This window comes from Bos grunniens, chromosome 7 (genome assembly GCF_055505025.1).
Source record: "Bos grunniens cultivar Pamir isolate PY7600 chromosome 7, Bosgru_T2T1.0, whole genome shotgun sequence".
NCBI lineage: Eukaryota > Metazoa > Chordata > Mammalia > Artiodactyla > Bovidae > Bos > Bos grunniens.
In genome coordinates, this window is record NC_141171.1 from 62,845,074 (window position 1) to 62,966,501 (window position 121,428).

General features: G+C 42.9%; 2 protein-coding genes and 1 long non-coding RNA gene across 12 annotated transcripts; 1 reads left to right on the forward strand and 2 right to left on the reverse strand.

The window, feature by feature from the left end:
• Nucleotides 1-1,833: 1,833 nt before the first annotated feature.
• Nucleotides 1,834-8,874, reverse strand: LOC147369709 (uncharacterized). 2 transcript variants are annotated; one of them, XR_015167767.1, is made up of 3 exons: nt 8,799-8,874; nt 8,531-8,719; nt 1,834-4,458 (listed from the first exon to the last, which is right to left on the reverse strand). It is a non-coding gene; the product is annotated as an uncharacterized LOC147369709 (long non-coding RNA). The 2 variants fall into 2 exon arrangements; XR_015167766.1 differs by lacking the exon at nt 1,834-4,458 and having other exon boundaries at nt 5,168-8,719.
• Nucleotides 8,875-9,352: 478 nt separating this feature from the next.
• G3BP1 (G3BP stress granule assembly factor 1) lies at nt 9,353-110,562 on the forward strand. 5 transcript variants are annotated; one of them, XM_086412528.1, is made up of 14 exons: nt 75,257-76,012; nt 86,121-86,223; nt 86,549-86,665; nt 87,755-87,867; nt 90,368-90,449; nt 90,904-91,077; nt 94,870-94,960; nt 95,733-95,826; nt 97,149-97,350; nt 98,548-98,649; nt 99,150-99,261; nt 99,477-99,605; nt 100,433-100,542; nt 103,517-110,562. In XM_086412528.1, exons 4-14 carry the CDS (start codon nt 87,773-87,775, stop codon nt 103,721-103,723), a joined length of 1,398 nt encoding a protein of 465 aa, XP_086268654.1. In that variant the 5' UTR covers nt 75,257-76,012; nt 86,121-86,223; nt 86,549-86,665; nt 87,755-87,772; the 3' UTR covers nt 103,724-110,562. The 5 variants fall into 5 exon arrangements, with proteins under 5 accessions (XP_086268656.1, XP_086268654.1, XP_086268655.1 ...); XM_086412530.1 differs by lacking the exons at nt 75,257-76,012; nt 86,121-86,223; nt 86,549-86,665 and adding exons at nt 9,353-9,502; nt 55,372-55,612; XM_086412529.1 differs by lacking the exon at nt 86,121-86,223.
• ATOX1 (antioxidant 1 copper chaperone) lies at nt 38,376-59,945 on the reverse strand. Of its 5 annotated transcripts, none has more exons than XR_015167763.1 (5): nt 59,889-59,945; nt 52,191-52,266; nt 48,313-48,481; nt 46,983-47,120; nt 44,615-44,754 (listed from the first exon to the last, which is right to left on the reverse strand). XR_015167763.1 is itself a non-coding variant. In XM_086412538.1 (4 exons), exons 1-3 carry the CDS (start codon nt 59,892-59,894, stop codon nt 48,357-48,359), a joined length of 207 nt encoding a protein of 68 aa, XP_086268664.1. In that variant the 5' UTR covers nt 59,895-59,945; the 3' UTR covers nt 38,376-39,610; nt 48,313-48,356. The 5 variants fall into 5 exon arrangements, 3 of the variants coding, with proteins under 3 accessions (XP_086268664.1, XP_086268663.1, XP_086268665.1); XR_015167764.1 differs by having other exon boundaries at nt 44,615-45,021; XM_086412538.1 differs by lacking the exons at nt 44,615-44,754; nt 46,983-47,120 and adding an exon at nt 38,376-39,610.
• Nucleotides 110,563-121,428: the final 10,866 nt, after the last annotated feature.

Here is a 121,428-nt window from a genome sequence, read left to right on the forward strand (position 1 = left end):
CCCAAGGGGAATATCGAGGCCCAAGTGTCTGGAGTGTCTGACCGATGATCTTTACAAGAGCTCCCTGGCATCATGCAGTGCTGAGGAGGGCAGAGCCCTGCGAGGGGGTTGTATCTGTGGCAAAGGCAAGGCCAGGACTTGCCTCTGTACAGACTGAAGAAGCTGCCATTGATGGCGTCATCACTGATGGCTCGGGATACTGTCTAAAAATAACCACTCAAACTCTTAGCTGTGCCACCGATAGACACAGAAGGGGTTGGCCATCTAGCTGGGGAAATCTGTGTCATCAGTATAGAATAGATAAGGTGATTGCTGATACATATTACGATCACAGAGATAACAATGACCAAGGTTTACTTGGGACTTAGAATTTTCTCGGCAAACCCTTGACATAGATACTGTTACTATGCTGATTTTACTAATCAGGAAACAGAGGCGCTAAGAAGCTGTTACTTGCCCAAGATCACCTGTCTAGAAGTGGGGTAGGCAGGCGGATTCTACATTCAGTCCGGGTCACTTATTTTTTAAATTAGGTATTTATTTTTGGCTGCCCTGGGTCTTTGTTGCTGCAGGTGGGCTTTCTCTGGCTGGCGATGAGTGAGGCGTACTCATCATTGTGGTGCTTTGGCTTCTCATCGTGGTGGCTTCTCTAGCCGCGGAGCACAGGATCCAAGGTGCATGGGTTCAGTAGTTGTGGCACACGGGTTTAGCCGCTCCACAGCATGTAGGACCTTCCCAGATGAGGGATTAAACCTGTGTCCCCTGCATTAGCAAGTAGATTAGCCTCTAGATACCAGGAAGTCCCAACCTGGTTCACTTTGATGTGGATGAACTCTTGATATGACAGGTCTTAGTTAAATATTTATGAGAATATCAGTGAGTGTATGAATATTTATGAGTGCGCAGCTCACATCTGGAGAAGTGTAAGAATTAATATCTGGTCCTTGTCGTCAAGGTGCTTGGATCTTGCTGAGATCCAAGCCTTAGGCATTCACCCACTCATATGAGTGGTTCAGACTCTGAGGTTTATCCCTGGGGGGTTAGAGTGGCAGGGTTTCTGAGTTGGAGCAGGCAGAGAAGGCTTCCTGCAATAGGTAGCTCTCAAAGCATGAACTGGGTTTGAATAAAATGAAAAGGGAGAAGGCAGAGAACATTCTCATGAATTTCTGCACGATGTGGGCTCTGCCTTCTCTGCCATCCTCTCCTCCTGTCACTCTCCTCCTTTTTTCACTCTACTCTATCCTCACTGGCTTCCTTTCAGTTCCTCAACAATTGAAACATTATTGCCACCCCAGGGGCTTTGCACTTGCTCTCACCTCTGTTGGGAACTTTCTCCCATCTGATTTTCTTGTGCCTGGAGTTTTTTTGCCCTTCAGATCTCTGTCCTAATGTCAGCTCCTAAAAGAGGCTCTCACAGGCTTAGTTCAGCACCTTGCCCTGCTTTGCGTCCTTCCTGGCACTTGTCATGATCAGGAGTGATTTGTCACCTGTGCTGGACAGACACGGCCTGAGAACAGGCACTTCACGTGTCTTATCCGCTGCAGCGCTCCAAGTCTAGAGCAGTGGTCAGCACAGAACAGGCACTTCACATGTCTTATCCGCTGCAGTGCTCCAAGTCTAGAGCAGTGGCCAGCACAAAGCTGGCTCTCAGTCAGAGTGGAAGCTGTCTTTTACTAGGGTTCCAGCCTGCAATAGTGCCCAGTGCTGGTCTTCACTGGTCTTCAGGTGCAGTAAAGTCAGGAAGAAAAAGATAAATAGCATATGATATTGCTTATATGCAAATCTAAAAAGAATCATACGAATGACCTTACATACAAAACCAAAACAGACTCAGAGACTTAAAGAACGAATTTATGGTTAGCAGTGGGGAAGGGTTGGGGGGGCATAAATTGGGAGATTGCAATTGACATAGACACACTGCTGCTGCTGCTGCTGCTGCTGCTAAGTCGCTTCAGTCGTTTCTGACTCTGTGCGACCCCACAGATGGCAGCCCACCAGGCTCCCCCGTCCCTGGGATTCTCCAGGCAAGAACACTGGAGTGGGTTGCCATTGCCTTCTCCAGTGCATGAAAGTGAAAAGTGAAAATGAAGTCGCTCAGTCATGTTTGACTCAGCGACCCCATGGACTGCAGCCCACCGGGCTCCTCCGTCCATGGGATTTTCCAGGCAAGAGTACTGGAGTGCGGTGCCATCACCTTCTCCCATAGACACACTACTATATATAAAACAGATAGCTAACAAGGACCTACTGTATAGCACAGGGAATGTTCCTCAATATTCTGTAACAACCTAAATGGGAAAAGAATTTGAAAAAGAACAGATACACTTACATGTATAACTGAATCACTTTGCTGTATACCCGAAACTAACACAACATTGTTATCAACTGTACTCCACTATAAAATGCAAAGTTAAAAAAAAGGGAGGGGGGAGATTCTTGAACCTGAGAAAGTCTGGGTGTCTGTGCATTTTTCATTAGAGAAGGCCCATGGCTTCCTTCAGGTTTTGAAAGGGATGAGTCAGAAATCCATGAAAGTATTTCTGCACCAGCTGACCACCAAGACCTCTCCCAGTTGCACAGATCAAGAGCTCTGCCTCAGCTGTTTAGTACAGGGTGCTGGCAGATTCCTCAGATATCTGTTTGCACTGTGGACAGATGTGTGCTTTTATAGGATTGGTTGCTATAGCTCCCAGGGATCATGGGGACTAAAATTAACTTAAACATTGTGTTTTTCTTCATAAACTAAGATAATGATTCTGATGAAAGTGAGCTGATGGAACCATTCCCAGTGTTTGGCTGGAGTTCTCACGAGGCCTTCAGCTCAGGAGCTAGAAAGCTGACTGGGGCTAGGCCAAAGCTCTGGGACAAAGATCCCATCTGGGGGCTCTCTGTGGGGGGACCCTGAGCCTGGATTCCTCAGAGGAAAACTTGGAAGGTTTTCTGTCTAGGTCCTCCCTAGCACCCTGAGGGGACAGGAGCCTCTGAAGCAAGATGGCTTGGACCTAGGGAGGGAGACCATTAGGACTAAGGCTGGTCCTCTGGTCACCACCAAGGGAAGAGAGAGAAGTATACTTGGGCCAGGGGTGCTGGTCCTGGGTGCCAGGCCCTGCTCTGACACTGCGTCGCTGAGTGACACAGGCTCATCCCTGCTCCTGTCTGAGCTATGCCTTTTCCTTGGTTAGTATACTGGACAGCATGATGGTAGTCCTGTGTGTGCTCAGCTGCTTCACCTGTGTCCAACTCTTTGCCACCCTGTGGGCTGTAGCCCACCAGGCTCCTCTGTCCATGGGGTTCTCCAGGCAAGAATACTGGAGTGGGTAGCCATTCTCTTCTCCAGGGGATCTTCCCAACCCAGGGATTGAACCCAGGTCTCCTGCATTGCAGGCAGATTCTTTACCGTCTGAACCACCAGGGAAGCCCCATAGTAGTCATAAGAGCCAATATTTGTTAAACACCTTCTATGTGCCAAGCACTGAGCTAAGTGCTTGGTGCATATTTTCTGACCTAACCTTTATGAGATAGGAACTATTATCCCCATTTTAGAGATGTGGAAAGTGAAATTTCAGATCCATAATTTGCCCAAGCTCATGCACCAAGTACATGATTGAATCAGAGATTCAAATCCAGGTATAAGGGACACCAGTGCCCAAGTGCTTAACCTACTACACTCCACTTCTCCTAAGTTCCCCTCCATCTCTGCCGTCTGTGGGCTCTGGACTGTACCACCACTGGGTGCCCATCTCCCTAGTCGGGTGTGTTGCTGACCCCACATCAGATTGGATCAGCTTTTCACCTTGCAGAATGAGAAGTCAGCCCCTTGGGGTCCCTACCAGCTGCCCATCACCCCGTCCAGCTTCTCACCCGCTGTGCTCCTTTAGGTACCACCCCTGCTCCCTTGATCCTTCCCTTCTTGACATAGCACCCAGCACAGCTTTAGAACTCCAGGACAGTGCCCACAAGTGCACGGTGTCCAGGCTCCCATACCTCCCAGAACGTCAGCTGCCTCCATCACTCATTCATGGATTCCACTCCACAGAGGCTGTATCCATAAGTAGGGCCAAGGCTGTCTTCATGCCTTTTACATTCTAACAGCTAGAGGCAGGTGATAAATAAAGTTTCAGGTTGTGATCAGTCCTATGAATGAACTAAACAGGATGACTTGAGAAGGTAATGGGAGAATTATTTACTGATAGGGTGGTCAGGGTAGGCCTTTGGAGGAGGTCAATTTTGGAGAAAAAATGAATGATGAGTCAGTGAGAAGGGCTGGGGGAGGAGTGTTCCAGGCAAGGGGAGAATAACTGCCAAGACCCTGACTTCTTCAAGTGACTGAAAATGTGGCTAAAATTATAGATCAGAGATTTCCCTTCTCCTCATGGCCTTCCTCATCCTCCTCTCCTTCCTCTTCCTCTGCTTCATCCCTGTTCTTCATCTCCTTTCTCAGTGAATGACAGAGCCATCCTGTGAAGGAATTGGGGAAATAGGGAATTAGAACCTAGGCTGTAGATATAGAGAAACTGAGGCCACAGTCCCTCAGTGGAGATGGGACTCCAAACCAGGTCTCCTGAGCCCTGGCTCAGAGACCGAATCTCAGGCTCACTGAGAGCCTGCTCACCCTTCTGCTCATAACTCCAGAGCTTCTGTCGCCTGGACCACATGATGGACCATCTCTGGGAGCTGAACTGGGGTCGGGTGGGCCACCAGTGTTAGCAGGTACGAGCAGAACTACCTAGAGAGGAAGCGAGAGGTCCAAGCTCTGGAAACAGACAGGGAGACTGTCAATTTGACTTCTAGCAAGAAGGAAGGCAACCAAGCAGAAAGTTGAGTAAATAGAAGCAGTGCCAAGAAACGTCCCCTCAGGCCTCACATCAGAAGCAGTGTCAGCATCTCAGTGGTTCAGAGCTCCAAGGCCATAAATCCTGAGTGGGCCTTGCGAGCAAAAAAAAAAAAAGTTTTGTATGTGGGAACTTGAGGGCCTCGGGGAGACCAGCTCCCCTTGGAACAATTATGAGTAAACTAGAAAGAGAGATGACAATTTCCAATCTTTCTCAGCAGACACTGGGCAAAACACTTATGTTCATTAGCTCTTTTAAACTTCCCTTAATATACACACTTAGCTAGGATATTAGTTTTCCATTATTGCTATAATAAATTATCCCAAACTTGGTGCCTTAAAACACACATTTATGACTTTACATTTCTGGAGGTCCTAAAATCAAGGTCTTGGCAGGGCTGTGTTCCTTCTGAAGGCCTGAGGGGAGAATCTGTGTCCTTGCCTTTTTCAGCTTCTAGAGGCCAGCTGCCTTGCTTCACCTGTGGCCTGTTCTCCATCCTCCAAGCACATCTTTCCAACCTCTGTTTCCTGTGTTGCATCTCCTTTTACTGACTTTACCCTCTCACCTCCCTCTTATAGAGACTCTTGTGATTACATTGAGCTCACCCGGATAATCTAGGATAATCTTCCCATCTCCAAGGCCTAACTTCACCTGCAAAGTTGGTCCCTTTGGCCATATTTATAGTTACAGGAATAAGAACATGGACTTTCTGGAGGAGAGTGGGTATTATTTTGTCTACCATAGGGAGGTACAATTGCTTCCCAGGTGGCATTAGTGGTAAAGAACCCACCTGCCAATGTAGAAGATGCAGAAGACTCGGGTTCAGTCCCTGGGTTGGGAAGATCCCCTGGAGGAGGAAAAGACAACCCACTCCAGTATTCTTACCTGGAGAATCTCATGGACTGAGGATCCTAGCAGACTATAGTCCATGGGCTTGCAGAGTCAGAAACGACTGAAGTGACTTAACATGCATGCATGGAGGTGCAATTACTGTTCCCATTCCAGAGATGAGGAAAGAAAGGTTCAGAGAATTAAATAGCTTGCTCAAAGTCCCACTGTTGTAAAGCTAGAAATCTACACAAGTAGCTTAACTCCAGACCCCAGCTCTCTGTCGCTTCCCTAATCACAACCCTGCCTGTGCCATGTGAGGCTCCCTCCCTTCCCCTATCTGACCCAAGCCCACCCATCCTTTGAGCTCAGGCTGAATCTTTGTTAGTCTTTCAAAGTTTAAAGCTGATAGAGCCCTTCAGCTCTATCCAGGCCTACTCCTCCTTGTATGGCTGGGGAAATGGAGGATTGTACAGCCCAAGGTCACAGTATAGAAAGCTAGGCTTAGAGCCCTGGTCTCCAGGCCCAAGTGGAGGCCAACTCTGGCTGCTCCAAGTCTCTGGAGGCAGGGACGGGGCCACCTGATCCCTTTGGACTTAAGATTATGTATCAAAACTCTGACACACACCATTTGTGCATCTGGCTGAAGGTCAAGCCTGCCAAACTAAGACAGCCCAGGCAGAGGGAGACTGACTCAGCCTGTCTTCCTGTTACTGTATCTTTCCCTGGGCGGGCCCTCCCATTGGCTGAAGGGCACAAAGAGCCCATTGTTCTCTGGTTGTTGGGCTGAGTGGCGAATGACCAGGGCAAGGCCAAAGGGAGAGGAGGGTGGAATTTCATGTCAGCACCCGCTGTACTCTCAGCACTCCCACCAGCAAATTCACATTCCCCATCAGCTCTCAACAGTTTATAAAGGACTTTTCTTCCCATATCTTAGGGAGCAGCACAGTCAGTCCCTCAGGTAGAAAAGTAAGGATTCACTCAGCACATTCAGGGCTTGAGCAGACAGAACGTTCTGCTCATGGTCACCCAGATGGCCCAGTGAAGCTGAAATGACCACTCCAAACTGGTCTGAGGATCTTTCTACTAACCAGCTGCCTCTACCTGGGGTCAAGGGAGAACTTACCGAGGCATCCCCTTCCCCACTGAGGTGGCAAAGCATTCATCATATGTTGGCTGCCCTCTCTCGAGTTGACACAAACCACCACCCCCCACCAATGAACAGTGTTTGAGTTGCAATTAGGTTCTGCCTTTAGTAGGACCCTGCCTGTAGTCTATCCTCGAGTGGTGTATCTTTTCTCTGCACCTCGATTTTCTTGTCTTATTAAATAAGCATGATTATACATCTGACCCTCCTGAGTACAAAGTCAGTGTTAGATTCAGAGAGAGTAGGTTTCAGAGAGTGAGTTAACAAGAGCAAAGTTGAAAGGCCCAACTTTGGAGTCAGATCTCTGGGTCTGGATCCTGTGGCAAGTGACTTAACTCTAAAACTCTGGGCAGGGACTCCCCTGGTGGTCTAGTGGTTAAGACTCTGCATTTCCACTGCAGGGGGCAAAGGTTCAAGCCCTGGTCAGGGAATTTAAGATCCCGCAGACTGCAAGGTACAGCCAAAAATTAAGGGAAAACAAACAAACAAACAATAAAACTTGGGGCATAGTATTTCAGATCCAACCTCAGTTTACTCAAATGTAATGGTACAATCCACCCCCTTCCCAGTCCCCTGCCTTTATGAGGATCTTGTAAGGATTAAATGAAATTATATATGTAGTGTGTTTGGCTCACTGTTTCATATCCTGCACTATCAAAAAATGTGAGCTATCTTATCATTAGAGCATTAAAAATTTCCCAAAGCATGTCCACATACTCTTAGTCCTCAGATAAAAAGGGGGACCCTGGGTTCAAGTGAGTTTGGGAAGTGTGGCATCAGCCACCTTCCTCATGGTTATTCCTGAGCCACAAGACAGTGTTAAAGCCTCTGAGAAGTTCTGCAGGAAAGAAACTCTTTTTTGGTCTGTTTGTTTGTTTGTTTAGGCTGCACCATTCGGCATTCAGGATCTTATTTCCCTGACCAGGGAAAACCTTTATGTGTCCCTCTTTTCAGTGAACTTCTGAATATGTCCCAGAGAACTCTGTTTCCATGAAAATGCCTTTGAGGGATGTCTGTTGGATCCAATGTCCTTGTCCAGGAAGGTGAAGTAACTTGTTCTAGGTCATGAGGCCAGTGAATGGTAGACCCGGGGCTTGACCCAAGCTCATGAATTCTTTGGCATAGTGCTCTATTAAAGCATGCTGAGGAAAGGTCTCCTGCTAGAGGTATAGACACATCATCATCAAGTTGCTCAATTGTGTCCAACTCTGTGACCCTGTGGTCTGCCAGGCTCCTCTGTCCATGGGATTCTCCAGGCAAGAATACTGGACTGGGTGGCCATTTCTTTCTCCACGGGATCTTCCCGACCCAGGGATCAAACCTAGGTTTGATCCGCCTGCATTGCAGGTGGATTCATTACCATTTAAACCACCAGGGAAGCCCAGAAATGTAGACAAATTCTCTCTAAATGTCAAAGATTCGTGTACAGAGTACATAGACTTTTACTCTGTCTTTGAGGTCCTGTATCCATGACTGAAGGTGCCAGGCTCCGTCCGGACTGAGCTATCTCCCCGTAGCCCTGGGTGGGGTTGGAGGAGCTCGACGATGGATTAGTTCTGCCTCCTCCCATCCCTGGCTCTGTAACACTCCAGCTGCTGGTCTGGGTCCAGGGAACACTCACACGCAGGCACCAATTTTCTCCTGAAACCCCACACGCCTGGAAATCTTTTCTGAAGGAGGGGGAAAGCCCTATAACCCAGTCCGGCAACGTGGCAGATCTTACGTGTTCCCTGACGTGGCCAGCAAACCAAGCCTCTCTTCAGTTTTAGCAGCTGTGGACCCAGGGGTAATGACGGCCCCGCCAGCCCAGCGACGTGGCAACCGGTGCTGTGACTCAGCTGCCCTGGGGGACAGCCTAGAGCCTCCATCCTTCTTTTCTGGGTCTTAGGAAATGGGGACACAGAAAGGAGATCTGGATTAACCAATTACCAATTAACCCCTTACCCCTGTCTCCAAGTCTCTTTTCCCCCACCATTGCCTGGCAGACTCACTCTCTTCTGGGGCTGATCCAGTAGGTCATCTCTCTCCACTCCTGGCTTCAGTTCTCAGACAGCAGCTTCTTGTAATGAATCTTCGAGACTTTCCACACCAGTGACGTTCACACAGGCTGCTATGGGAGTTTCATAGAGGAGCCTTAAGGAGACAGAAAGAAAGCCAAAAGGGCAGATCTCCAGATTCCCAGTCCATTTCTGCCTTCGACCAGAGCAGAACTACATTAAAAAAAAAAAATTATTGGAGTATAGTTGATTTACAGTGTTGTGTTGGTTTTAGGTGTACAGCAAAGTGAATCAGTTGTATATAAACATATGTCCATTTTTTTGTTTTTAGATTCTTTTCCCATATAGGCCGTTATAGAGTACTGAGTAGAGTTCCTTGTGCTACACAGCGGGTCCTTATTAGTTACCTAGAGCAGAACTACTTTTACCTGTCTGACATATCAGGCTATTGCCTAAGATTTCATTACTTAATAAAAAAATTGAAATGCACGAGTTTATTTTTAGCCCACTGGCTTTACCGGTGAAGAAAAAAATGAGCAAAGAGAGAGAGCGAGAGCAATCTGTCCCAAGACACAGAGTATCACAAACTCACAAGCTGTACCCAGCCCCGTGGGAAAGGAAAGAGCTCCATGAGCCAAATGTGAGCCCCGGACAATGTCAGACCCACTCCGCAGAAGCTTGAAGTCTCTTCACCCCAGGTAAGTAGCCATGAGGAAGGGGCTCCATCCACCTGCCAGGTACATCCCTGGAGAAGAAACCAGTGTTACCAGGGAGACAGGGTCATCATCTTTGGGAGCAGGCAGGTGACAGGTTTGAGAAGTTCCTCTAGACAAAGTGCTGGATCTAGCCGGGGGTGGGGGAGGGGCTTGGTCAACTTGGAGAGAACATGCCCCACCCAGAGACTCTCAGATCCCTTGCTGCTGCTGCTAAGTCGCTTCAGTCGTATCCGACTCTGTGCGACCCCATAGACGGCAGCCCACCAGGCTCCCCCGTCCCTGGGATTCTCCAGGCAAGAACACTGGAGTGGGTTGCCATTTCCTTCTCCAATGCATGAAATTAAAAATGGAAGTGAAGTCACTCAGTCATGTCCGACTCAGGCAAGAGTACTGGAGTGGGTTGCCATTCTCAGATCCCTTACCCCCTTTTTAAATATTTTCTCCTTCAAACAAAATCCATCTGCTGGAGGTATCTCTTATCAGCCACCAGTCTGGCAGCTTTATTGATGGGAGCTGAGGCTGGTTCACCTTTCCCAAAGGTCCCTCTTCTGTATCCTTCTGGGAGAAAGACCAATGTCTTACTTTCTGGTTATGAAAACTTTAGAGAGACCTAGCCTTGTGCTTCCTTCTCTCTGCTTTTCTCTTCCTTTTCTCCATCTTCTCATTTCCCATCTTCCTTTTTTTAATCTGAACCCTTTCTTTTTCAAATCCCTTATGACTATACAGTGGAGTGAGAAATAGATTTAAGGGACTAGATCTGATAGACAGAGTGCCTGATGAACTATGGATGAAGGTTCGTGACATTGTACAGGAGATAGGAATCAAGACTATCCCCAAGAAAAAGGAATGCAAAAAAGCAAAATGGCTGTCTGAGGAGGCCTTACAAATAGCTGTGAAAAGAAGGGAAGCAAAAAGCAAAGGAGAAAAAGAAAGATATACCCATTTGAATGCAGAGTTCCAAAGAATAGCAAGGAGAGATAAGAAAGCCTCCCTCAGTGATCAATGCAAAGAAATAGAGGAAAACAATAGAATCGAAAAGACTACAGATCACTTCAAGAAAATTAGAGATACCAAGGGAACATTTCATGCAAAGATGGGCTCAATAAAGGACAGAAATGGTATGGACCTAACAGAAGCAGAAGATATTAAGAAGAGGTGGCAAGAATACACAGAAGAACTGTACAAAAAAGATCTTCACGACCCAGATAATCATGATGGTGTGATCACTCACCTAGAGCCAGACATCCTGGAATGTGAAGTCAAGTGGGCGTTAGGAAGCATCACTATGAACAAAGCTAGTGGAGGTGATGGAATTCCGGTTGAGCTATTTCAAATCCTGAAAGATGATGCTGTGAAAGTGCTGCACTCAATATGCCAACAAATTTGGAAAACTCAGCAGTAGCCACAGGACTGGAAGAGGTCAGTTTTCTTTCCAATCCCAAAGAAAGGCAATGCCAAAAAATGTTCAAACTACCACACAATTTCACTCATCTCACATGCTAATAAAGTAATGCTTAAAATTCTCCACAGGCTTCAGCAATACATGAACCATGAACTTCCAGATGTTCAAGCTGGTTTTAGAAAAGACAGAGGAACCAGAGATCAAATTGCCAACATCTGATGGATCATCGAAAAAGCAAGAGAGTTACAGGAGAATATCTATTTCTGCTTTATTGATTATGCCAAAGCCTTTGACTGTGTGGATCACAATCAACTGTGGAAAATTCTGAAAGAGATGGGAATACCAGACCACCTGATCTGCCTCTTGAGAAACCTATATGCAGGTCAGAAGCAACAGTTAGAACTGGACATGGAACAACGGACTGGTTCCAAATAGGGAAAGGAGTACGTCAAGGCTGTATATTGTCACCCTGCTTATTTGATTCATATGCAGAGTACATCATGAGAAACGCTGGGCTGGAGGAATCAAGGTTGCCAGGAGAAATATTAATAACCTCAGATATGCAGATGACACCACCCTTATGGCAGAAAGTGAAGAAGAACTAAAGAGCCTCTTGATGAAAGTGAAAGAGGAGAGTGAAAAAGTTGGCTTAAAGCTCAACATTTGGAAAACTAAGATCATGGCATCTGATCCCATCACTTCATGGGAAATAGATGGGTAAACAGTGGAAACAGTGGATGACTTTATTTTTGGGGGCTCCAAAATCACTGCAGATGGTGACTGCAACCATGAAATTAAAAGACACTTACTCCTTGGAAGGAAAGTTATGACCAACCCGGATAGCATATTAAAAAGCAGAGACATTTCTTGGCTATGATTTTTCCAGTGGTCATGTATGGATGTGAGAGTTGGACTGTGAAGAAAGCTGAGCGCCAAAGAATTGATGCTTTTGCACTGTGGTGTTGGAGAAGACTCTTGAGAGTCCCTTGGACTGCAAGGAGATCCAACCAGTCCATCCTAAAGGAGATCAGTCCTGGGTGTTCATTGGAAGGACTGATGTTGAAGCTGAAACTCCCATTCTTTGGCCACCTGATGCAAAGACCTGACTCATTTGAAAAGACCCTGATGCTGGGAAAGATTGAGGGCAGGAGGGGAAGGGGACGACAGAAGATGAGATGGTTGGATGGTATCACTGACTCGATGGACATGGGTTTGGGTGGACTCCAGGAGTTGGTGAGGGACAGGGAGGCCTGGCGTGCTGCGGTTCATGGGGTCACAAAGAGTCGGACACAACTGAGTGACTGAACTGACTTTCTTTTTCTGTTCTTCTCATTTCTTTCTTTCTTTATTTATTTGGCTGCACCAAGTCTTGGCTGCAGCATGTGGGATCCCATTCCCCTGCTTTGGGAGTGCAGAGGCTTAGCCACTGGACCACCAGGTAGTCCCTTCCCATCTTTCTGAAGAGAGTAGTGGACCAGGCATCAAGGGGCCCGAGTTCCTCATTCCATAAATAACTTAGGCAAGTCATCTCCCTTCTCTGGGCACTTGGCTCATTTGTAAAATGAGGCTGTCGGGTTAGGTCACAATTTCCAAATGGTGGGGGATGAGGATCAAGGTGAGGGGGCTCAGATTCTCTCCTTAGACACTCCCCCCCACCAAGGCAGCTGTTGTTGGGATATTTTAATCGGGTTCTGCAGCTAAATAACTCTTGAAAAGCACTATGTCATTTAATTCAAGGCCTTGAAGACTTTCAGTTCAGTGTTTCCTCTTCTCTTTCTCTACTGTTTCCTGTGTCTCTCCCTCCCCTCTCAGGTTTTCTAGTGGAGCCTTGTGATTCTCCAGGGTGGCAACCCTGAGTCTGCCCTGCTATCTCTCAGGAGGCCAGACTTTGCCCTTTGACTTGCAATGTGGGAGAAGTAATCATTTCTTTTCTGAAACCCCAGAACCGTAAGGGCCCCACCCCAGAGCTATGAGTAGTCAGAGCCAGCCACCCATCTTGGCCCCCGGTCCCAACACCGAGATCTCCACACCCTGCCCTCCCCCACTAAATGGCCCACTTCCCAGCCTTATCCCAAGTTGGATTATTCTCCTGATTCAGACATTTTTGTGGTGTGAAATCATCCCCGCCCCAGCCAGCTGAAGCCAGGAGCTCGCTCCAGCCCACAGCAGCTGGCCAGCCCTCCCTTCTCCTGCCACGTCCCACACCCTCAGCTCCTCTGCTCCAGGGGCTCAGAATTTCCATCTGATGTCCTTCCAAGGCTAAAGAGAGATTCAGACAGAGTGGCAGGGGCATGGCTGCTCTGTCCCTTCCCTGCAGCTCCTGTGCAGCTGCTGGCACAACGTGGCTAACTCCCAGGTCAAGGCGATTAAGATGAGTTTGTGAGATCCAGACAGAGGGACAGAGTCCAAGAAAGACAGAGGAACAGGCTCAGACAGAGAAGAGAAAGACATTGACCGAGCATGCCATGATTAAGAGAGAAGCAGAAGTGAGGAGAGAGGGGAAAAGGCACCCACAGAGAAACAAATGTGGAGAAATCGACCCAAAACTCAGCAATAAGACCAGAGGGTGACTGCATGTCCTCTTGATGTTAGACTAAAGCCTGGACTAACACACCCATCCAGGGACCACCTTCTCTAGGAGATGTACTGTTGTTTGACTTGTTTACTATTGATTAGGGGGCCTGGCTCTGAAGTTACATATTAATCCATAGATTTCTGTCTAGTTGAAGGCAGAACCCCAGAGGCTGGAGTTTTAAGGCCTTGTAGGACATTAACCAGTTTTGTATATGACCTAGCAGACTCTCCAGCTTTCCTTCAGTGCCCATGTAGACATGATCTCTCTTTGAACTCTCCTGGAATCAGCTTTACCACCCTGCTATTCCCTCATGAACAGGTTAAATAAATCATTGACATGTGCCCATTTTTTATTTTTATGAAAGTTTTTAACTTAAGAAAAAACAAACTGGTTTTGACAGGAGAAGCAAAAAATAGAATGAGGCAGATAAGGAAAGAGTGAGAGGCAGAGAGAGAAAGGGAAAGAGAGAGAGAGACGCACTGAGAAATCAGCAGGAAAAAGCAACACAGAGAAACAGAAAGAGCTAAAGGCAGAGATGAGACTTCTCTGGCGGTCCAGTGGTTAGGACTCAGTGCTTTGTCTGCCAGGGCCCAGGTTCAGCCCCTGGTTGGGAAACCAAGATCCTGCAAGCCTCGTGGCTTGGCCAAAAGAAAAAAGAGATCAAGGCAGAGGAACTGAGACCCAGTCAAACTCATACACAAAGTCAGAGAGAGAGAAGGAGAGAGAGAGGAGAGCTAATAGCAGAGCACAGGGTCAGCCATGCATACGCACAAAACCATAAATAGTGGTAGCTTCTGGAGAGGGGATGGATTGAGCGGAAACGGAGGTGAGCGGTACTTTATACCAACTTATTACTTCCCTAGTGCATTTTTTATGGACATATAATTGCCTGTTGTTGGGTGCTTTTAAAATAGACACAGAGGGCAAGGCCAAAAGACACTGAGAGAGAAAAAGGAACCACCAAAGAGAGATGGCTGGCAGTAAGAGCAGCACAGGTAGGGCAAGTGAAACTTGATGGGAGGCCATGAGGCAGGATCAAGAACGGTTCACACCTGCTCCTGTGCTCACTGAGCCTGGAGCCCTTTTGGGCTGGGTGTGGGGCTGTCAGAAGTCTGTGTGGGAGGCAGGCAGGGAGCCAGAAGAAGCAGAGAAGAGGCAGACATGGAGGAGAGAGATGAGCAGGAACAAACAGATCCAGGGCCGGTTGAGAGACAATCAGGAGCTGTGGCCAGGCCTCCTCCCTCCTCCCAGAACCTGGGCACCCAGGCCTGAAGGGAGGCACCTTTCAGAGACGTTGTGGGGTCCAGGAGATAGAGGATGGGGGAGCCTCCCAGAGATGCTTCTCCAGGGCATGGAATGTGCCCTGAGAGCTGCCAGGCCCACAGGCAACCACCTCCGGTACATCAGCCTTATAAGGAGAAGCAGACCGAGGGCCTGTCACGTTCAACCCAGTTCATGAAAGGAGATAACTCAGGCCCAGGCAGGAGGAGAGACTTGTTCAAGATCACATGGTTAATTTGAATATCATCAGGAGGAGGAGCCAAGTCAATGACTCCTTCTTTGATGTTTTTTCCATTCTAGCCTCACCACTTTCCATTTTCCACACAGCAACTAGAATGGCTCTTTTAAAATGCTCATCACTCTGTCCCTTCCCTGCTGGAAACCCTTGCAGAATTCTCTCCCCCAGTGCCATTTTCTAGCTAATGAGATGTATGGCACTTGAGAAGGATCCTTTCAGGAATCTGACTCAGCTGGGTAGTCCATCTCTCTTTTAAAATATCAAATTATACAGATAGGGGCTCTACCCTGCCCGCCCACTGCAAATTTGCCCAAGGCCACGTACATCCTAGAGGCAGCTCTTCTTGTGGCTCAATCCAAATGTCTTATGTATAATGTCCTCAGCAGGCTCTTAACATGGGCTCTCTCCTCAGATCCCTACTGGCATGTAGAGTAGACTTAGCTGGCCCTGTTCATCCCTTCTCCTTCCCAAAGTAGTGAAGTCCTATCATAAGGTAGACACTCATTCTTGGTGGGATGAAAAAGGACTCCAAAGGACAGTTGTTATTTGAAGTCATACTTAGATTTGGCATGCAGAAGTCCACCTTTTCGCCTTTTCTTCCTTCTTTCTTCTTGCTGCCTGGAATGAAGGCATAATGGCTGGAGCACCAGCAGCTATATTGGACCACAAAATTACCTCAAGAGTGGAAGCCATTAGCTAAGGGGATGGAGACGAAAAAAAGAGCCTGGGGTCTGATGACCAAAGAACTGCCATAACAACCCTGGACACACTACCTCCAGCCATCTGATCTCAGCTTAGTGAATTCCTGAGAGAAGCCTTCACTAACCACCTAATCTCATGGATGGGTGGTATCATTGACTCAATGGACATGAGTTTGAACAAACTCCAGGAAATAGTGAAGGTCAGGGAAGCCTGGTGTGCTGCAGTCCATGGGGTTGAAAAAGTCGGGCACTACTGAGCTACTGAACAGCAACAACCCACCCCTAATCTCCAGTCACTCTGTCATCCACCCTGGGGGGATTTTCTTCCTTATCACAAGATAAATTCACCTGTGCTTTTTCATGGGCTTGTTCTCTATCTCCCTCTCCCCCAGAATCTAAGTGTTGCATGAACAGGGCTCTTGCATGTCTTGGTCACTGGTACAGCACTTGTGTTTCACACAACGCCTACATTTCTTCAACAGAGATGGTTTTTCCTTTTTCAAGAATTCCCCACATGAATTTTGTGTTTTTTTAATCACAATTTTTAGAAAATCAGTCTTAGTAGGTGCAATGATTAGGTTTAAGGAATAGTGATACAATTTTAAAGAAATTTACACTAATAAATCTTAAGGCTCACTGAAACTTGGTTTGATTTTTTTTAAATATAAATTTATTTAATTGGAGGTTAATTACTTTACAATATTGTATTGGTTTTGCCATACATCAACATGAATCCGCCACAGGTATACACTTGTTGATTTTTTTTAAATTTTATTTATTTATTTTTTGGCTACATTATGAGGCATGTGGGAATCTTAGTTCCCCGACCAGGGATCAAACCCACGCCCCCTACACTGGATACCCTTGGACCACCAGGGAAGTCCCTATGCATTTTAAAATTGGATATTCTGTTAGATTCAAGTGTAGAGTAGAGATACAATGTGCTGGGGATTCAGGAGGAGAGCATGCTGTTGCAAGGGTCCAGGGATTAACAGTGAGGATGGAAATGTGGAAGCACAGTTGAGAGCTAGCTCTAAAGTACCATGAAGAGACTCTTGAACACGAATCTGATGATGTCACTGCCCTACAAAAACACTTCCTTCCCCACAGAATACCCTTCAAACTCCTTAAGGCAGGTTGGGTCCCTGCATAGCCTGGCCCCTGCCTACCCTCCAGCCTCATCTCTCAACACTTCCTATACCGTTCCTCCCCACCCAACACAACACACATTCTAATAAACTGACCCACAGTAACTGCTGCGGGCCACCAGGATCTCTTGAACCTATGGCTGCCTTTGTGTATCCTCTTCTCCCCACCAAGTTCTCTATGGACTTGAACTGCTCATTCTTACCCTCCATTAATGCTCAGCCTAGACATGGCTTCCTCTGGAAAGCTTCTCTGATTCCAGAGAACTGGGTTAGGTACCTCCCCTACAGGCTGTGTAGTTGTTTTTTCATCTCTCCTCCGCCCACTGCTGTTTCCTGGGCCAGGGAATGAAGCCTTGTTCATTGTGCCCCAGCGTTTGCACTGCGCCCCACCCAGAGGGGGCGCTCCGTCACTCATTTGAGTGAATGGGATTATACCAAAAGGAGGAGGGTAAAGATAAAGCAAGAGGGCTGATTCCATTTACAATGGTCTCTTACGTCTCGTCCGCCCCAGACTCATACAGCTTTCTGGCTCCCTGTCCTTAGAGAGGTCTTCTCTGAGGTCCACACTCAGCCCTCAGGCTGTAACCCCGAGCCAGGTGGGGCTTGGACTGAATACAGGTAGGGATTCTTCCACCCCCTCTGGTCCTTCTCCGGTTTCCAACCTAGAGTTTCAGCCCCAAGGACACGCAGCATCCATCTTCCCTCAACAGCTCAGCTGGTCAGAGGATAAGAAAGAAGGCCCTGTGCTCCCAGGGAGAGCAGCCAAGGGAGCGGATCTGGAGTAGGGGTGGGGATGGGACAGGACAGGGGAAGTGGGGAAGGCCGGGGGGTGGGGGGGAAGGGATGGGCGAGAGTTGGGTGTGGGGGTCGGGGGTAGGGATCCACTTCAGGAGCTCTCAGAGCCCTTCACCCGTGACCTCCCAGGGCCTCTCCTCTCTGATGAAAAGCATCATTTCCCCTAATGTTTCTCAGCAACTCTCAAAGATCCAGAGAGAGGCAGCCAGGGATGGCCAGGAGAGAGGAGGTTATCTCTTAAAATACGGGGATGGGGGATGGGGAGTAGGGAGAGGGGGACAGTGGGTCATCCTGACCAGGGTTTTCCAGATTCAGGCATAAGGCACCACTTTCACCACCCTTGTGGTGTCCTCCTGAAACCTATCCTCTTATTTGCTTTATTTAAGCTTATTTTTTAAAGCTTCAGATCAGATCAGATCAGTCGCTCAGTCATGTCCGACTCTTTGCGACCCCATGAATCGCAGCACGCCAGGCCTCCCTGTCCATCACCGGTTCCCAGAGTTCACTGAGACTCACGTCCTTCGGGTCAGTGATGCCATCCAGCCATCTCATCCTCTGTTGTCCCCTTCTCCTCTTGCCCCCAGTCCCTCCCAGCATCAGAGTCTTTTCCAATGAGTCAACTCTTCACGTGAGGTGGCCAAAGTACTGGAGCTTCAGCTTCAGCATCATTCCTTCCAAAGAAATCCCAGGGCTGATCTCCTTCAGAATGGACTGGTTGGATCTCCTTGCAGTCCAAGGGACTCTCAAGAGTCTTCTCCAACACCACAGTTCAAAAGCATCAATTCTTTGGCACTCAGCCTTCTTCACAGTCCAACTCTCACATCCATACATGACCACAGGAAAAACCATAACCTTGACTAGATGAACCTTTGTTGGCAAAGTAATGCCTCTGCTTTTGAATATGCTATCTAGGTTGGTCATAACTTTCCTTCCAAGGAGTAAGCGTCTTTTAATTTCATGGCTGCAGTCACCATCTGCAGTGATTTTGGAGCCCAGAAAAATAAAGTCTGACACTGTTTCCACTGTTTCCCCATCTATTTCCCATGAAGTGATGGGACTGGATCTTCGTTTTCTGAATGTTGAGCTTTAAGCTTAAAGCTTAGATCCATTTAATTTTTTAATATAGATTTTTATTTATTTGACTGTGTCGGGTCTTAGTTCCTGCATGCAGGATCTTTAGTTTCAACATTCGAACTTTTAGTTATGGCACGTGGGATCTAGTTCCCTGACCGAGGATGGAACCCAGGCCCCCTGCTTTGGGAGTCTCAGTCACTGGACCACCAGGGAAGTCCCAAATGCAATTCATTTAAATGAGAGCTTATAAAACTTAAATGGAAATGTATCCCTGGCTGTGCCAGCTGTGTCCTGCTTGCCCCTGAGATCCATTCCCCAGCCTTCCGCATCTACACACCTCAGTGGCCTGTTTCCACTTGGGAGGGGCCAGTGGGGAGCACAGTAGGAAACTGGGAAGAGCAGGAAGAATGAGGTTGGTGTGTTGATTTCCCCCAGCTCCTTCCCTGGGGGATCACAGCAAACTGACTCTGTCCCTCAACCCAGGGGCCCAGCTCTCATCCAAGGCCCCCTTCTTGTTCTTGTAACCATCTTTCCCATCACCTCCTCAGGCCTCAAGCTATTGCTGGCCCTGGGGACTTGCACCGTCTCTGTGGCTTACCTACATGGGCCCACATCTGTATAAATAGCCCCTTGATTAAATTCTCAGATTACCCATTTTGAAAGTGCCATCTGTTTCCTGCCAGGAACCTGACTGATAAACTTGTCATACACAGAAAGCAATTGACACAGTGCTAAGAAAATGATGATGTCAAATTCTAACTCAGTCTAAAAAGGAATGAGGAACATTTTTTTTTTTTCTTTTTTTTTTTGACCACGCTGCCTGGCATGTGGGACAGTAGTTCCCTGACCAGGGATCAAGCCAGAGCCTCCTGCATTGGAAACATAGAGTCTTAAACAGTGGACTGCCAGGAAAGTCCCTGGTAATTTCTATATAATGCTATAAAACACGGAGAAGGCAATGGCACCCCACTCCAGTACTCTTGCCTGGAAAATCCCATGGATGGAGGAGCCTGGTAGGCTGCAGTCCATGGAGTCGCTAGGAGTCGGACACGACTGAGCAACTTCACTTTCACTTTTCACTTCCATGCATTGGAGAAGGAAATGGCAACCCACTCCAGTATTCTTGCCTGGAGAATCCCAGGGATGGGAGAGCCTGTTGGGCTGCCGTCTATGGAGTCGCACAGAGTCGGACACTACTGAAGCGACTTAGTAGCAGTAGCAGCAGCAGCTATAAAACAAGCTCCAGGACATATTAGGTTAAAACAACAACAACAACAAAACAAGGTGCTAAACAGTGTTTAGAGTGCAAGAGACAAATAAAAATGTGTATATGTGTTTGCTTATATTTTCAAAGAGAAATGAATGAAAGATAAACCAAAACTTAACAGAAATGTTTTCCTTAAGGAGAGAGAAAAAGGCAAAAGCTAGCTTTCTGAATATACCTTGTTATAGAATTCTAACTTTGGAACTATGAAATGTTTTACATAATTTAAAATGTGCTGTGCATGCATGCTCAGTTGTATCCAGCTCTTTTTGACCCTATGGACTGTACTCTGCCAGACTCCTCTGCCCATGGAATTTCCAAGCAAGAATACTGGGGTGGGTTGTCATTTCCTTCTCCAGGGGATCTTCCCGACCCAGGGATCAAACCTGTGTCTCCTATATCTTTTGCACTGGCAGAAGGATTCTTTACCACTGTGCCACCTGGGAAGCCCTAATTTAAAATGCTTAATTATATCAAAGAGAGAAGTAAATCTAAAAAGAAAAAGATACAGGAACAACTGAACCTCATTGTATATCAAGTTGGTAGCATAACCATCCTAAGAATCATTATTTCAAGTAAATTTAATAGTATTTTGGCTGTTCACCCTTAATGAGATATATACTCATTATATCTGGAAGGGGGGGAAAGATGTATTCCATAGACTTACTTTTCATATTAATATTATCCAGATATTATTATCTGGATACAGTAGGTAAAGAAATTATATGTGGTAGAGGAATCATATTGATACCGTTAGCACTTAGCATTTGGAGCCTAAGAGATAAATTTTTTAAAAATAAAAAATGAAAATGCTGGGCATTCAGAGCCCTGAGCTTATCACTTTTCTTTCCTTGTCTTTGCCAGCACCCTTAGAAGCAGCCAATCAGCTGCATCATCCTCCTTCATTTCAGTAAGATGCTCTATGACAGCAAATACTTGATCACTTAGAGCCTTGGCTTCTCTGGGTACTTGGTTATGAGAATCTGTGGCTGACAGTTTGTTTGTTTATGGCTGCCCTGGTTCTTTGTTGCTGTGTCGGGGCTTTCTCTAGTGGCAGTGAGCAGGGCTTTCTGTTTGTTGTGGTGCTGGGGCTTCTCAGTGTTTTGGCTTCTCTTGTTGCAGTGCACAGGCTCTAGACGTGTGGGCTTCAGTGGTTGCAGTACGTGGGCTCAGAGGCTGCCACTTGCCAGCCCTAAAGTGTGGGCAGTTTCAGCACACGGCCTTAGTTGCCCCAAGGCATGTGGGATCTTCCCCAACCAGGGATCGAACCCGTGTTCCCTCCATTGGCAGGGAAGTGCCAGCTAATAGTGCCACCATTTGCCATGGACTGCAAGTATCCCCTTTAGGACTGAAAACAGGTCATTAGTGCCTTAAAATCCAGCCAGACTAGAGAACCAATTTAAAAAACTCATTTTAATATTCTGTTCCTCAGGGGCCATTCTCATATCAATCTGTGTCTGAATCAAACCACCGGTTTTCAGGAAATGAAGGATTAGAGGAGAATATTTAGAAACACTGTGAGAATCCAACCAGCCATACCAGAATGTGAGAAATTCTGCAGGACAAATGAAATGGTTTCTTCAATAAATGGTGTAAAAAAGGTCGGTGGGGGTAGGAACTACAATAGATTAATGGGATGTAAGAAGAGTGTAGGGTGTGGGTTTCTTTGTATCTTGATTCAAATCAGCCAAATAGAAATAAAGATTTTTAAGATAATCTGGAAAATTTGAACACAGACTGGGTATTGAATGATAATAAGAAATTACTTTTTTTTTTAAATTTTATTTATTTTCACTGGGACTGCTTTACAATTGTTGTTTTGGTCTCTCCCATACATCAGTATGAATCAGTCATAGGTATACATATGTCCCCTCCCTCTTGATCCCCCCTCCCACCTCCCATCGCATCCCACCCCTCTAGGTTGTCACAGAGCACTACTTCGAGCACATCCCCACTGGCTCTCTGTTTAGCATATGATAATGTACGTATTTCAGTGCTGATCTCTCAGTTCATCCCAGAGCCCAGTTCGTCCCAGGGGCACTCTCTCCTGCCCTGGGGCACTCTCTCCTGCCCCTGCTGTGTCGTGGGTCCGTTCTCTAGGTTTGAGTCTCTATTCCTGCCCTGCAAACAGATTCCTCAGTACCATTTTTCTAGATTCCATAATATGCATTAACATATTTGTTTTTCTCTTTCTGACTTACTTCACTCTGTATAACAGGCTCTAGATTCATCCATCTGATTAGAACTGACTAAGATTTGTTCCTTTTAATGGCTGAGTGATATTCCAATGTATATATAACAAATTCCATTGTATGTACCCACAACTTCTTTATCCATTCACCTGTTGATGTACATCTAGGTTCCTTCCGTGTCCTGGCTATTGTAAACAGTGCTGCAATGAACATTGGAGTACATGTGTTTTTTTCAATTATGGTTTTCTCATGGTATATGCCCAGTAGTGGGATTGCTGGGTCATATGGTAGTTTTATTCCTATATATACTAAGGAATTACTTTCAATTGTGTTAGGTGAGATGAGGCAATTGTGGCTCCACCAAAAACAAAGTTCTTATCTATTAGCTTTACATACTGAAATATTTATGGTTGTGATGGTATAATGTAAATACAAGATTTGTTTTTAAATACTCATAAGAAAAAGTGTGTGATGGAGCTGGGTATGTAAACAAGTTTGATGAACTCTTGATAATGATTAGAGCTGGATGCTGAGTACTTAGAAGGTTAATAATATTATTCTCTTTGTTTTGAATTCTGCTTGAAACTTCCCACAAAACATTTAGATAACAATATTGAATTAAACTAAATTGTTTCTGTTTCTTGTGAAGGTTCTGATCCTAACATGGGCTCCCTTGTTGTTAAAAAATAAAAATAAAAAAGATTATTAGCAAGTGAGTGGTGTTAGCAATTTACTAGCTCCAAACCATGACTTTCTCCTTTGCATGATCAGAAGGCTTGGAAAAATATTTAAAGGAAATTAGTTTATTTACTCTGTGGATTCAGTGTAGTTTCATGCAAAAAATAATCTTCAGGACAGAAAGTGGTCTGTGTCCCACCTTGAGAAGCTCTGGTATTATAAAGTGAACCCAGGATTCAGGGCAGGAGGCCTGGGATCTAATTCTCACTCAGTACTGTCTCACAGGAAGTTCCCTTGCCTTGGGTTCTTTCTCTGTAAAATGGGAGAAATCAGGCTAAAAGATCTCAAGGATCCCTCCAATTATGTCGTGCTGTGATTTAGTAAATGATCAACGTGTCTAACAACTCATTCAGTCATTCAACAACCGATTTTTTCAACACCTGCTATTGATGGTGTTTATGCTGGGATGAGCCTGGACATAGTCTCTGCCTTCATAGAGCTTAGAGTCTAGCTGTAATTGGCTATTTCCAAAAGAATGTCAGTTATTCTGAAAAATAGACAGTGGCGTATTGGCACATTTTGGAAGGAGCCTGACCATTTTCTCCCAGGTCTCCTGTCCACTCAAATCCTGACTCTTCCTCCCCAAACTGCCTGCATTTCAGAACAACTGCTGCCTCTGGGACCAGGAGATGCAATCCTCTGAGTGCCTAGGTGGGGGCGGCGGGGGCGGGGGCGGTGTTCTTATCCTGAAGCAGAGTCTTCCCTCCCCACACGGGGGCTGAGAGTGGGGAGAGGGATGGGCCAGGGGGAAACTTGGGTGCAATAAAATGGGGAAAGCGTCAGTGAAGGCAGAGGGACAAAAGGTACCAGCCCACGGCTTCCCTTACCTCACTGCAAGTGCTAGAATAAAGATACCACACTTTCCTATTCCTCTGCAGGGAGATAATGTAAAATGTCACTACGCGACTTTTTAACTAACCCATCAATGGGAATCCATCAATAGGAATCCATCCAAAGAATTGTTTTAACCTTTCTGCCTCAGTCTTCTCTGTGGGTTAGGGGTAAAGGTATCTATCCCCATAAAGCAATTAAAATCCTTAGCACAGTAACTGGAACATTTCACTGCTTCTTGCCCACTCCATGCATTCACCAGACCCAGAAACAACTGCCTAGCTTGCCTAGCCTTCCTGGAGTATAACTATCTTTTGTTTATTTTATTTTATTTATTTTGGAGTGTAACCTTCTTGTTGATTATCTGTGACCCTTGCTCTCAGTCTCCCTTTGGACCCAGAAAACTCAACTTTGGAACCCTGGTCATTCAATTTATGGCCCCTGGGTTGAATGACCCAAGCAGGTATGCTTGGAACACTCAAGAAATCAATCAAATTCTTTTCTATGAGTGTTCATTGGAATACTAATGACCATTAAGAACAGCCAGGAGGCTAGGATGGATTTGATCCTTTTTTTTTCCTAAAAGACTTTTGCAAATTCCCTTGGTAGACACACCCAGCCCTTGTCTCTATTAACACTAACCCCAGGCCAGTCCCATCACTTCACGGTAAATAGGGGGAAAAGTTCATCACTGACTCAATGGAGGGGAATTTGAGCAGACTCCAGGAGATGGTAAAGGAAAGGGAAGCTTGGCATGCTGCAGTCCAGGGGGTTGCAAAGAGTCAGACATAATTTAGAAACTGAACAAAAAAGCGAGAGGCCATTTCTATGTCCTTACTCTAACGTGCCCTATCTCATCTCCAGAATAGATCGTTTTACCCTTGGTTTAAAGAGGCATGTCCCAGTACCTCCATAACAATCCTAGACCCTTTAAAATTTATCTATCATCCAGTGGTTTCCCATCTCCCATGTAGTTAAGGCAGACTTCTCAGCTCTCCTTCAAGACTCTCCAACATCTGACCTCAACATATGCCATCATCTTTTATGCAACTTGTACTTAATTCACACTTTAGTGATTATTCTCTGCAGACTGCTTGGCTACTTTCTTGGTTTTTCTCAAGTTCAACAAATGCTTATTGGACTTTAAACAAAACCTTTCCCTTTCTGTATGATCTGTTAGAAATTTCAGATGCCTCCAGGCATATGTGAAGATTTGGTTAAATAGCCCAGTTTAACACAAGAGGGAGGGATGGAGCCTTACTGAACTGGAGAGTATCTGGTCTATAAAAGATATTCAAATTTAAAATGCTATGAACAAAGTAGTCACCAAACAAAACACATCTGTTGGCCTAGGACCTTCAGAAAATCATTGCTATCAGTTCTTTAATAGTACACCCCCAATTCCAAGTGAAATTATACACAGACTTTAAATATATTAACGCATAACGGTAGCGTTTTATCAGTGTAAATTTATTTTCTGATTTTAAACATTGTTTTGGGAATTTCCTAGAGGTCCAGTAGTTAGGACTTTGGACTTTCACTGCCAAGGACCCAGGTTCAATCCCTGGTAAAAGAACTAAGATCTGCAACCTTCTCAGTGGCTTGGCCAAAATAAATAAATAGCTAAACAAACATTGTCTTATCTGTTTGTGAAAGCCAGTCAACATGAAGAGCAGGCACTGATGATCACAAAAACTTAAAACTGGGATTTAGGTTTCAATTATAGACTTCAATCAGCCTCACAGCCAATTCATTGAATAATATATTTTTTACACCATAATATTGAGAGAATATCAATTTATAGATATAGTTGAAAATGGGCACAGTTTTTAAACAGCTCATTTTGAAACACAGAATATTTTGCAGTTAAACGGAGAATAACTCTTGAGAGTCCCTTGGACAGCAAGGAGATCAAGCCAGTCAATCCTAAAGGAAATCAACCCTGAATATTTACTGGAAGGACTGATGCTGAAGCTGAAGCTCCAATATTTTGGACACCTGGTTCGAAGAGCCAACTTACTTGAAAAGATCCTGAAGCTGGGAAAGATTGAGGGCAGGAGGAAAAGGGGGTGACAGAGGATGAATGGTTGAATGGCATCACTGACTCAATGGATATGAGTTTGAGCAAACTCCAGGAGATAATGAAGGACAGGGAAGCCTAATGTACTGCGGTCCATGGGGTCACAAAGAGTCAGACACGATTTAGCAACTGAACAACAAACAGAGAATAAAGGAGAAGCTTGATTCCAAAGTCTACACACACAAAAAAAACTTAACTTGGTAGTTAATCCCTGATATTTTGTAGACTTCTCTTTCTCAGAAATAGAAACACTGATTTTTAACTGAATGTGTGATGAACAGACTTTTAAAAACTGAATTTCCTCAAGTTCTTTGCAGATGGATGAGGTTATGTAACTAAGTTCTGGCCTAACAATGTACCCAGTAGTGTCATATGCAACTTTGGGGAAATGTCGTGCTGACAGAATGCAATTGGGGTGGGTGGAGCTTAAGCAGCCACTTTGGAACACAACATTTAAAGCCCATGTGGAGTGTGGCAGAGAAGCAAAATAGGGTGACTCCAGGTCTCGCATGATCATGAAGCTGTGGAGTCCTATCCCAAGGAGAGAGGTGCAAGGCCTTGCACCAGGGCCACCCAGGTGGAGACCACAGCCAAGGTTGCCTCTGAAGCTAACCCTTTGTAACTGTTGCCAAAAGCCCCCTTGATCATCACCAGCAAGCTTCCTGACCCCAAATTGGGCCAAAATGCCTACCTCGGTACTTACCCTATAGTGCCCTAACAAATCACCTAGTGCCACCCTTCCAGCAGGGATTTTCTATGTCTTGAGACTATAAAAATTGGCTGCTAACCCGTGAAAGGGCTTTCCAGGTGGCACTAGTGGTAAAGAACCTGCCTGCCAATGCAGGAGACATAAGAGATGTGGGTTCGATCCCTGGGTCAGGAAGATCTCCTGGGGGAGGGCATGGCAACCCACTCCAGTATTTTTGCCTGAAGAATCCTGTGGACAGAGGAACCTGGTGGGCTACAATCCATAGGGTCACAAAGAGTCAGAGGGGACTGAAGCGACTGAGCGTGCAACCCACGAAAAAAGCCTTAGCTCTCTCTTGAGCCAGCCCTCTGTTCTAACAGCATCCTGTTGGCTCTCCCTGGTCTGTCAGGAGGTCAGCCTGATGCATTTGCAGCACCCTCATTATCTCTGCTCCCTGCTCTTAATAAACTCACTCCCTTCTGAAATACTGTGTGTCTGGAAATTCTTTTCCAGCCCACACTCGGGCTGCCCTGACAGAAGCCAGAACTCCAGTCCTTGATAACTTGCCTCCAAATTTTGTTTGTTTGAGGGAAGAACATATTTCTGTGTTATTTAAGGCATTGCTATTTTTTCATTTGGTTTTTGATACTTACAGCTGAAACTGTGATACATAAAATTAAACTGATAATGGTCTTGAATGGGTTAAAATTTGTTACCTAACACTAATAAGTGTGCCTGTTGTTCCTTAAGATGTTCAAGTGAGTCTAATATCTAAAACAGCTGATGGGGAGCAGAATATGCCACTCCAAAATATGAAGGATGATTCTCAAACTTTTGGTCTTGAACCCATTTACTGCCTTAAAAATTATTGTGAGGGAGTTTCCTGGTGGCTTAGTGGTTAGGATTCTGGGCTCTCACTGCCATGGCCCAGGTTCAGTCCCTAATTGGGGAACTGAGATCCCATAAGATGTGTGGCATGGCCAAAAAAAAAAAAAATTGTTGTGACTTTGAATAAATGTTTTATTTAGTTATATTTGTCAATATTCACTGTGTTAGAAGTGAACACTAAGACCTTTTTAAAGAACAAGAATATACACACACCCCATTAGGTATTAGAGCAAAACAACATCTGGAGCCAACACATCACGTACCCTCTAGAAAACTCCACTGGATCCTTGGGAGAGAATGATAGTGAAAGAGGCAAATAACATCTTAGTGTATTATGAGCATATAGTTTGGAACTTGTGGACCCTTAAAGGGACCCCCAGAACCCTGGGACCACACTTTGAGAACCACTGATCTAAAATATGAAATTTTGATCAAATATTTGGGGAAGCTGGACATACCTTCAGTGCTTTAAGAATCTCAGAACAGGATGATGCCTAAGAATCAGCAGTAGATAGTTCTTGGGGTTTTGGGGGGCTACCAGCACCCATTCTCCATTCTTTGGGCACCATGCCTTGATTTCCCTCTTGGGTAATGACACCCTCTCCTGCATTCTCAGTCCAGCTTAGAGAAAGAGGCTAATTAAACTAGTCTAATTCCTAGCAGTAGGGCAGTAGGAATGAGGAGAGGAGAGAATTTGATGGGGACAGGAATGGTTTAATTACTTAAGTTACTTAGCATTCCAGGCTCCATGATAATAGTGACTGTTTCACGGAGGAGCATGAGGTGGAAGGCCGGTCTGAAGCAAAGGATCTGGCTGTTTTCCTCCTGGGCTATACTAGTAGTGGATGTGAGATCCAGAGTAGAAACAGCCTCTCCAAGTTCACACTGGGAGGCCCAAATGAACATGAAGCCAACAGGAGAGAGACAGAGTCCCATCCTGGGACATTGGTCTGAGTCCCTAAACCAGCCCAGGGCAGCCATCGCTATTTATCTGCTCTTCTGCTTAATCTGAAGACCTTCTATTTCACTCGGGGAGCTCTCTGTCCATGTTCAGCCAACGCACCCTCCTTACAATGAAGAGAGAGGGCATGTGACCCAGGGCTGGTCAATAACTTGTAGGCAGGTCTGTGCCTGGAAGCTTCTGAGGAAACTTGTGATAGGAAGGAGCCTTTGCTCTTTGTCCCTGTCTTCTCAGATTGCAGGCATGAGATGAGAAGGGGAGCAGCAGAGGAGCGAGAGGCACCAGGAAGGCTGCCAGAGGAACGAGTTGCTTTACAGAGTGAGATAAACGTGTTTGGATGCAAACATCTGTGACACACAGCAGCCTGCGATCCCTACATGGTAGACAGCCCTGCTCCTGGCCTTTTTGTTTACAGGAGCCTGTCAAGTCCCTTTGGGGCATATGCTGCTTTGGCTTGGGGGCTCTGTCACTTTCAGGAGAAAAAGTCAGATTTCTGGCTCTGAGGAGATCTTGTGTTTACTCAAGCGGGTGGCTAACCTCTTCTCACATCTCTGAGACAATGTGAGCCCTAGTCATAGCTTTAAGACAAGAGGAGATGATATTTGTTACGTGGCAGAGGAGAATCACCCTGTGGTTTCAGAGGAACAGTGGAGCAGGAGGGTGAGAGAGGAAGAAAGTCCCGGGAGAGGGCAAAGAGCAGCCTGAAGGAGAGCAGAAAACGTGTCCCAGCTTTGGAAAGGAACTGAAACAGCGTCTGGGGCCACTGTCTGGGTCATGCACATAATTCTGATGACTCTACAGCCAAGCTATGTAGGGGAGGCTCCTCCAACTTTTAGCAAACTGCAGTTGGCCCTCCCACTCCTGAGACATGTGAAGAACTGCATTCTTTGGGGGCTGGGCCTCTCTGTTCTGGACTTTTCCTCTTTCCTGGGGAGGGTCAGGGAGAAGTTGGAGGGAGAAAAAGACTTCATGTGAGCATGTGCCAACTTTACAGTCAGAAAATCCGAATCGAAGTCCTGATTCTGCACCAAATTGCTGGAGATCTTGAGCAATGTATTTCATTTCTCGAGACTCAGTTTCTTCCTGTGTAAAATGATCATTGTAAGAGTCATCTCATAGAGTTGTTGCAAGGGTTAGATGAGCTGGGAAGATGTAACATGAAAGTGTTACATGAGGAGTAACCACTGGGGGAACCGGGTAGAGAGTACAGGGACCTCTGAGTACTCTTGCTACTACCTTGCAGCTTCTTATGAATCTATGATTATTTCAAAGTTAAAAGTTCTAAAAAAATTCTTCTTTTTTTCATTAATAGGAAGAAAGAGACAAAAACTTACAAGGCCAGGTGCAGGGTTTTGTATTTTCCTAGCAGTCGAGCAGAGACAATGAGAGAATTTGAAGGGGACAGGAATGGATTAGTTAATTAGATTAATTAACTAGATCCTTTATAATGCTCTTAGAGATATAAAGTAAAGATTATAGAGCTTTTAAATGACTGGTGGTGGTGGGACTTTGTTTTCTTCGATCGTGGCTCTGCCCAGACTAGGCTGCTCGAAGCTTTGGAATTTTCCAGGGTTATGCTCTCACAGAGGCAGGTCAGCTATGTTGATCCCCTTTCATTGCTCCAGCCCCACCACCCTCGCAACAGGCTGCGCAGCCGTCCCAAACCCCACAACATTCCTCTCAGAAATGTGGTCAGAGTCAGGAAATAATACTTGGCTCCTGGGTTTTTCTAGAACCTTCTCTAAGATACCAAGTCTTTCAGTCCCCTGACCTCATCCCTTCCCTCCTGTGTCTCTGGAATGGATTAAAAGCCTCTGGCGCAGGAGGATATTATATTAGCAAGTAATGTGCTTAGCTCAGAGCCTGGCACATAGAAAGTGTACATTAAATTCAAGCTATCACAGTTCATGGAAAGCATCAGGACAAGTTAGTATGTGACCCAGCCCTGCTATCAAGATGCTGATGACGTTCACTAAATCTCTGAGCCTCTCTGGATCAGTTCTTCCTTCTCTGAAATAATGAAAGAGCTGAACCAAAAAATAGGTCTCTCTACTCTAAAGATCTCTGAAACTCTTGACGGAAAGTCTGAGCCATTCCCTGCTAAGAAGCTGCCCTGGCTTTGAAACACTGAGTTATCAATGCCTCAGTAAACTACACCTCCTCTAGGGAACTCCCAGCCCAAGAGGGAAGGCTACTGAATGACAGAGAGCTTTTCAAGATATTTGGCTGGGGCTATGCTGACTCAGAAGAAACAAACAGTACAATTCTCAGTCCTAAAGGTAACAAGAAGTCCCCTGCCAGTCCCCAGAGAGAAAGCCCACTGTTCGCTCATGGAACGGGGCAGGGCTTTCATAGAATTCTAGAATGTCAGTGCTGGAAAATCTTTTAGGGAGTTTCTAGTTCAGGGGTTTTTAAGCCATGTTCTGTGGGAGCTTCCACAGTTCCACAAACTGTTAATATTCATCTCCTTTTGTATACCTCAAATTGTATTTAAAACTGTGACTGGAAAACAATGAAGACACCAATATTGGTCACCCGTAACTTTCAACACATCGGAAAGGAAAATTCATTAGTATGTTGTGGCAGAGTCCACTGATATTGTCCCCTAAATCTACCCTTCCTTCTTTGTTGTGGAAACTTTAGTTGGTGTGGGTGTTGCGGGGGGGTCCATGGTCACCCAGGTTAAACACCACATTTCCCAGCCTCCCTTGTAGCTAGGTAAGGCCATGTAATGAAGTTTTGGTTAGTGGGATATAAGTAACGGTTTTGAGTGCTACTTCTGGGTGTTTTTTTTATGTGAGGGTCTATGCTCTTCTTCCTTTTTCTCACTCGCTGTAGTGTGGACATGATGCTGAAGCTCAGTCGGCTACCTTGGACTTGGAAGTCTCATGTTGAAGATGATGGGAAAAAATAGAGAAGGGATCTTGGGTCATTGATGATCATTTCATTTACCTGCCTGTTTGTGGCTCAGATGGTAAAGAATCTGCCTGCAGTGCAGGAGATCTGGATTCAATCCCTGGGTTGGGAAGATCCCATGGAGAAGGGAATGACAACCCATTCCAATATTCTTGTCTGGAGAATTCCATAGACAGAGGAGCCTGGCAGGCTACAGTTCATGGGGTTGCAAAGAGTCAGCCATGATGACCATTTAGTTTTAACTTGATTATATTGAGTTCCTGGACTGTTTATCTCCAGATTTCATTTATATGAAGGAGACATAAACCTCTGTCATATTTAAAGTGAAGTCACTCAGTCATGTCCGACTCTGCGAACCCGTGGACTGTAGCCTGCCAGGCTCCTCCATCTATGGGATTTTCCAGGCAAGAGTACTGGAGTGGGTTGCCATTTCCTTCTCCAGGGGATCTTCCCGACCCAGAGATTGAACCCTTGTCTACCTGCATTATAGGCAGACGCTTTATCCTGTCACATTTAAGCCACTTTTATTTTCTTATTGTTGTTGTTTTTGATATTTTGGTGCTCAGCTTGTGGGATCTTATTTCCCCAACCAGGGATTGAACCCAGGTCCTTGGCAATGAAAGCACAGAGCCCTAACCATTGGACTGCCAGGAAATTCCCAAGCCACTTTTATTTTGGAGTTAGTGCTTGTTTAGTCTCTAAGTCATGTCCAACTCTTTCATGACACCATGGACTGTAGCCTGCAGGTTCCTCTGTCCATGGGATTTCCCAGGTAAGAATATTGGAGTGGGTTGCCATTTCCTTCTCCAAGTAAGAATATTGGAGTGGGTTGCCATTTCCTTCTCCAAGGAAACTGCCAGTTGTAACTACCACTCGGGTCAGGAAATATAATTTTGCAGTCATACAGAAGAACTCCACATGCTCTGACTCAATCACAGCAACCTCTTTGCTCCTAAAAGCACAATATCCATAAGATGTTATGGAAAAATCCAAATGAACTTTCAGGCCAACCCAATATACAGGATAAAGTTTAAGACTTTGTTTGATCAAAGTCTTCCTCTGGTCAAAAGTTAGAAAATAATGGAAATAGTGTGACCACCTCATTTCACAGAGGGAGAACATGAAGTTCAGAGAGGGGAAAGGACTTTCTAATATCAATCAGCAAATTAGTGGCAGAGAAAACTAAGACTTTCTCTGACACCTTAGCATTTCATTTTCTAATTCTTTCTAGGGGAAGGGGCCCTTGATACAAGGTATCAGCCTTACCTAGTTACTCAAGGATAGGAAAGATTTGCAAATACAGTCTGTTTAGTACAGGGCATTTCATCCTTGACCAGCACCAAACCTGGCTCTTTCCACTCAGATCTCAGGGCAGAGAGGCCGCCAGTGGTTCTCCCCAGATGGCTTTGCATTTGAACCTTGAAGGATCCATCAGCAAAGGTGGAGTCACAGACACAGAGCCATGCAGTGGGGATGCTAATTGGATGAAGTGATCTCAGCATTTCTCAGAACCCAGCATAGGGCATCTCTCCCATGGTGCTGTGTGCAACCACCCTGATACACAAAGGTCCTCAGAAAGCACTGTGGTTAAGTGTATTGCTGAGTCTCTAGAACCAATAGGAGTGAGATGCAGGCTGGAGCAAACCCGAGCTCTTCTGCCATATTCAATCAAATGTTGTGATCTGCATGGGGCTACGCCCAAGTCAGAATTCCAGGGAATCCCTTGTGCTCATGAAAGTCAATTATGTTACACGGTGAAAAGTGCCCCTTGTGCTTTCATGTAGGACCTGACAGCATCTCATATTGGCCAGACTCCACAGTCCTCTCTCTCCTAGGTTTTTGGATGTTTAAGGATCGGCTTATTGGCTTCTGCCTTATCCTATGGATTAAAATTAAATTAAAATTAGCAATCAAAGTTTAGCAAAGATGTTATATATTCTGTGTTTGGGGGTAGAGTTGTGTTCTGAGGACTCCAAGTTTTGAAAACAACACAATCTCTTCTTTTGGAAAATCCATGAATTATGGTATCAGTATATTGAAGGCTCTGTGAATTCCCAGAGTAGAGAATTTTGCTTGACTTTGACTGACCTAGAATTTCCCAAACTTTTTTGACTTTTGGCTCTTGTGTTTCACTAACACCATGGCCAATGATGCTGACCCCCTTTGAGGGATAAAGGATGCATTAATACACATGGATCCCATATACAACACGGCTAGAAATGCACCCTTCTGGCCCAGGTAGCTCATCTTTCTGGAAAAGTACAGAATTATCCCATATTCTGTAAAAACCCATTCCTAACAGACCCAAGAAGCAGTTGTGGAACTGACCTCAACCTGCCTAGTCTGGGGTGGGTTCCCACTGGTTTGGCCTCAACGCCTGGCACCTGGCTTGTTGTACCAAGATCCCTGGCCAGCCGGCAGCCACCCAGTGTGTGTCTGGGCTTGTTTTTCCTTCCTCTCCCTGCTCTTTTTAGAACACGGCTGAATGGCTCCAGTCTCCTGGCCCTTCTCCCAGCCAACACTGGACCCCTCCAAGTCTGGCCAGCTCCTCTCCCACCCGCCTTGATAAACACCAGCTCCAAGCTGGGAACCACAGTGCTGGGCTGTTTTCCTCTGTCCTGCCCCACCAGGAAGCCTTCCCTTTGCCTGGGCTTCCTTCTTGGGGCCGTGGCTGCCCACTCATTTTTAACTCATCGTCAGCCCAGTCACCTGAAGAAAAAGAGACTCGCAGGAGACCCAGGATGAAAGAGTCTTTAATCCTGTGGCTTTTGGAGTTTTGTTTTTAGCAGGAAAACCTTATTTCCAAAACAAATTATTGTGAAGAATTTACCAGTTTATAAACAGATAAATAAGGACATTTATGGCAGGCTTGTTTATTCCAGCAAAACACTGGAAAGAAACGAAATGACCATTGGGAGGGAATGGGTTTAATAAAATTATGGTGAAGTCATTCAATGGAATATTATGCAGCCCCCTAACAACATGAGGCAGTTCCCAATGATAATGACAAAAGTGCTAGGAAAATCCTTCCTCCTTATGGAAAATATTTGGTTGATAATTTAATTTGGGGGCAAAAATGAAGATTACCGCTCACATTGCTATAATGGACCAATACCTATTCAAAATTGTCTTATATTTTTATGGTACTTAAATATGATGATCAAACATCCCAGTTCACCCAGAACTGAGGGGTTTCCCAGGACACAGGATGTTAAGTGGTAAAACTAAAAAAATCTCAGGCAAGGAGATGAGGTCATTCTTCTATACTCAGCAAGTTAAGACTGTTTTAGAAAGAATAAGATCATTACCAATTTTAGCCCCCAGTATATTCACAAATAAAATTGAACCAATATTTGTTTTATAAATAGAAGGGCAAAACTATGTGGATTAATATGAAATGTGGAATCATTGTAAGATGCTGTGAAATGCAAAAAAAAAAAGCCAAAGTACAGAATACTGTGCTAAGTATGTTCCCATTTTATATGTTTTTTCTCTTTTGTTTTTCCTAAAGTTCAGCATCAGAGAACAGTAAAGGACTTATCTGTATAATATAAAAATGAAGTTTATGACTTCTTGTCTATTTGTGTACCCCATTGTAAAATGGCTGGAATGATTCTTACCAAGTTTTGAGAATATATTTGGGAGGGTCTGACTTAAAATATAGGCTTCACAGGTGACTTAAAATACAGGTTGCTTGGCATACAAAATTTTCATTCTAGGGGTCCTTGGTGGTTTGGTGGTTGTCACTAAGTCGTGTTCAACTCTTGTGACCCCCATGGACTGTAGCCCACCAGACTCCTCTGCCAATGGGATTCTCCAGGCAAGAATACTGGAATGGGTTGCCATGCCCTTCTCCAGGGGATCTTCTCACCCAAGGATTGAAACTGAATCTCCTGCATTGCAGGTGGCCTCCTGCACTGCAGGCAGATTCTTTACCAACTGGGCCACCAGGGAAGCCCCCGGGGTCCTTGGGAGGGTATGTCATAGAGATAAGCAGTCATTCTCCAGAGAAGCTGACTCTGGTTAACAAGAGAGGCCCACAAAGTCACCAATTGGAAAAGATGCACCGGATGGGTTTGGGTCCACTGACAGAGAGAATGAAAAGTGGTTTCCAGTCAATGTCCAAAGTAGAGTCACAAGGTAGACTCTCCAAGTGGAAGACCTTGGTGTTCAGGCTGCTTCCCATGTGAGGAATGGGATCAGATGCCCATGCATGTAAGCATGATTGTTCCCAGTGGAGTTACTCTTTTGGATCTTAAAGCTTGCATTTGCAGACTATTCCTGAAAGATGCTTATGAAATTGGTGATAATCAGTGCCCCCAAGAAAGAGAACCACAGATCTAAGATGAACTGGATGTTCATTTTTCATTGTATATCCTGTTGAACTGTTGGCAGTGTTCTCCACGTTTATATATCATCTTTTTTCTTTTAATTTATGAGCTATTACAAGCACACAAAGAAAGTTTAGAGAATAGTAAGTTAGCATCTTTGTATGTACCTGCTGGCTTTAACAAATCTTAATGTTTTGCCATATGTGGTTGTATAGAAAAACTTATAGTTTTCTTCCTGTGTCTTTCTCCTTTGCTGTCACACAGAACACTTTCTGTTTTTTGCCAATTTATGTTGGAGAAGGCAATGGCACCCCACTCCATTAACTCTTGCCTGGAAAATCCCATGGACGGAGGAGCCTGGTGGGCTGCCGTCTATGGGGTCACACAGAGTCGGACACGACTGAAGTGACTTAGCACAGCATAGCATATGTTTGAAATGTAATTAATTTACGATGTTTGTTAGTTTCAAGTGCACAGCAAAGTGCTTCAGTTATATAGATATATATTCTTTTTCAGGTTCCTTCCCACTATAGGCTATTACAAGATATTGAGTGTATTTCCCTGTGCTATTCGGTCAGTCCTTGTTGTTTACCTGTTTTTTCTACGTATAGTGGTTTGCATCTGCTAATCCCAAACTCCCAATCCCTCACTCCCGCACCTACCCTCATCCTTGGCAACCACAAATCTGTTGTATATATCTGTGATTATGTTTCTATTTCATAGATATGTTCATTTGATAGTTCATTTTATTCATATATATTGTTCATTTTAGATTCCACATGTAAGTGATAGCATATGGTATTTGTCTTTCTCTTTCTGATTTTGCTCAGAATGATAATCTCCTGATTCATTTATGCTGCTGCAAATGGCATTATTTCATTCCTTTTTATGGCTGAGTAATTTTCTGTTGTGTATATATTCCACATCTTCTTCATCCATTCATCTGTCTATGGACATTTTTTTGGATATGTCTTGGCTATGTCTTGTGAATAATACTGCTATGAACATGAGGGAACATGTATCTTTTTGAATTATAGTTTTGTCTGGGTATATGCTCAGGAGTGGGATTGCTGAACCATATGGCAACTCTGATTTTTTGAGGAGCCTCTATACTTTCTCCAGAGCTACATGAATTTACAGTCCCACCAACAGTGTAGGAGGGTTCCATTTTCTCCACACTCTGTCTAGCATTTGTATACTTCTTAAAAATAACATTTATTTATTTATGGCTGCACTGGATCTTTGTTTCTGCACGCGGGCTACTCTCTAGTTGCCGTGTGCAGGCTCCTCATTGCAGCGGGCTCTCTTGTGGAGCATGGGCTCTAGGGCTTCAGTAGTTGGGGTTTGCGGGCTCTAGAGCAGAGGCTCAGTAGTTGTGGTGCATGGACTCAGTTGCCCCATGGCATGTGAGTTCCTAGTTCCAGGACCAAGGATTGAACCTGTGTCCCCCGCATTGGTATGCAGAGTCTTAACCACTGGACTACCAGGGAAGCCCCTGTAGACTTTTTAATGATGGGCAATCTGACTGGTGTGAGGTGGTTAATCTTAACAAATAAGAGGATCAGTCATTTTTTATTTTATTTTTTAGTTTCATCATAGCATGTGGGAAATTAGTTCCCTAACTAGGGATTGAACCCGTGCTTCCTGCAATGTAAGTAAGCATGGAGTCTTAACCACTGGACCTCCAGGGAAGTCCCAAGAGAATCAATCTTGATAGAAAGGTGCTGGGGGCCTAGAACCTCACCATCTATTTCTCTTTCCCCTGAGGCACCTGTAGGAACCTTGGGTTTCCATAGAACACAGTTTGAAATTACTGATCTAGTCCATGGATTGATACAATTTCTCTGCAAAGGGCAAGATAGTAAACACTTTAGACTTTGTGGACAATCTCTGTTGCAACTATCCAACTCAGCCATTGTAGTGAAGAAGCAACCACAGATAATACATCCAGGATGAAAATGTGTCCATGGAAACTACTTAGTGAAAGAAGCAGGTTACAAAACATCAGCACCAATAAAATTATTAAAATGATTATTGAGGGCTGCCCTGGTGGCTCAGGGGTAAAGAATCCACTTGCCGATGCAGGGGACATGGGCTTGATCCCTGATCCAGGAAGATCCCACATGCTGCAGGGCAACTTATCCCGTGCGCTGCAATTACTGAGACTGTGCTCTAGGGCCCAGGAGCTGCAACCACTGAGCCCATGGCATCCCAGAGCCCATGCTCTGCAACAAGAGAAGCAGCTGCAATGAGAAACCTGTGCACTGAAACTAGAGAGGGTTAAAGAAATAAACTAGGTAGGTTAAATAATTTGCCAGTAGATATGGAGCTGGGATTTAAACCCACACAGTCTAATTGCAGAGCCTGAGTTTGAAACACTACAGTATATTGCCTTTTATGTTCATATATATATATATATATATACATATATATATATGTTAATAGGGCTTCCCTGGTAGCTCAGTGGTAAAGAATCTGCCTGCAATGCAGGAGATGCATCAGATGTGGGTTCGATCCCTGTGTTGGAAGGATCCACTGGAGGGAGATTTGGAAACCTACTCCATTATTCTTGCTTGGAGAATCCCATGGACTGAAGAGCCTGGTGGGCTACAGTTGCAAAGGGTTGGACATACTGGGCAACTGAGCATGCATACACATAAATATTTAAATAAGCACGAAAAAGATGTAGAAAGAAATACACCAAAACGTTACACAGACTTTCTTCATCATGTAGAGATTATAATGCAGGGAGTGATTTATAAATAAGATGGTTTTAATTCTGTATCACCATCACAACTTACATAGTTCCATTATGAGGCAGTAGGAGTTTTTCTTTCTAAAGAGCTGTCCAGTTCTAACATTCTAGAATTCCTCAAGGCCTCTGCCACCTCTGGAGTTTGGTGTGAGGAGGAGGCAGAGGCAGGAGGTGGTGGTGGAAGGGTCTGGGGAGCTTGTCTCACAGCGCTGGAGGGCACTTGAAGCTCTTAGAGGTTCCGGGCTGCTCCCCCAGCCTCTAACCTTCCACCTCTCCCTCTAGCCCTTCCTACCATCTCAGCGGCTTTTCTGGCCTCTCTAATTACCAGGAATACAGAGGAAACCACAGCTTCTGTTTAGACCAGAAGGAAGAAAAGAAAAAAAGGAGTTAGATACCCGTCAGTGGCACTTAAGGGAGGATGGTTTCCAAACTGGACCCTGGGAGGGGCAGTGACGGAGCAGGGGAGGGGTCAGGTCTGAGATGGGCGGCGGCCTGACCAGGTAGCCTCAGACCTATTATGGAGCCATAGGATTCAGGAACACACTCCCCAAAATGTCAAGCGAAGTGGGGTGGGAATCAAGTCAAGTCGGGTGGGGTGGCACATGTGCCGGGTGCCAGGAACCATATGAGTGGGCCTAGCAGCAGTGGGGGCTCAGGGCTGCTTGGCCTTCTTGTGTTTTCTCAGCTTCCACTATCAAAAGGGCATCAACGAGGACTTCCCTGGAAGTTCAGTGGTTAAGACTCCATGCTTCCCCTGTAGGGGGCACAGGTTCAATTCCTTGTCAGGGAACTAAGATCCTACCTGCCCTGAGGTACAGCTAAAAAAAAAGGGAGGGGGGGCATTAACAAGGAGGCTGGTGACCAGGTGGTCTGATGACTCCAGCTGTGTCCCCGAGGAAGAGCTGAGGGGGTGGGCCAGGGATGGGAGTAGGAATGGGTAAGGGAGTGTGTTCTGCCTCTGAGGCACCACCATGGGGAGGGGCTAGACTGATGCCTGAGTGTCATGATATATCTAGCCTCCATTATGAGAAGTGCTGGGGAGGTGTGTGTGGGCTCAACACCAGAATTTCCCCGCCTCCCAGAGCTGTCTGGAGTTGAGCCAGTTGCTTGTAGAGATCTCTCTCAGGGCTGGTGTGCAGGCCAAGACTTGGGGCCCCACTGTTGGGGGGAGGCAGGGTGGGTGTGTGTGGACATTGGACTGGACAACCAGCCAGGTCGTCTTCCCCAAAACCCTGCAATGATGATAACAGTAGTCAGGCTGAGCACCCACCGTGTGCCTGCATCATCTCATTTCACTGTGAGAAAAAGGCATAGTTATTATTTTACAGATGAGAAAACTGAGATCCTGAAGACAGTTAAGCAACCTCCCAAGCTCATGCCACCAGGCAACAGCCAGGCTGGCACTGAACCCATCTGTTTGTCTACAGAGCCTGCATTCTCATCTAAGATCCAGCTGGCTTCTAGCTGCCTGGGGATTTTTAGTCCTAAAAGGACTAGGATGCTAGGAGCCCAGGATGAGCAGACCAGTGAGGGATGGCATCCTTGTTTCCAGAGGCTTTGATATTCTCTTTCAAAGTTCTGACTGGCAGTCTGAGATCTGTAGACCTATCCCTTCCTGGGGAGCAGATAGGCTCCCCAAGCTCTCTCATCCACTTAAACTAAGTGACCACAGCCCCTAAAGACATGGAAACCTAAAAGCAGCTCTGCGGGACACTCCCCAGAAATTACAGGCTTGTGTTTTTGAAGAGACCATCCCTAATTAAAGGAGAATGCCACGGAGAGGGCTGTGACCTGAACAACCACCGCTCTCCTCCCACTCAGCGCCATGCTTGAGGGTCCATTTTTCCTTCTCATAGTCTGCAGGGTTGAAAGGACCCAGACCTGTAGATCTGCAAATTCTAGTTTTCAAACTTCAAATTGTATAATGGTGAAACTTTTTGTTCAAAAGACTTGATTTGTGGAATGCCACTATCAAGCATTAGGCACTCCTATTTCAGTCCCAGAGTCTTACGTAAGCCACCTTGTATAATCTCACAATAGCCAGCTGAGGTAGATATATCATGATCCGTGTTCTACAGATGAGGAAGTGAGTTGCACAAAAGAATCCATTACTTTTCCCTCAAGGCCATGCAGTTAGTAGGTAGTGGATGTAGAATTTGCACCCAGATCTGCTCAAGTCCTGAGTGTGGCTCAATACCTCTGGGCTCTAGGAGGGAGCTGGGTAGGTAAAACTATGTTAAGCTGCCTTGGTTTGGCTTCTGCCTTGGTTTGGCATCTGCCTTGGTTTGGCACACTCCTGTGCCCTGTGGAGCCATTGTGGAACCAGACCGGCACCAGAGAGTAGTTTAAAAAACTGGAAACAAGTCCAGTGTCCATCAATGTTGAATGAATAATACTTTGTGGTAGGGCCATACAATGGCATACTACTCAGTGATAGGAAGAAATAAACTACTGAGACCTCAATAACATGAGTGAATGTCAAAGTCACTGTGGTGAGTGGGAAAAGCCAGACAGAAATGAGTCTATTCTGTATGACTGTATTTATAGAAAAGTCTAGGAACTGAAAACTGATTGATAGCGGCAGAAAGCAGATTGGTGGTTACTTGGGGGTGGAGGGAGGGATGGGAGGATTACTAAGGGGTCTGATGAGAGTTTCCCAGGTGATGAACATCACTCTCTTGATTGTGGTGATAGTTTCATGAGTGTGTCTGTATATCCTTTAATATTATATATAGGCTTAAGTTGTGTGCCATTTATCAAATGAAGTTATACCTCATTAAAGTTGTTAAAAAAAAAAAGTCAAAAACTTGTGTTTAGCAGGAGACATGGATAGGAGATGACTTGTTCAAGCTTGCTCAGGGTCGACGGGCTCCCTCTGTGGACCCTCTGCTACCCTCTCCCAAGTCCAGCACTGGACCCTGCCCGGGCTCTGCCTCCAGCACCACAGGGCTTGTGTGGCTTCTCTCCAGCCCTGGGGATGTCAGCCCTGGAAAAGGTAAGGCTTTGGCCATGGAGGACACGGGGGGAAGGTGGACAGAGGCAAAGGTGACGGGAGCCTGGAATAGTGAGCCCCAAGAGGGGCTCCAGACTTCTGTATTCACACAGGGACCTTTTACAAAAATATAAACCTGCTAAAAGGATTGGACCAGGTAATTTCTGCCTCTGTAAGATTAACTCAAAGGATGCCTCCTACACATCTACCATGTCTGAGTCTGTCCTGGTCCACTGTCTTACAGGGACCAGATACAAATGAATGTCATATTATTAGAGAAATGCTAATCAAAACTACAATGAAACATCACCTCACACCAGTCAGAATGGCCATCATCAAAAAGTCTACAAACAATAAATGCTGGAGAGGGTGTGGAGAAAAGGGGACCTTCTTGCACCATTGGTGCGAATGTAAATTGATACAGCCACTATGGAAGACGGTATGGAGAGTCCTTAAAAAACTAGGAATAAAACCACCATGTGACCCAGCAATCCCACTCCTAGGCATATACCCTGAGGAAACCAAAATTGAAAAAGACACATGTACCCCAATGTTTATTGTAGTACTATTTACAATAGCTAGAACATGGAAGCAACCTAGATGTCCACTGACAGATGAATCGATAAAGACGGTGTGGGATATATACACAATGGAATATTACTCAGCCATAAAAAGGAATGCATTTGAGTCAGTTCTAATGAGGTGGATGAACCTAGAGCCTATCATACAGAGTGAAGTAAGTCGGAAAGAGAAGGATAAAAATTGTAAACTAACACATATATATGGAATCTAGAAAGATGGTACAGATTAATGTATTTACGGGGCAGCAGTGGAGATACAGAGAACAGTCTATGAACATGGGGAGAGGGGAGGGGAGGGCGAGGTGTATGGAGAGAGTAACATGGAAAATCATATTACCTTATGCAAAATAGATAGCCAATGGGAATTTGCTGTATGTCTCAGGAAACAAACAGGGGCTCTGGGGTGGGATGGGACGGGAGATGGGTGGGAGGTTCAAAAGGGAGGGGACCTATGTACATCTGTGACTGATTCATGCTAATGTTTGACAGAAAACAACAAAATTCTGTAAAGCAATTATCCTTCAATTAAAAGATAAAAAAAAAAAAAAAAAAAGACTGACATAAACATAAGGGCAGGATGCACAATAAAAAGCCCCCAAATAGCAGCCATTACACATCCAATCAAATATCCCCACTGTGCCTGCTTTCTGCACTGAGGGAACAGATGTGTGGCCTGATCTTGAGGACAGGAAAGACACATGGATGAAAAGCTTTGCCTCAGCCCTGAAGCTAGGAGGATAAATGCTGGGAGGGCCAAGAGGAGATATAAATTACTTCCAGTTGTGGAGGTTTCCTGGAGGCTGTGGTATGCAAGGGAGGGAAAGGAATTTGTACGTGGAGACAGGCGGTGGTGGGGAGGCGGGCGAGATCATTCCATCTTGAGGCAGTGTGAACAAAAGCAAGGCAGCTGGGAGATGCAGCTGGCTGCAGAGAGGGCTGGGAAGGCTGGGCAGGTGGGCTGGGGTCAGGCACTGGGGCAAGCACCGGGGTGACATGTGGACACATTTGCTCCCCCCACAACACACACACACATCCTGCTGTGGGATCTCATTGGCTCCTGCTGCTTGGGGCATTAAAGACCAAAACCTAGGGCCTCAGCTGGAAACCTGGATTCCAGCAGGGAGTGGTAGGGTGGAGAAGAATCAAAGCAAAGGACCTCCTCCAAGGACCACTTGCCCCAAGAGGCACCAGTGTCTCCATCCTTGGGCGTTCCCAGTGGGCCAGCCAGCATCAACCAGGTCTCCTGGGAAACTGTGAAAATGGAAAAACTCAAGTTTGTACTCCCAGAGTCCACAGAAACGGTCTTCAACATCTCTGTGGATGGTCAAAGCCAAAGAATAGCACCATCTTGTGGCCAAGACACCTAGATACCGGGAAGGCTGGGAGAGGCCCTGTGCCCCTGAGGGACCACAAAGGCAGAATTGGATGAGACTTGTTTTAATGCTCTCATAATGGGCCAGAACTACACTAGCACACAGTTTAGAGCTGGCAGAGTTTTACTTAAGGCCCCGGGGGTGCAGATACTGTGCGCTGTACAGATGAGGAAACTACTTCTGGGACACATGGAGTGACTGGTCCAAGATCACAGGTGGCCGAAGGCAGAGCCAGGTCTCATCTCAGGTCACTGTTCAAAGCAGTGATGTGGTTCCCAAGACCTTTCAGTAGGAATGCCAGGTCAAAACTGCTCCCACAAGATGCCTTTTTTCCCCTTTCTCTTACAATCATGCAGTGAAGTTTCCAGGATCTAAATGCTGTGCGATGACCTCATCTCGCCCCAGTGGCCCATGGGAGATGTGCTTATATATTCTTCTGTTTCAAACATTCCTGTTTTAATTTCTACCATGGCATAACCCACATAACCATAAACTCTTTGAGACACTCAGAAATGTTCAAGCGTGTAAAAGGGTCCTGAGATAAAACAGTTTGAGAGCTGCTGCCTTAAAGTATTTTAAAAAAAGTAAATAAAGCTATACAAACGAAAACATTCCCTTTGTTTTGATATAACTGAATCAACTCTGTGAGGCACTAACTTTTAGGTTGACTGGGATTCTAATTGCCATCTCTATAGATATTTGATTAATTAAATACACATCAAAAAAATGTACGTGAATAGAGAATGTTCACTGAGTGATTTCTAACTGGCAAGCACTCTCTAAGTGATTTACATGAGTCATCTCATTTAATCCCCACAACCACCATTTGCAAGAGATGCTGTTACCACATTTTATGCCTGTGGACACCAACAGATTACGTGGCCCAGCTGGGAGATGTGGAGCTTGGACTCTACCCCAGACAGTCTCTCTCTTCCCATTATTCTGATATACAAGCACATCTTCCCATCATTATTCCCATTACCATACAATTTTACATCCCTTAAATGCATTCACTTGACAGACAAGTTTTTCAACATATGGAGTCTAAGAAAGTAGTGAAAAGAAAGAGGATCACCAACCAAACCCAACACCTTCACTTATAGATGAGGAAAAGTGAGGCCCAGAGAGGGTGAGTGATCTGCAAAAGCTCATACAGCCAAGATTCAGGATCCACTGGACCTGGGAGCTGTCAGAATGCCAACCCAAGGAAGCACTGTAGTTATTTCCTTCACAGCAACATGTGAGCAGCACAGCATGTAAGCAAGTGACAAGACCAGGCAAGAGACAGTATCACCAGCAAAATTGGCTTGACTTTATTGCAGGGAAGCTACAGAGGAGCAGGACAAATGAGGGTCTCCGCAGGAACTACCATTGCTGAGCAGGATTGCCAGGTCCTAGATCTGTCTGGAGGGCAGGAGAGGATCAGCATCCTGGAAGAAATGAGAAGTGAGGTGGAACACTGGTGCCATCTGCTGTGCACATGGAGACATTACAAACGCAGTAAAGATTCACGAAGAGGCAGTCGCAGGGGGTGAAGTGGGAAACCCAGGTGCCGAATAGGACTAGAACCCCATGTCCAGCCCTGCACGCTGCTCCTACAAGAATGCCTTGACCTTGCTAAGCCGATCACTGCTGAAGCCCTCTTCCAGGCTCTCGCAGGGCTGCTGGAGCTCTTCCTCTGCCCTGTTTCAACTTAACTGGGATGGCAACAAAAAAAAAAGCCATGAGCAAACAAATCTGCTAAGAGCCAGATGATCAAGGAGACCTAATAACCAATAAATATTCATCCTCTGGTTCCTGAACCTGGCTTCGAATCAGTCACTGAGGAGCCTCTTAAAACAGACTCAGAGACAGATGCTGCCTGGTGTGTGGGAGTAAAACTGGCTTGATCAGTGATTCTCACCCAGTGCTGTGGTGTGAACCTCCAGGAGCCTCTTCATACTACACATCGTTACTGACAGGTGTGCAGACCAAACACTATGATGCCTGAATTTGCTGTGAATATGGGGGTGGTGAGAGTGGGCCGTGGATGAGATGATGGCAATGACTCGATAATGTTGGATCTGGGTGACGGGCATGTGGAGATTCATTTTACGCCTACACTTGCATAGTTTTGACAGTTCCTATAATTAAAAAAAAAAATCTAAAATAGATAAATTATGAAAACTACTATGAGAACGTTCTATCTAGCCATTGAAAGGAATGAAGCACTGGTACATGCTAAGCTTGAGTGAATCCTGAAAACATTATGCTGAGTGAAAGAAGCCAGACACAAAAGGTCATATAATGTTTCCTTTTGTAGGAAACATCCAGAATAGGTGCGTCCAGAAGGGCAGAAAGCAGATTTGTGGTTGCCAGGGGATGGAGAGAGGAGGCATCGGGGAATGAGTGTGAGCTTCAGTGGGTACAGGGAGTCTTCCCAGTGTGATGAAAGTTTTGAAACTGGAGTGGAGGCACAACACTGTGAACACACTATACAGGCCCACGCGCGGCACATGTGAGGAACGGTGAGCTGAACGTTATGAGAATTTCACCTCAGTTTAAAAGGAAGAGCCTACTATGAGAAAAAACACACATTAAGCTATACATGGTTTACAATTGGCAGGTTTTACTTTATATATATATATATTTTTTTTAAATTTATTCATTTGCCTGTGTTGGGTCTTGGTTGCAGCATGGGGGATCTAGTTCCCTGAGGAGGGATTGAACTTGGGCCCCCTGAATTGGGTGTGCAGAGTGTTAGCCACTGAACCACTGGACCACCAGGGAAGTCTAGGTATTAATTTTTTAGTTAAAATTTACATGCTCAGTCAGGAGTTTCCAATTCAGTGTGTCTACACTGGGGCTCCCACATGTGTGGAGCCACTGAGTAACTTTTCCCTTCCTCCATCCATCCTTGCAATAGAGACTTGTATAAACACAATCTTTTACCTAATATAAAATAGGGCTACTTAGGTTAGATGGAGGGGCCCAGGGTCCCCCCTTCCCTCTCAAAACCCCAGGGACACAGGATCCACCATGATGAACACTGCTGCTGCTGCTAAGTTGCTTCAGTCATGTCCGACTCTGTGCAACCCCATAGATGGCAGCCCACTAGGCTCCTCTGTCCCTGGGATTCTCCAGGCAAGAATACTGGAGTGGGTTGCCATTTCCTTCTCCAATGCATGAAAGTGAAAAGTGAAAGTGAAGTCGCTCAGTCGTGCCTGACTCTTAGCAACCCCATGGACTGCAGCCCATCAGGCCCCTCCATCCATGGGATTTTCCAGGCAAGAGTACTGGAGTGGGTCACCATTGCCTTCTCTGGATGAACACTGGTATGGTGGAAACATTACTCTCCCTTTAAAGAGCGTCCTTCATATTCAAAGGGATGTCATAGCAACCCCCACAAGGCAGGAAAGCAAGGTAGAGGTTACAGCCCCATTTTATAGGAGAGAGGACTAGGTCTCAGGAATAAAAGACAAATGTCCAAAGTCAGAGTGTGAACTGAGGGCAGAGCTAAAACTAGACCCCTGGAATACTGATTATTCACCCTGGGCTCCTTCCTGAACATGGTTGTATCCGTGGGCAGAAAGGGGAAGAGGAAGACAGGCACACCTGATCTGCATATGATGTCACCAGACACACAGGACATCGCCACAGCGCAGATTCCAACACCCACCTTTAGGAAGGAGGCTGCGGCTGAAGGTCACTGCCGTGGCGCGCCAGGCGGTTGGACACCTGACTTGCAGCCTGCTCCTGGCACTCATCTGCGTGAAGCTTTGGTCAAGTCACTTCCCTTCTCCAGGCCTCGTGTTTCCTGATTACAGTGAGAGCCATGGCCGACATTAGGGATGTTGTGATTGTTGTCATCCACGCATTAAAGGTGCACAGGGGCAGTGCCCCCTAGGAGGACTGTGCTCTGAAGGGTTCTGAGGCTGTGACTGGGCACAGAGGGAAGGAATGCTGCATGGATGACTAAAGTCTGCCCTGGCTCCGCAGTGAAGGGTGCTGGCACGGTGCCACCTGCCTTTCTGGATTGTGTAAAATCAAAGGGAACAGCCAGCTTAAACACGCTGCTGAGGTTTGTTTCTGTTGTTTTTCACCTTTGACGGCTGTGTTATACTTTAGTGTACAATGTGATGATCTGTAACTTATCAGATGAATACACCCACATGGAGAAGGAAAGGGCAACCCACTCTGGTATTCTTGCCTGGAGAATCCCATGGACAAAGGAGCCTGGTGGGCTACAGTCCAAGGGGTCGCAGAGTTGGACACGACCGAGCGACTAACACACACACACACCCCCATACCCTCACCAGACTAGTGTTCATTTTTCTAGAATTTCCATAGATGAAAGCATACAGTACGTTTCCTTTTCTTGGCTTCTTTCACTCACTTCTTTTATATGTGAGATTCACTGAAGTTGTTGCGTGGACAATAGTATTCAATTACATGGCTATTCCACAGTTTGTTTACTCACCTAGTGATGGCCACTGAGTTGTTTCCAGCTTTGGGCTATTACAAGTCAAGCCACTACCAGTATTTACAAGTCTTTGTATGGACAGTGCTTCCCATTTCTCTTGGGTAAATACTAGGCAAGGAATGGCTGGGTCATATAGTAAGCTTTAAGAAGCTACCAAACTGATCACACTTGTTTTTGCACCAGTCTGGGAAAAGGGCGTGTTTGGGAAGCTGATAACAGTTCTAAGTGGGGATGGAAGCCAAGGTGAATTCACTTACCTGGTCAGTGAGCAAAGCTTAGGGACTAAGTGAAGTATAATACCTCTGAAGGGACCATTATATTACCAAAGTAAAAGGCACACTGCCCAGGGCCAGACGCTTACATTTAAACCCTGTTGATCACAAACTATAGCCCAAAGTCATAGAGGCGTCTCCGGGATACATCAAGCAGTGCTCTTTCTGCTCGCAGGAGACTGGAAGGAGTCCCTGAGCTTGTGGTTTGCATTAGGTAATGATATACTTGGTGGCCATGTCAGGGCCTTACCCACCTGCCCATGTTGGTCCATCCTGCAGGCTGCTGGACGGGGCCTCTCTATTTGGGGCCAAGGTAGGAGACAGCCTTTCCTGTTTTCCCCAGGGTCTCCAGCAAAGTGTCCACGCTGTGCTCAGAGTTGATACAGACCTTTTTGTTGGGCAGGTCAATGTCAAATTGAACTCCTGCAGGAAGTGGGGTGGGGAAGACAGACATATACCCAGTCAGGCTCTTAAATTGTTCACCCCACTCTTTCCCTCTCCTCTAGACCAGGGATTGGCAAACTTCTGAAAGGGGCCAGAGAGCCCATGGTTTAGGAACTGTGAGCTGCATGGACTCGGCCCCATCATCTTCTGTAGATTGTTTTGTGTTGTTGTGGCTTCCCTGCTGGCTCAGCTGGCAGGGAATCCACCTGCAATGTGGAAGACCTGGGTTTGATTCCTGGGTTGGGAAGATCCTCTGGAGAAGGGAAAGGCTACCCGTATTCTGGCCTGGAGAATTCCATGACTTGAATAGTCCATGGGGTCACAGAGTTGGACATGACTGAGCGACTTTCGCTTTTGTGTCCGACTCTTTTGCGAATGCATGTATTGCAGCTTGCCAGGCTCCTCTGCTCATGGGATTTCCCAGGCAAGAATCTGGAGTGGGTTGCCATTTCCTTCTCCAGGGGATCTTTCTGACCCAGGGATCGAACCCATTTCTCTTGTGGTTCCTGAATTGGTAGGCAGATCTTTACCACGTGAGCCACCTGGAAAGCCCCATATTGTTTTACACGCCTGAAAAAATGTAAAAACCATTCTCAGCTATGCAATAACAGACTGTGGGCCCAAAGGCTATAATTTGTCTATCTCTCCTCTAAATAAGGGCTGTAAAAATATTTTTTTTCTTAATTGCAAAAGTAATACAGACATGCCAATTTTTTTTTTGGCCACATTCTGTGGTTTGTGGGATCTTAGTTCCCTGACCAGGGATCGACCCTGTGCCCCCTGCAGTGGAAGCATGAAGTCTTAACCACTGAACTGCCTGGGAAGTCCCCAGACACACCATTAAAAAAAAAAAGACAAGCATTTTTGAATAAAATTTGAAAGTGTAAGGCCCCCGACTATTTCCTGCCTATAAGAATCACTGAATAATAGGGACCCATCCAGTGTTTCTCCTGATGGACAAATGAAAAGTCATTTTCCAAAGTAGCATCATACTCTGTAAACAAGTTACTTATATGTCACTTTCCAGTGTCCAGGACACCTTGCCATCTTAGCACATATAGAGACTTACTTCATTCTTTTTGACAGCCACACCATATCCCACAGTGTTACTATATCACAGGGCTTCCCAGGTGGCCCAGTGGTAAAGAATCTGCCTGTCACTGCAGGAGATACAAGAGACTCAGGTTTGATCCCTGAATCAGGAAGATCCCCTGGAGCAGAGAATGGCAACCCTCTCCGGTATTCTTCCCTTGAGAATCTTATGGACAGAGGAACCTGGAGGGCTACGGGCCATGGGATCACAAAGAGTTAGACACAACTGAGCAACTGTGCACACACACACCATCTATCTACTCAGTCCCCATCTACAAGACACTGAGGTTGCTTCCAATTTCTCACTATGATCAAAACAATGTAGATATACTTGAACATATCTTATAAAACTTGTGAAAATATTTCTATACCATGAATTCATAAAATGGAAAGTGTGGGGCAAAATATTGGTGTACTTTAAATGTTCACAGATATTGCAGAACTGCCCTCCTAAAGAGCTGTGTCCATTTAAGGACCCTTGGTGGCATATGTGAGTAGGTACAAACGGGTCTTGTTGAAATAACAAAGGCAGAGTCCCAGGCTTGGCTTCACCACTGATCTCGGCTGGGTCCTGCCCATCACAGGCCCTAGTCTCCCCATCAAACATGAAGGAGTTGGGGTCAGCCAGCCCTTGTGGGCGCACCAGCGAAGGGACCTCAAAAAGCACATGGCACAGGATTTAGTCCTAACCTGACTCTGGACCTACTGGACACCAGGGGCGGAGGGCAGTGCATCCTGGCTGCACTCTGGGTTTTGTCTTTTGCTTCAGAAGGGCCTCCTCCTCTTTAGAGTAAATATTCTGGTGGCATCATAGAGCTGGAAGACACTCTGGGATCATGAGACCCAGTGGGTTTCAAAGCTATGTTTCTAGCAACCCAGGTCCCCAGGCAGGTGTTCTGGAGCTGGCAAGAGTGAAAGCAGGCTGGCCTTCACTTCATCCAGACCTGCTGCTTGTATACAGAGGCTTCCGAGCAGGGTTTTACTCTTTTAAAAAAGAAAAAAAATGCATTTATTTTTGGCTGCACTGGAACTTCGTTGCTGTGCGAGCTTTTCTCCAGTTGTGGTGAGTGTGGGCTACTCTCTGGTTGTGGCGCACAGGCTTCTCATTGCAGCAGCTCCTCTTGTGGAGCACAGGCTCTAGGGCACATGGGCTCAGTAGTTGCAGTTCCCGGGTTTTAGAACACAGGCTTAGTAGTGCACGAGCTTAGCTGCTCAGTGGCACGTAGGATCTTCCCAACCCAGCCCAGGGATCGAACCCATGTCTCCTGCACTGGCAGGCATATTCTTTACCACTGAGCCACCAGGTAAGCTGTGGAGTTTCACCTTAAAGCATCCAGAGCAAAGCTAAGAGACTGACATTCCCATACTACAGCTGGGGAAAGCCAGGCCCCAGAAGAGGAGGCCATGGTCACACAGGAAGTTAGTGGTCAAGTTCTTTCCATTGCTTCAGATTTTTTCAAGTTCAGGTTCCAGTTTATAGTCTAGAAATTAGCCGTGGACTCACTATGAGACTCTGGGCAAGTCACTTCCTGCTCTGGGGCCTGGTGTCAACATCCCCATTCCACAGATGGAAAGTATAGCTCAGAGAACTGTTTTAAGTGCTAACAAGATGACAACCCCATGAGAGCCCTTGGAAAACTGGGTGTTATTATTGTGGGAGGTCTGACTCAATGGACATGAACTTGGGCAGAGTCCCCGAGATGATGAGTGACAGGAAGGCCTGGTGTGCTACAGTCCATTGGGTTGAGAAGAGTTGGACATGACTTGATGACTGAACAACAAAAACAGTGGGAGTTGGGAGGAAAGTTTAAGAAGGAGGGGGCATATGAATACCTGTGACTAATTTATGTTGATGTATGGCAGAAACCAACAAAATATTATAAAGCAATTATCCTTCAATTAAAAATAAATACAAAGAGAAAGAAAATTGGGTGTTTTATTATCCAGGGTTTTAGAAATGAAAATCTTAAAAGATGGATTGCCCCCAGGACTCTGATTACAACTCTGTTGTTATCTCATGGAACCCCAGACCCTAGCCCACTCTGGGCCTCAGTTTCCGCAGATGAGAAGTGAGGGGACTGGAGAATGGTTTTCTAAATACACCCAAAAGGGGTGCTTTAGAAGTTCTGCCAGCATGACTGACTGAAAGTTTGTTTCTTAAAATGTTACAACTTTTAAAATCTTAATAGAAAATGACACTCAAATGTATCACATAACAAAAGTTACCACAGTGGAGATGAATGTAACATAGTAACTAGTCCTGCAAGGGCTCCTCCAGGCCAGATTTACTGGCTGAGTCATTTACTGGCTGTGTGATACCAATAGATCATTCAACCTCTCTGAACTTCAGTTCCCTCCTGCTCGCAACAGAGATGGTCAAAGAAACTATCTGAAACGGTTGTGGTGAGGATTAAATGACATGATCCACAGAAGCCATGAAGCAGAGTACTTGGCACATGCCAAGTAACTCAGTACGTTTTGGTTTCACTGTTATTATCAGCTTAAACTCAAGATTCTCCTGCTCCATGCCTGCATTCATTTAATGTAAGTGTACCAGTCTCCCCACCCCATCCCCAACCCAGGGCCACTCACTCACCTCCTAGCTTGTTGAGGACTCGAGTGACTGCGTTAGAGCAGCCTTCACAGGTCATATCCACGGAGAACTCGTGCTTCTGAAACAGACAAAGGGGACCATGAGCCAGGTCCTGCACAGGGACCCCCACACCCACTAGCAGGCAGGCCCACTCAGGGCCCCAAGACAGAGGGCAGAGAGAAAGGGAAGATCGGGCTGTCATCAGACTCATCAGTAGCTTGAGTCTCACTCTACTAAATTGTACAGTGGAGTAACTCAGGTTCTCTATATCTCAGAGGTGGTTGTGTTAAAGGACAGAATCCCTAGAAAATTTTTAGCAGTATCTGGCACACAATGTATCGAATCACCTGGGAAGGAAGTTTAAAATGCGGGTTTCTAGTCTCACCTTCAACATCCTGGTTTTTCAGCTATGCAATTGTCTGAGGATCACTAGTAACTCTGGTCAGGGGAGTGGGGGGAGGCATGCTCTGAGCAGTGCTGATCTGGGGGTCGTAATTATGCATCAGATCACTCCCTGCATTAGAATCACCTGGGAGCTTATTAAAAACTATGGGTTCTGGTCAGCAATCCAAAGGGCTGAGGTGTCCACTACCGCCAATAAGCTTCCATGGTGATTCTGAAGTACAGAGACCACTGTCGCATTCCAAGTACCTCAGAGGCAGCACTTAAGTCCCAGAAAGGGAGAGAATTTGCCTGGGTTCCCAGTGAGCTAAAGCTGGCCCAGTAAGAGAACTCAGGTTTCTGGACTCTCCATGTGGGCTCAACATCCTACCATATCCAGGATATCTAACAAACCAAGGGCATGAAGGCAAGCTCCCAGAACATGAGTTCTATTCAGTTCACTGCTGCATCCCCAGTAAAGGGAAAGGTGAGTGCCTGGCACAGGGGAGGGGCTTAATACAGTTTGTTGAGGGAATGGATAATTGATACAGCTGCTTGAAGAACCCTGGGTTCTTCCTTTGGTTTCAAACAAAGGTTATTTATACCAATACTTCCTTTATTGTAATCTCTGAAAATGAGACCTGGCTTCAGATCCCAGCTCTGGCACTTAGTAGCTGTGTGACCATGAGTAAGGAACTTTACTTATTCCTTTGTGCCTTGGTTTCTATATCTGCAAAATGGGGATGAGAGTTCCTTTCCAGGCTGGTGAAGACGATGAACACAGGATTTTAAGCATAGCAGCCAGCATGCAAGATGGCCCCATGATCTCTTCAGTTTAGTTCAGTTTAGTCACTCAGTCGTGTCCAACTCTTTGCGACCCCATGGACTGCAGCACGCCAGGCTTCCCTGTCCATCACCAACTCCTGGAGTTTATGCAAGCTCATGTCCATTGAGTAGGTGATGCCATCCAACTATCTCATCCTCTGTTGTCCCCTTCTCCTTCCACCTTCAAATCTTTCCCAGTATCAGGGTCTTTTCAAATGAGTCAGTTCTTCACATCAGGTGGCCAAAGTATTGGAGTTTCAGCTTCAGCATCAGTTCTTCCAATGAATATTCAGGATTGATTTCCTTTAGGATGGACTAGTTCGATCTCCTTGCAGTCCAAGGGATTCTCAAGAGTCTTCTCCAACACCATAGATCAAGAGCATCAATTCTTCGGCACTCAGCTTTCTTTATAGTCCAACTCTCACATCCATACATGACTACTGGAAAAACCATAGCCTTGACTAGACGGACCTTTGTTGGCAAAGAAATGTCTCTGCTTTTTAATATGCTGTCTAGGTTGGTCATAACTTTTCTTCCAAGGAGCAAGCATCTTTTAATTTCATGGCTGCAGTCATCATCTGCAGTTATTTTGAAGCCCCCCAAAATAAAGTCTGTCACTGTTTCCCCATCTACTGGCCATGAAGTGATGGGACCAGATGCCATGATCTTGGTTTTCTGAATGTTGAGTTTTAAGACAACTTTTTCACTCTCCTCTTTCGCTTTCATCAAGAGGCTCTCTAGTTCTTCACTTTCTGCCATAAGGGTGGTATCATCTGCATATCTGAGGTTACTGGTATTTCTCCCGGCAATCTTGATTCCAGCTTGTGCTTCATCCAGCCCAGCATTTCTCATGATGTACTCTGTATATAAGTTAAATAAGCAGGGTGACAATATACAGCCTTGATGTACTCCTTTCTCTATTTGGAACCAGTCTGTTGTTCCATGTCCAGTTCTAACTGTTGCTTCCTGACATGCATATAGATTTCTCAGGAGGCAGGTCAGGTGGTGTGGTATTCCCCTCTCTTTAAGAATTTTCCACAGTTTGTGGTGATCCACATAGTCAAAGGCTTTGGCATAGTCAATAAAGCAGATGCTTTTCTGGAACTCTCTTGCTTTTTTGATGATCCAATGGATGTTGGCAATTTGATCTCTGGTTCCTCTGCCTTTTCTAAATCCAGCTTGAACATCTGGAAGTTCACAGTTCACATACTATTGAAGCCTGGCTTGGAGAATTTTGAGCATTACTTTACTAGCATGTGAGATGACTGCAATTGTGTGGTAGTTTGAGCATTCTTTGGAACTGCCTTTCTTCAGGATTGGGATGAAAACTGACCTTTTCCAGTCCTGAGTTTTCCAAATTTGCTGGCATATCGAGTGCAGCACTTTCACAATATCATCTTTTAGTATCTGAAATAGCTCAACTGGAATTCCATCACCTCCACTAGCTTTGTTCGTAATGATGCTTCCTAAAGCCCACTTGACTTTGCATTCCAGGATGTCTGGCTCTAGGTGAGTGATCACACCATCATGATTATCTGGGTCATGAAGATCTTTTTTGTACAGTTCTTCTGTGTATTCTTGCCACCTCTTCTTAATATCTTCTGCTTCTATTAGGTCCATAACATTTCTGTCCTTTATTATGCCCATCTTTGCATGAAATGTTCTCTTGATATCTCTAATTTTCTTGAAGAGATCTCTAGTCTTTCCCATTCTATTGTTTTTCTCTATTTCTTTACACTGAGCATTGAAGAAGGCTTTCTTATCTCTCTTTGCTATTCTTTGGAACGGTGCATTCAAATGGGTATATCTTTCCTTTTCTCCTTTGCCTTTTGCTTCTCTTCTATGATATCTGCCTCTTGGTATTTATGCCCTTGAGTAGTCTCATCCCAATGTCTTGTAGAATATGGCTGAAGTGATGTTAGGGGACCTTGGAGGCTAACTCATAAAAGACATGTGTTGTCTGCCTTACTCTCCCTAGGATCATTCACTCCAGAGGAAACTGGCTGTCATGTCCTAAGGACTCTCAAGCAAACCTATGGAGAGGTGCATACAGTGAGGAACTGAGCCCTTTGGCCAACAGCCATGTGAGGGAGCCCTCTTGGAAGCTGATCCTCCTTCAGAGGGCCACAGCCCTGGACAATATGGTTACCGCACCTCCTGAGAGCCCCTGAGCCAGAAACACCAGTAAACTGCTTCCAGAGTCCTGACTCTCACAAACTGTAAGTTAATGAATATTTGTTGTCTTAAACCACTAAGTTTGGGGGGCAATTAATTAGGAGTGATAGATAACTAGTATGTTAGGTAAAGAGATTGGAGCCTAGTCGTAGGTTCCACTGGGGTAAAAAGTTAGCTATCAGGGACTTTCCTGGTGGCCCAGTGGCTAAGACTCTGCAGTCTCACTGCCAAGGGCTGGGGTTCAATCCCCAGTTGGGGAACTAAACTCTGTGGTGTGGCAAAAAAAAAAAAAAGTTAGCTATTCAGATTATTATTGTTATTACTTTATTCCACTTCCCTCTTTTCTATCCCTTCAAAAGAAGAAAAAACAAAAACCTATGGCTACATTTTTCATGGAGTATTTCAAATCTGTTACCTTAATAGGAATTCTGGGCATAGCACTGTATCTTACTGGAAGACCTCAGGCAAAATCCTTGCCCTTAAGGGCCCCAGTTCCCTTATCTAAACCATTAACCAAGTAAGTTTTCTCAGCCTCAGTGCACTTAAGAATCACATCGGGCCTTGGGGACCAGCCAGGTCTGCAGGCTGCCTCAGTGGGCACTGTGGCTCTGGGTGGGCCCTGGGACCCTCCATTTTTATTTTAACCCACTGAGGAGACAGAAGGGTAAGACCACACACCTGAGAAAAACTGGTCTAAATGGCTTCTCAGGCTCTCTCCAAGTCTCAAACCATCTTTGGGTCTGGATTATCATCATGCTGTACAAGGGAAACTGAGGCCAAGAGTGAAGTACTTCGGTTTTTCAGTGCTGAGTTATATAACCATCATTTGCATCATTACACAACCAGAAAACCACTATTTTACTGAGGCCAAATCTGCAAAACTTGCCTTAAAGAAAATAGTCTTCCTTTTCTTCTAGTTAAACACATTTGATTCTTTCAGCTAATTTTGTGACTATTCGGCAACAACCACAACAAATTCTGGAAATAAGGATTTCTAGTGAGGACTCCAAAATCTTGCCTTTAACAGGTGGTTCTCAGTAACAGCATCACCTGGGAACATGCCAGAAATGCAGACTCTCATGTCCTACCATCAGGCCTCCTGAATCAGAATCCTCGGTTTTTAACAAGACACCCAGCTCATTCCTGCCCACATAATAGTTTAAGATGCTGCTCCAGCACACAAACTGGCAAACTACAGCCTGCCTGCAACCTGGCTTTGTAAAGTTTTACTGAAACACAGCTAAGCTCATTCATTTACTTTCACACTAGAGGGGCCGAGTTGAGGACCTGTAACAGACCATATGGTTCATGAAGACTTAGATATTTACTGTCTGGCCCTTTAAGAAAAAGTTTGCTGACTCCTGCTCTAGAGTAATTGGTAATCAAGATTAGTCAGTGGGGCGGGGCTTCCCTGGTGGTCCAGTGGTTAAGACTTAGCCTTCTAATGCAGAGGTTGCAGATTCGATCCCTGGTTGGGGAGCTAAGATCCTACAAAACTTACAGCCAAAAAACCAAAACATAAAGCAGAAGCAATATTGTAACAAATTCAATAAAGATTTTTAAAATAGTCCACAACAACAACAACAGATTGGTCAATAGCTTGCATCTGTATACCAATCCAAAGCTTTAATGGGTTTGCAAGACCAATATAAGACCTAAATCTGTTGAGTACCCACTATGTGAAATGCTCTTTATATAGTATCTAAGTCAGTCCCCACCCAGCTTGGAAAGGGAGCTAGTCACCCTACTAAGGAGAAAACTGAGGTTCCAGGGGTTAACTAAGTCACCCAGTCACGTGGTGGGTATATATGGAGGTTGGGACTTGAACTCAGGTTTTCCTGGCTCCAGAGACACCTTGCTGGTTCCAGACTAGCAAATGGGGCTGCAGAAACCCTGAGATAGGGACACCTTGGGAAGGAGCACAAGTTTTTGCTGCCCAAGGACCTAAAGTCAATAGATCTCTAGAGCTTTCTTTTGTTGGCTATGAAGGACAGGTCTCTTTCAATCCTGCACAGTACAGAGGTCAGAAGCCAGCAGACGGGCAATCGTTATTCAGTGCTCTCTTCAGTACCTCTGAGTTGCAAAAGCAACTGTGGGGGTTGTGGAAAGCCTCCTTAATGAGTAGAGTAATCCGTTCTTTACAGAGAATCCTAGGACTGGCCCCACCACTGAATGCTTGACTTTGCACAGAGCCAGCCCCTCAGCGCCTCTGCTCTGCTACCTATAAAACAGTTTCTGTAAAGAAGATGAAAAAGCCCAGTCATCTGTACAATCCTTTAATAGAATCTCAGAACTGGAAGGGCGGGAATGGAATGGAGTCATACTATCCAGACGCCTCCCAGAGGCGAAATGCTTTCTCAAATATCCAGAATATTCAGTCTTTGAACACCTTGATGATTGGAAATTTACTAATATTAGAGTGCCTACTATGTGCCAGGCATTGTCCATGCATGTCTTTGTTTAATCACAACAACCCCACAAGATAGGCCTTAGTATTGTCACTTCTTGACAGCTGAGGTTAGGTCACTCACTCAGGGTGACAGAGAACAGCCACTGTGGTCCTTGTTAACACAGGGTTGAAACCTGCCTGCTGTAGTTCTACCCAATTTGTTCTAGGTCTACACAAGAGCTACCATTCCTTCAGGACTATGTCAGTGGCTGAGCTATGAATTTTACTGGCACTTTTTTCCTGTTACTACTACTGACAGTCCTATGAGGTTGCAGTTTTTAATCCCCATTGTATGCTGAGGAAATCAAGGGACAGAAAGGTAAAGCAGTGTGTCTAAAGTCACCAGCTGGCAAGGGTGGGGGTTGGGGCACAGATTTTTCAAAGGAGTTTCAGAGATTCCAAGTGTTTGTGTGAGAAACCTTTCAGGTGACTCATTGTTCCCTTTCCGGCTTTGGTGTGAGTCCCTTGATTAATACCCTTCTTCCTTCAGCTGTTCATCTCATGATAATACTGCCAAGTGCCCTCTTCATTCTGATCATCCACTCTGGTGGGTCTTTTGTCAAAATCTCCAGAAGTATAAAAAAATAAATGCCCAGAATTTAACGTAGAATAGAGCCACCCTCAAGCTGGCTTTTCCCTCATGCCACCCAGCCACGGAAACCTGGTAGCCTCCACTATCCCAGACCCAGAGTGATTAGTGTTGTTCTCTGACACTGTCACAGGCAGATTTGCTCAACTCGGAGGGCTGGTTCTCTCAGGTTCTTTGTTCATACTTTGGGTTGTCTGAGGATTTGTCTCAAGGTGCCTGGCAAGACCCAAGGGAAATGACACTTGAGATGTTTGTAACCTGGCCCGGAGGAGCCTCTGGCTCACCTGTCAGCTCCCCAAAGCTAGGCTGCTAAGACACAGGGCATCTGTGGGATACCTCTAGGTACCCACTTGGAGCAGAGCCATAAAATCAGGCAACCCTGGGGAAAAGTGTTAAGCACCACAAGACACCAGCCAGGAGCCCCGAGATCAGATCAGGAACAGAACTTCCTCCCAAGCCAGCATGACTACTTTTATTGAGCAATTATCATGTGAGTTCAGGAGAGATTTGGACCCTGAAGATAAGAGGCTTAATCTGAGCGCACCCATTTCTCAACACCACCCTGAATAAATTAGTGGACCTTGTTTTGTAATCTGAAAAAGGCCTTAATTTTTTACCTACAAAATGAGACCACGAGACTGAGTCAGTTGCAAAGGTGCCCTAAGACCTGCTCTGCCCATCCCAAACTCTGCCACTGAGCAACTGGTGACTTTGGGCAGGACCCCGAACCTCTCTGGAGCCCATGGGTTCAGGTTCATTAAGTGACCGGTAGGAAAGGTTGAAAGCACTCTCTCCATTCAGCACGGCCCAACTTGAAACTCAAGAGTGGGCAGGGGAAGGGAAGAAAAACACAGATCTCTGAACATCCGTCCTATATGGGAGGCAAAAGCCACCGCAAACCCTTCTTTCAGGCCAGCTCCGCCGGAAGAGGCATCCAGGTGGGACACCAACTCCCTCCCTGTGTGATCTCTGCGACTCCCTGCCCCTATTGGAGTGGTCTCAGTTTCGCCGTCTATGCCTGAAAGGTTTAGGCTTGTAATCGCATGAAGGCTAGGAGCTTCCATATGCTGAAGCCTGACTCCCAGATAAAATTCTTTTTGGGATCCGATTTTCTGGAGGGTCGCAGAAGCTGGGGGGAGCTAGGTGGGAGGGGCAAGAAGTGAGGCGACAGTTTCGGCCGCTGCCAGAGCCCTTGAAGAGGGACGTCTGACCCAACGGCGGTGCAAACGAGCAAGCCGGAGGCCGCGGTTCTGCGCGGGGCGGGGACGGCGCGACCACTTACCGGCATGATTGAGGAGGAGGTGGTGGCTGCGGCGGTGACTACGCCTCCACCGGCTCTGAGCGCTGACGCGGCCACGCTTCCGGGTGTGCACGCCACAGGAGCCGCCCTCTGGCCCCGGCCCCGCCCCCTCCGGTCCTGGCCCCGCCCGCTCTGGCCTTGCGGGCTGGCAGCCACCTGAAGGCCGTTGGCCTCTCCGCTGACTTCCGGCCGGCACGGGGCCCCTGGACGCCAGCCACGTCTGCGCTAGGCGGTGGGAGGGACAGCTCGGCTAGCTTGCCTTGTTGGTTGGCCATTTTTAGAACGCCTGCTCGGTGTCAGGCTGATATTAGGGGCTGGGAAGGCCGGGCCCCCCGCTGTGAACAGGCCAGACACAGCCTCCACCCCACCCCCGTCCCTCCCTAGAGGGACAATCTCAGTTACTTACTTAGTATTTGCTGATTGCCAGCCGTGGGGCGGCACTATGCTAGGCATCCAAGATGCACTAATGAACAAGACACAGCCTAGCAGGGAGCCAGGGAAGCAAGAGGATCATGCAGGACAATACAAGTGTTAAAGGAGCTTGTGCCTTTGGAGCCATGAAAGGATCTCTCGCTCAGACTGTAGAGGATGGGGACGGTTCATGAAGAGAGGAGGCTTGCAGAGGAGGAAGTCGTGCTTCATCTCAAGATGGAAGATGGACCCATTGGGAAGGAAGGAGACAGAACAGCATGTAAAAGTTGAAAGGGGGACGTCCCTGGTGGTCTAGTGGTTAAGAACCTGCTTTGCAAGAAGATGTGTGCGCTCAGTCCTGTCTAACGTCTTTGCAACCCCATGGACTGTTGACTGTTAAGTCCACCAAGCTTAAGTGTCCACAGTCAAATAAGTATTAAAATTGAAAGGCATTAGAGGGCATGCCTTGGGAGGCCGAGATATTTAGACTGAGAGGCAGGCACAGAAAGAGATGGGGAAACAAGCTACAAAGACATGAGACCCATATCCATGAGTGAAGACACACAGAGGCAGAGAAGTTCTAGTATCTTACAAAGAGGTGTACCAAGACCCAGGACTTCACACACACACACAGAGTACCAGGCTGGTTCTATCCTTGTAATATCCAAGGGGCTCCACCATCCAAGTTAGTAGTGTCAAAGTTCTCTCACCAGTCAAACTGCTTGGAGAGCTTATTAAAAACTCAGATTTCTAGTCCTTTCCTTAGATATACTGTCCCTTAGTTTCCAGGTGCACTTATAGTCTCCTTCCTCCTTCTGGTTTTGGGGAACCACGTTGAACATAACTGTTTTTTTCTGCTATGCTGCACAGCATTCAGGATCTTAGATCTCTGACCAGGGATCGAATCTGTGCCCCCTGCAGTGGAACCACAGAGTCTTAGAAACTGGACTGCCAGAGAAGTACCAAACTATAGTTTCGGTACATACATGGAACCCTTTTGAGAAAGTGCTGGTTGTTGATTTATTGTCTCAGTTCCAATTCAACCTTTTTGCCTGCTTGTGAAAATCTGAACCATTTAAACATTGTTTTATTGCCTAATGGCACGATATTAAGCATTGTCAATAAAGACCCTGGAGAGATACTGGAGGAGAAAAGGTTTTCCTTTCTGATTCTGGTGTGCTCATTCTCCAGGCTCTTGCAGTATGTGTAATTGGTCTCTGCTTAGCTTCTGAGGTGGAGAAGGCAATGGCACCCCACTCCAGTACTCTTGCCTGGAAAATCCCATGGACAGAGGAGCCTGGTAGGCTGTAGTCCATGGGGTCTCTAAGAGTACGACACGACTGAGCGACTTCACTTTCACTTTTCACTTTAACGCACTGGAGAAGGAAATGGCAACCCACTCCAGTGTTCTTGCCTGGAGAATCCCAGGGATGGGGGAGCCTGGTGGGCTGCCGTCTATGGGATCACACAGAGTCAGATAAGACTGAAGTGACTTAGCATAGCATAGCTTCTGAGGATGACTTCCCCAGCACCAGGCTCCTGCTGTGTAAGGGACCAGCAGGACCTAGCAGCCAGCAGCTCCCCCCAGGACCTACCCTGCTTATGTGCTTTCATACAGTAACTGGGGTGAGATGATTTTCTATGAATAGCTTTCTCCAGCATCCTAGTGGATAGTTTTCCAGCCTATAGGGTGAATTTCTAGCACATTCCACCAGCATGGTACCATAGCCACTCCTCTGCCATTCACAAGGGCTGGAGCTTAGCCTGGGTGTGTGGGGTGCAGGATTCTTCATTGGGCACAACCATTGTACTATTTTAGCCCTATGGCCAGTGGCTGTGCCCCAAATCTGCTACTCCTTTATTCTTTCAAGTTCTCTTTACTTCTCAGTGGCCAGTCCCTCTTTACTCATGTTAGTTGCTCAATCATGTCTGAGTCTCTTCAACCCCAGGCTCCTGTCATGAAATTCTCCAGGCAAGAATGCTGGAGTGGTCAGCCATTTCTCTGAGAATATTTTATCAATTGCCGAAAAAATAAGAATAGGAGCATCTTGGATGATTTCATTAATAATTTAAATAGATTTCTATTTACATTAATTTATATTGATCTTATATCCCACACAAATATATTCAAAATTTTGTATCTCATACATTGTTATTAGATGTCTATCAGTTCAGTTCAGTTCAGTCACTCAGTCAGTCGTGTCTGACTCTTTGCGACCCCATGAATTTCAGCACTCCAGGCCCACCTGTCCATCACCAATTCCCAGAGTTCACTCAAACTCATGTCCATCGAGTCGGTGATAACATCCAGACATCTCATCCTCTGTCGTCCCCTTCTCCTCCTGCCCCCAATCCCTCCCAGCATTAGAGTCTTTTCCAATGAGTCAAATCTTTGCATGAGGTGGCCAAAGTATTGGAGTTTCAGCTTTAGCATCATTCCTTCCAAAGAACACCCAGGACTGGTTGGATCTCCTTGCAGTCCAAGGGACTCTCAAGAGTCTTCTCCAGCACCACAGTTCAAAAGCATCAATTCTTCAGCGCTCAGCCTTCTTCACAGTCCAACTCTCACATCCATACACAACCACTGGAAAAACCATAGCCCTGACTAGACGGACCTTTGTTGGCAAAGTAATGTCTCTGCTTTTCAATATGCTATATAGGTTGGTCTTAACTTTTCTTCCAAGGAGTAAGCATCTTTTAATTTCATGGCTGCAGTCACCATCTGCAGTGATTTTGGAGCCCCAAAAAATAAAGTCAGCCACTGTTTCCCCATCTATTTCCCATGAAGTGATGGGACCAGATGCCATGATCTTCATTTTCTGAATGTTGAGCTTTAAGCCAACTTTTTCAGTCTCCTCTTTCACTTTCATCAAGAGGCTTTTTAGTTCCTCTTTACTTTCTGCTATAAGGGTGGTGTTATCTGCATATCTGAGGTTATTGATATTTCTCCCGGCAATCTTGATTCCAGCTTGTGCTTCTTCCAGCCCAGCGTTTCTCATTATGTATTCTGTATATAAGTTAAATAAGCAGGGTGACAATATACAGCCTTGACGTACTCCTTTTCCTATTTGTCTATAGGACATTAGAAAAACTGGCAAAAAGATATCATTACTAAATTTCAAAAAGTAGAATTCCTTTTTGTGTGATTCAGTTATACATATTCTGTGTATCATTCTTATCCTTTACAATAGTATAGGCAATTTTTATTTCCTTTTTGAAACTTTCCTTTGTCACATTTTAATTTAAAAATTTTTTCTTTGTTTTGGCTGTGCTGGGTCTTTGCTGCCTGGGCTTTCTCTAGTTGCAGCAAGTGGAGGCTACTCTAGTTATGTTATGCAGGCTTCTCATTGTGGTGGCTTAAGTTGGTGCGGCTCACAGGCTCTAGAGCTCAGGCTCAGTAGTTGTGTGCATAGACTTAGTTGCCCTGCAGCATGTGGAATCTTCCAGGACCAGGGATCAAACTGTGTCCCCTCCGTTGGCAGGCAAATTCTTAACCCGTGGACCACCAGGGAAGCCCTTGCCATATTTTCTATAAGGAAAATATATTAAAAAATCACAGGGAAAAATATTTTTAAAAAGCAGACTTCGGGAATTCTGAGTTTCAGACTGCCCAATAATCTCATTACTAGCCTTCTCAACTTGGGTAAGTCACTTCATCACAAGCCAGTGGGCCTGGGAAGTGGGCCCTTTCTGACTGTTGGGAGGATAGGAATGTATAGACTATAGTCACGTGTAGTGGTGGTTGGAATCAAGATTGCCAGGAGAAATATCAATAACCTCAGATATACAGATGACACCACCCTTATGGCTTAAAGTGAAGAAGAACTAAAGAGCCTCTTGATGAAAGTGAAAGAGGAGAGTGAAAAAGTTAGCTTAAAACTCAACATTCAGAAAACTAAGATCATGGCATCTGGTCCCATCACTTCATGGGAAATAGATGGGGAAACAGTGGAAACAGTATATTCTGGGCTCCAATATAGCTGCAGGTGGTGATTGAAGCCATGAAATTAAAAGACGCTTACTCCTTGGAAGGAAAGTTATGACCAACCTAGATAGTATGTTAAAAAGCAGAGACATTACTTTGTTAACAAAGGTCTGTCTAGTTAAGGCTATGGTTTTTCCAGTGGTTGTGTATGGATGTGAGAGTTGGACTATAAAGAATGCTGAGTGCTGAAGAATTGATGTTTTTGAACTGTGGTGCTGGAGAAGGCTCTTGAGAGTCCCTTGGACTGCAAGGAGATCCAACCAGTCCATCCTAAAGGAGATGAGTCCTGGATGTTCATTGGAAGGACTGATGTTGAAGCTGAAACTCCAATACTTTGGCCACCTGATACAAAGAACTGACTCACTAGAAAAGACTCGGATGCTGGGAAGGATTGAAGGTGGGAGGAGAAGGGGACGACAGAGGATGAGATGGCTTGATGGCAGCACTGACTCGATGGACATGAGTTTGGGTGGGACATGAGTTTGGGTGGACTCTGGGAGTTGGTGATGGACAGGGAAGCCCGGCGTGCTGCGGTACATGGGGTCCCAGAGTTGGACACAGTTGAGCGACTGAACTGAACTGAGTGGTGGGTGGGTTCTCAGACATTAATCGGTGCTTTCTTCCAGGAATACCCTACCTCTAAACTCCACCTACTGGAGTGATCCTATGGCAGATACTGGGGTTTGTCTGTGTCTGTTAAAGTTGCTCACTTGTGTCCAACTCTTTGCCCGCCAGTCTACAGGCTGGAATACTGGAGTGGGTAAGCCTTTCCCTTTTCCAGGGTATCTTCCCAATCCAGGGATAGAACTGGGGTCTCCTGCATTGCAGGCAGATTCTTGACCAGCTGAGCTACCAAGGAAGCCCTACCCTGGGGTTAAGCTTTGCAAAGAGAAACTTTTGTAGCTGCTGTTTACTCCCTCTAGTAGACCAAGTGTCTATTTTCTGTGTTATAATAAAGGTATGTACTAGCTGCTTCATTGCTTTATCCACTGAGGAACACGTAGCCTAGATTCAAAGGTCCTGAGCTGAAAGGGCCTGCAGAGAAGCCCAGGCATGAGAAGAGAAGGGGTACAAAGCCAATATATCTCGGGCTGCAGGCTTGGGAGGGGGAGCCTAGCATCTGGCAAAGTTTCAAACTGACTCAATCTGGCCTGTAGACATATTTTATTCAGTTCCAAAAGTGTTCAAAACATTTTTGGAGTAGCTAACCACATTTAAGAACACTGAGTGTGGTTGAACAACATTGTGAATGTACTTCATGCTACTGAATTTTAAATTTTAAAATGGTCGGATTGGTAAATTTTATGTTCTGTGTATTTTACCACAATTAAAAACAAATCTACTTAAAAAAAATCTACTTGTAGAATGGCATGTAAAATTAGTTGCTTCTTTGTTACAAGAACTGAGAAGCACTTTTGGGGGGTGGGGGGCGCTGTGCTAGGTCTTTGTTACTGTGCGTGGGCTTTCTTTAGCTGCGGTGAGCAGGGGCTGCTCTCTGATTGCAGTGCGAGAGCTTCTCATGGCAGTAGCTCCTCTTGTTGCAGACAGGCTCCAGGTGCTTGGGCTCAGGAGTTGTGCCACATGAGCTTAGTTGTTCTGCCACATATGGGGTCTTAGTTCCCAGGTCAGGGATGGAACCCATGTCCCCTATATTGGCAGGTGGATTCTTAACCACTGGACCACCAGGGAAGCCCAAGGGACACATTAAAAAAAAAAAAAAAAACACAACTAGAATTCCAAATAAAGTTTTAAAAAAGAATAAATTCAGTTATAGTCCTAGAATATGTCATTGCATTTTTAAAGTGAGAGCAAAACAGTTGTATACCATTAATAAAGTGTTAAGAAAAAAGAAAAAGAACAGAGTGATGTCATATGATGACCCAGATTTGAGTATCTCCTGAAAAACTGGAAGATCTGGAAACCTATCTGTAATTGGCAGGATAGGCCAGGTAATGCTGTGGTATTAATAATAACAAACATTCCCCAAACCTCAAAGGCTTGAAGCACAGATTTCTTTCTTGCTCATGCATTTTGCCCATCAGAGATGGGGAACCTTGGAGGAATGGCTCTGTGCAAATTATTTTTGCCCAGAGATCCAGGTCGACGGGGATTATCCATATGGGACAACATTGAATACTGGGGTGAGTGTGGGTAGGGAAAACCTTGACGAACGATCACCAGCTCAAAAGACTTCTCTGCCTGGAAGATATCTGGGTCACTTCTGCTCACACTGTTTTGATCAAAGCAAAATGCATGGTCATGTCTATCTTTAAAGGGAACAGGAAGGGGCTTCCCTGGTGGTCCAGCGGTTAAGCATCCACCTTGCAATGCAGGGGACATGGTTCAATCCCTGGTCAGTGAACCAATATCTCACATGCCGCAGGGGAACTAAGCCTGTGTACAGCAACTACTGAGCTCTCAGGCCACAACTAGAGTCCCAGTGAAAGATCCTGCAACACCCAACAAAGATCTGGAGTTCCACAACTAAAATCCAACACAGCCAAATAAATAAACATTTCAAAAAATAAACAATGAAGGGGACAGGAAAGTATAGTCCTGCCAGGAACCAGGAAAGAGGAGAAACCACAGGATCAGAAAATAACACTGAGTTGGGAAGATCCCTGGCAGAAGGGAATGGCTACCCACTCCAGTATTACAAAGTACCAAGAGTACTTTGAATGAATGAAAACTAAGCCTTTCTCCCACCCTGGCCCAATTTCATCTCCCTGATGACTGCTGGCTCCAAAATCACTGCAGATGGTGACTGCAGCCATGAAATTAAAAAACACTTGCTCCTTGGAAGAAAAGTTATGACCAACCTAGATAGCATATTCAAAAGCAGAGACATTATTTTGTCAACAAAGGTCCATCTAGTCAAAGCTATGGTTTTTCCAGTAGTCATGTATGGATGTGAGAGCTGAACTATAAAGAAAGCTGAGCACCGAAGAACTGATGCTTTTGAACTGTGGTGTTGAAGACTCTTGGGAGTTCCTTGGACTGCAAGGAGATCCAACCAGTCCATCCTAAAGGAAATCAGTCCTGGGTGTTCATTGGAAGGACTGATGTTGAAGATGAAACTCCAATACTTTGGCCACCTGATATGAAGAGCTGACTCATTTGAAAAGACCCTGATGCTGGGAAAGATTGAAGGCCAGAGGAGAAGGGGACGACAGAGGATGAGATGGTTTGATGGCATCACCGACTCAATGGACGTTGAGTTTGACTAAACTCCGGAAGTTGGCAATGGACAGGGAGGCCTGGCGTGCCGCAGTCCATGGGGTTGCAAAGAGTCGGACATGACTGACCAATTGAACTGAACTGAACTGATGACTGCTGGGGATTCTTTAGACAAGGAACAAACTCTTTGGGCCACCACAGTGCCCAGCATGCTTCAGTGGACTCCGAGCACTGTGGCCAAAAGTAAAGAGGATATTCGTCAGACACCCTCCTCTTATTCCTTTCTTGTTGTTGTTGTTCAGTCACTCAGTCGTGTCTGACTCTTTGTGACCCCATGGACTGCAGCATGCCAGGCTTTGCTATCTTTCACCGTCCTCCGGAGCTTGATAAAACTCATGTCCATTAAGTCAGTGATGCCATCCAAGCATCTCATCCTCTGTCATGCTCTTCTCCTCCTGCCTTCAATATTTCCCAGCATCAGGGTCTTTTCTAATGAGTTGGCTCTTCGCATCAGGTGGCCAAAGTATTGGAGCTTGTTCCTTTATTCTCTGTCAAACTACTGTAGACTTCTAGGATTTAAAGCTGTGTTCCATGAGACAGTCCAGACAAACCTGTGTTCAATTCCTGGCTGTTTTGGACAATTAACCTCTCCAAATCTCAGTATCTTTTCCTGTAAAATAAAGATAATATTAATAATTTGACCTGTATTCATAGTGCTGTTGTGAGAAAAAAGACAGGGCTCATAAAATGATCAGTTTAGTGCCCGGTACATAAAAGCACTCAAAACCTACTCTTAGAGTTATGACAAGCTAATTTTAAAATTACATAATATAGGAAACGTTTCTTAATGTAAAAAAAAAAATTGAAAAATAATACAGATAAAGTGAAAGTCTCCTTCAAACTCTTAGGTCACTGTCCTCCATAGAGGTAGTAACTGATCAGATTGCTCTACATCTTTCCAGATAGTTTCCTATGCATTTACAAACACTGCTAAACACATGCACATAATAGTTGTTGGCATTTTGTTTATTTATGGCTGTGCCGAGTGTTGCAGTGCATGGGCTCTTTGGTGCTGTGCGTGGGCTTTCTCTAGTTGCAGAGAGTGGGGACTACTCATTGCTGTGGCTTCTCTTGTTGCAGAGCACAGGTTCTAGAGTGCACAGGCTTCAGTGGTGGTGCATGGGCTTAGTTGCCGTGCATCATGTGGGATCTTAGTTCCCACACCAGGGATCAAACCTGTGTTCTCTGAGCTGGCAGATGGATTCTTAACCACTGGACCACCAGGGAAGCTCTAAGTTTTGGTATTTTTTAAGCATACATGACATACTGTACATAATTTGCGAGATGCTCTTTTTTTTATTAATATCCTCTTGAGATTTATGCTATATATTATTGTAGCATATACTTAAAATATGAATATTGTGAATATAAATACACATATATACATAAACTAGCTCAATCTTTAAAATCACTGCATAAAATCCTCTAGTATGTATTATTATAAATTTAGATATTCCCTTATTGCGAGATGTTTAGATTATTTTTCAGTATTACAAACAATACTGTAATGAACATCTTTGCTCACTGTATACATGTGGTAGTGTTTCTTCAGAGTAAGTGTAGAAAAGTAGAACTTCTGAGTCATAGGGTTATGAATTTTTAAAAAAATTTTATTGCAGTAGAGTTAATTTACAATTAGTTTCTGGTCCAGCAAAGTGATTCAGTTATACATACTTAATAGTTTGCATTTGCTAATCTCAAACTTCCAATCCATCCCTACCCCATCCCCGGTGGATTTTAACAGTTGCTTTGAAATAGCCCTCAGAATGGTTATGCTAACTTATATTTCTACTAATAGTATATGAAAATAACTCTTTTCCCACACCCTGGTCAACATTTTTAGAAAGTATTGATTTATTTACTTATTTATATTTGGCTGTGATGGGTCTTTGTTGTGGCATACGGGCGCTTTAGTTTTGGCTCGTGGCCTTAGTTGTTCTGCGGCATGTGGGATCTTAGTTTCCCAACCAAGGATTGAACACTAGTCCGCTGACTTGGAAGGTGATTTCTTAACACCTTTGTGAGGAGTGACTCAAACGTGGTGCCTAGAGCACCATGCCTATCACACAGTAGGTGGTCGATACATGCTACGTTATTTGCAGTTCCAAGTTTTGTCCCTCTTTGAAGCCATGGGAAGCGAGGACACCTACGTCTATAGATGGTACCAGAGTGTGCTCTTTTTGCAAAGAGCTTTGGCTGTAGCTTACAGGGATTTGCTGTGGATTCAACTCTCTTTGTCTATGCAGCAATACCTGGTGCCTTGCCCGAGAGAAGGAAAGAAAATCCCAGCCTCTCAGGGGTTTCTGAGGAGGTCTTGCCTCCTTTCTCTACCTGTGGCTGCTGTATTGTCCTTCCCTGGGCAGTACTGACAAGTGGGTAAAAGAAGATGGACTTGAAGTCAGGGAGTCCTAGTTTCTAGCCCTCGGTGTGTGACCTTGGGCAAGTTGCTTACTCTCACTGAGCCTGTTTCTGAGATAGAGTTGTTGTGACTACTAAATGAGATGATTTTTATAGAGAACATTAGCAGGATGCCTGGCTCATGGTCACAATTTGAAGATGTGACATGTCTGCAGACAGTCAGTCACAAAAGAGAGAGGGATTCAGTTAGGCATGCATTTATAAGCCAGTGAAGGGTCTATGGGATCTTCATATGATTTTTGTAAGGTAAGGGGAAAAAGGAAAAGAGGTTAGCAATCTGGGAGGGAGGCAGATTAAAACTTTAATGTCTCATTTCCCAAACACCTTGTATACCTAAAGGGCTAATGTAGAGTATTCCATCCTGTTTGTTTTAAAGATCAAAGTTTTCATATGTGTAGTTCCTCATATCACTGTTATGAGGCGCCTCATATCAATGTTAAGTAAAATCCATACTTAACGTTGAATTTTTGAAAAGTACATGCACATGTTTAAAAAAATTAGGGCTTTCCTGATGCCTCAGATGTAAAGAATCCACCTGTAATGCAGGAGACCTGGGTTCAATCCCTGAGACAGGAAGATCCTCTGGAGAAGAGAATGGCTACCCACTACAGTATTATAAAGTACCAAAGGGTACTTTGAATGAATGAAAACTAAGCCTTTCTCCCACCCTGGCCCAATTTCATCTCCCTGTTAGCAATCATTAACAGTTTCTTATGATTCCACCTTCAAGATATTACCTGTGCATGTACAGCAAAACCATTCAGGATTGTGCATGGACAACTACAGCAATACAGAATATCTTAATAGAAATAATTGTCCCATTAATAATGGTTCCCCCTCCTTTTCTTCCTGTCTTCACTTACATCTCTTGGAGATCTTTATAACCATATACATAGATCTGCTTCATTTTCTCTATGGTTGCTTGACAGTCCACTGCAAGAGTGCATTGTATGGTTGTATTTTATCCACCTAGTCTCATATAGTTCCATATTTAGGTTGTTTCCTATTTCTACTGCAAGTAGTTAATCACCGTTTCTGAGTAATTAGCTATATTGGAAATGCTGATTCAATTTTTAAAAAAAAACATTGCACCAGGTCTTAGTTGCAATCACTTCAGTCTTTGTTGTGACATGCAGGATCTTTAGTGTGGCCTGCAGATCTTTAGCTGTGTCATGTGGGATCTAGTTCCTTGACCAGGAATCGAACCCAGGCCCCCTGCCTTGGGAGCTCAGAGCCATAGCCACTGGACCACAAGTCTTGGACATACTCATTCTGATGATACTCTTAGGAGCATTCCTTACCTAATACACCACCCTTCCATTCTCTCCACAAAACTGTACTTTCTGGGGTCTTGCCCATGCATCTTTCTGTTACTATTAATAAACAGAAGTTCATGTGCCAGATGCACAGCGAGGCTAAACAATCTGAAATGTTGGAGTTTGGAGCAGAGAAAGGTTTATTGGAGGGTCATGCATGGGGAATAGGTGAGTCAGGTTAAAAAAACCCCCAAACTCCCTGACTGTTTTTAGAGTGGTTTTTACTGGTAAAATTTGGGGTGAGGGTGAAACTGTTTACCTCAGCTTGGGACTTGAATCCAGCCAAAACCCATGGAACCTGGTTTTAGGACCTAATGAAGCTCAGGTTCTTGAAGTCTCATTGCAGAAAGAATTCAGTGAGAGATAAAGTGATAGGTAAGAAGTGGATTTATTCAGATTCAGAGAGAAGGGCCTCTCCACAGACAGTGTGGGCCATTGCAGAGGGCGAGTATGGGCTTGAAATATGGGATGGTTAGTTTATGTAGGCTGGGTAATTTCATATGCTAATGAGTGAGAGGATTATTCCATCTATTTTGGAGAAGGGTAGAGATTTTCAGGAGTTGGGCCATGCCCACTCCTTGGTCTTGTGAACTGTCATGGCGCCTCTGGGTGTGTCATTTCATTTGCTGATTGAGGATCAAGGTCTAGTCTTGTCTGCCATCTTAGTCCCATTTGGCCACCCCCCACCCATGACTATCTTCTGATTAGTCAGTGGTGAGGTAATGGGATGGTTCTAGGGAACTTGACTCTCAGCCTTAAGATACCATCCTCCTCCTGGGTGGGGGCCTTAGTTCCAGAACTCAAAAGATATTGTTATGCATATTTCTTAAGGAGGAACCGGGACCCTACCCCCAGGCTGCACTATCCTTTCCTGACTGCTCCTCCTTTGTCTCTGCATCTTCTCCCTTCCCTGACTAGCAACAATTTGAACCAGCCCTTTGGAACTCAAGGAGGGTCAAGGAGGCTTAAATCTTTCCCCTCCCCAAAATAAGAAATAGGCCATAGAAAGGATATGTACCTGAAGAGTCCCACAGGATCTTGCTGTTTCCTTTCCACCCTGTTTCTCAGAGCTCTGGGGAGAACTGGCAGAAAAAAAAGGGTGAAGTCATATTCTGAGGGGTTTGCACAATTTGCTTACCAGTGGAAAGACTAGGAGGAGGGCGGGTACTCTCCCTTAGATGATTAGATCAGGGTTTCTCACCCCAGCAGTATTAATTTGGCCCCTTCATCAAGGGGCTCTCCTAGGCTTCCCTGGCTTGCATCTGTTAGATGCCAGTAGCCCCTCTATGTAGTTGTGAAAAGATCATGTCTCCTGAGGGCAAAATCTCCCTCATCTGGAGAACCAGCACTCCAGACACTTCCAGGGTGGTAAATTATTCACTGAACATTTACTAAGTATCCAGCATCTGCCTCCTGAGGGTTTATGATTCCAGTACAGAAATGACCACAGGAAGATGCCAACTTGCTCTCTCCTGTGGAAGACAGTCACAGCTACCTGAGGGGTCTTGTCCACATTCTCTCTCTAGTAATCTATTTCCCTTTCCTTTCTTCCTACAGACAGACAAAACCATAGGGGAAAACAGTATCATTGTAACACCTTCAAGTAACATTATCCTTGCCACTCCCAATCTAGGGGAATGACTTGTTTTAAATCCTCCCCCAGCCCCACCACACCCCCCGCCCCACCCTTCCTCCACACTTACATACCTATTTAAGCATATGGAAATCAAGAGTTCTGGTTTTTCATTTTTAACATAAATTGGAACACATTGTATATTTTGTTCAACTTGATTTTTGTCAGTTAATCCAATTAACAACTGGAGATCAGCTCATATCAGTATAGTTTGACCTCATTCTCTTCTAGTTTTTTCTCATTCTCTTTTAAACTGCTGTACAGTAGTCTATATTATGGGTATATTACCGCTAGTCAGTTTGCAAATTCATGAGTAGTTATGTTTTCAGTTTTTAAATATCATAACAAAATGGACAGTGCTGTAATGAACACCAAGTACATGCCTCTTGGTAAAGCCACATGGCTTTCAAGCAAGAAGGGAAATAAACACAATTTTAACAGACTGCCAAAAGTCCTACAAAAAGAACTGTCTGTATCACTTAAAATTCGCTCCAAATGTGATCAAGAATAGCCTGGACCCCCGATCTCAGGCCAACTGGGTTAAATTACCAATCTGTGAATTTCAAGGGTTGCTAACCAGCTCTCATTAGCTTTTCAATTTGGAAAGTTGTCTTGTAAAATGCAAAACTCTTAGTCCACCCTTTTAAGAAACCTTTGGGGGCTCTCCACCGCTCTCAGAATAAAGCTCAAGTTTCTTAGCAAGGTAAACACGATCCTGTAGGTTCCTTACTCCAGAAAACCTTTAGCAGCTTCTGCCTGAGCCGAGTTCCCTCAGGTGCCTCCACAGCCCCACACACCGGTTCCCCAGTTTGGGGAGCTCTCCGCGCGGCGTCCGGGCTAGTTGAATGGATGACAGCCAGCAGGGACAGCGTCTCGATCGTCTCTGATCCCAGCCCCTGGAGCCCAATAAATGCTGAATGAGCCAAGTCGTTGCTGGATGGGGCTTAGGGGGCCAAAGGGATGCTCCCACTTGGCTCCTGGGGCCGCACCTCCGACTTCACCGGCTGCTGTCCGCGCCCCCTTGTCTCCAATAGAGAGGCTCCACGTGCTTCATTTCCAAATTTGCAAAACTTAACGCGAGCCCCTGCTGCAGGGTCACATGCCTGGAAGGAGAACGGGACAGAGGCGTGACCCTGTGTTTTCATATAAAACCGCTCATGGTGACCTATGGGCCCAACAAAACAGTAAGAGACGTGGACAGGACCAGTCTGGAGCGCCTGAAGTGTTTCGCGGAAGCTTCGGGGTGTTCACAAAGGCGTTTGACAAGCTACCTTGTCAAGACATAACGACCCGAAGAAATAAACCCCCACAGCCACAGTATTGGAAATCTGAATGACAATGGTGGTGACGCCCAGGATGTTGCAGGAAGGCCCAAACCGTTAGGAGAATTTACAAACTCCCGTTTCTGAATGGACGCGCACGAATGACTTGCAGCAGCACTTGCTAAGAACCGCGGGGTGGAAATATGTCTTTAAACTCAGTGCTCTTCACGTGATCCTTTTTTTTTTTTAAACAGGATCTTAGGTACACAATGGGAGTTACTTTCCCCTCTGGTTTCCCTGAATAGTTGTCCAATAGTGCTGACTAATGGTGGGAGCCACCAAGTGCCCTTAGGCGGCCACATGGAAATAAAGTTGGTATAAAAAAGAAACAAAACAACCAAACAACGGGAAACTTTATCACCTGGTTCCCCTGGTATCAAACTGTGCGGAAAAGGTGGGATCAGGGGTCTCAGGGATCGCACCCAAGGAGTGAAGAAAGGAAACGAAAAAGGAGACAGAAGCAGGGACCAGTAGAACCTCAGAACCGCCCCAGAGGGCACGGCGACCCGGGGCTCGGTCTCCTTGGTGCTGTCCAACCCCCGCGTCAATCAGCTCCTTCCCGCTCTGCGATTGGCCGGGGGCTTCCTTGGCCATCCTGGCGCCCACCTCCTAGTTGCTTGGGGTTTACTTCCCCAAAGTACACGGGCCCCACCTTGTGGAGCAACCGCTCCTGCAGGGAGAACTGATCTCCGCCCAGGGGAAGACGTTTTAACGAATGGGAGCGGTCCCACATATTTATTGGCTACAATGGACATCGATCAAAGAACTTCCCTCCCTCCTTCACACCGTACCCTTCACTTATTGGCCTCTCTCAATGCCAATTCGTTACTAGGGAAACGAGCTCTTCACAGTCTCATAGGCATGAGTTAAAGCCAATCAAGAGCCACGCCTTCATCCTGAGTAAGTACCCAATTGCTGCTCGAAAAGCCCAGAGGACGCAGTCGGGATTGGCCACCAGCCTGGCCGACCTGGCCGCAACAAGTTAGGCTGAGTCACCGTTATATAGCCCGGCGACGGAGCACGCGTGTGTGCGGACGCAGTTGCGTGAGGGGTTTTTTTACCTTTTGCCGTCCCGTGGAGCAGAGCTTGTTCCTCTCCCGCTCAGCCGTGCAGGTAAGCCGGAGCGTGGGCGGGGCTGGGCGGCCCCAGGACGCGGACTAACTGGGGCTCTGATGGGAGGGAGGAGAAGTCCGAACGGTGACCGCGCCAGGCGCGCCCACCGTCCGCCCCCCCTCCCCAACGGCCGCAGGCGCGCGCGGCGGGCGCACGGGCGCGCGGCGACTCTCCGCCCCCCGCCCCCACTGGCCCGGCGCGCGTGGCCGTGTCCGCGTCCGCCGCGTGCGCGTGCCGCGCCCAACGGCCACGCGGGGCGAGAGCGAGCCGCGGCCGCCGCCCGGGCCCCAGGGTGATCTTGGGGGCCTGGGGCCCCGCGCGGCCGGATCGTCAGCTTTTCCCGCTCGCTTTCCCCGCGCGCCAGCGAGGCCTTCCTCCTTTGGTGGGAGCTCCAGCTTAACCTAGACCAGAGGAGGCTTTTCTTTGATGGTGGTGGGGGGTGGGGGGAGGTGAGGCACGAAAGTGCAGTGAGAATTTGTCGACACTGGAAGCCGAAATGCTGCTCCTAGGTTTTCGATTTTTTGTACAGGGAGTAAAGGAGGGGCAGCGAGTTCATGGGTATTGAGTGATGATAATAACTAACATTTTAAATTCTAAGCCCTCACTATGTGCCAGGCACTGTGCGGAGCAACTTGTGTGTTTCTTCTTTACTCCTGAAACGCCCCGATGAGGTAGGTACAGTGATTTTCTATTTTTACAGCCGACTCGAAGGCCCAGAGATGGAGTGACACGGTCAGAGGCACACGGGCCCATAAGGGGCAGGTATTTGTTTGAACTCAGGCCTTCTGACTCCTAGTCCCCGAACCCGCTTCATTCTTTGTTCCAGCGTTCTGTGCGGCCACAGGGTATCTTTGCCCCCAGAGCTCTAGTCCCTGGGGGCAACCGCAGCCTCGGAAGACCGACTGCAGAGGCATTTATTTGTACTTGGGCCACTTGCGGGTTTCCAGGGAGAAGAGGGTTGGACATGGGATTATGACAAAGGGTAAGAAAGGGTTCCTTTCTGCACATCTTCCTACAGGTTTGCTGCCCTAAATGCTTCTGGGGAAAGTGTAGAATAAAATCAATACGTCCAGGTGATCCTGGACAGTGTTCCTCCTCGGATTCGATCTTTACGGCCTGATGATGGGAAGTTATCGCCAGCAGGAAGTTAGGCTCTGATATTAGATCTTGAATCTTTTTTTCCCTCCGTTTTTTAATTGGAGCAAGGTTTTGAGAAAGACCTTCCACAAGATTAACTTCCTCGTTTTCTGAAGTTGAAAAAAATGAGGTTGCAGAGCGATGAGGTTCAAGTCTGGCCAGCATGTGTAAGTGAAATTTTGAAATTGGAGTGGAAAGCTTGGTGCCCACTTACAGTACAGGCTTGACCCTCTGTGGAGCCTAAGCTGGATGAATTAGGGATGATTGAGGTGTTGGAAATCTTACCCTTCTGGCAGTTAGGAACTTCTATGGATGAAAAGCTTTTGTCTTCATACATTTATTTAGTATTTTGTAGATGCTCCCGTTATATGCAAAGGTAGAAGACACTTTCAAAAACTTGAGTGTAAATTTTTCTAGTGGAGTTACATTTGAGATTTTTCAAAGCTAGTTTATTCCTTGGCTTAATGAAATAATAAATATTCCTGTGTTGCAGGTATGAATCATTACTTGGCATCACAAATGTCTCTACTTGAGCTAAAGCTGCAATGAGTTTTGGAGCTAACTCTTCCGAATTAATTTTGATTGAAATGACTGTCAACCTTTTCCTTTCTCTCTTAAAAATCTATTTTGTGTGTGCATACACTTTTTAGAATTGACCTTTATATAAGAATTTTTTTGCTGCTAAGTGAAAGTCTCTCAGTCATGTCCGACTCTTTGCGACCCCATGGACTGTAGCCTGCCAGGCTCTTCTATCCATGGAATTCTCCAGGCCAGAAAATTGTATTGGTAGCTGTTCCCTTCTCCAGGGGATCTTCCCAACCCAAGGATCAAACCCAGGTCTTCTGCATTCAGACAGATTCTTTACTGTCTGAGCCACTAGGGAAGCCCTTATTTTGCTGCTAGAGGGAACACATGATTCACATCTTCATAAGTAAATTAAAAAGCTTTGAAACACTTTTGTATTTCCATTTACCCAGTAATTTCCATATTTCTTAACTGAAAGTAGCAGTAAATACAGGATCGAAATATCTTATGAATAGGCTTTTAATCTTTGTTGGTGTTGTCCTGAATGGCAGATAGCTTGGAGTAGAACATTGTTTTCCTTGGAACTTGCCTTTTTAAAAAAAATTTATATGTTAAAAAAAATTTTTTTGCCTGTGCTGGGTCTTTGTTGAGGCATGTAGGATCTAGTTCCCTGAGCAGGGAGTGAACCTGGGCCCCCTGCACTGGGATCTTGGAGTCCTAACCATTGGACCACCAGGGAAGTTCCGGAACCTGCCTTCTTGTAACCATTACAGTTACCTGCATTTAGACACCAGTTAACTAGTAACATTTTAAGTTATCAAATGTTGAAACACTAATGACCAACATTTAAACTGTTAATTTTGAGTCCACTAATTGTTACTTGAGGTAAATATCAGAATGAAAGTTTGTGCATTAAATGAGGGAAATTTTTGCTAGTTTCCCCTTTAGATATTTTAAAAAATCTCTTGACTTCAGGCAAATGGGTTCCAGTTGGGTAGGAATATGAAAATGTATTTCACAGATTGGTAGCCTGGTTGATGACTTGTGCTTTCATTTATCTGGAGCGAATTAATTAATTGAAGCAAATTGTGATAATATAAGACTTGTCTGCCTTCCAGTCTCCCATCCAAACTAGAGATTACTTTTGTTGTTAAATCCTTTTAATATAAGCTTTTGTACCTCTTCTAACTGGTAGAAAAGTAGGTAGTTCTTTGTTCTTTTATTTAACTCAGGTTTGCTGTTCTCAGCTGACAGTCTGTTAAGGGAACATTAGATTTGGTAATGTTTCTTGGTGACCTACTTCACAGCAGGTTTTGGTAATTTACATTTTTAATAATTGGTTTTAGTAGTTTGGTTAGAAAGTAAAGGGCAGAAGTTAGTTTTAAATTTGTATAGGTTTGTGAACTGTATATACTTAAGATGGATGGGGCAGTGTTAAAAGATGAAATTTGATATAAAGCCTGCATGTATGACCTAAACCAATTTTTCTTTTTGCCAGTTTATAACATTAGTCACTTGATCTCAACATTTTGCAGATTTGTTTTTTAAAATATTTCAAAATTCAAGTATAAATTGTATATTCATTTAATTGTGCTTTAAGACTGCCTTGGCAAGGTTTACTGATTTTAAAAAGAAGATAATTGTTTAAGTAGGTAAGAAAAGCTTTTTTTCCCACCTCTGGCTAGTCAGTTTTTAACAGCTATAGGACATTTAGTACAATACTATCCTCCCAGCCATGGAGTTAAATTTGAGGTTCAGCACTATAATCACTTGTAGTTGGTGATCACTCTATGGTGAACAACTACATTTATGTTTTTAAATCTCAAAAATCAGCATTCTGTTAATTTTTTTAGTATCCTTAGTCATGTCATCTGGCTTTGGTTGGGAAAACTTAATTGCAAACCTGATTAGGTGAAGAGGGTGAAGAATTAGGAAAAATTTGCACATGAAGAGTAGGAAGAGGGAGCTTTACAGAGCAGAAAGTAATTAAAAGTTCTCTTGAAGACTGTGGCCTTTGTAAATAAAATCAAGGCTTTAGATGACATCAAGTGATAGATTTCCACTTCTGACCACTGGCCAGTCTCATGTCAGACTGCTTAGCTGTTTAGCCTGTGTGATGTATTTCAGATATTTAATAAAAAGCAAATACTAGAGATGGTTCATAGAGAAAACTGGCTTCTTGCATGGGACACACTTGGACTTGGTGGGAGTGTCATCCTTCGGTGGCTGTGTGGCAGCATCCTTGCCTGTTTGTATAACCCTTTATGTATTTTGAAGTTCTTTCACACATTTTAGGTGTTCTCATGTTTTTGCTTATAAGACCTAGAGCTCCGTAACCCAAGTAATTGTCTTCAACTATTTTGTAAAGCTCGTGGTGTATCTAGTAGAGATATGTGCTAGATATATTTCCTTCTTTAAAAAATTTTCAAGGTTTTAGAATCTTGGAAGGCATCAGTGGCACCTGCCTTTTTAGGTTTTTTTTTTTTAACCTGCCTCAAGTATACCCCATGTTTATCAACTATCTTAAGCTTACTTCTGGCATACATCCACCTATACTTTATGAGATCTAAAGCATAGGAAATTCATGTTTAAGGAATTTCATAGATGAAGTATTATAAAAGTATTTTTTTGTCTTAGGCCAGATTTTTGCTTAATTGTAAATCTAGTTGACTGGGTTTTACTGCTGGATTGGGGGAGGGATATTAAAAACCAAGAAAAGTTAGTGAATTAAGTTTCCCAATTCTTAGTTTTTTTCTCTTAGGGAAACTTGTTTTTGAGATAATTTTAGATTTACAGGAGAGTTGGAATACAGACATGTCTTGTATATCCTTCACTCATCTTGCTTGTTAGCATCATACCTAATCATGATGCATTTATCGACAGTAAGAAATTGATGTTGATAAAGTCCCGTTAACTAAAGGACTGACGTTATTTGTATTTCCTTAGTTTTTCCACTGATGTCCTTTTTTCTGTTTCAGAATCCAGGCCAAGATACCACATTGCAGTTAGTCCTCCAGTCTCCCTGGTTTCGCTCCTCTCATTTGTGCCAGTTTGTTGTATTTTCTTTGTGTTTAATGACCTTGACACTTGATCTCAATTTGAGTGTACTTGGTGTTGGGTAGACTAAGGTTATAGAAGTTGGGGAAAATACAGAGGTGATTTAGCCTTCCCACCACGTCCCGGGGCACATAATGTCAATCCTGGTTGACTTTAACCTTGATCACTTGATAATATGGTGGCTCCCAGGTAGTATTTCTTTCCTTTGCATTATTTTCATTAGAAGCTAGTCACTAAGGAAGGAGAGCCTTAGAATTTGTGAACATGTATTAAAGCTGCCACTGTAGGTAACTGAACATTTTGCGGGGAAGACACTTGGAACTTAAGCAGATACTCTGTTTCTCTAGTTTCCCTGCTAAATTTTTTCATTTATTAGTAGATGTTGCCTGCAGCTCTTGAGGTGTTCTCATGGTAATTCTATATTTCCCTTGTTTTTTTCTACATTTAAAATTTTTTGTAAGAAAGGTGTCTATTTTCATTTAAAAAAATTACTTATTTGGCTGTGCAGGGTCTTCACACAGGATCTTTAGTTGTGGCTCTGAACTCTTCATTATGGCATGTGGGAGCTAGTTCCCTGACTAGGGATTGAACCCAGGTTCCCTGCATTGGAAGCACAGAGTTTTAACTGGTGGACCACCAGAAAAGTCCTGCTATATTTTTTAAGAACTTCATTTTCCCATTTTTTAAACACTTTACCCATTAATTTTTGGATTTTTAGTTATTTTAGGGGGTTGTAATCCAGTGTTCTTCTAACTTAATTTTGCTTTTTTACTTATTACTTTATTGCTTCAGTTCTAGTTTTGACTTGTGTCCTTTTGATGTTTGCCTATTTTTTTTTTTTAAAGCATTTCCTTTATCAGATACTTCAGACTCACCTTGTATTTTTGCCTGTCCCATTTCTCCAAGGAGTTGTCAGGAAGAACTTTGAAGGAGGGTAACAGGTGGTAAATGTGAGGAGTTTGGAAAATAGATTGAACAGTAGTAAGTTCAGTGATGGTTATGCTGCTCTTGCTGTGCGCTAGAGTAGCTTGGTTTCTGCAATAGTTTCTCTGGTTCCTGGAAAGCGTTTTTATTTCTGATAGTTAAGCCAGATTTCACATGTTTGAGTACATAGCATAGCCTTGCAGCAAACTTCACAATAGTTTAGTACACTTATGTTAGTAGACAGAAACTCTCACTGTTTATTTCTTCTTAGTGTTTTTGATAGGTATTAAAATAGAGTAAAAAAATTCCTTAAATGTCTCTGTCTCAGAATTGACAGTTAACATTTTGCATCACTTTTTAAAATTTGCTTATTTTCATGTGTAGGTTCCCATTCTCCTCTCTTCTTGTGAGACAACCTTTTGTCTTTCCAAGCTGTTATATTAGTGGGTTAAAAAATAGCTTTATTGAGGTATGATTGACATACAGTAAACTGCACATACTTGAAGTGTAGAATCTGATAGCTTTTGGCATTGTTTATACCCATGAAACCATCACCACAGCCAAGACTGCAGTGAAAATAGCGCTCATCCCCCAGAGTCGCTTGTGCTCCTTTGCAGTCTCTCTCTCTTGTCCACTCCCCCTCCTCCTCTGCCCCCCCGGGATCCCTTACCTGCTTTCTGTCACTGAAGATCAGTTTATACTTTCTAGAATTTTTATATAAATGGAATTATACAATATGTGCTTCTTTTTTTTTTTTAATTGCTGACTAGTATTGACTGTTCTGTTCTATAATATACAACAATTTGTTTATCCATCACCTGCTGGAGGAAATTGGTTTGTTTCCAGCTTTTGGCTATTACAAATAGAGCTTCTTAAAAAACTGCCTAACTTTTCCAAAGTGGTTATACTGTTTTACATTCCTGCCAGCAGTGTTTGAATGTTCCTTTTCCTCGATATCCTGGCCAACACTGTATGCTGCTGCTGCTGCTAAGTCACTTCAGTCATGTCCGACTCTGTGTGACCCCATAGACAGCAGCCCACCAGGCTCCCCCATCCCTGGGATTCTCCAGGCAAGAGCACTGGAGTGGGATGCTGTTTCCTTCTCTGCAACACTGTAGAGTCAGCCTTTGAAGTTGTCACTCTGACAGGTGTGTCAGTGGTACTTTACTGTGGTTTTGTTTTGCATTTCTGTAATTACCGATGATATTGATCAGCATTTTTCATAATTTCTTTGATGAATTGTCTCTAGGTCTTACACTAATTCTTCATGGGGTTATTCAGCTTTGAGAGTTCTTTTTATATTCTGGATACAAGTTGCTTTCCAGATATTTACTGCAAGCCTTTGCCTTTGCATTCTCTTAATAGTCTCTCTTGCAAAGTGAAAACCTTTTTGGCCACATCACCCAGTGTACAAAATCCTAGCTTCCTGACCAGGGATCAGACCTGCACCCCCTGCATTGGAAGCAGTGAGTCTTAACCACTGCACCTCTAGATAAGTCCCTGAAAGGTTTTAATTTTGGTGGGAGTTCACATTATCAATCTGTCTTGTTATAGAATACATTTTTGTTATATCCAAAAATGACCCAAGGTCATTAAGATTCTCTTTAGAATTTTTATAGTTTTAGGTTTCATCTAAAACTATTGAGTTAAATTGTAATGTACTGTGAAGCTTGAATTGAGGTTCTCTCTGTATATATGGGTATGCAGTTGTTCTAGCACCATCTGTTGAAAAGAATACCCTTTTTCTACTGAATTGTCTGCCCTTTTGGAAATCAGTTGTTTATTTATGTGTGAGTATATTTCTTTATTCTGTTTGGTTGGTCTATTTGTCTATTTTTATATCCAGACTATTTTAAAAATATATTTACCTGTGTATCTGAACAATGTACTGTTTTACATATACTGAACACGCTTAAAAACGTTTCAGGGCTATCATACAAGTACATATTTGGCAAGTGACTGTGTTTCTGAGATCTAGTTCATACTGACTTTATATGACTGCTATAAATAGGGTGACTTTATATTGTAGTTTCCCAGAAATACTCAAATTCACTCCAGTTAAACTGGTGTAGTTATCAATTGTATCGCTTTTTAATCTTTTAAGTGCTTATGTGACTATCTTAGGGCTTTCCAGAATCTGCCTTCCAGTGCAGGAGACACAGTTTGGAACCCTGGATTGGGAACATCCCCTGGAGTAGGAAATGGCAACCCATTCCAGTATTCTTGCCAGGTAAATCCTGTGCATAGAGGAACCTGGCAGGCTATAGTCCATGGATAGGGTCCATGGGGTGGCAAAGAGTTGGGCACAACTGAGCCACTGAGCATTATACATGATGCTTTGTTTATATTTTTTAAAGAGTAGAAGTTTTTATATGTAACATAGTGTGAACACACTAAAATTATTTTATCTTCACGATGCATGTTTAAAAGTTACGATACTAAGATGTGCACTTGATTTGGTTTTACAGTTTAATTGGACCAGTTACGTTCTATGGGCATACAGGCGAGTCTTCCTATGTGGCATTCATGAGTGGAACACTGTTGTCATCACGTCAACCTAGAAGTTCAGTAAAACATAGTTTTATATTAGGTGCTTGGGCTTTTTGTAGTCCAAGGGAACTCTGTAGAAAACTTATTCTTGAAAGAGATAATCCTGTTTTTATTTTGCTAGCAAAATGGTTAAGGAAATACTCTTCTGGGTGACAGAAAATGGTGGAATGTAGAAATGTTACAGTTTTGTTACAGTTGTTTGTTACAGCTAATAGTTACAATATCAATATATTGTAACAGTTAATATTAAGTGCTTACTATCATACACTTAGTTCTTGCAGTTATGATTTTAATTTTAGAGATGAAAGAACTGAGGGGCACTAGAGAAATTGTTACTAGCTCAGGAATACAGTAGTGGATATATTTCTAAGTGGCCATGTTTTCCTTTACTTCTTTAGAGCAAAAACTGTTCTGTAATTCCCCTTTCTCTAACCTAGGACCTTTAAAGTATTTCTTGAAAAAGTAAGAGAAAGTATAATTTTTAAAATATGTTTTTCTTGTTCCCTATGCCCATTTTGGTATATTATGACAGTCACAACATTACAAAGTTGGATAGAAAATTAGTGGAATGTAAACTTTAATGAAAGTGAGTGATTTCTTCCCTTTCCCTTTATTTTTGCCAGGTCCTGTTTCTTTCATCACTGATCTTTCTAGACTATACTGATTTCCGAGTTGTAATATATGCCCCCAAAAGTTTGTCCTTTAGATCTGAAGGCAGTGTTAAGAGAGTGGTCTCCAAATTAGATATAATTGGAATGTTCAGCAGACTTACTTATTTAGTCTTGGGAGTGGCATGTTATATTTTAGGAAGTCTCCCAGTCTTCACATCAGCACAAGGAAGGAGGATTTGCTGTTGATAATTAAAAAGGATAAGACTGTTTAGTTTGTTTGCTATTTCTGATTATGGTACATGCTTCATAGTCCAAGCAGTAATGTATCCATTAGCATGTGCTGTTATATAAGTAACAACCAGAATCCATAGTATTTTAAATTTGCAAAAGCTCTTCTAGAAGGACACAGTGTTTCAGGAGTATTTAATAAATAAGGGAGGATCTTGAGAAATTTTTAGCATATATTTTCATTGGTATGCATAGTTTCTAATTATAATAGATCAGGAACTGGTAAAACATTAGTTTTTCTGAGAAAATGCAATTTGATTTTGTTTGCTTTCATTATTTTAGATATAATTTGATAGAACTGAGAGTTCTAGTGAACCAGGGTGAGACTTTATTCTCAGAAGGTACAATGTTAACATATTCCTGATAGCTTCTGTTTTATGTTTGAACTAGAAATGAAGATGGAGATTTCAGAGAGCTAATTTACCAAATAAAATTTTTCTGATGAGAATTGATTGAGTTTCATATAGACTAAATCTTTTGGGTTCAAATGCCAAAGTTTTCTTTTTTAAATGTATTTTCAGTTGGGCTGGGTTTTCTCGCTGCGTGTGAGCTTTCCCTAGCTGCAGTGGCTTCTCTTGTGGAGCACAGGCCCTAGTGCGCGCGGGCTCAGCAGTTGGTGCTCGCAGTCTCTGGAGTGTGCGACCAGTACTTGGGCCCCACGGGCTTAGTTGCTCCTCAGGATGTGGACTCTTCCTGGATCAGGGATCGACCCTGCATCCCCAGCATTGGCAGGCAGATTCTTAACCTCTCTACCACCAGGGAAGTCCTACAGTTTATTTTTTACTGGAAATGCTGACGTTATTCACAAAACTTGCAGAGTATGGTCTTAGATGACGGAAGAACTTCCCCAAACGTTTTGTAGTCACTGGTGCTGTTGGGTGTTCAGTATTGTTAATTACTCTACAGCATTTTATCGTTCCAATATTTTTTTTTATTTAAACTTTTGAGGCATAATTTGCAAACCACAAAATTATAGAATTTTAAAGTTCAATTTGAAAAGATTTTTAGTTTTGTACAATAAGCCATCACTCAAATGCGTCGAGTCCTCTCACCCCAGGCAGTTCCCCTCAGGTCCTTCCCAGTCTGTTCCCTCTCAGGCAGCTTAGGTTTTTTTTCCCTAAGCATCTTTGCTTAGTTTTCTCTGACTTTTTCTTAATCATTGAAAAAAAAAGTATCTGCTGTTACAATCTGAATTCTGGACAACCTTGACAGTTCAGCCTGACAAATGGATGATCAAAAATCTGCTTTGCTTGTATAAAATTCTAACCAAAAAAAAGATAAACATCTTTTGTGATGAAAATGATGAATGAAAGAAAGCTTTTTATTCGTGAGTGTGTCAGATACAGTTTTGGAGCTAGAAAGTTACATAAGAAATGGTCTCTTAAGAAACTTAACTCTTAAAGGAAGCTTGCAGCTTTCTTTCAAATGTTCTTTTTATCTGACCATGACTTATATAGAATTCTTGAAGCCATTGGCTATTTTAAGAATCAGTCCCCTCCTTTATTTTAAGCATTGAAGCAATATAGTTTTTTAGCACTAAAATAATGTGTATTCTGTTACTTTTTCTTTTTTTTCTCAATTATTGAGATACGACAGAAGTATCTGTCAACTTCTGTAGTTGACAGAGGTATTATTTTTAAGTACTGCTACCATTTCCCTTGAGCTGATTGGTTGATATTTATTATAGATGAGCTTAAAGGAGAGACTTGAGCTGGAGTTTCCAATTTAATGGAACCATATAGTGCTTATAGTGTGAATATAATCCTTGGGAGTCTGCAAGACTATATGAGGTAATCCTGAAATAAAGTGTCATCTATTTGAAACATTTTAAAATGCTAATTGAGACCCTAGTTTGCAAGATACTCAATTCTATAAACTGTTAAACTAATAAGAAACTTGGTGAATAATACAGATTTTTCTGAGAAGCTTCAGAATTATAATAGTAAAAGAAAAAAATCACAAATGAAGTAAAGATCAATTTGCTATATAAATATAAATATGTTTCCCTTTCGTGGCTTTATGACAATGACCTAAGATAAAGCATTGATGATAATGGTGTAATCGAGCTGATGGAGTTGTTTTTGTTTTTGTTTTTTTTTAATTTGAATTATCTAGATAATCTCAAAGGGAAAGGAGAAGTTGTAGATGGGGTCTGTAAGTTTTCCTTTTTCTTAACCTTTGATATTGTAACCTGGAGGATTTTCATCATTTTGCGTGAGAAGATTGAATGTGGTAAGCAGTATTTGATAAAGTATTATTTAGAAATTTATTATGAAACTACTTAGCAGTGTCAAAGGATACAGTTAGATTGATGCTATTAGTCTAGTTTCGTAGAGTTTGGTGAAACAAGTAATAAATGGTACAGGTAATTTAAGAATAATGCAATCATAGACTAGTGAAGGATAAACATCTCCACATCCTGCTTGTGCAAGAACCAAATTCAATCCATTTTGCCCATTCTTTAAGAAAACTGTAATGCAGTTTGTCTCGTTTCTTCTTTATGCTGTAGTTAATTATACATACCTCTCTTTGCCTTTACGTTTATAAAGTTCAGGGTGATTTTATCTCCTCAAATGAAAAATTGGGTGATCTCATGCCAGATACGTTTTTGAAAGGGTTTTTTAAAGTAGTGAGTGACAGTATTTGAAAACTTACCATGTGCCAGGTGCCTTTTTAAATATTCCAGCGCACTCACTTTAAGTCTTAATTTTGAGATGGCAGGGATTATTTTGTTGAATAAAAACATCTTGCTTGTTACTTTTTGCCTGTTTTCATTTTTTGATCTAGATATAAAATAAGCAATTTAGAATTTTTTAAAGGTAGTAAAAATCTCTGATTTAGTTTGACTAAAAATGTGATATTGTGTATCTGTATTGTCAAAGCTGTATTGTCGCACTTGAACCTTATACCACCACGGTAGTATGTTGTAATGTTACAGGTGGAACACTGCTTTGTTTTTTCCTTGTGGAACCCTCAACTGAGTTTAGTAGCTTGGGAAAATTGAAATGCACGTTGCAAATATGTACCTTTGATGTTGTTATGTTCAGTTTACAAAAATTGAATATTGGGAATAATGAGTTAATTCTTCATAGGGATTACTGTCTGATTACACTAAATTTGAACGTATAAAATCTCACTGGTCTATGTGGGTTTGCTTTGTTTCTTATAATGTTTATTCCTTTTAAAACCCAAGAATTGCTGAAGTGATCTTTTTGGTCTATGAGTCAATCTCAGCTAAATGATTCAGTCTCCGCCCCTGCTCCTTTCTCCCCTTATACTTGATCTATCAGGTAGAACATATCTGATTTTTTTTTTTTCCAGGTTGAATTGACCAAAGCAATGGTTATGGAGAAGCCTAGTCCCCTGCTGGTCGGGCGGGAATTTGTGAGACAGTATTACACACTGTTGAACCAGGCCCCAGACATGCTACACAGGTAAATTTTTTTTTCCCTGAGTATCACCTAATTCTGTGTTTTAGTGAGTATTTAAGATGCTCTTATTCCCTCAAGAGGGAGGAGACATATGTATACCTATGGCTGATGCATGTTGATATATTGCAGAAACCAACACAATATTGTAATTAACCTTCAGTTGAGAATTAAAAAAAAGATTCTCTGATTCATTATGCTCTTTCTAGGGTTGTTGCATAAAAATGCTTTGTAAGTACCAAAAGGTGGTGGGTATTCAAATTTTATAATAGTACAATATGTAAATATTTGAAAATTAGACAAAGTTTCCTATACATTATCAGAAATATAATGCTTTAAATATAAATGTATATTTGTACTTTTGGTTTTTTTTTGCGTATTTTTCTCTTGGTGAACCATTAATTATTTAGTTATGAATGTATTGAAGGTACGAGACTGTTCCTGTTCTGACATATTTTTGTGTTAATATGCTTTAAAAAATTAGGATGTATGGTTTTTTGTGGAAACGATTTATTGTAAATTAAAACAGATGTATGAAATAAACGTGGGAGTCTTTAGAAAAACAATGCTAATTTTTCCATGTAGATGCAAATATTTTTATTATGCGGTGTTTTAGCAATAATCTGTTATCTTACAAGGATAGTGCATGTATCATTAATTTTAATATCCATGAAATTTTTATTTTCTAAAAAATTGTTATGTTACTCCACTAATGATGAATATATAAGTTACCTTCAGTATTTGTTCCTATAAATAATGCTGCATTGTAGAAAACTCCTCAGTCTCTTTCTGTGGAATTATTAGAATACTTTTTAGAAATTTCAAAATGTATGTGTATTTGTTGGACCAGAACTATTTTTTCTCCTATACCTTTCTTGATCTTTAAAAAAAAAAAGAAGCTCTTAGTGTAAGGCCTTGTGGAATAATTAACTTCATTTCACAGGTAAAGACACGATGCTATGCTATGCTAAGTCACTTCAGTCGTGTCCGACTCTGTGTGACCCCATAGACGGCAGCCTACCAGGCTCCCCTGTCCCTGGGATTCTCCAGGCAAGAACACCGGAATGGGTTGCCATTTCCTTCTCCAGTGCGTGAAAGTGAAAAGTCAAAGTGAAGTCGCTCAGTCGTGTCCGACTCTTAGCGACCCCACAGACTGAAGCCTACCAGGCTCCTCTGTCCATGGGATTTTCCAAGCAAGAGTACTGGAGAGGGGTGCCATTGCCTTGTCCGGGTAAAGACACTAAGGGCTTAAAAATTTGCTGGTATTCGCAGGACTATTGAGTGATATCTTTAAACCATAAACATCCCCCTTTTTGTTATTTTTTGGTCAATTGTATTCTTTGCTTTTAGTGGTTAGATACATTTAGAATTTAAAATGGAGTAGGAGTTGAAACAAACTAACCAAATATGTTTCTTGTCACTGTTGTTACTTATTGATTCTAACACATGTATTTTTTCACATTTTATCTCTGAGGTACATTTTAGATACAATGAAAAGAGGATTAGCCAGCAGTGAACTAAGTGGCTGGCTAATATGGAGCCTTTTAATAACTTAAAAAGTTGAAAGGTAGTTCAGGTATCCTTAAGGGCCCAGATCTGTCCATTTTTTGGGGATCATGGGGGAAACAATCAGGATAGAGAAAAATTTGGGTTGGTTTGTGAAAGATTGTTTGTCTGGAATACAGGTGCCAAGAAATCCTAATAGTGATTATCCCCGAGTTAGGGCATTGCATGTGTGTGTTGGCAGGGCTGGGGCGGAAGTTGTTGGCACCTTCCTAATTCAGTATTGTTGTAATGAAAACAAAACAGTTGAAGATATAGGTGAATTAAAGGTATGGAGAATTAATTAAGTCTGACGCTCCTAATGCATCAGCAAAAATGGAACTCCTTAAACTCTTCTGCCTGAGTTACTGGGTTTTAATGGGAATTTATCACATGCATTCTCAGATAGAAAAGGATTCTCCAAGACTATGGAGAGAATAGCTGTTTAGCCTTGTCTAGCTCTTGCGACCCTTTGGATTGTAGCCCACCAGGGTCCTCTGTCCATGGAATTCTCCAGCCAAGAATGCTAGAGTGGGTTGCCATTTCCTTCTCCAGGGGACCTTCCCCACCCAGGGATGGAACCTGAGTCTCCTGCATTGGCAGGAATGAGCCACCAGGGAAGTCTATAGAAATCCTTACCTATCATCAAGACTACCTGTCTTCTCCGTGAGTGAAAACGGGAACTTGTGTGTTACATGGCCTTCCTGAGGTGCACTACAAGATCCCTTCCAACACGATCATTCTTTCTTGAGACCTGGAGCTTTTGACTTGCAAAAATTCCTTGACCAAATTCATTCCCATTCAGCAAATGTTATGAATGTAGGGGGTGGAGCATACAAAGATGAGAAAGAAAACACATTCGTGCCTCCAAGAATGTACTAGTGAAGCAGATGGGTTCAAACATGAACAATAAATACCTGGTCTTAGGATGCTTAAAGATGACAAGTATCTTTCTGTTTTACAGGTTTTATGGAAAGAACTCTTCTTATGTCCATGGGGGATTGGATTCAAATGGAAAGCCAGCAGATGCTGTCTATGGACAGAAAGTAAGCATAAGCATAACAAGCTTTATGTAGGCTGTTGATCAGCTAGGAAATAACCCATTGAATTGAGGTGGATACATGCTTAATGTTTGTTGATATTTGAGAATTAAAATTGTCAACTTCTGTTTGGAAATTTAGATATTCAGTAACTTCTTGATTTTATTAGTCATTGAAAATTTTTTTGTTCATTTGGTGTGATATATTCTGAAGTTTTTTTATGTTTGAAGATAATTGGTTTTAGCATGGAGATCACCTATTGTAAACATGTTTAGATATGTTAATTGAAGATAATAGTTTTAAAAAGTCAGAGTGTCACTGGAAATATAGTATACTAAGACAAATTACAGTGGGGTCTCTGTAGTTTGTAATTCAGATGTGCACAGATCAATGCTCTTTGTTGTGTTAGAAAGTTTTTTGTTATTGGAGCTTCTGCATTATCTCTTGCCTGATTCCTTAGGAAATCCATAGGAAAGTGATGTCACAAAACTTCACCAATTGCCACACTAAGATCCGCCACGTTGATGCTCATGCTACTCTGAATGACGGTGTGGTGGTCCAGGTGATGGGCTTGCTCTCTAATAACAACCAGGCTTTGAGGAGATTCATGCAGACCTTTGTCCTTGCTCCTGAGGTATGAAAAAAAAAGATATAAAAATTTGTACATGTCTTTCTAAAGACTGTTAATTTTTGAAATTTTAAATTTACAGAAATAGTACAGTAGTAACTCCTACATGTTATCTTACCTAGAGCCATATTTGCCCACACATTTATAATTCTATTTTTTTATGTAATTCTTTTTCTATTTACCTGTGTGTTTTAATTCTAAATTGTTTGAAAAGTAAATTGGAGACATTATGGCTAGTCATCTTCAGATACTGAAGTGAACATTTCTTAAGAATGAGCACTTCATTTCTTAATCAAAGTCAGGAGGTATTTACGGGATTTCCTGGTGGTCCAGTGACTAAGATTTCCCCTCCCTCCCAGTGTAACAGGCCCAAGTTTGATTCCTGAAGGAGAAGGAGGTGGCATCCCCCTCCAATATTCTTGTCTGGAGAATTCCGTGGATAGAGGAGCCTGGCGGGCTACAATCCATAGGGTCGCAAAGAATCAGACACGACTGAGCGACTAAGCAGCAGCAGGGAACTAGATCCCATGTGCCACAACTAAGACCTGGCACAGCCAAATAAATAAATAAATACAATATTTTAAAAAAATTGTAATACAGTTATCCATCTATAGTCCGTAATTAAATTTTGATTACTGTTCCAATAATACAAAGAATAGTATTTTTTTTCCTCATCCAAGATTCAGCTCATTATGACACATTGTGTTTAGCTCTTATGTCTTTTTAGGCTCCTTTAATCTGCTGTAATTCATTAACCTTTTGTTTATCAAGATGTAGACTTAGCAGCAGCAGGCATTTTTAAAGAGGACAATCAAGTTACCATGTAGAATGTGTCAGTTTAAATTGTCTGGTAGTTCCTGATTAGTTTTAGGTTATACGTGTCTTTCCGCATTTGATATCATTTAGTCCTATTATTTGGAGGCAATGGCACCCCATTCCAGTACTCTTGCTGGGCAAATCCCATGGAAGGAGGAGCCTGGTAGGCTTCAGTCTGTGGGGTCGCTAAGAGTCGGACACAACTGAGCGACTTCACTTTGACTTTTCACTTTCACGCACTGGAGAAGGAAATGGCAACCCATTCCGGTGTTCTTGCCTGGAGAATCCCAGGGACGGGGGAGCCTGGTGGGCTGCCGTCTATGGGGTCACACAGAGTCGGACACGACTGAAGTGACTTAGCAGTCCTGTTATTACTGGAGAAGGCAATGGCAGCCCACTCCAGTACTCTTGCCTGGAAATCCATGGACGGAGGAGCCTGGTGGGCTGCTGTCTATGGGGTCGCATAGAGTCGGGCACAACTGAAGCAACTTAGCAGCAGCAGCAAAAACACACATTGGTTAGCAATGGAATTAAGAGAGTTGCAATAACTCTGAAGGACATGAGATATTAGTTGCTCAGTCGTGTCTGACTTTTTGCGACCCCATGGATTATAGCCCACGAGGCTACTCTGTCCATGGAATTCTCCAGGCAAGAATACTTCAGTGGGTTGCCATTTTCTTCTCCAGGGGATCTTCCTGACCTAGGAATCAAACCCCAATTCCAGGCAGATTCTTTATCATCTGAGCCACCAGGGAACTCTACAGTTTTCTAAAAGGAGAGATGAAGGAGAAGAAAAGAATATGTGTGTGTATATATGTATATGTATATATATGTGTGTGTGTATATATATGTGTATATATATATATATATACATACACATAGCTTCCCTTGTAGCTCAGTTGGTAAAGAATCTGCCTGCAGTGCAGGAGGCCTCCCTGGGTTCAATCCCTGGGTTGGGAAGATCTCCTAAAGAAGCAAGGGGATGGCAACCCACTCCAGTATCTTTGTCTGGAAAATCTCATGGACAGAGGAGCCTGGTGGGCTCAGTCCATGGGGTCACAAAGAGTCGGGCACGACTGAGCGACTAACACTTACACTTAGTCCTATTATTAGTATTACTTAGTTAAGGTGGTGGTCACCAGGTTGACATGTAAAGTTAATGTTTTTACTTTTCTCATCAGAATGTAAATTATGCTTGCTTCTTTTTTATTTATTTTATTTTTGGCTGCACTGACTCTTTGTTGCTGTCTCTGCCTGGTGGCAAGCTGGGGCTACTCTTTATTACAATGGCTTCTCTTGTTGTGGAACACAGGTTCTTGGTGCGTGGGCTTCAGTAGTTGTGGCTCACGGGCTTAGTTGCTCCAGGGCTGTGGACTCTTCCCAGACCTGCATTGGCTCGATGGGTTCTTATCCTCTGTACCACCAGGGGATTCCTTGCGGGCTTCTTTGAGACTGTGCATGTACTTATGTTCTTCATCAAATGTTTTAGGTATTAGTTTTAAGCATTCATGAATTCTTGCTACTCTGATGGGTACAAATGGTGATCATCTAAATTTTTTTTTTGTCTGTTCGTTGGCATTCTACTGTAAGTAACTTTACCTTTTTTCCTATCATGGGATCTTTGTTTAATAGATTTAATTAATAACTTTTATTGATTTCTAAAATGTCCCAGATCTGCTAAGTGTGAACCCTTTTGAGTGGGTTTGGTTTTTTTGTTTGTTTGGGGTGGTTTTTGGAAACAGGGCACTCCATGGCACAGGAGGTTTCAGGATCACCTTGCATTTTCCCTGCTCCATCCTCTAACCCGGTTTTGGGTTCAACTGTTTCTTCAAGGAGTCCTGGTTTTTTTTTTTTTTTTTTTAGTTATCATGAAAGGACCACAGGTTTTGTTGATTAATTGCATTTGAAGTGTCTTGTTGCCAGGTCCAGAATGAGCAAAGTTAGGAATCCTGTCTGTGATCTGTGTGAGCATGTGGAAGGGGCTCATGATGACTTGCTGGCTGAAAGTTTTCTCTAGAATTACCCTTAAGATAATTTTCTGTTGAAGGACAATGAATCTAAAATCCCTGTCGTTTTACTGTTTAAATATAAACTCAGTTTATTTGAAAAATCACGTGAAGTCAGTTTAGTCATGATTTTTTGAGAAAGCTTAGATTATCTGTAGTGTTAAAATTGTTGATTGACTTAAATATGCAAGAAATCATGGGATATTAATAAATTTACTTCCTATCTTTCAAGAGGAAGATTTCAGTATTACCTAAGTATAATGGATTGTTTCATAAACTGTCTCATTTAATAATCAAAACTCTAGTTTGAGTTCGTATCCCTCATTTTACAGGTGAAGAAACAGTCTTAGAAATTGAATGACTAATAAATGACATAGATTTCAACATAAGTGTCTTATACCTAGGGTAGGCAAACCTTTTTAGCTATACCACATTTGAGTGCTTGTGTCAGTATTCTTGGATACAGATTTAGGGGATTTTAAAATACGTAGTTGGTAATAACGTATTTATTGTTCAAGAAATAATTTGAGATTTGGGTTTTGGCATCTTAAATAATTGGTCAATTTTTAGATATTCAAAAATTTTATTTTATTTAAGTGGTATTTTAAGCACTCGGTATATATGAGTGCTTCTTAACAAACATGTTAAGTCTTAAAATCTTGGAGATTTTAACCTATTTGAGATTAGAGCAAGGATCTTTTCCACCTTGACTTAAAATTTGAGCCTGGATAATTTTGTTGTCAGGGCTGTCCTGTGCAATGTAGGATGCTTAGTGACATCCCTGCCCTCCACTCAGTAATTGTCAGTTCTACTCCTCGATGGGAGAACTGAAATGTCTCCAGAAGTTGCCAAATGTCTCTTGGGATGGGCAATACTGCCATTAGTTGAGAACTAATGGCCCAGGGTAATTTGATGTAGGGTAACTTGGAGTTTGAAAAGCCTGCTTATAAATGAAAACTTTTTGTTGGTATTACAGGGCTCTGTTGCAAATAAGTTCTATGTTCACAATGATATCTTCAGATACCAAGATGAGGTCTTTGGTGGCTTTATCACTGAACCTCAGGAGGGTAAGTTACTTGTCTAAATTTTTTTTTGGATGGCATCAGTTTGACTTGAAGAGAGTGTAAGTTTCTTGAATGGTTTCATAATTCTTTGTATTTTTCATTAGTAACTTTTAATTGTTAAGATATAAGAAATCTTGGCAATTTTAACCTACTTGAGGCCAACCACTTAGTCTATGCCACTGGTATTGATGGGACACATTGAACTCCCAAGTTAGTAGACAAGTTATGGCAGCAGTAGTAGCATCTTGGTCACAGTTTGCATAGGACTCTGCAGAAGTTTAGATGGTACCTCCACTGCAGTGGTGTGTGTTACTAGAGTGGAACCCTAAGTTTTAGGAATTGAAACCTTGTAATGGTCAGCAAATATGCCTGCCCATTGCTCTGGAGAGAGACTGTATTTTAGTGTTTTCTATATGACTGAGGATTCTAAGTACTTTGTATTTATTTAAGGCTGTAATACAACAACCTTACAGATAAGTACGTTATGTACTGTTGTTCCCATTTAATAAACTAGGGCACAGGAGTCATACAGCTAGTTAGGCGGTAGAACATTTGTTGGATTACCTCAGATTCCATGCTTGTAATCCAGACATTAAAATAGCCTTAGTTCTGTCCTTAAATCCTGTCTCATGATTTTATCCAGTTGCCCTATTTTATCTTTTATGTGTTATGTACTCATATCATTGCCTTTTTTTGTCATGATGAACATTGTGAAAGTGAATATATTTGTGAATTAAGTGAACACAAAGATGTTAATTTTTTTTTTCTCATTTAGAATCTGAAGAAGAAGTAGAGGAGCCTGAAGAAAGACAGCAGACACCTGAGGTGGTACCTGATGATTCTGGAACTTTTTATGATCAAACTGTCAGGTAAGGAAAACTTTGTTCATCTGTCCAGAGCTGCATGAAAACTTGAGTTGTGTAGTCCTGTTTGCTGGAGGGCAGCCATAATGCTCAGAATTGTCTCAGTGATAATTTCCCAGAAGAAAGGTTTTGCTTTTGGTGTCTAACATAAATATATAAAGCATGTTTAATATAGATTGTTCTCTGAGACCTACTTAAATAGTATCCATAAGTAGCTTTTTGGTTCAGTTTTTTTTCTTCACCATAAGTGGAAATAGATTTGAGATTTATCAAGTGTTAATAGCATAAGTGTTATTATTAACACTTGATAATTAATAATAATTTATCAAGTGTTAATAAGGCATAGCATTAAGTGCTTTGAGAGAACTAGAAGGTGTGATGGGACTGACTTTACTCACCTGGGTTGCTGGTTGAAAATGAAGATTCATTATCCTACCACAAGCCTACCAAATTAGAAGTTCAGGAGAAAAGCATATGCAGTTTTAAAAGACTGTTCCTATGACTTGTGTGGAAGTTTAAGAACTGTTTTGAATTACAGCTGATTTTTTTTTTTTCCTCCAAAATTCCTTGTGTTTTTAGTGTGAGAAAATGTTTGGGTTGTAAAAACCACATGACATTTTAACCATTTTCAAGTGTACTTTATAGTAGTGTGAAGTATATGCACACAGTTGTGCAACAGATATCTAGAACTTTTTATCTTACACAACTGAAACCATACCTATTAAACAGCTCCCTTTCCCCCCTGCCTACCGCCTATTAAGAGTTTTGTGATATGTGATAGGTAAACTGTGATAATTTGAGATTTCAAGAAACAATGGTCTGCTACTGCTGCTAAGTCGCTTCAGTTGTGTCTGACTCTATGCGACCCCATAGATGGCAGCCCACCAGGCTCCCCCGTCCCTGGGATTCTCCAGGCAAGAACACTGGAGTGGGTTGCCATTTCCTTCTCCAATGCATGAAAGTGAAAAGTGAAAGTAAAGTCGCTCAGTCGTGTCCGACTCTTAGCGACCCCATGGACTGCAGCCTACCAGGCTCCTCCGTCCGTGGGATTTTCCAGGCAAGAGTACTGGAGTGGGGTGCCATTGCCTTCTCCAAACAATGGTCTAGTTCCTTTTGATATGCTTGATGCATTTACTTAATCAGAATCTAGCAAATCTGACTTGCTCATCGAGGGCTTTTCTGAAAAGTTTTCATGTTTTAATACTCAAATACATAATTTGTAGATATTTGTGGGGAGGAGGGAGCTATTTTTAGGTTCAGGTCTCTATAGGAATTTCTTGCTAAATCAATGGAAGCAGAATGATATTTCTCAAATTTTACTGTGAAAGCAATGACTTAGAAGAACATTTAGAAGAACCTGTTGCTGAACCAGAGCCTGAACCGGAACCAGAACCAGAGCAGGAACCTGTATCTGAAGTCCAGGAGGAAAAGTCTGAGCCAGTCTTGGAAGAAACTGCTCCTGAGGATGTTCAGAAGAGTTCTTCTCCAGCACCAGCAGACATAGCCCAGACAGTGCAGGAGGACTTGAGAGTATGCAGCATGTCTTCAGTTTTATTCTGCTTCTTTCTGTTGTAAAAAATCTCTTCTCCGTTTTTGTTGCTAGGATGACTTTTGTAGGTGAATTTTTGTATTCATTTGGGGAAATTCTTCCATATTGAACCATACCTCAGATAAGATGCATATTGCATTATAAAGTCAAAAGGAATTTTTTTCCCTCCTCTAAGGAAATTTGAATACTTTCAGACAAGTTTTGGGTGCTATATTATTGCCATATCAACAAACCTTCTTTTTAATACCGCATTCAAATTGCATGTTACTATGTGCTTGTTACACAAAAAAAGGATAGTGTATCTTCAAAAAAATTACATGGCACAGCAGACTTTTCCCTGAAATCTAATTGAGGACAACTTTACAGTAGAAGTAGAAACTAATTGTAATATGTTCTAATTAGAATAACTGATTTCAAAAGTTTGAAGCTTTTCAGTTACCTCTCATGAGTCACACCAGGATGATACTGGCTGAATTCACAGGACCTTTACAGCTGATGCTCTGTGAAGGAGTATGTTTTAGGGCTGTATATATGCAGCCAGGGTTCTTAAATTGTTATTTGTCTAAGAGTTATTAAGTGTCTTGAAATTTTCTGAGCATTATTCTATGGGAACTGTCAGTAACCTCCCTGGTTTGTAGTTTGCTGTTCTGTATAAAATAGGTTTGTAGGTGAGTAGTAAAGAGAAATGGTGACATGACTGTAGCTTGCAGGTGGAAAATTATGTTTATTGGAGTGAGAGTAGATGACAAGTTAGGTGGTTTAACTGTAGTCCTGGAGAGAGGTAATGACATCTTGGATTAGAGTCATGGCAGTGAAGATGAAGAGATAAGAGGTAAATAAGATCTGGTGATTTTGGTACTGATTGAGATAATTCAAGAATTGGATCATAGAGTGAGAATATCCAAGGAGGAAGAGCTGGCTTTGGAGGGAGAATTTTCCTGGATTCACAAACTTGAAATTGAGTGGAAGTAGCTGCTCATATTTTGCTGATGCTTGATAAGACCTAGGGAATTTTAGTACTAAATTTTAAGTGCTGGGGCAAAGGAATCTCAAGTTACTTAGAAACCATCTTGCCTCTTGAGAATGTGATGCACATATAATGTACAAGAAATCAAAAGCCTAGAACTTTTATATTGTTTTGCTAAGTATTATAACAACTCATGGTGGTATTCCCTTAGACCTTTTCTTGGGCATCTGTGACCAGTAAGAACCTTCCACCCAGTGGAGCTGTTCCAGTTACTGGGATACCCCCACATGTTGTTAAAGTACCAGCTTCACAGGTGAGTTTATAATTAAATTTGCATGTTAGGCAAATTTACTTATATTTTCACGTAATGTGAATTTAGAGAGGTTTAACAGATAAGACAGGGTTCCCTGATGGCTCAGTGATAAAGAATCCACCTGCCAGTGCAGGAGACACAGGTTCGATCCCTGGGTTGGGATGATCCCCTGGAGAAGGAAATGGCCACCCACTCCAGTATTCTTGCCTGGAGAATTCCATGGACAGAGGAGCCTGGCAGGCTACAGTCCATGGGGTCACAAAGAGTCGGGTACGACTTGACAACTAAGGAACAGCAACAGCAACAAATAAGGCAGAGGAGAATGGGTACAAAGTGATTTTTAATGTGTTTTTATTTTTGTTTGTTTGGGTTTTTTGGAGGGAATGGTGAGAGAACTCAAGAATGGTCATTTTCTAGTTTTAAACCTTATTGTTAGTTAGAACACTTAAAAAGGAAAAAAAAGATAAGCTTGCTTTGATTTTGACGCATACATTTTTCAGCCTCGCCCGGAGTCTAAGCCTGAATCTCAGATTCCACTTCAGAGGCCTCAGAGGGATCAGAGGGTGCGAGAACAGCGAATAAATGTTCCTCCCCAGAGGGGACCCAGACCAGGTGAGAGCTCAGAAGGGCTTCTCTACGCTGGGCATGTTGAGGATGAGAGCTTGTTTTGGGAGGGCAGTTGATATTTGTGGGTACTTAGATTTAAAAATACATTGCAGAGTGAATTGAATTATCTGTGTTTAGGGGTAGAGAGAAAACTGTTGAATGGAACAGTTACTGCAAGGTGTCTTCTTTCTCATTCCTTGCTGTTTTTGTTTCCTCTTCAGTCCGTGAGGCTGGTGAGCAAGGCGATGTGGAACCCCGAAGAATTGTGAGACACCCTGACAGTCACCAGCTCTTCATTGGCAACCTGCCTCATGAGGTGGATAAATCAGAGCTTAAAGACTTTTTTCAAAGTAGGTTATTAAGGTTTTTTTTTCCCATCTTTTTTTAAGATTTAGTTTTAATTGGAAGATAATTGCTTTACAGCGTTGTGTTGGTTTCTGCCATACAGCAATGCGAATCACCCCTAGGATACATATGCACCCTCCCTCTTGAACCTCCCTCCCACTCATGTTGTTGAGTTTTAAACACTAGATTCATCTGCTGTCCGATAGAAATAGAAGATAGTCACGTATGTAATTTTAAGTTTTCTAGTAACACTTCATTTTTTATTTGTAAGATATATTTATTTATTTGACTGCGCCGGGTCTTTGTTGCTGCACTTGGCCTTCTCTAGTCGTGGTGCACGAGCTTCTCTTTGCAGTGGCTTATTGCGGAGCACCAGCTCTAGGGTGCTTGGGCTTCAGTAGTTGGGACACACAGGCTTAGCTGCTCTGCGGCACGTGGGATCTTCCCGGACCAGGGATCAAACCCCTGTCACCTGCATTGGCAGGCAGATTCTTAACCACTAGATCACCCTGTAGTTACACTTTCAGTTCATTTCAGTTCAGTTGCTCAGTCGTGCCCGACTCTTAGAACTGGACAATTAAATTAGTATTTCACTTAACCTAGTGTGTCTAAGACATCATCTGAATATATGTAAACATGAAATATTTTCCGTGATCCTATTGTAAGTCTTTGAAATCCTGTGTGTGTGTTGGCACACAGGGCACGTCTTTCAGAGTAGCCACAGTTCACATTCCCTATAGCCACATGTGCCTGGTGGCTGTTGGTGGACAATGTGCATGTAATATTTTTTAAAGTGTTCTAACTTATTTGATAATCTGTGTTTCACTTGCAGATTATGGGAATGTGGTAGAACTGCGTATTAACAGTGGTGGGAAATTACCCAATTTTGGGTTTGTTGTGTTTGATGATTCTGAGCCTGTTCAGAAGGTGCTTAGCAACAGGGTAAGCAATTTTCCATCTTGTATTTTTTTTTATCTTAATGTATTCATCCATCCTTAAAACTGTGTCTTACATGTAAAGTGCAATTTATTCCAACCTGTCTGGGTAATATTTTTCATCATGTTTAACCATTATTAAAAGAATTGCCTGGGAACTTAGCAAAACAAAGTATCATATAAATAGTTTTGGCCTAAGTTGCGTGATGGAGAGTGAAGTAACTGTGGTTGCCAGTACTCTGAGATTTATGCAGATCCTTTATTCGTTGTAAGAGATGAATGAAGCACTATGTGTCTTTTAGCCAAGAACTTAGAATCAGTTTGTTTACCAGGTATACTTGGAGTTTTCCTATATAACTGTTCGGGTATAACTACGAGGAGCGTCTCCTTTTGTTCTTTAACTTGTCTGGGTTTGGAGTCAGTCTACCTTCTCCAATAGTAGAGGAATTTGTAGAATTGGAGTCTTGTTTCTGTGTCCGTATAAGACCCCTTTCCTTCCCCCACATCTTTCATTAGCAAAAAAGCTCTGTAGTAGTAGTCGTTGTAGAGAAAAACAAAGATATAAATACTGTTAATTTACTGAGATGAGTGTGGGAATTTTAAGACCTCACTTTTTTTCAACTGAGGTGAAACTCACATAACAAAATTAAACATTTTAAAGGGTACAATTCAGTGACATTTAATACACATTGTTGTGCAACCATCACCTGTCTAGTTGCAAACAGTTTCATCAAGAGTAAGTCCCTTACCCATTAAGCAGTCTCTGCCCATATCCTCTCTCCCCAGGCCCTGGCAACCACTAGTCTATTTTGAGTGTCTGCCAGTTAAAGCTTACACATTTTATTAACCATGTTAGTTAGAAATGGTTCAGATCATTATTTCCCAGTGGTTCTCTAGAATGTCTGATATTCTCCAGAATGTTAGTGGATATACTGCAAAGTTTAATGCTGTGGTTATAAGTTAGCCTTCATTTGGAAATGTGCATTATCTATCAAACTGTTTGACCACTTTTTGTGAAGCATCTCCTGCAAAACATTGAGAAATGTGGAGAAAATAATGGCTTATCTCACCCAGAACACAGGAATACTGAACCCAGAAATGTCCTAAAGGCCTTGTTGTAAATTCACCATTAAGCATGTGATAGTTCAGTGGTCACACTTTTTGGTGCAGCCTTGAATTTGTATTTTCAATGGTGTGATAATCCCAGTGGGGCCAAACAAGGTCAGAGCTGATTGCTTCCTAGTTAATTATCCAAGAGGAGGGCTTTGGTGTTTCATTGCATGTGGGTGAGTCATGATATCTTTAGGCATAAGAATTGTTGAAGTAAAGTTCCTCAGAAAGGGGTGTATGTCTGGTACCTTTTTTCATTCAGATTGCTTCTGTCCTTTTGATACCTCCTTAGAGATGTCTTCTATAACTACCTTTTAAAATATCTGCAGTCACAACCTCTTATCTTTCAGGATTAAAATACTTCTGTTTTTCTCACTGTATGTAGAACGTTGCCAGGAATAGCACTTCATATTAATGTGTATGATTTATATAGTGTATAAAATATTTGTAATATTGGATGTGTTAAGATATTTATATATGTACAAATATATGTTTAATCAGAATATAAAATTTAAATTAGAATCAGAGCTCAAAAGGGACTTCCCTGCCCAACCCCTGTGCAGGTTTCCTCACATGCACTTTCAGATCATGTCTGTGTACTTTGGGAGCTTCAAATGTAGCTTGCTTTAGGTGGCTCAGACAGTAAAGAAACTGCCTGCAAGGTTTTAGATCCAGGTTCAATCCCTGGGTCAGGAAGATCCCCTGGAGAAGGGAATGGCAACCCACTCCAGTGTTCTTGCCTGGAGAATTCCATGGACAGAGGAGCCTGGTGGGCTACAGTCTATGGGGTTGCAAAGAGTTGGACATAACTGAGCAAGAAATGAGTTGGACATGACTGAGCGACTAACGCTTAGCCTCACCTCACTGTCTGGGTAGAAGTTTACCTTATTCCCTTCAGCAGTTTTTTGTGTACAGAAATAGCTTGTAGAATATAACTCGTGTCTGTCCATGCTGTGTAGACTGAGTGCTTATACTTTGCTGTCAGTATGCCTGGGTTTACATTGCTCTTCTGTCACTCACTAGACTTGTGACCTGTGTAGTATGTGTTCTTTAACCTCCCTAGTACCAGTTTGCTGGTCTATATAAAATAGTTGTGATAATAACCCTTGAAGGGTTGTTGTGAAGATTAAAAGAGATAATAAAAGTGAAGTATATAGAACACTTCTGCATAGTAAGAACTGTTAGGTATTTCTTTTGAAAAAATACTTCTGTTAGAAAACCACAGAGTGCCAACAAGGAACATAAATTGAGTTGATTGAAATCTTGAGTAACCCTTTGTTTACTATAGTTCTTTTGGCAAAAAAGAAGACCCAAGACTTTTTCCCCCTGCACTAAGATCTAGTATTGTTATTTTAGTATTTTCCCAAATTCTGTTAAGGCAAATTGCATTTTCTTAAGGTTATATTGAAATGAAATTCATGATGTTTTTGAGATGTATGTGTACTCTGCATAAACATGTACAGCAAAATCTTTCCACATTACATGATGATGGGATTTTATTCTAAGTCTCCCAGCCCCTGGAAAAGGTGGCAATTTTTATTTATATCCCACTTACATAATTCTATGAGAAGGTAAGGTTTACTTTAATAAGAGTTACTTGTACTGCTGTGTACAAGTGGACTTTTAAACTTTTGAACTAACTTGAATACCTAATCACTTTTTCATGTATCTGTTAATGGAAAAATTATGTGTTCTGAGTTTGAGACAAAAAGTGAACTGTGAGAAGGCAGCTGATTTGTAAGCTGCTGATTCTTTGTTTTTCTTTTTCTAGCTTTCTTTTATCTTTGAGAGCTAGCTCATAAGCTCTTTTGCTACTCTTTTGAGAGTAGTTCATAAGCACTCTGTAAATCTGTTCACCTTGATTCTTACAGCCCATCATGTTCAGAGGAGAGGTCCGTCTGAACGTGGAAGAAAAGAAGACTCGAGCTGCCCGTGAAGGGGACCGCCGGGATAACCGCCTGCGGGGACCTGGAGGCCCTCGAGGTGGGCTGGGTGGTGGCATGAGAGGCCCACCTCGTGGAGGCATGGTGCAGAAACCAGGATTTGGAGTGGGCAGGAGCATTGCTCCAAGGCAGTGAATTGCTCTTCACCAGTCTTCAGGCAGCAGTACAAACTAGCTCCCACAGAATGATGAATTTCTTCAGCCAACCTTGGTATCTTGGAATATGATCCTAGTCTATCATAAACTGCTTAAGTTTGTACAATTTTACTTTTTGTGTTAATGGTGTGTGCTCCTTCTCTCCCCTGCCCCCCACCTTTTAGTCCGTCACTTCCAATTTTGTGGAATATTTTAGGAAAAATGGATTTTTAAAGAAGAAAAAAAAGACTGAATTTCTTTGCTTTATTTGCATATACAGACTGGATTTTTTTTTTTTAACAGTTTCCCCAAAGGAATGTGTCTTGCTTCTTACTGACATTTGGTATGTTTCATTCATTGGACTATTTCTTACTTACTTTCTATGTATTTCAAAAGCCTGTGAGAACTACAGGATTTGATAAACATTTTGAAGACCGGAGAAACCCAAATTGTTTTCCTCTTTGAGAGTCATGACTATCTTCTGGTGTGGAGAAATTGCCATTGGAAAAATTGACAATTTTGATTCTCGTTGATGTGGTTAAAAACTGAATAAAAGGTGTTCGAGTTTTCTTTTAAAACATGATCACAAAACAGTTCTAAAATCTACTGTTTTTGACATTGGAATTTAAGTTGTGAGATAGGTTTAAATGTCTAGAATGCAACTGATAAGCTTTTCTTGAACTGTTTTTTTTTGAAGTAGAGTTTTTTTCATGTTTAATTTGTATTTGTAAAAAAAGAAAAAAGAACAAAAAAAATTTCCAAATCTAAGTAACACAAAACCAGAGCAAAACTGTTGTGCCTTCTATTTATCTTTGATTCCAGTCTTGGCAATTGTTTAAAGAAAATAATAATAAAAAAAAAAAAGACCCCTAGATTTGTTCTATCAGGTTCAGAGTATGTTGGGAATTATGACCCCATTTTTTACTCTGTATGTCTTGTGTTCATTTGTTATGCCTTATTCTGAAATTGAGTTTCAAACTGGAATGCCTTTGAGTACAGATGCTTCTGTAGAGTCCTTTGACCTGAATAGTTCAGCATTTGTATTAAGTTTTATTTCAGTGTCTATTCAGAATCCTAATCATAGCCCATAAGAAAGAATGTGACATTAATGTTGAACTTTGATGGTGTGCTTGAGTGAGTGCTAGGTTTTTTTTTTTTTTTTCTTTTAATCATAGCCATATGGTAAATTTTCTGTTTTGTTATGGTTCCCTTTCCCTGGTGGGCATGCAGTGGGTATTTCTTGGAAATGGCCAATTTTTATTAAAACGTTTCTGGAAGATCTGGCGATATAGACTAATACTCGTTTTGCATGGTGTGTGTTGAGTGCTGTGTGTGAGATGGGTGAAGGCTTTGTTCACACATTTGTGTAGCAAGCCTTTGTGTGATAACTTGTCACTACCAATTGAAGGGCAATGAGGTTGTCAACTTAAACTTTTTTTTTTTTTTAACAGTGTTCATCTTTAAGACTATTGTTTGAGGCTAGTATATTAGTAGGAATAGGAATGTTTTGCTGTACTGGGAAACTAGGTTTACTGAAGGGCGTAATGTTAAATGAAGTTTTTGATGTTATCAGTTGGTCCTTAGTACCGCAAATATTTGAAAATTGGCAACATCTCCTTCATATATAACAACATAAAAAAACTTACATAACTGAATCCCATAGCTGGTTTTTGGGTCAGTTTAAACAACTAGTTGGTAACCACTTCATTTGGCCCAGAATTAGAAGAAATTCAGCTTGTACTTTTGTAGCTTATATTAAGCTTGTAGTAGAAAAGAAAATTTAGCCTGAGTTATTTTTGAGGAAAAAAAATTAAGTTGCAGTAACTATTAGGTGATAAAATATAGATAACCTAGAAATCATTTTTCATAAGTGAATACTAAACCATACATTTCTAAATGTTTTTCCTCCTCAGAGCAGAGCTTTAAGGGCACTAACTAAATACAGTGTTTCTCAACTTGGGGCTATTGTTATATCCTAGAGGACATGCACAAATTTGTGGGGTTTTTTGGTGGGGAGGCGGGTGGAGGGAGATGCATGCCCTGCATCTGGTGTTTGGTGAATGGGGGCCAGTGATGCCAAAATGCTCTTGGAAAATGAAGCAACCCCACTGAGAACACAGGGAGTCCTTACTCCTGTAATTCATGGTGGGTAGAATGGTGGAGTAGGACAACTGGAGTGAAGACTCATTCGTTTGAAATAGAGTCTCAGAAAAATAGCAACTAGAAATCTCTCAGGAATTATAGTAACAACTACTGTTAAGTAATTAATCCCAACTTTACTTTATTTGTACCAATTGTGTGTGTATTGTGTTTTAATTTGGAGAGGTAGCAATATACTATATGCTGCTTGTAATTTATTGCAGGGAATTCCTGCATAATTTCACAAAAGGTTGCTTCAGTAATTTCAAGTTACCATAATTGGGATATTGTGGTGGTTTGACTTGCATTGGACTTTATAAATAGGATTCAGCACCCTGGTTAACACTCTTAAGTATCTAGCTATCACTGATAACATTTACTGCTGATGTAATAAACATGTTACCCTAGGTACACATTTATTCACATATTTCACAGTTAGTGAAAATAAAATAGATGAGGGCAAGATTTTCTGTAGGGAGCATCACCTCATCACATTCAACTTAATTTTTTGTCTGTTGGAATGGCCCAACATGTAATTCTTTTCTCCTGAGCTTAAAACCCTTCACACATGAACATTTTAGCTAAGGTACACTAGTTTGGTTCAGTAGATCTCAGTCTTTTAAGACCTGTTGAAAATAAATAGACCTTTGACTGTACAAAAATACTTTTGTTTGCTTTATATTGAGGGCCATTTTGTGTTTTCCTGTGTTCTCAACATTTTGAGTTATTGCTGCGAAGTGGTGAAATGGATAATGCAAGAATAATTGTTTGGTTTTGGATCAGTAGGTTACTACCACCATGTTAGTTGAATTGCACTTTAGTTTTAGGTTAGACAACTAAATTTTTCACAGCTATACCCTGTGAATTAGGTGTTATTCCCCTCCCAAAGTAGTAGGTGAAGAAAGTACATCACGAACCTCCATGTAGTAGGAGCAGATTGGCCTCCAAAACTGATGCTTTTTTTCTAGAACCATAGTGCCTACCTGTATTTACATTTGAATACCATTAAGGGAATAGGGCATGAAATAACTACAGTGTAGAGACTTGAGTCTGCAAAACTTTCAGGTCAAGACTAGCATTACCATTTTCTATTCCCATGAGGGTAAAGTAGTTAAACATTAATTTTGTAGGGCTTCTTTTTATTTGCAGACTGTATTGTAACACATTGCTATTGAATTACTAGATTATTTTCTCATCTGGTTTGGTAATACATTTAGTACAATTTAATCTGGATGTGGAAGACAATATTTTTAGCATCATCCAGGTTAGTTGAGTTGTGTTTTTTGCTTATAACTGCCATCCTCTGATACTTTTCTTCATCCCTTTATTTGAGAAACCTGGTAGAGTTAGTGATTTAGTGGAGAACGTGGCACTTTATAGATACCGTTTGTTAGAATATATGAAAATTTCTTTCTATGAAGTTTAAATTTGTAGTCCATTGTTTCTCTTGTGGCTTATTTTAGGTAAGTTGTTTGCATTTGTCAAATCTACTGATCTATAAAAATAATTTTTATATTAAAGCTTTATTTTTGTGCTACTTAAAAGAATCTCTGTAGGAGCTGTATACAGATTACACAGTTGTTGAACTTGTAGTTGAGCAATTTTGAATCTTGTAAAAGAAGCAACTTCAACATTTATTTGAATATGGAGTTCTAGCTAAGTGCCTAATGTACCACACATTGGCAGTGGACAATTAGGGGTAGTCTTTTGCAAATGTTAGAAACCTTAAAGCATGTGTTAGAAACTTAGCAATACTTTATGTGGGATGGGTTGTAGGTTAAAGTTGCTTGTCATGTTGTACTAGGTCATTAAATGAGGACTTCTGGTTTTAGGGTAGTAATACCTTTTGGAATTTGTGTTTACTGTAATATCAAGGTTCTGGGGACCATAGATGGGCTTGTGAACTTACTAGACTGAATTAAAGATACAGTGGCACATGTGAGATAAAACTTTGATTTTTATTATTTTTAGTGGATATGTATCTAACTCTGAATGATGCTGAAATTAGATTGCTTTGCTCATGCGTTCATGCAGCAGTCTTTAATAATGGCCTGAATGAGTGAAAGGTTGATTAAAGGTGGCCTACAACCCTTAACCAGTTTTACTTTTGATCATGCTTATGTATTGGCTTAGAATCAAAGTTGTTGTCTTTTGATTGCATGACTTTCGAAGTCTCTCCTCTTCAGTTTCCACTCAAACCTGGTAACCCCCAGTGAGAAGAATATAGTATTGGAAATCAGTTCTCTTGTTACTTCCATAAACCATGTGACCTGGTCAGTTACAGAAATCTATGCAGGGTTATTACTTTGAAATGTGTCCAATGTCACAGATTCCTAAGGGACTTGTATCCATTCAGTGTGTCTTTGTGTGTTTTTTTTTTTTTTAAGTAAGTGATGCTTACCCAAAAATTCACTATTGAAGTACTTTAGCAAGTATTTATTTTTCAGAAACCCACTTGTGGGAAGTTTTCCTGTATTTTTGGTAGTAATTAGAGGGATGATTATATCATTTAATATGGATATAGTTTTAACTATTGCTGTAATTAACCACTTTGGTTACTGATACTCTCCCTAAGTTTTGTTGTCACCTGTTTGGGTTTGGTTTAGATTCTTAAATTTTTTATGAGGAGTGTATGTACAATGATTTGGCCCTTTTAAATGAAGACGTAAGGAATTAAGGAAGAAGGGACTTCATTTAAAGATTCAGTGTACAATTTAAGTAGACTATGTAGAACATACATTGTGTTAAAAATAAATTTGCATAGGTATCTACATTGGTTTTCAAGAAGAGTGGGATAGGGGTGGAATTTAGCTGATGGAATATGAATAATTTATGGTTTATATAAAAGAAAGTCATAATTTTAAGTGAGAAACTATTTCTATAAAGTTCCCCCCCCCCCCCCCCCCCCGTACTGATGATTATCACAAGAAACAGGAGGAGACTCCTAGATTTCTTAGAATATCAGTGCTGGAAAGGACTAAGGTGATTTGTATAACCCTTGCAATTTTCAAAAGGTGGATGACTCAGATGACTAGTACAGCACATTCAGGAGTTTCCAGTCCTGCCGTGTGTTTGCTTTAGTAAGCCAAAGCTGTTGAAAAGGTAGGATGTGGGGAGGAAAGGGAAGGAGCCACACTGTGTGCTTATCCAGTTGCTTCATTAGCTCAGTTTTCATACCCACGTTTTTTGTTTTCTTCCAACTGTTTTAATGCCCCGTTCCAGGGCCTTTTGTCAATAAGGACATTAACTTGTGTTCCCCTCAGGGATGGGTTTACTACTAGCCGTCAGAAAGCTATTGGGTATCCTAATGTGTTAATAGCTGAAACTCAGCTGTAATTTTCTCCTAAACCCGTCAGCAGTTTGCATTCTGTACATTGTGGTGCTTTCCCCACCTTGTATTGTTACAACTGTAAGCTCCTAAGGGGCAGCAATTTGGTCTTAGCCATATACCCTGTTCAGTGCCTGGCAGCACCATGTTTGAATCAGGGTCCTAATCTGCCTTTCCAGTGGTTTTTCCTATTCTTCACGGAAGGATGTGTATGGTTTGCTGACAAGCTAGGTATTACTGATTCCGTGGCTTCAAGTGCCTTCACTCTCCTGAAGATAGACTTGCATCTGCATTCTCCCTGCCTCCCCTCCCCCCCCACCTCCCGTCTCTTACCATCAAAACCTTTTTTCCAAGACCTTGTTCAAGAGCTTTTTTTTCCTCCTTAAGAGAAAAGATGTCTTAAGATGTCTTAGGAGAGGTTAATTCATTACCCTGTGGGGGTTGGTCTGTCCAGAATTTGAAGTAAGGAGCAAATTTATTTGCATCTGCTTTTCTTCCACATTGTCCCTCCTGTTGGAAATTCTATCCCAATCTTCATTTTGAAATGTGTTCCTAGAATATTTAATACCTTTCTCTTAGCTTATAACTTATGCCTTCAACCTAGAACTAGAACATACCATAATCTCCTGGAGGACAAGGACTGGAGGATTAATCCATTCCTCCTGGAGGTACATGAAAATGAAAGCACCCTTAAATGAGGACTCACTCAGTTGAATAATGTATTCCTGTTTTCATGCTTATGAGGGAGGCATGCCTAGGGATTGGCCATAATTCAGTAAATTATAGGCATCATGCATTTCATATCGGAGGGGATTAGTGTGAAACTGAGGGGTGGGCAGAAGAGGGAGAAGTCACTGGTCATTTTGAAGTACTTCCATCCCTGGTCTGGGCAATTACCTGTTTCTTTCTGATTGCGCCCAGTATATCCTGGGCATTTTGTGTTGACGCGCAGGAGCTGTATGTGCCAAGTTTCATTGTACACCATTTCTTCCTGTACACCTACTCCGTTCGCAGTTTGCCATCACCCGTGCTACAAGTCAAAGCCACCCTAGTCACCTGCTTCCTGTCTCCTTACTCCTTACATCCTGTCTCCAGCTAATTCCTGTCAGTTCTACCTCAGCAGTCTTTCACATCCTTCCTCCTCACTTCCTTTCAGTGGCCTCTCAGCTTTCTTTACCTCTTTCTACTTCCAGTCTACTTTCTACACAATGTTAGATTCATCTTACTGAAACCTAGCTCTGACCATGTATCCCATGTACGTGTTCTGTCTTCCCTGCTAGACTGTAAGCTCCTTATGGGCAGGATCTGTGTTTCAGTCATCTTTGTATCCCATAGCACCTATCAATAAATATATCTTGAATGAACAGCATAAAGCCTTGTCTTAAGTGAAATGATGTTTTCCAGATGATACGTAGGTTTCTCTCGGGTAATTGCAAGATTTCAAAAGTGCTCCTAATATCAAGTTGGTTAAGTAGTAACAACTATGAATTAACCACAGGGAAAATTTCAGAAAACTTTTAATTTTTTTCCATTGGAATCAGCATGGATGTGTGTATATGGATGGTTCAATAAATATATTTTTATATATACATGTATCACAGAAAGTTTACATTCCATCTTCAAACTGCAGAAATAGATTTTTTTTTACAAGCCAAAAAATAACTGCCATAACATTTATGACTTCATGCAAAAAACAGGGTTGAATAAGGGACAAAGGGGAATTGGTTGTTCAAGGTTAAGAGTCCAGGGAGAAGTAAAAATATACCATAAGGAGGCGATTGCTTAACACGCTGCTTAAGGTGGTAGCCAAACAAATCCTTAACTGCAGCATTAAGGCCATACCAAGTTTATACATATATACAAAGAAATTTCCATATAAAAGACATACTATCACATTTTCTTCCAGGAAAGGATGAGGAGCTTTGTGAGTAATCCTGACCCAGTTTTCCAGGCCCGTTCATTGTTTAAGATGTCCCCAGGCTACTGAGAAATGTCTTCTACTTTGGCTAGTTGTCAGTTACTGCTGTGTGGGCTTGTGATTTTTGCAGTCTCCTACAGGGAACTATGAATTATTTTGAACCTCTTCCATCATGGATGATGAAGCATTTAGCAGCTTAGCTAACACTGCCCAATCCAGCATAATTTTTACATCTCCCAAAAAGTACTGTAATTACAGTCAGAATTGTAATTTGCATTTGTCTTACCTGTAACAGACTCTACAGTCAGTGTTGGCATTGTGACCTAAGAACTACACAGTGCCTTTCTATTCTTTGGAGTTAAAAGAGAACTTTTTGAATAAAGTGTAATGACCAGAGTGTGAGGTTTCAGGTAACAACCCCTAGAGTCACTGAAAGTTAATAACTTTGTTTTTGTTGGCGGTGCCACAAGGCATGCAGAAACTCAGTTCCCGACCAGGGATCAAGCCCGTGCCACCTGCAATGGAAGCAGAGTCTTGATCACTGGACACCTCCAGGGAAGGTCCCTTAGTAATCAACTTTTATCTCCACTGTATCACACATGTAAGTTGGCAGTTACCTTTTCGGAAAAAAGGAAATGTAAAATTACTTGCAGAAGTATCATACATGGGATTTGCTCTTCTGCCTAAACATCAAGTCAGGCAACTTTTAAGACAAAGGGCAGATCTTTTGTGCAAATATTTACATGAGTTAAATGGGGAAAGCTTGAAGGGCAAGTCCTTTGGAGCTGACTTCCAGTGATGCAGAAGTCATTTACTTTGGCAAGGTTGAGGGGAAATCTTGAGATTGGCCCATCTCAGTGAATGAATCTTGTCCCCTCCCACCCCCCCCAAAAAGAAAGTCTAAGATAAATTATGTAAATAGGGTACAGTGACTGAGCATTTATTTGATAATGTTATCACTCATTTTGGAATGTTGTAGATTAACTGCTTTTTCATTAATGTTGACTTAGCTATGAATTGGATATCAAATAGTCCTGTTCATCCCCAGTTGTCTATGGGCCAGTTTCCAAGCAGGGCCTTAGGGCATTCACAACTTTGGTTGCAAGGTAATTCGTCATGTCCCATGTTCCCTGGGTCAGTCAGTTTTGAGAATGAGGTCTCTGGAAATGGCTTGTCCTGGGAGAGGACCAGATAATGTGTGGTTTGGAAGCACTTTAGTATGTCTGAACACTTAGAAAGTGAGCAGTCACTGTACTTTCCAAGTGTACTTCACCCAGAATGACACTAGTTAATTTACATTGCTTGCAGTGATTTGAAACATTCTAGGTAAACTGAGTTTGGACTGACCCAGACAATGAGACAGGGATCCACTTCGACAGCCTTACCTCCAGGCGTAAAATCATTCAGGGTTTTGTCTTAGACTCTTTGTGGTTCATGTTGTACATGTCGAGTCTAATTCCAACAGTGAAGGTGTGTATTGCATCGTTTTTCAAACTTATTTGCAGGCTGCTCAAGTCAGTTGGTGTGTTTGTCTTGAAAGTAGAACTTGGCTATTTAACTTGCTTTGAAAAAAAATTTTTTTTTAAGAACATTGTACTTTTGTTTAATGTGTGCAGAAATCACATTGGGTAGGTATTTTATCTGGGTCCAATATACTAAGTAGCAAAGATGCACTCTTTGGGATTTAATTTACTCATCTCATTGTAACTGTTGTTAGTGCTGAAAATATAATGGATCCAATATGGGAAGATCGAACCATCAAAATACGGAATAGTCTGGATTTAAAAACTGCTCTGAAATGCACTGTGGTATGTCCATTTTTTTTTTCTGTCCCTTACGTAGTCTGGCTAAATGACATGTTGAGCATGGTACACTTTAAATGAGGTAGAAATATATCTAATGTGGGAAAAACTGAGTTTAGCAAAGTGATTATTTGATACGTAAGCACCACTTCTAAAAAAGACTTGGGGCAGTCTTTCATTTACTAGGATAGGTAATACTAACCTTCTCTTTCCCAAAAATATTCTTTCTGAAGAAAGGTAAATCATTCAGAAAGAAACTATTCTTTTTATATACTTCCATAGGCAATGACTTACTAAAACCCAGTTACTTTTGTCTTATTTTTTCCTGTTCATATTTGACTTTTTCCCCCTCCATACACTTTTTACTTTATAGTCATGATTTCGTGCTTTGAATGGAGAGATGGTCTCTGGGTTGGGAGAATTATTTTAAAGCTGAGGAAAAAAAGGGGTGTGCTAAACTGTACTTGTCTTTTAGGTCATCTCTGTTTAATATTTCAGATCAACAAAATGTAATAATATTAGCACAGTCTCTCCTTTACAAATACCTGCCTTGTACTAAGATTGGCTTGGCATGATACTTGACAAAAGATAAAACTCTAAGAGTAACTTTCTCAGAATCACTGTAGAATAGCGAGCTGAATGTGCCTTTATTGTCTTCTTTCTAGTGCCTACCTATCACAAACTAAATGCTTAATACTTGGCTTGAATTGGTGTCCTTGACGATGTGAATTTCTAGTGGGTACTTACTATATCTGCTGCTAAGATAAAGTTGAGTTTCCTGCAAGAAAGTACCGGTAAGTTTGAATTGGGTTGGAAGTATTAATATCAGCTAATGTCGAGGGGATGGAATGAACTACTTTACAAACCATGAAAGGGATACCCTTTTGGTTTTTTCTACTTTTAAGGTAGTCCTGATGTACTCCAAATCTGTCTTTCCAAACATGCCTACCGTTCATTAGACTTCAGCCAAATGGATAATCACAGTGCCTTATATTGTGCCCCTTGTTATTTACCTCCTTATTTTTAGTCATGTTCCTTCTGCCAGAATACTCTTCTCCCATCTGTCAAAATCTCACATGTTTTTTAAGGTTCCTACTTCTCAAATGGCCTGTCAGCCATGAAACGTTCAGTCCATGGCACCCTCCTTTCTCTGTCACATATTTCCCGCATTCCACACTAGTAATTACTTCAGAACTTCTATTATCCCTTCCTGTGTTGTAAGAAAAGAAGCTCTGTTATATTCTGATACCCTGCTTTCATGGTAAACTGCCTTGATGGAGTAGAATAGCTGGTAGATGAAGACAGGCAGGTGTAGGGAGGTTAAAAACAAAGCTGATAGGAAAACTGGAAAGAATATGTAAACTCTAGTCCTGGCTATAACACTTTATTTTGAAACCTCCCCCTTGAGCTTCCAGCTCAAACCTTGAAGGCCTAAACGGCTTTCTCTAGGCTGAGACATTTTGAAAAATCACCTAAAGGCAAGCACTCAACAGTTGCCTGGAGACCTGCTGAACCTGACTTGTGGTCACTAGGTAGGGTTCATTCAGAGTGCCATTTTTGCTCACCAGCATCCAGACAGCTACACAGAATACGGCTCTGGCCCTCAGAGCAGGAGCCAAGATTTGCCTGGCATTGCTGCTTATAGCTCATGGTCCTGTTATACCAAAGGCCAGACTTGTGGGTGCAACTACAGAGTCATGGATGAGGCCAAAGGGGACCTCAGAAATGTAAGAAGCCTACTCCCATGAACTGGTCTGACTAGTTTGTACACATCAAGTTACCTAGGTGATTGTTTAGTCAGAAACATAAGGAGACAAGTAGTAGCTTATTAAAAAATTTTGGGAGTGGCAGTGGGTTACGTTCATAGATTATAAAGAGTTGCTCCCTTTTTACCTCCGCAGCTACTTGAAGGAAGTGGTGATCTTGGGTTTAACACTTTGAAAGGTGACTTAAAAAGGAAACTGCTTTCTTGTTAAAAGTCTGAGCCCAGATAGCCATCCTCCAAGAGACCTCTCCTGATTTCTGTCTCATCTGTTACATATCTTTTGGCTTAGTTACTCATATCCATATCACATTTCACTTCATAAATTAAGTTCTGTAATTACTCTTGGTTCCTGTGCCGTGTACTGTTTGTAGTAGGTTCTTGGTTGAGTGTTTAGAGGGACCTAAGTAAGACTTCCAGAAAAGGTCTAGTTCTTGCCCTTGAGTCCAGCCAAATCCAAGCCATTCCAAGTCACAGTGACCCCTCCTACAGGACTACACACAAGGTGTTCTCATTGTCCTCCAAATGCTGTTTATTCCCACTCTGCCCTGTTGTCAACTGATTTTGCTTGCTTCCACAGTTCTATAGCCAGAAAATGGCCCCATATCACTTCCAAATCCTTCATGTACTAAACACTGGATTAGTAGGCTCTCAGTCTTTAAAGGTGGGCTGGTTTGTATTGTTTATTACCAAGAGGGAGGCCAAGGATTATTTTGGTTCTTGATTTACACGATGCTTGATTTCCAGTCTAGTACAAAATGGTATGCCTTGGCATGTAACGTTACAGGAGGTTACATTTATGTATATTGGGATGTACCTAGGCAAAAGGAACCGTGTGTGTTATCAGAAGATAGAAGATAATATTTTGAGTTAAACTATTGTATCTTAGATATACTGTTTTTTAATGACAAAGTAAACTACCACATCAATTGCTTGACTTTATACTCAACAATTTGGGAAGATAAGAGGTTTTTACAAGCAGGTGACTAAGGTCACAGTGAAATAATTTGTTGAAGTCAAAAACAGATGAGTGGAAGAGGTAAAAATGTCATGCCTGTTTCAAAACTTGGCTTCCCATTGTCTATAATGTCAAACTTGGGCAAGGCTGGGACTTGGGCTAGTAATAGTAACATAATGTTTCTGAGCCTCAGTTTCCTCATCTATAAAAGAAGAAATAGGATGAGGGCCATTGTGGGAATTAAGTTATAGACTGACATACAGTAATCTTAATAGTCTACGTGTGACTGAGCACTATTCACAGTTTACTAAATACGGTGCTTCTATTTAGGTAGTACTCAAATGGTGTCTGTGGAAAAAGGGACGCAGTGCTTGTTAAGTGGAATCGGTACTAGAATTTAGGTTTCTTGGAATGTGTACAGCCTCTGAAGTGAGCTCATTCACCAGTGAGAGAATGCTTGACGCTAGGCATGAATTTTCCCTAGGCATGAAATTTCCCAGCATGAATCAGCTGCTCTGGAGGGTGCGTGGGTTTTGGCCCTCTGGGTACCAGCCTCAGTTGTGAAAGAAAGCTTTTTGGTGACCTCTTCTGGCAAACAGGAAGAAGTAAGAAGGAGTTTCAGAGTGGCTGAGATGATGAAAATGCTCTAACAGTTTACAACAAGGGGATGGAGTTAACATTATATCATTTTATTGACACAGTGGGTTTGTGATGTGGGTATTATCCCCAAATACAGAAAGAAATTGAGAGTCAGAGGGGTGATGGTCTGGCTCAAGATCACTCACCTACTTGGTTGTCAGCCTTCTAACTCAGAGCTCGTGTCTTTTCCACTGTACTAGGAAAATCATGAGTGGGTTTAGAGAGGAAAGTTGAGAGGAGAAGAGGAAGAGTAAGACCATCACAGAGTCTGGGGAAGTCCTTATTTTTTCTCTGCAACTAAAGGACAACTGTACCTTTAGTGGCCTTAAAAAAAAAAATCAACAAGCTTTACAGCTAGGAAAACTTCATGCTCAACTAATTCAATACTCCTGTTTTAGAGACAGGGAAACTGAGGGGAAAATAGAACTTTACAGTGACGATACAACTACTATTTCACTATATATGTTTTATCACACATCTATCCATTCTAGAGGTCTTTTAAAATATGCCTAGCTTGAATCTTCTGGGGACAAAGGAGGAAGTGGTTATACGGTGATGGGGAGCTGGGATAGGAAGCAGTTGGTTTCCTAATGGAAGCATTATCATTTAAAAGTCTATTAATTTTTAAAAATTTGGAACCAGAAAAGAGTTCAGTCTGCACTATTCCCATTAATTTTAGGGCCAGATAAAGGGAGTGAAGATTATTTGTCATGTCATCCTGTAAGCATTTTGAAGAGATTCTATTGCTACAAAGCATAAATACATCCCTGGTGGGAAAGGCAGGAGCAGTGTTTTCTGATTATAAGCAGTGTTTGTTGGAGCTACAGAAATGATTTCAGGAACATCGTTGCAAGGATGAGGTTTGTTTGGGGGAGGGGAGGGTTTGCAGACAGCTGGCTCTACTGCACCATACTTGCTATAATAGTTCTTCTCTTTATTAGTATAACCTAGCTAGTGGTATGAATTTAGATGAACCTTCCCAATGGTATGAAGCATCTCCCCTCCCCTTTTATTTTCTGCCTTCAACTGCAGCTAGAGAGAGAGGGACAGAGGAAAATATTTCTAAGTCTTGCCCATGAAATGATGTGTGGTGACAAGCTAGGGGGAACTTGGAGTTGCTGCAGTTATTTCCACAGGGGTATTTCAGAAGTTCAGCTCTGACACATTTCTCGTTGATTCTTCCAGAGTCTCTGGCATAGAGAATTCAAACAACTGCCCTGGGAAGTGGGGTACAGCCTTTACAGGACATACATGCTAAACTACAAGAGCAGAATGTTGTCCTGATGTTGGATGGGATTCGCAGGTGAGAAGTTAGTTTTATCTGTCCTGTGAAATACCTGAGACTTTCATGGCCAGAAAATTAAGATGATAATCTCTTTGAGGACCAATATGCTCCACTTTCTTAATTTCTCCCTACCTGCCCACTGAAGGGCTGGGGTGGGATCCCAAGCCTGACACTGAAATGGGGAAGCAACGGAACCTTTTTAGAACACACAGTATATTCTTGATCAGCCCATCAAAGTATCCAGAATTTGGCTTTGATAAATTTCCTTCAATGCCCTCTGTTTACAGGGGGTGTTTGGGCCAAGAAAGGTGGAGTAGCTAGCTTACCTATATTTCCTTGGTGAGCCTGAGGTAGTGCCAGAATGAGGACCCACTTCCCACTGACCTCTGTCCACTTCAGGAAACAGGTGTGTTTACATAGAGCACTGGGTTTCTGGAGTTGCACGAGAACACAGTTGAGTCTGAAGAAAGGCAGGCCTAAAACAAGGCAATGTTGAGGAAGTGGGAAGCAGGGCGACTGACCCATCGTGCTTGGAATCTTGTCACCAGTCAGCATCTTTCACCCCCCAGGTTAGTGACCTGGTTCTGCCCTAAAGCTGGTTAATAGCCTTACGTAGAGTATAATTTTTGTCATTGCACTCTCTGAAGGGTATATTTTTGGCTTGCCATTCTCTATAGTCTGACTTACTGACTCAGTGTTCCAATGAACATTTCCCAGAGCATTGAGTTTTTCAAAATGCAAGAGCTAGAGGAAGAATAGAAATCACAGCTTTAGAGCAAATGAGACAGGAGCTACTAATCCATTCTAGTCCCCATGCTAGTACCCCATTCCCCACCCCCTCAGAAATACATCCACATCTTCTGGCAGACTTGGGTTTCAAAAACAAGGTGAACAAACTGATGAAACAGAGGAGGTGGAGGGAGACAGTGGAAGGAGGCAGACGTGGGATGGAGAGAAAAGAGGGAGAAGTAATGGTCTGGATCCTAGCTAAAGAAGCCTTAATGATCCTAAAAATTATTGGGCAATAATTTCTACTTCGGAACTCATCTCATTGTTTCAAAGAATGATGAAGCACCTTAATTATTGCTTTAAAGAACCACACGGCTCCATCAAAACAGCATGAAATAGCACCCACATATGAGCAAACTTATCTCCTGCCATTGCTGTTTACAGCCTAAGAAATCCTTAAGGAAGCAACAGGATAATAACTTGGTAGAGGCATTGTCTAGTCTGGGCCCTCAAGATTCTAGATGCCTCAAGGATGGGAGAGATGTTGGCAGCTTGCCCTTGTCCTCCTGGACATCCTGAGATCTTTAACTGGGACAGCCAGAAAGTAGTCGTCGCTTTCATTCTCTTAACCCGTGGACTAGGATGGGAAGGGCAGAATTTTTTTCTTTTTTTTTTTTTAATTCCTCATTATTATAGGGATTTCAACCTGTCTACAGAAGTTCCTCCTATCTATAGGGATTTCATCATACTCTGAGACTGAAGCCTTTGCAACATATGCTTTTCCTTACAGTGTTACAAGTAATTAAGAGCAGCCCAGCTCAATCAAAACAAAGTGTATTCTTTTACTCCTTCCTCTGGTCAGGATAAGCTTCTGGTTCCTAGAGCTGTAGGGAAATAGGAGGGTTCTTCATTCAAATTTCAGGAATTGGTTTCTGAGAGAAGGGTCTTAGTGGAAGAAGAAAAGTTATATTTTAAGAATATCCTGCTTCTAGAATTTTTGGTCTGGTTGGTTTTATTAATCAGGGGGTAGTGATCCACTCATCCTTTCTCAACAGACCTTACCAGCCCCTCAAAGTGCAAGCCTTGCAGTCAATCTGAGAATCATAGCTCACAGAGGAAACCTGATACTTGCCTGGCTCTTCAGAGCTGGCTTGGAGGGCAGCCTTTTAAATGTGTAGAAGGTGCTCATTGAATAAGTCTGGTAGCTTTCACAGTGGTGTTGATTGTCCCTGGGCTGGGCTTCCAGCCAGATGTGGGGGATATCTGGACATCTCAGATCTCCAGCCCAGTCCCAAAGCTGATACAGATTGTACCCGCGGCTCTCCAACTTCAGTTACTGCAGACATGCCGATAACTCAGCTCCCTTCAATTTCAGTGTTGCAGTTAACTAAGAAATCTAATTTTCATGGCTCTTACCAGTGATGGTACTGGCTTAGCTGGGCCACCGATCTCTTCTGCAATCTAATATGAAGCCTCACAAAACACCATCTCATCTCTTTTTAATGATGCTCATAAAAGTGCATACTTCTAATGAAAAGAACTGTCTCCTGTCATATTTATTTTCTCCCTAGTTTGAAAAAATAGCCTATGAAAGATACTGGTGAACTTCCTAGAGGAGTCCCCCTTTTTTTTAAATTTAATGACCGCTTAGAAAAAGAAGTAATTTGGATCAAATCACCTTTTGTTTTTGAAGACAAAATAAAAATAGAGTTAAGTTCACGGTATCTCTCTAATAGACACATTTTCCTTTCAATTGTGTCTATCCTTGGTCACTCCCTATAGCATTTGTCAAGAATGGACTCTTGAATACTTGAAAGGACCAGAGGATGGCAGAGCTGAGCCATTTATTTTGGCTGCTCTTGAAACAAATGAGATCTGTTGTAAACAAATAGGTGAGAAGTTGTCGGTATTATCTGCTTAATTGACATCTCCTAAATTTGACTCCTAGGAATAGCTGCAGTTTTGGAGGTGGGTGAAATCACCCACTGGTCTATGGCAGTATCGATTCTCCTCCATGCATCAGTACTGGTCTATACATGTAAAGGGTTTGAAAACCAGTAAACCACTTGTTACACCTAAATCAGTTTGACGTTAGCACTTGGCATGCATAGTCCCAGGGCATGATGTCCTTTGTGAGCAAATTGAAAGGAAATTACAAAAATATTGCCTGTTTATTAGAGCCATCTAAAAAAAAAATGGCCTCAATTGCCTACTTTGATTTTCTATAATGATGAGATCCATATAATTAATTGCTAAATCCTTACTACATTATACATTAATGATAATGTCTTCTCCTTGAGCATGCTCCATTCCTAATTCATGATGGGATTTTTGACATTATAATGATTGCTGTCTTTTCCATCACCACTGTTTACCTTCGATAAAGTAGAGCAAAAGGAAAAAACAAATCTGCCAATTGTCCAAAGATGAAGGACAACAAGAATTGTATGTCTATATACATGTGCATATGTATGCTCATGGCCACCTGGAGAGTTCAGAAATCAAAATGATATTAAACTTTCTGATGTGTGAAATTCCTACAGACCAGTTCAAACACATAGAACAGTCAGTGCTAGGAGGGAATTAGAAATCACCTGTGACACTCTCCCCATTGTATAGTTTAAGAAACCAAAGCTTAGTGATTTACCCAAGGTCACCCAAGCATATTAGTGGCAAGCCTAAAATTCGCATTCTTGTTTTCATTGCTATCGTGCATCACCTCACATTTATTTTCTGTGAGGGATACCATGTTTAGAATAGCCTGAGAAAAGATTTCGTCTCCTCTGTGTTTGAAATAATTCTGTTGTCTGGTGGATACTGTCAGCTAGACCTGGCAGCACCCAGCGGGCACACAAATTCACTATTGTGTCAGAAGTTCAAGGATCCAGCAGAGGTTGGGCAGATGGCCCAGTGATTTCCACGTCTCAAAGAGATTCTGGACACCTCCTCATGTAAGGAGACCAGTGTGATTCTGCTGTTCGAGCAGAAGCAGAATGTCTTGGAGTGACTGGTGCTGTCTTAGTTGCTGATAGTGGCCTAGTGCCTTTGCCTGATTCACCTAGACTTCAGACATGCTGAATTTAGTCTAATAATGAGTCAAGTAGAGAGAAGGGGTTCTTTAGTGTTTTTTTTTTAATTTAAAATGA

Excerpts from the sequence above, each read along its gene's own strand:
- ATOX1 (XM_086412538.1), bottom strand. Across the intron at positions 48,482-52,190 it reads AGTCCTCAACAAGCTAGGAG|GAGTTCAATTTGACATTGAC; the intron begins GTGAGTGAGTGG and ends CACTTCCTGCAG.
- G3BP1 (XM_086412530.1), top strand. The coding sequence starts at position 87,773 with ATGGTTATGGAGAAGCCTAGTCCCCTGCTGGTCGGGCGGGAATTTGTG. Across the intron at positions 94,961-95,732 it reads TATCACTGAACCTCAGGAGG|AATCTGAAGAAGAAGTAGAG; the intron begins GTAAGTTACTTG and ends TTTCTCATTTAG. Across the intron at positions 98,650-99,149 it reads TTAAAGTACCAGCTTCACAG|CCTCGCCCGGAGTCTAAGCC; the intron begins GTGAGTTTATAA and ends TACATTTTTCAG.